General features: G+C 35.5%; 7 protein-coding genes and 7 pseudogenes across 10 annotated transcripts; 6 read left to right on the plus strand and 8 right to left on the minus strand.

Moving 5' to 3' along the window:
• Nucleotides 1–7,015: 7,015 nt before the first annotated feature.
• Nucleotides 7,016–14,753, minus strand: LOC120184254 (annotated as a pseudogene).
• A 26,004-nt stretch (nt 14,754–40,757) lies between these two features.
• On the minus strand, nt 40,758–43,949 carry LOC120184344 (annotated as a pseudogene).
• LOC120184345 lies at nt 42,792–53,491 on the minus strand. Of its 2 annotated transcripts, XM_039188841.1 has the most exons (6): nt 53,005–53,491; nt 52,808–52,911; nt 52,460–52,557; nt 52,189–52,379; nt 51,469–51,536; nt 51,098–51,283 (listed from the first exon to the last, which is right to left on the minus strand). In XM_039188841.1, exons 1-6 carry the CDS (start codon nt 53,402–53,404, stop codon nt 51,239–51,241), a joined length of 906 nt encoding a protein of 301 aa, XP_039044772.1. In that variant the 5' UTR covers nt 53,405–53,491; the 3' UTR covers nt 51,098–51,238. The 2 variants fall into 2 exon arrangements, with proteins under 2 accessions (XP_039044773.1, XP_039044772.1); XM_039188842.1 differs by lacking the exons at nt 51,098–51,283; nt 51,469–51,536; nt 52,189–52,379 and adding an exon at nt 42,792–42,806 and having other exon boundaries at nt 52,440–52,557.
• Nucleotides 53,492–56,574: 3,083 nt separating this feature from the next.
• LOC120184277 lies at nt 56,575–59,233 on the plus strand (annotated as a pseudogene).
• Nucleotides 59,234–59,405: 172 nt separating this feature from the next.
• Nucleotides 59,406–64,154, minus strand: LOC120184278 (annotated as a pseudogene).
• A 1,447-nt stretch (nt 64,155–65,601) lies between these two features.
• LOC120184341 (fructokinase-like 2, chloroplastic) lies at nt 65,602–75,856 on the plus strand. 2 transcript variants are annotated; one of them, XM_039188839.1, is made up of 6 exons: nt 65,602–65,761; nt 66,274–66,563; nt 66,654–67,294; nt 67,405–67,876; nt 68,432–68,774; nt 75,846–75,856. In XM_039188839.1, the coding sequence occupies exons 1-5, from the start codon at nt 65,721–65,723 to the stop codon at nt 68,725–68,727; spliced, it is 1,740 nt and encodes a 579-aa protein (XP_039044770.1). In that variant the 5' UTR covers nt 65,602–65,720; the 3' UTR covers nt 68,728–68,774; nt 75,846–75,856. The 2 variants fall into 2 exon arrangements, with proteins under 2 accessions (XP_039044770.1, XP_039044769.1); XM_039188838.1 differs by lacking the exon at nt 75,846–75,856 and having other exon boundaries at nt 68,432–68,855.
• LOC120184340 (serine/threonine-protein kinase 4) lies at nt 68,999–77,405 on the minus strand. The gene is made up of 18 exons (XM_039188837.1): nt 76,620–77,405; nt 76,363–76,451; nt 76,175–76,282; nt 75,908–76,015; nt 75,700–75,790; nt 74,993–75,045; nt 74,513–74,575; nt 73,665–73,709; nt 73,259–73,294; nt 72,555–72,610; nt 72,390–72,471; nt 71,127–71,255; nt 70,797–70,947; nt 70,453–70,606; nt 70,078–70,297; nt 69,534–69,734; nt 69,368–69,453; nt 68,999–69,285 (listed from the first exon to the last, which is right to left on the minus strand). The coding sequence occupies exons 1-18, from the start codon at nt 77,338–77,340 to the stop codon at nt 69,186–69,188; spliced, it is 2,493 nt and encodes an 830-aa protein (XP_039044768.1). The 5' UTR covers nt 77,341–77,405; the 3' UTR covers nt 68,999–69,185.
• A 1,845-nt stretch (nt 77,406–79,250) lies between these two features.
• On the minus strand, nt 79,251–101,330 carry LOC120184303 (cytochrome P450 78A5-like). Of its 2 annotated transcripts, XM_039188805.1 has the most exons (3): nt 101,309–101,330; nt 79,968–80,958; nt 79,251–79,885 (listed from the first exon to the last, which is right to left on the minus strand). In XM_039188805.1, the coding sequence occupies exons 2-3, from the start codon at nt 80,946–80,948 to the stop codon at nt 79,274–79,276; spliced, it is 1,593 nt and encodes a 530-aa protein (XP_039044736.1). In that variant the 5' UTR covers nt 80,949–80,958; nt 101,309–101,330; the 3' UTR covers nt 79,251–79,273. The 2 variants fall into 2 exon arrangements, with proteins under 2 accessions (XP_039044736.1, XP_039044735.1); XM_039188804.1 differs by lacking the exon at nt 101,309–101,330 and having other exon boundaries at nt 79,968–81,018.
• On the minus strand, nt 93,936–98,562 carry LOC120184302 (annotated as a pseudogene).
• On the minus strand, nt 99,426–103,116 carry LOC120184279 (annotated as a pseudogene).
• Nucleotides 103,117–103,917: 801 nt separating this feature from the next.
• Nucleotides 103,918–106,855, plus strand: LOC120184305 (annotated as a pseudogene).
• A 2,273-nt stretch (nt 106,856–109,128) lies between these two features.
• Nucleotides 109,129–109,635, plus strand: LOC120184280 (HMG-Y-related protein A-like). The gene has a single exon (XM_039188779.1). It carries the CDS (start codon nt 109,129–109,131, stop codon nt 109,633–109,635), a length of 507 nt encoding a protein of 168 aa, XP_039044710.1.
• A 179-nt stretch (nt 109,636–109,814) lies between these two features.
• Nucleotides 109,815–111,165, plus strand: LOC120184304. The gene is made up of 3 exons (XM_039188806.1): nt 109,815–110,077; nt 110,544–110,597; nt 110,691–111,165. The coding sequence occupies exons 1-3, from the start codon at nt 109,850–109,852 to the stop codon at nt 110,886–110,888; spliced, it is 480 nt and encodes a 159-aa protein (XP_039044737.1). The 5' UTR covers nt 109,815–109,849; the 3' UTR covers nt 110,889–111,165.
• A 28,949-nt stretch (nt 111,166–140,114) lies between these two features.
• Nucleotides 140,115–142,336, plus strand: LOC120184353 (UDP-glucose 6-dehydrogenase 1-like). Its single transcript, XM_039188846.1, has 2 exons — nt 140,115–140,223; nt 140,696–142,336. The coding sequence occupies exon 2, from the start codon at nt 140,707–140,709 to the stop codon at nt 142,147–142,149; it is 1,443 nt and encodes a 480-aa protein (XP_039044777.1). The 5' UTR covers nt 140,115–140,223; nt 140,696–140,706; the 3' UTR covers nt 142,150–142,336.
• Nucleotides 142,337–144,179: the final 1,843 nt, after the last annotated feature.

Consider the following 144,179-nt stretch of genomic DNA (forward strand, 5'->3'; position numbering starts at 1 on the left):
TAAAATATGTATTATTTTACTATTAATAACTTTGTCTATATATATATATATATATTAACAATAAATCATTCATTCATTTATACTCATTTATCAAGTTGAAAAATCGGGTTAATGTTCGGTTCATATCAAATTTGGATAAATTAAAGTTAGATTGTTTTTTTTTGTTTGAGTTGTTTTCAGTTCGAATTAAATTTGCTTCGGACTAAATTTCAGTTCAGATTGCTTTCGGTTTGGATCAAATTGGATATAGTTCCATATTGGGTCAGTTAATTTTTTGATTGAGTATGGTTCGGGCTTCAGATCAAATTTGATAATCATATTTGGATTGATATCGGATTTGAATAAATCGATTCAGGTAATTGGGTTTGGGTCAATTTTGCCATCTCTAAATATAACACATATAAATAAATATTTTTTATTTTTATTGGATAAAATATAAATTTAATTAAAAAATATAGAAAAATATATCATATTATTAGATTTGGTCTAGTGGTTTAGGTGTTTCTAACCTCTTTTGACGGCTTTAGTTTCAAATCCCCTCTACTACTTTAATTCCTTTTTTTTTCATTGATTATATATAGGCATGATCCAATTATATTGTGCAAAAATCTTTTAGTTTCACACTTTTTTTAGAATGGTTGAATTAGAGAAATTAAAAACCGAGATTAACATTAAAAATTAAAAAGATATTTATTAGAAAAAAAAAAGAATTAATCTCAACATTTGATTTTTCTCAATTTAACGATTCTAAAAATGTATAAAACTAAAAGATATACAATGTTGGAATCTATGTCTCAACTTCTCCAACTTTCCTTTGGATTTAGGTTTGATACTCCCCTTGCTTTATTTTAAGGTTTTTCTTCCAATGATTAAAGAATTAAATTAATTGAGTAAATTAAAATCAATTTTAAATATACAAATAATAAGAATCAAATATGTAATTATATAATTTTTTTAATTATCATGTTAGTTCCTCCTTCAAATGTTAGCAATAAAATATTAATGGCATTTAAGTAGTTAGATGGTCTGATTAATAAAATTAAAAGATTGATAATCAAAATAAAATCCACTTATAATTCAGTGATTATAGGTGAAATTTTAAAAAATACCCCAAACAATAAAAAAATATACATATTTTGTCCTCGACATGTTTAATCAGCGGTGGTTCTCCAGTTCAAGTTGATTTATTATAGTACTTATTATAAGTAGTTTAGAATAATTTTTTGGGTAAAGTACATAAATGGTTATTCGACTATAAGATACTATTTTATTAAGTTATTCGATTATTAAAAGTTATAAAATAGGTATTTAACTATAGAGTATTGCTTTGTATGGTTTTTAACAAAAAATAAAGTCTTTAACGGTGGTACTAAAATAAAATAAAAATTAAACTCTATGTATGGTTTTGGAAACATTAAAAGCTTAGGTGTTAAAACATATCAAAACTGATAGTTTAGTTACTAAACATATAATTTATCCTAAAATTAAATAAAACAATGCAATATCTTGTATACTTTTACAATTCGTAAAAATAGTTTTAAAAATAAATTTACATTTTATGAATCACGTGCATGCATATGACTTTACAGCTTGCTGTCATCATAATTATATTCATTATACCTACAATCAATTTACAAAAAAAGGAGAATCAAAATACAGTTCCCTATGATGTTCATCAATGGCTATGTTTCCCAGGAAACTGTCCCACTAAACCTCAAAAAGCTTTTGACTTTCTTGGCTGTCATTGTGATTCCATCCCCATTTTAAGCTTCATGAAATCTCACACCAAATTCGATTGGGAAAAACTATAAATAAAATATCAAATACTACGATATTTTAGGATTCACATACCAAATATGATTCCAAGAACATCACTCTTTATCTTATGACAAAGCTCATCTTCTCCAAAACTCTCTTAAACTGAAAACAAAAAAATGACAAAGAGCTTCATTATCTTGATCTTGGCTTTACTTCTGCTCTCGAGTACTGCAAAAGCCAGGCCTCTTGAAGAGCAACGAGCCGATGATCTTCAGAACCTGCCATTTCCTTCGACAGTAAGTTAGTTTCTTTTTTCCGGGAAAATCCTGGTTTTCTAGGTGGGAATTTCCTTACGGAATTTCTCGTTCATGTCAACCATTTACAGGAATGGATGAGTTTCATTGATGGGCAGTGTGGAGGTTTAAATGATGAAGAATGTGTGATCAGAAGATCATTGGCTGCTCATACGGATTATATTTATACACAGGAAAATGATGCCCCTTGATCCTTTTTTCCTGTAATGTTCACACCTCCACTATTTTATAGATCTACATCTACTATAATTATTATCAGTTGTTAATGGATTTTGATTCTAACAGATCACGTGATATCATTCTGTTGTCTCCGCTCGTCGGAGTCGGCTTCATCTGAAGTAGTTAAACTCACCGGGAAACATGGTTTTAAGTTCTGAAGTTGGTATCTGAGGCTGATTAAGGGTTTAAAATTGCAGTAATGATTTTGTGCCGATTGTTGAGCACTTGCATGTTTTATAGGAAACATAAGGGTTTTAAGATGTCCCAATTATAGAGGCTTCCTTGCAAGGTTGCGGGAAAAATGATTTTTCCCATATAAAACATTTATCGTATTATTTTTGAACTAGACAAATACAAGCGTCCGTTTTGTAACATCCTATCCCGTATACGGTTTCATATATAAGGTATAAATATCACATCAAATGTATAAAATATATACTTCTCAAAAGTCGATAAAACTTTGTTTCATTTAAAATCGACATTTAAAATAAATAATCGCATTTAAAACTATAATATAAAATATTTAAAATATTATACATTCACCATATGATCAAAAGAGGTCAGGCATATTCGAATCAGAGCATCAAAATAAAATATATACATGCCAACCATGAATATAAAAAATATCAAAAAGATATCATATTAATTATGGACGTCTGAACTGGTCTGTCAAAATATAAGATGTCATGCTTGACTCCTTACTCTGTTGACTTCGGTTTCCCTGCTACTTGAACCAATCACACGTTAAGTATTCGACTTAGTGAGTCAACTTATAAAATAATTAACATATAAAATAAACATTTGTATATAACAACAAACATCTAAATAAATCATTTGTAAAATAAAGTAATATAAAATAAAAACAATTATTAAAATCCTTTGCTTTAAACTATGTATTAAATATGTACTTTTCTATTTTTATTTGTATTATTGCCCACTGTACTATCATGAGGAATCTATGGTACTTGAGTCATAGGAGTGAGGGCCTACTATAAATTGCATTACGTTATTTCACCTCGTGTATCATTAAGATACACAAGTCATATGAGTAACAATGTCGAATCATATAACATATAAAATATCTTGTAATTTGCACCAAATTGCTCCACCTCGACACCACTAAGGCACACGAGTCCTATGAGCAATCTATACTGGTGCAACTTGTAAGCTTGTATTTATTTGCTCCGCCTCTTGACATGCCAATTAGACCACTAACTCTCACTCTCATACAATGAGCCTCATTTTAATCTTATAATTTTTACTTGTAAGCATTCATGTAATTCAATTTATTAAGCATTTTCATAAATATCACATCAAGTAACTTATATAAAAAATCATTCAATACTATTTCTTTTAAAAAATACCATTATTCGCATCGAAAATCATATAATACTAAATACACACTCAAAACCATATAAAACCAGTAAACAAATTAAAATAAAAATATTTTATAAAATTACGTAAAAATTGTTTCCATTAGGAAATCTCAAAGTTGACTTATCACAATCTATCCTCATAGCTTATATATATATATAAAACAAGTAAGTTGCAATCACCTGGTGCCTTATTAGCTTGCCGTACAATCACCTTTATAACACTCGTATCATGTTCATTTTGATCTTGATTATAATCACGAACTATTCGATCATTGATTTCCAACATATAAACAATTCACATACATTGGTACTCATACTATTATAATAAACTTAAATTCGAATCGTAATTTTAAAAATTTGACTAAGGAACGTTTTATGCTAATTTCTACCTCGAAACCGAAATCGACCTTAACTTAACCAAATTCTCTTTTCAAGTCATTTAACTAATCACTTATTGCAGCAATAATTCCTTAAACTATTCAACTTTTCAAAACAACCCAATTTCAACTTCCAATCATCATTTCCCACTTTTCACTCAATATTTCTTAATTAGGACATAACTTTTACACTTTTGCAATTTCACCACCGACTTTCCAAAATTAGTCCAATTTCACATTTTAACATCGAATTCAACATTCTAACCGTAGAATAATTTCTCTTAAAATTCATCTCAACCTAATTGCAACCGGATGGAGACAAAACCAAATACTAGAACCACTTCACAAATAATGATAATATGGCACATACACATCACAACTTTGGCCAAATCCCCAGACAAAGAATGTAAAGATCAAGCATTCAATATAGATTTTACATTCTACTTCCAAAACTTAACAAACTAAAAGCTGAATCAGCATGCTGCACACACTATAAAACCTGCTTTCGAAACTCGAAAATACCACTCTATGGGAGACGGTATCGGTTTATGATTCGTGTGCTGTTGTCGACAATTAATATATTACCGGACTTCATTTACTTTCAATTTCACTTTTTGACCATCCATTTTCTAAAATTTCATTTTAGTCACTAAATTGCACTATTCCACTTTATAGTTTAATTCTCACCAAATTCTACTAATTAAAAATATCCATATAATTTTCTAATCCAAAACTACATTCCTTCAAATTTTTGTAGACTTCAGATTCGATCCGAATATCCGAAAAATAAACTCTTATGCAAACTCCATATAAAAAATCTGAAATCCACTAAAATAATTGTCTTGGCTGAAATACTTATTTACAAACTCAAAATATAACTTATGAAAATTTATAATTTTAGTCCTTTTACTTTTACAACTTTATACTCTAGTCCCCAAACTTTCAAAATTTTACATTTTATTCACTAGTCCAAAATTTGGGATATTACAATTGCAAGTAGCTTAGGCTATCAAATTCAGAAAGGTGCAGTAAATTCTACAATTAGTAAGGATTACAAGTATTATGATGGTGCCTTTCATATCGATATGAGAAAGGTATTAGTGTTGGAAGAAAATGTAATGACCTATGTTACAAGGAAGCTTTCGATTTAAGAAGAAAAATTTTCTTAATTATGAGTAAAAGTTAACATATACTGTACTTGCTTGAAGATAGTGACACAATGGAAAGGTAAGAAGTGATGGATCAACCGCAGTGATCATAAAGAAGGGAGAGATTGAAGTGTTACCCAAATTAAAATGTGGAAATTAAAACGAAGAGAAGGATAGGACTTCCTAAAGATTATAAGCGAGTTGTTAATTATGGACTAGAAAGAAGCTAGCGTAGAAATTCATACGTTACGTCGAAAATTCTTTTTGTATTAAAAGTTGTCAATTTTCAATTATTAATGGAAGAAGAAGATAACATAATGAATGCATGAATGCAAGGATAAAGTTAAAGTTTATTTTGTTAGAACTAAGAAACAAGACGATTCTATTGGTTAAAGTGACAAACCACTGGTTAAAGTGTCAAATCACTGGTTAAAGTTCTTTGGCACAATCATAAAATGGAGGAAGCTATTTGGGAACTCGAAGAAGATATGTATATTTTATTCATTTTTAATCTTTTAAATACAAGTGTAAAGTGTGTTAATTTTCTAGAAAAATCAAGACAAAAGCTCTCATCTTCCTCCTTATGATCGTGAGCTTCATTAGCTAAGAAGAAAAAAAAAAGGTAAGTATCCTCTGGTGCTTTCAATTGTTTCAAACGTTGATCTTTGGGGTTTCTATTGTTTATCTTCAGCTTAATAGAATATATGAGTTATATTCCTTTTCTGGGCTTTTTATCAATTTGATGCGTATGTTTTACATTCATAGTTAGTTTTGGAAAATCACAATAAATGAGGATGAATTTCGACATGAATGAAGTATTAGCTTTAAATTTCATTTTAGTCCAACTTAAATTCCATATCAAACTCCATATCAAAAATATGAAACCCACTAAAATAATTGTTTTGAGCTAAACTACTTATTTACAAATCCCAAAATATAACTTTTAAAAATTTATATTTTTAATCCCTATACTTTTACAACTTTACACTAATCCCCAAACTTTCATATTTTTATATTTTAATCACTAATCCAAAATTTGAGATATTACAGGTTTCGAGGCACAGGCCGCCGTGTGGATTCTCGGCTGGGCAGTCTTGTTTAGTACTTCATTTTGCCGCTTCCGGGTTCAGCGCACCTACAAAAAATAAATAAATAAAATTATGAAATTGCTTATGATGATCTTTATCGAAATGAAGAAAGATCTTGTGTGTACTTACAAGAAGCTACGAGCAAGGCAACGAGAAAAGAAGCAATGCCCAAACAAGCCATAATACAGAAGTCGATGGGAGTTCAAATATTTGTGTTTTGCGTATGCTGTAGATGAAACTGAGTTGACGAGTCACGAGGAATGGCATGAAATGGGGGATTTTATAGCAATTTGTGTATTGTGATCGTTTTCCTTGCCAGTTAGTCTAATAAAATGATACTAAATCCTTTAAACAAGGTCAGATGTTCAAATCCAAACACGGTTAGATGGATCGCATTTACCTCTGCATTTATACCTTCTTTATATCATCATTAGGAAGCTTGTATAAATAAATTAGAGTTAAAAACTGAATAATTACTATTCTGTAACATCAATTTATAAAAAAAATATTAATTACTGTTTAAAAAGGTTGAAATTTTTAAAGGTTTTACAGTGTTGGATGAAATGTGAATGGAAAAGATAATTTTAAACTTCTTTAAGAAGTTTATAAAAACATAATCTTAACAAACAAATCTGTTACTTTTAACCTTTTTACTACAACAGGAACTTTGTTTCTAATTCAAAGGAACAATCACCATTCTAAGATTCTACATTTTTTTCAGAGATGAAATTTACAACGAAGGGACAAACAACACACACCGATGATCCCTTGTTTAAAGGGAAAGAACTGCTTCCATGGCTTCTTTTGTTTATTGCTCTAATAATTGAGGTAAAAAAGAATAAATACCGATGATCCAGATGCTCTATTGAAGTTTCCATTCTTGATTGTGACCACTTGCTCAACCTGTTCTGAATATATAGCTTATAACTCGATCGGCCTAGATTCAAGACCAACGTCCCAACTCGAACCACGAGGAAATAAATTCAAAGGAGATCTCCGGGCAATTGGTTATTGTTGTATGATATGTACAAAAGTACCAACAGGATAATGACTGTAGTTAGCAAGCCTACTGTTTGTGATATTCAATTCACAGACCTTACCCCTTAATTCGGTTGCAGGAGCTTTGCCTCTTCAGTCTCATGCCCTGGGTCAAAGAATGTATGACTTGACATCGTGAGTTGCTCGATAACAGATAGTTGCATCTGGATCGGGCTAGTTGAAGAAATAGGGGGATTCCAGAACTCCTCGAAGATCAAAGTCTCCTCGCTCGGGTAACGGTGGAAAGTTTAATGAAGGGAAGGACTTCTGAAAGCTTTCCAACAACTGTAAGCACAGATTAAACCATCATTTTTCAATCAGCAGAAAACATTAACCAGCATACAAATGCATATTTCAGTTTTCGAAATTTTGTTTTACTCCAAATATACTTTGATAATTAGAATGGCACCCGGGTACACGAGAATCTTCATGTTATACACAAATATATAACCAGATTGTGATATCCAACTCGGTCCGAACACTAGGGTATCCCAATATGCCATTTCTATAATATCTTTTTCATTCATGATATGTCTAACATGAATCCATCAACCTATTTTTATGGATTTGACAGTCTTTAAACTCTTTCTTTTGGTTAACTTGAGCAAACAATACACAAATTAGAATACAGAGTTCAGGGTCAGAGATACATTACATTTTCTAATATCGGTGCCTCGTAGAGTTCAACGAACTTTTCTCTTAGTATCCTGTTCATTTCATCAACGTCACATGCATGAGTCCAGTATGAATCATGGACCCCTGTGACAACATCAGCATTGAATTTAGACTTCTTTGTATAGACAGATTTGAATGGCTGCATGCACTAAAAGTCACTATAGGAAAAAAGTTACTACACACCTGCAAAATTCAAGCCTGCCTTTTTACAAGCAACAGCAGTCATCATCATATGGGAGCCATCCAGGGAGTGAACAAAATTTGGCGGAAATGCAGTTCTCTGCCGCTTAACCATGACCTATAATCACGGTTTTAACAGACTTGAAAGTATTACTTCCGTTTCATGCAAACAATAGATGAAGAAAGAACCATCGAACATTTTGCATTCTTTTCTTCACTCGGCAACTGTAAAGGGCACAGATAAAGAAAGAAATTACCTTGTCAGTTTCTCGTTGTAGAGTCAACACCTGAAGGGAAGTTTTGATCTGCATTAAATTAATTACATTAGAATATCAGTAAAGCTTTCATGGTACAAAATAAATATTGTCCATTTTAAGGTTTCATAAATGTTTTCGAAGATTACAAGGTGCCTTCCTATTTGCCGGTAAGGTTGTACTACTGGGAGACCAAGAGGAGTGACCCAACACACTGGCTGATTCTCAGAAGCTATAACCTGTTCATATTCAGCCTGTCAGAATCTAGAAGTAAACTAGAAAAATGATTGGAAAATAAAAAATTAAAGGCAGAACGCTAAAAGTAAAACAAAAAATTCTCACCCCGCCTAACTCCTAGAAGTATATATAACATATTAGTACTAAGACACCAATCAACTAATTTCACCAGAAGCTTTCACAAATTGTAGCCAATACAAAGATTTCAAAATTTCCTCAAAATACTTTCCAGTTGGACGAACATCAAGTAATTAGGTTTTAAGCTTATAAACAAGTGCCAAACTAATGATATTTCTTTCTATTCACTTATCCGCTACTTTTATGACATTCTTGCATGTCAGATACATTCATAAATCTGTTTGCAGGATAGCCATTTGCCAACATCAGAACCAGAACTTATTAGTAGCACTCAAAACCACATCAGAACCAAAAGGAAACACCAAATCAATAAATGACCAACCTTTGCACATTCACCAAGCCAACCCATGATACTTCTCGCAGCTTGAAACATCTCTCCCAGCGCAGTCAAGGTGGTCTGAACATAGAAAAATGATCGTATTAATCCTCAGCCAGACAATGAATAGGCATGCATGGATACAAAAGAAAAGTTCTCACTCTTGCTGCATAGCAAGCTGCAATAAAGAGCTGAGTTTCATCGGCAATAGCACATCGCTCCTTCAACCTTCTCTTAATTTGGTCACGTGCACCAATATAAGTAACACCGTACACAGAAGTCATAACAGTCTGCTTCACTAGCTTCCGGTCAACCTAGAGATATGAAAAAGTGAAGGCAGTAATAAGATGGACTCAGGTGTGAGCTATGAAACTCCTCACACCAGGAACTAACCACCCAAGTATACACAATCCAATTTCAATTGGCCAATTATACAAATTACATAATTGAAGACACCCCTTATTTAGTATAAATTTTATCGAGATTGCCATTTTCCTCTTGACGTTCAAGTTTCAACAGAAGCAAATGAAACAAACCTGATTGATTAAAAGCCGTGCATGTAAAGCATGAGGATTTGTTGCAGGATCTTCCTGTGCATCTCCTTTCATAATATCAAGAACCCTAAACCAGAATAGCAAATTGATTTAGATAGGTCAATGAGAGAATATTGTTTTTCATAAATTCAACATTCCAAGCCGATTTCTATAGAATTCTTATGCCTTACAGAAACCTGGTAAAAACATTTACACAATCAAGTAAAATGAGCAACCCACTCTTAGTTGGACCAGATTGTTGACCAAAAAATATGGATCTATTAATTCATGGTACAATTCTTACAAATGCACTAATGAGGATTCCTATAAGTTGCTCTGCCATTTCACTCAAAAGGTAAATAATTTAACACAGTTTAAAGCAAAAGAGTAAAGCATCCATCCCAGAATAAGGAGAGTACTAGAAGGAAGTTGAATTACCGGGCAGCAATTCCTGAATATACATCAGCTGGTTTGTCTCCTGCAACAAGATTCACTGCAGCTGCTCCTATCTGAGAGCCAAAGCAGATCAATTAACATACCAAAGAAAGAAAAAAAGGAAGTTATTTGTGCATATTTAAGCAAATTCACTAGACCATTTAAATATTTCACTCGCTATGTATACACATTGCACATTCTGTTAACATGGAGAAATGCAGACTGCGGTAATCAAACAAATTTTAATGACTTTCACTTGTTATGAGTGAAGAACCTCATTCCATAAAAATCACATTCAAGAACCAATGTGTGAAATGTATGGGTTTGGTTCAACTTGGAACGTTTTCTCTCCTCAACCCACTATAGCCAATACCCTAAATCTAGATCAGCTCTTTCTTAAAAGTCTAATCAACATTGGAATTAAGAGCATAATTGGATTAGTAAATGAGTATATACATAATGCTTTCTGCTGTTGATAAAAGGAAAACAACTCAAGACATCCTAATTTGTTAAGGCTGGATAAAAACACCCATATGAAATATGCAGAAGAAAGTGCATTACCTTGTCCCTTCCCAGGGCAGCATAGTGCTGTAAACCATTGCATGAACCATCCTTGCAGAAGCTCATGACATAGAAACCAAATATTATGATTCAGACAACTGAAAAATGATGAAAAACTCAAAGCAGGGCTCAACAAAATAACTGTCAACACCACAAAAAAGAAACAGCTAACAGGGAAATAGGAAATTCAGTATCTACTTTTTCAATTTTGCTAGGGAAAAATACCTGGTGGACGGGCATGTGTGAAATGGTTGTCTCTGGAGCAGAGCTTCTCAAGGCTTCAGAGAGATTAATACATGCTGCCAAGCATTGGAAAGGGTCCTCTGCCTTCAACCACCAACGCTTTCCTTCAAGAGGTTTGTCTGCTGAATCAAAGATATCACCCAAATGAGACTCCGTAAATTCTACTCGACCCTCATAGGACAACTTGTCCACTCCTCCAGCATATAAATTTGCCAAATGTATCATCAGCCAGCGTAAGCCTGACTTTCCAAGGAGGCGTCCCTCAGCAAACTCCAACACACCTCGACATAGATCAGAGCCAAGATGATTTAGATATGGATGCATAGGGTATGCCCGGCCTCGAAAATCAAGGTTGTGTGGGTAGTAAAAGCCGGTCTCATCTTTCATCTTTCGAGCCACCTATCTCCATCAGAAAATAATGTTAACATCAATATACAAGTACATGATATGACACAAGGTAGATGTCACTGATTAAGGCAGCTTCTTACCGCAAGTTTAAGTTCAATATCACACCGTTGTGAATGCCTTTCATCGTTCTGCTTTTTAATAGCTCGTACCTTCCATTTCCATTTCCGAATTTCTGATTCATCTTCGGTATCAGGCTCCTCAGGCAGAGGAACCTATTCAAAATTTAAAATAAAAGGTGATGGAAGATGCATTAACTTGAAACACAAGAAAGATCATTAACATGAATAAAAAAGAACATAAACCAGCAAAAGAAATCAAATTCTACTTATTTGCATGTACCCACATCTTCACGGTCAACCAAGTCTGCGATACGGCCTCCATTAGACCATATTCTATCCACTACACCGAGAACTCTTTTGTTTATCCTCCATTTGGTATTCCCTAGAGTATCCAGGGCCTGATACACAAAGAAAAAAAAAGAATCATCATAACAAGAGGCTATATTGAATAGTGATGTAAAACTGTGCATGGAAAGAATTTATTAATTTGTTCTCACTTTTAAAAGAAAATATGTAAATAATGAGTTGGTGACATTTGAAAGTGACAAAATAGAGATTTAAATATAAATCTCAAGGTTTTCAAACCTCAAAAACAGGCTCTAATTGTTGCCTTGGTGTTCTTTTAACAGTTACACGTTGTTGTTTTGCTCCATGTGTCCGCATGACATATGATGGTAAAAACAAATATGCGCCCTGGTCATACCTGCCAAAATATCAATTTATCAATAAGCAAATAGGAAAGAAACAAGTGAGTCTGTAGATATAGCTCTTCCAAGCTGAGATATGAAGGTATTTACATATAATAAGTTTGGAAAGAAGATGTCGATATATCTGAATGATTAGGGGGAAAATAATGAAAGAGGAAAATAAACTGTACAAAGATAGAACCTTGAGTACATACCCTGTCCAGTTTTTAGGAGGTACTAACATCGGCATGTAAGGAATGACCATGTGTTTAGCCTGGTTGCACAAGCATATATTAGTTTATCCAAATGCAAATACTTTCAAGAATAGAAATTTATTCAAGGGGATATTGTTTAAGAATAAAATGCTAGTTAAGTGAATCGTTAAAGACTACTTACAGTTTTCTCAAGTCCCTTGCGAACTAATGGATCACATTCAATGACACCATATCTCCTACTGCCTTTGCTGGAGAAGGATATACACACAAAAAGTAAATAATCTATTTTGAGTTATGAATGAATGAGAAAGAAGTCAAAAGTGAGAGAAAGCAGATGAATATTGATGAACTTACTTTCCATCTTTGCCGACGGTTTTTAAAGCATGTATAAATGCAGGTCGAATATCAGGCGGGGCATCTCCTAACTGATCAACTGGTGGTTGTATGTAGGCATTTTCCATCAACAACTGAATCAGACGGCAGCCAACCTAAAATGGGTAAAACCATTATATAACATTATGAACACAACAAGAACCACAGCAGATTTTTTTTTCAGCTGCAAAAATCACATACCTTAACATGTGCCTCTTGACCCCAAGGCTTTGAACTATCATGCCCCTTCACTATTTCCCTTACCTGATGCACCTTTTGCTTTTTCATCAAATGAGTCACCTTTTTCCTCAGCTTTTCATGGTTTTTGGTCAGTTGCTCTTGTTCATTGGTCTCAGGTTCAGATTCAGAGCTATTTTTTTTGTCTGCTGTGTTCTTTTTCTTAGTCTTCTCCAAGAATTTCTGTATCCTAGCCTGATCCACACAGGAAACAGCCATGAACAAGTTCTCATCAACAAATAGCAAATGCCCCTTGAGAATAAGGCACAAACTAAATAAATAAATCCTAAATAGACGCCTCTATCTTGAGTCATTCGGTAAAAAACACAAGGGGAAAATGCTAACCTTGGAACATATTTTCATTCCCAACTTTCGTTAACAATAATCAATTCTCCTAATAAAAAACCTTAAAAGGGAAAATAATTCAAAGTACATTTTGCCTTTCGGATACATGTTTTTCCACCATGCTTAAAGTTGCCTGAATCTATATCATCCAGAAATTCATAAATTCTATCCTGTGAAGCAGAAAACAGAATTCTGGGTAATCATCTCAACTCCAACTTCATTCACAAAGTACACTGTCCTGTTCCCATGTAAGAAAAACTATTTCCATATTACGAGACCGAGTCTTTCAATTAGTTCTACTTTACTAACACAAGAATTCTTTCAGTAATATAAAACTGTAAACTCCGGCCACAATTTTATAAATATACAAAGATAATGTTATCAACTAATAAACTTCAATAAAAGCTCATAGTTTTCTTAAATTTGTCCACCACGGTTTGACACATATATCGCATAATCCACTAGATTGGTGTGCTCAGAAAACAATTTCACAGGCTTGAAGAATTGTTATTAAAACCACCTCACCTCATGTTCAATGGCTTCACCAATCTGGCAAGCAGCTTGGACGACTTTAATGCCCCCAGTTCCACCAGTGCTAGTCATCAACAACCCCATTAATTTGTGCATGGTAACAACAGCCATAATATCGCCAGACAACTGATTAAAATAAGCAGCATGGCTTATCCTCAAATTCCCTTGCACGCATCTTGCTCAGCAGCAATAGCATCTCTCAAAGGCTCAAACCAACCGAGAAACAACGACTTGACATAAGGCAAATTGGGAGCAAGCTTTTGCTCACACATATCCTCTAGTAATTCTTGATACTCTTTAGCCGCCTCTTCCCATGCCTCGGTCTCAATCTTTATTTGCCTCCTCTTCAACGCATTGTACTTTCCCACCCCCATTCCTCCCACCATCGTTTTCGGTTGCTTTGGAAAACACTGGCTCTTCTCTTCTTTGAATATTGCTTCCACTAATTCATTGACTTCTTCAGACCCCGAAAGGTCCTCATCATTAGAAACAATAGCCTCAGCAGCACTAGCATACCCTTTCGAGCTCCAAAATTTTCCAGAACAGCTTAAAGGGTTACCCGATTGACAGAAACCATATCTTCCCAAACCATCCTTTTGCGAAGAGAATACACCATTTGCTCGAAAACCCTGAAACGGGGACCAATCAAAACCATCGCCTATGGCCTTGGAATGTCTGGATTTATTGATAAAAGAAGGAAGCGATGAAGTATATGATTTTGGGACAACTTTAAACTTCTGTGCGTTGTTGGAAGCTTGTTTGACTAAGCTTCTCCACATGCTTGAGCTATGTCTGTTCTCGTATACAGCAAATTCCTCCAGTTCAAAGCTTTCTCCAGGACTTTCCCTTTGTGGAACCAAAAAGTATGAAATCTTCTGGGTTTGAAGAAGGAAGATAAGGGAAGAATGAATGGAATGAGAGATTGGAGAAGAAGGAAAGCGAGAGATCTTAGAAGAGAAAGATATGTGGAGGGGTGCTGCTTTTGTTCGTGGAGATAGCCGCCTCTAAACCCTCCTAAAAACCTATGTTTTCACTTCATTTGTTGTAAATATGCTAATTCGGGTTTAAAAACCCACCCGTCTTAAGATTTGGGTTAAGTCCAAATCCTTCAAAGAAGTGCCCAATAGGTTTTTTTTGTCCCATTAGAGCATCAGTGTTTTTTATTTAGCCCATTAGGGCACCATTTTTTTTTTTTTGGAAAATACGACAAATGCTACAATAAAGCTGTAACTCATTATATTGAGGTGATAAATTCTAATAAAATATATTTTTTTTATTAAAATTTATCACACCTAGATAAAAAGTTTAAATAATTTTTTTATTAAAACTCGTCACCTCGACGTGACGAATTCTATGTACTATAGAAAATGTCATAGATCCTAAAATAAAAATGTTTTGCCTATTTTACGATTTTATTTTTCAGGGCTGTCTTATTGGGTAAAAATAATAATAATAAAAAATGCTACGCTACTGCTAATTGTCTTATGGGTTAATGGATCGTTTCAGCCCAACACTTATATAACGGGTCACACCCGAACCATAAAATTTTATGGTCTCAATTACTCACTCATGACTTGCGTTGTGTCTGAGAACGACATGTTATTCTCGTATTCGTTTCATTAATTTTGTTTTAGATTCGTAATTATCTTAAAATAAAGCTATTTTAGTTAGACGTGTATTAACTATTAATACTTTATCAAACATTTTTTTAATAATTAATGAAGACAATAAGATTCTAATTCTACACAAGCTTAATCACTAAAATAATAAAAATATCGGAATATTTTATCGAACCATGTATTATATCTATGATTTATATATATTTAGAATTTTAATATCTACTGTATATCATATATCCCGACATAAAATAAATATATGAGAGGTCTATTCTGTTATTTGTCTCGCTTACAAAATAAGGAGCAAAGAGAAGTTCATATGAAATTTACATTTCACCAACTTAAGTATGGCTAGGGCTTCGAAAACTTAAAAATGGAGTTCGACTCGGTTTGAAAATTCATGAGTCTAAAATTTTTAAGTTCGAATCAAATTCGAAATCATGAATTGAAGCTTGAAATAAAAAAAAATCTAAACTTAACTCGATTGAAGGTAAAACTCGAACTCGAACTTGAAACTTCAATACATGAAAACCTTATACTGCATTTTTTTTAAATATCAACACGTAAATGTTAATATTATTAATAATTTATTTAAAAAAACATAATCATAATATATTATATGTTCGAGTTGAGCGAGTTTTTTGAGTCGAGTATCAAGTAGCTCGTTAAGAACTCGAGTCGATATTTATCAAGCTTTAACCGAGTCGATCTCGAATAGCTCATGATCTGTCTCGTCTCATAGATGTTACAGCCTTAGGTATGGCAGCCATTATACATTCCCTCGACATGATATGTAGTGAAAGCAACTTAGCTAAAGTAGGGTTGGCAAAACCATAGATGTTACAAAGAAGACCTTCGTCTTCGTCGTTATCCTTGTCGCAAAGCTCGAATGATTCTTCTAACTGATCATTCGAGCACTCCCATGGAACAAAAGATTTCATCGGGTTACGATGAAGTGAGGAGGTGTCATTGGGTTACAAAGAACAGCGGTAAGTTATCTCGAACTCGGATTTGTTTACTTCATTCATCAGTTTAAGTCTCAACATTTATAATCCTATTCGGTTTTTCGATTCGTAACATTCACGAAATATTATACGAATAACGGTGATTGATTTACATCATGGAAGTTTGATAGCAGATCTTTATATGCATATGAATTATTAATACTATATATATGCATACAAAGATGGAAAAGTTGTCAATAACTTGATGACTAAGAAACTACCTAAAGTCTTCTGATACAGATAAGGTTTACATATTATTTAACGACGACTGTTTAACGATCGACTGACTTAATCGATCAAACAACCATTTGATGACAAGTTTCCAATTCCTGGGATTCAGACATCTAATCTACTAATGTTGTTTCACCGACATCTTCGACTGATAATCGATCAAACAACCATTTGTTTGAATTGCTTGTGTTGTCTGATAGCTGATGGATTACAATTGGACAGAGATTTTGAAAATAAGGGATCTTTACAGGTACAACCTGTTCTTCAATTTGCATTTGCATTTACATATATAGCTTATATTAGCCCTGTTGAATTTGACGATAACCGAATAAGTATTAGTGAAATGTTGTCTAAATTGCAATTTTATGTTAATCGCACAGAGAATCCTGCTTGGGATTTGTTCCTGAAAATGCTGCTAAAATGGGAGACAAAGGAATCAACAAGATATCCTCGAACAAAGCAATGATGTAAGATGCGGACAATGCCAAATGAATCAAACCCGGAATTCATTCCGGTTTTCCGGCATCCGCAACTCCTTCCTTATCTCTGAACACGAAGAAGTTGATGAATTTATCCATGAAATATACAGATTTTGAGGGAACATGGATCTTTCAGCAGTTTCATGTGGGGTAACGTGAGTTATAAGCCAACCATCAACAATACAAATACACCAGAAATGTTCCACTAAGAACTCCAAAAGCTGAAGCCATAGCAATTACTTATTGAAGCATGGATTCAGGCTCATCGGGCCAGTGATCGTGTATTCGTTCATGCAGCTGCCGACTGACGATCGACCATCTGGTCGTTGTTCCAGAAATAATGAATGTGTAACCCTTGCTGAAAGACCTTGGAGGCACATTTAACTTGTCTAATTTCCCTACTAACCCTAGCTGAATCTCACTTTACATCCTGATTTTTGCTGTTTACTGAAACACAAGCTAAGCTCTTGGGGTCTTGGTGTATAAGCAATCTCTTTCTATATAAAGTGAAAAAGAAGCCTTGGTAGATGAATGGGAAATTGAGATTTTACATTTTTGAAGTGTTCGAGTGAGATACACGTTCGAGCATGAATATAAAAAATTAAACATGATTTAGTTTGGCTTCTTGGTGGAGGCAAAAGAAATATAAATAATTCAGAAGATGGTCAGAAAGTGATGTTAAACCATCAATGATCATTGCATTGCACATGCCTCTAAAGTTGATCTTTCACCAATGTAGACATCATTTTGCTTCAAAGATATTAGGCCCTCACTTTCATCCACTTTTTGCCTACCCCAGTTTTTCTCGACGGGCTTATGCTTTTTATCACTACAATCAATGCATACGATAATTCCAGAAAACCCCTCATTGCAAACACAAATGGCAGCAAGAGATTAGGGTTTGCCATGTCCAAACTAATTTTTAAGCTTTAAACATACCCTCCATCATTATATATAGAGAAACTTTATGGTCAAAGTATGCAGCTGCTGCAATATGACTTAGTTGGAAAGGCATAATCTGGTAGCTAAAGATTTCATAACACAGATGAAAATGCCCAAATTTACAAGAATATTTTTCTTCTTTTTGCTTTAATATACAAAATTTATCAAAGTTCAGCTGAAAGTAAAAAGGGGAAAACAACCAAAGAAACTAGAACTTAAGGAAGAAATGCAACAAATTCTACAAGCCTCGGCTCTCTACTAGCTGAAACAAAAGAATATTTACAGGAAAGGGAGGGGGATTCATCCTAAAACAGTCCAAGGGCCAAAACCCATATCACTGAATCTATCCTAACGATACCTGTATCTCATTCTCAAGTCCCCAACAAGCCTACAATTTCTTATTTCTTCTTCAGTCAACTCAAACTCGGATCGATATCCGACCACCTCAATCTCAAAACTGGCACGATGTACCAGTCTCTGTATCTGCTTCTGACCTATGGTAATGGATTTTCGCATGTTGAATGCTGGGTGGCAACTCCTGGAACTTCTCCAGGAAGAAAGTCCACTCCTCTTCACTCATGTCAGCCAGCTTCACAAAGCTGGCACTTGCAGGAAGTTGTGTCTGGTTCTTCTTGAACTGCTTCAGGACTGATCTGAACATCATTTCCAGAAATCTCCTCGAACTCAGCAAATTCCTTTGTTTCAGCTTCGGTATTGGAGCTACTTGATTATATGGTTGACCTCTCTTTGTAAATCATATTCTCATTGAAAATAACATCTCTGCTTTTGATGATCTTCCGATTTTCGTAGTCCTAGAACCGGTAACCAAACTCATCACCACCATAACCAACAAAGATACATTTGTTGGACTTGACATCAAGTTTGCTTCTTTCAGAAGAATCTATGTTTATATAAGAAATACAACCAAACACTCTTAAGTGTGAAAGGTTTATTTATTTCTTGCTCCAAGCTTCCTTTGGTATTCCGCCATCCAAAGGAACTGAGGGCCCACGGTTGATCAAGTAAGCTGCAGTGTTGATAGCTTCAGCCCATAGAAATTTGGGCAAGCCGGCATGTATCCTCATACTTCTGGCACGTTCATTCAGAGTTCTGTTCATGCGCTCTGCTACGCCATTCTGTTGTGGTGTCATGAGAACTATTGTCTCCATCTTGATCCCATTGTTTGCGCATAAATCTCTGAATCTCATATTTTTGTACTCTCCTCCATTATCATACCTCAACCGCTTCACTTTCAAATCAATCTCATTTTCCACCATGGCCTTCTATTTTCTGAAGGTATCAAAGACCTCTGATTTCTTCTTTAGAAAATAGACCCACACATTCCTTGTAAAATCATCGATGAAGGTGACATAATATAGTGAGCCTGTAAGAGATGGAACTGGAGATGGTCCTCATACATGTCGAAACGGTTTTTTCCTTAAAATGGTGAAAAAAAGGTGATTTTAAAAAACCACATTAATTCTTAATTATCTCTTTTTAATTAAAAAAAAACAAATGCGATTTAAAAGACCTCTCGTTTCGAAAAATTTTGGATTTCCTTTATGATCAAAAAATACGGTTCAAAGAGTCGCGGGAGTCGGTTACGGTGGGGAAGGATTAGCACCCCCACAACGCCCTAAATCGGTACCTAATCGATTAATTAACGTCCTTGCATTGAACTTACAAATTCGATTCAATTTGATTTTTGATCCCAAATAAAAATGTAAATTTAAAACATTCAAAAGCACTCAAATAAATTAAATTAAAATTACCGAGTCGTTTTACAAATGAATTTACAATTGGTTTTCACTCTCGGTTTCCTCTCGGGACACTTTTACTTTTATTTTAAATCACTAAAAGCGGACCTCAAATCAGTTATGACTGCCCATTGAAACAATTTTAAATTAAAAATATATTACCCTTATCCAATTATGTCGTATGGTCGAGTTATGCACATGAGGATATCATACAAGTTATGCAAAAAGTATGTCACATGCCAAAAATTAATTAAACAAATATTATAATTAAAAATATCATACAACATTCAATCAAGATAAAATGACTAGTCCTACATGTACGCAAATGAATAAAATGGAACTTAAATTAAGCATTATACTATCTTACCTAAATTAAATATATGAAGTCTAAGCAACAAACCATAGCATCTAAATATAGCATATAATAAACATCCCCCAATGCAAATTCACGTAATTGTTAAAAAGAAATATTCAACATATTACAATTGATATTTACTCAAGTATATTAATTCAAACTTAAACCTAATTATTGAATATATATATATATGTTTATTTACACGCATTTGTATCTTAAACATGCATCAATGAATTTACGTACAAAATATTACAAACATCGGGACCATAAAATAACAATTCGCAAGGGATCAAAGCATAAACTTTCAAAGTAATAGGCCAGAAACACAAATAATGCAAAATTCGATTTAACAAACCAAATGGACTAAAATCCAACATGTAAGAATTTAAAAGGTCTAATATCTAAAGAGCAAAGACTAAGTACAATAAACACTTTAGGACGAGAATTAAATGTGCATAAAGTATACAGACCGAAATAAAATAGGTGCAAAACAAAGTTACAAAATCAGAAACGCAGTGGTTATGGACCAAAATGCATAATATTGGAATATTGAATGGATCATCCCACAGATAACCACGCGTAAAATGTATGCCCTATACACTACCGTTTCAATGAATTCATATATACAAAATATAGGGTGAAAACTGAACCCTAAATCAATTGCTTTCATTCCCAGCCGTAATACCCTCTCATCTTCTCCACTCTCCCTCTCGCCTCTTCTCTCGACCCTCTGTGATAACCCATGCACGATTCACTTTTCCGACCACTACCGTGGTGGTCACCAGCGATGAAGCACCCGAATCGACCTAATGAGCATAGACACCTCCTTCCTCTCTAGCCCTCAACCAAAACGAACGACCAACACCACCTATGGACTCCGACGAGGACCAGAACCGGCGAGATAAGCTAAGTTGAACCTTTCTTTTAACTTTTCTTCTGATTTTGCTTTTAGTCTAAACAAAATTTCAAAACGTATGAAACCAACATGACTCGGTGTTAAACCAATCTCAGACTACGAACCCGAGAGCTTCGCCCCCTAACACCAAAGAAAAACGAACCAAACGGGACAGAGACCCAACCTCGATGCAGCAACGACATCGACAATCAATCAAAACAGAACCTGAGGTAAATCTAACTGTCTATTTCTATCTTCCTTACCCTTGTTTTCTTCCTAAATAAATACCACATATACGAATAGTTAGTAAAAATAAACAAAATAAGATGAAATACCTCCTTATTAATGCTTGATGTTTTTTTTGTTGTTTTTGCTTGAAAGAATGCTACTGCCCTTTTGTGAATGATTGATATCCTTGCGATTGTGAGAATGAAAATCAGGAGAGAAAAAAATGTTCTTTTTATTGCTTTTCAAATGTTGAACCAGAAACTTTACAAATTCCCCTCTTTCCTTTTCGTTCTCTCTGTAATCTCCTGCTCGTTTTTTTTTGTCTGATCTTTTCTTCTCTTCTCTGTTTCTGGTGATTAGTCTCCCATTAAAAATTGACCCCCCTTTTTAGTTTCCAGTGGTTAATTATAAATTAAAAAACCAACTTACAGTTTAATATCCCACCCACGATCAAACACTACTTCTCCTTCCCACTGGATATTCGTTTGTGTTTTTCCAGAACCCACGTGGACTGGATGCTAGTATAACATGTTGTTTGGACTGATTTGGGCTGCTCTGCCGGGTCATTGGTTTGGGCCTCCAACTGCTCTGCTTTAGGTCTTTTCCGACCTAGCCCCGGACAAAACCGAGCATCTACAGCTGCCCCTCTTTGCTCATTGTCGTGCAACGACAATAAAGCAAAGAAGAATAGATGATCAAGTTTGTCCGACCATTAGAACTTCAAAAGATTAATCCGCTTCTCTGCTACTTCAGGATAAGCGAGACTTAAAAAATCTTCAAATAACGGGTCTGCTCCCTATCCGTTCAGGGAGTATAGAACTCGAACAATCTTCATAAAACGGGTCTGCTCTCTATTCCTTCAGAGAGTATAGAACTCGAACAATCTTCATAAAACGGGTCCGCTCCCTATCCGTTCAGGGAGTATCGAACTCGAACAATCTTCAACAAAACGGGTCCGCTCTCTATTCCTTCAGAGAGTATAGAACTCGAACAATCTTCATAAAACGGGTCCGCTCCCTATCCGTTCAGGGAGTATAGAACTCGAACAATCTTCATAAAACGGGTCCGCTCCCTATCCGTTCAGGGAGTATAGAACTCGATCTTCAATAAACGTTTCCGCTCCCTATTCCTTCAGAGAGTATATGACTCAATCTTCAACGAACTTGTCTGCTCCCTATTCCTTCAGAGAGTATAGGACTCAATCTTCAACGAACTTGCCCGCTCCCTATTCCTTCAGAGAATATAGGACTCAATCTTCAACGAACTTGTCCGCTCCCTATTCCTTCAGAGAGTATAGGACTCAATCTTCAACAAACGAGTTTGCTTCACTACTCTTTCGTGAAGGCTTATAGATTTAATTGCTTCACTGCTCTTTCGTGAAGGCTTAAATTTACTTATTTTGAAGGTCAAACCTGAAAATCAAACATTATCAATTATGAACATATGCTTAGAAATATTATATTCAAAAATTTAGAATTTGAGAAAATTTCTAAAAATTCATCTCTATCATAAAAACTTGTCTGAAAGCCATTGGATATTTGAATCTGCTTTGGCTCAATTTTCATCTGAACAACATTCTTGTCAAAATCTCAAGACCAGTTATCTTCATCTCGATGCTTCAAACTCTTCAATCTTCAACTATCATTGGGTAACCTGCAAATACTTAAGTCATCATGCAATTATGAGTGTCATGATCTTATTCATGCCTAAATGTATGCAAATATGCAATTTGATACATTTTCTTCTTTGAAGGAACTCTATCTCCTTTGATCTCGATGGAACTCGGTTTCATCTTGGGCACAGAACGCTTGACCAGTTCACCCCAGTTGACAATCTCAATTCCATATCTCTCGGCTTAACATGACCTTGACTCATTTCTTTCCTGAAACCCACCAGTATCCATGACCAACTTCTTGATTAATGGTAACCTCATTGGGTCATCTTTCAATGGCTGAGATTTTCTTTGAATTTGAGGATTTTAGTTTCCCATGGCCACACATGCTTACATGTTTAAACCATTGTCAACTTCAGAATACCTGCATTTTCCAAAACCTTTTGCACAATAATACAAAATGATCTCATGTACTTCAAGTTAAGCCATATGTTTTAACCTTTCAAAATAAGATGTTTGCAAAAGGGAAATTATCAAGAAAAGACATCTCTTTATTTATATAAATACAGAGAATTTTAGGCAACTAAATGGCAAACTTTTAACTGAAAACAGTAAAAGAACAAAAGAGTAGGCGTCTTCAAATATCAATAATGCAAATGCTTTTGAACTGGCACGCCGTTAGAATGTCTCGAGCGTAGCTTCTGTCAAAAAGATCTTCAAAATTGTGATGCTTAAGAGTATGAAGCTACTTCTAAACTCCCAAATCTCTATCATTGGATGCCCTAAACCAGTATTGAATCTCATATGCATTCAATTCCTCTTGGTTATTTCAATAGAGACTCACTAATCTTTAGTCTCATCCCTGATCACCAACTGTCATTGTTACTATCCATATCAGGAGCCCTTTCCATTTCCAAAATTGATTCAGAACCTCCACCATGCACGAATTCTGAATTTCAAACTCAACTCAAGTCGCCCTTTGCGGGTTTTCAGCTTGAGACCTTCTTTGGTTCCAAGACGCCCTTTTCAGGTTTTCGTCTTGAACCCTCCTTTTATTTCTCTCTTTTTTTCATTTTTCTCTTTTTTCATTTTTCATTTTTTCTTCCATTTTCTTCTTCTCTTTTTTTTCCCGTTTTTTCCATCATTTTTTCTTTTTTCTCATTTTTTTTCTCTTTTTTTTCTTCTTTTTTTTCTCTTTTATTTCTTCTTCAAGCGAAATATCTCTTAACAGCGTCGGAATTCACTGGATATGGTAATTCTGATCCGTCCATTTCAGTTAGGACTAGAGCTCCACCAGAAAAGGCCTTCTTGACAACATAAGGTCCTTCCCAATTGGGCATCCATTTTCCTCTGAAATCCTTCTGAATAGGCAAAATCCTTTTAAGCACTAAATCTCCCTCATGAAATTCTCGAAGGCAAACTTTCTTACCATGTGCCCGTATCATACGTTTTTGGTACATCTAACCATGACAAATAGCTTTCAATCTCTTTTCTTCAATCAAATTCAACTGGTCATACCTAGCTTGGACCCATTCTGCCTCATCAAGCTTTACCTCTGACAAAATCCGAAGTGAGGGAATTTCCACCTCAATAGGTAAGACAGCTTCCATCCCATAAACCAAAGAAAATGGAGTTGCCCCAGTTGAAGTCCGTACTGAAGTTCGATAAGCAAACAGAGCAAAGGGCATCTTCTCATGCCAATCCTTATAGGTCTCAGTCATTTTCTCTATGAGCCTTTTGATGTTCTTATTGGCCGCCTCTACTGCCCCATTCATCTTTGGGCGATAAGTGGTGGAATTATGATGCTTTATTTTGAACTATTTACAGACCGAGTCCATCATCTTATTATTTAAATTCAACGCATTATCGGAGATAATCCTCTCGGGCAAACCATATCTACAAATGATCTCCTTCTTTAAGAATTTGCATATTGTAGACTGAGTAACATTTGCGTAAGAAGCCGCTTCTACCCACTTGGTGAAATAATCTATGGCTACCAGAATGAAGCGATGACCATTTGAAGCTTTGGGCGAAATTTGTCCAATAACATCCATGCCCCACATTGAGAATGGCCACGGAGCTATCATTACGTGCAACGGATGAGGAGGAGTATGTATCCTATCTCCATAAATCTGACACTTGTGACATTTTCGGGCATAATTGATACAGTCTGTTTCGATAGTTGACCAATAATACCCAAATCTCATAATCTACCTAGCCATAACATGCCCATTAGCATGGGTACCACATATTCCCTCATGCACTTCTTCAAGAATCAATTTGGCTTCTTTCGCGTCCACACATCTTAACAAGACCTGATCCAGACTTTTCTTGTATAGAGTCTCACCATCAAGCACATACCCTGATGCCATTCTTCTAATGGTTCTCTTATCATTCTCAGTGGCATGTTCTGGATAACTCTGATACCTTATATATTGCAAGATATCATAATACCAAGGGTTTCCATCTTCTTCTTCTTCAATATTAAAACAATGGGCTGGATACTCATAAGACTTCATTTCAATGGGCATCATATTTGAATGCTCGCTCATCTTAAATGCCGCTGCCAGTGTGGCTAAGGCATCTGCCATTTGATTCTCTTCTCTGGGGAGGTAATTGAAAGTTACTTCTTCAAATTCTTCAACAAGTTCCATAACCAACTTACGGTATTCTACAAGCTTGGGATCTTTTGTCTCCCATTCTCCTCTGAGCTGGTATATTACCAAAGATGAATCCCCATACACTTTAAGCATTTTTACTTTGCGTTCAACAGCAGCTCTAAGACCCAGAACACAAGCTTCATACTCGGCCATATTGTTTGTACAATCAAAATTAAGCCGACTGGTGAAAGGATAATGCTCTCCTTCTGGTGAGACCAAAATTGCCCCGATTCCATGTCCCAAGGCATTTGAAGCACCATCGAAGTTCAACTTCCAATATTTGCTAGTGGATGCAACTACTTCTTCTACCGAAATAGCCATTAAATCTTCATCCGGGAAATCAAAGCTCAACGACTCATATTCTTCCGAAGCCCTGCTTGCAATGAATTCCGCTATAGCACTTCCTTTAATTGCCGTCTGGTTTACATACTGGATGTCAAACTCAAACAATAAGATCTGCCAACGAGCTAATCTTCTAGATAATGCAGGCACACCCATTAGATATTTCAAGGGATCAAGCTTGGATATAAGCCAAGTAGTATGATACAACATATATTGTCTAAGCCTTCGGGTAGCCTATACTAAAGCGCAACACAACTTTTCAACGGGTGAGTATCTTGTCTCACATTCAGTGAACTTCTTGCTGAGATAATAGATAGCCCTTTCTTTCTTCTCAGTTTGGTCATGTTGCCCCAGCACACACCCCATTGAATTTTCATAAACCGACAAATAAAGAATCAAGGGTTTGCTTGAGATGGGTGGCGCTAAAATTGGAGTGCTCGACAAATATCTCTTCACTGTTTCAAAAGCTCTTTGACAATCTTCACTCCAATCTCCTGAGTTATTCTTACGAAGAAGGCGAAATATGGGATCACACTTTTCTGTCAGCTGTGAAATAAACCGAGCTATATAATTTAATCTCCCCAAAAAATCCTCTGACTTCTTTTTGTGTTCGTGGGGGTGGCAAGTTTTGAATAGCCTTTACTTTATCTGGGTCTATTTCAATTCCTTTTCGGCTCACTACAAATCCCAACAGCTTCCAGATGTCACCCCAAAAGTACATTTATTTGGGTTGAGTTTTAACTGGCATCTTCTTAGTATTTTAAAAAGCTTTCTCAAATTCCCGATATGTTCTTCCTCTGTCTTAGCTTTGACAATCATATCATCGACATAAACTTCTATCTCTTTATGCATCATATCGTGAAATAACGTCACCATGGCCCTTTGATATGTTGCCCCGGCGTTCTTCAATCCAAACGGCATTACTTTATAACAAAACGTTCCCCACATGGTAACGAACGTCGTTTTTTCCATATCTTCAGGATTCATCTTAATTTGATTGTAGCCAGAGAAACCATCCATAAAAAGAGAACAAAGAATTTCCAGCAGTATTATCCACTAGCGTGTCTATATGTGGCAAAGGAAAATTATCTTTTGGACTAGCTCGGTTGAGATCCCTGTAGTCAACACACATTCGAACTTTCCCATCCTTCTTCGGTACTGGAACAATATTAGCTACCCATTCAGGATATTTGGCCACTTTAAGAAACCCAGCATCAAATTGTTTTTTCACTTCCTCTTTAATCTTGAGCAGCATCTCAGGTCTCATTCTTCTCAGTTTTTGTTGTACCGGTTTACATTCAGGCTTTATTGGCAGTTTGTGAACAACCAACTCTGTATCTAAACCCGGCATATCTTCATATGGCCAAGCAAACACATTCTTGTATTCTTGAAGCAATTCTATCAAATCATATCGACCTCCAACTGACAGAGTGGTACCAATCTTTATTTCTCTCTTATCCTCATTTGTCCCTAAATTCAAAATCTCAATAGACTCTTTATGAGGCAAAATCTGCTTATCTTCATTCTCCACCATTTTCAGCAATTCAGTAGGTAGTTCACATCCCTCATCATCATCAAAATCCTCGATTTCTCCTTGACATATAGGCTTCTCGAAATCAATCTCCGGGTCAGAGTCATTGGCATTCATATTATTGATATCTGAGCTCCTGAAAAAAAATAATGAAAGAGAAGATATATATACATATATACATATGGGAGGATCTTTTCCCATATAAATAAATAAAAAGAAATAAATGCATACATATATACAACAAAGAATGAATGAATGAAATGTATAGGAGAATGTTTGCCATTTGGAACTAACAGAATGCATCCTTTATTGAAAGCAAGAAAAAACAAACAGCTTAACCCTTTACATAAAATCACCTATTGCCCCAGGGTATGAACAACATGGAGAAAGTTACAGTGCATTACTCTGTAACAGATTTGTAAACTACAGGCAGTTCTTCCGCGGTCCAATTGTTCAACACGAAGACCGGTGGTGCAGGATAAATGCCCATAGCTCTCATTTCCTCAGATTCATCATCAGTTATAACATTAATGCCTAAATCTCCCAAGGCATTCTCAACCATCGTCTCAGTGTTCCTTGAATTCCCTTGAAACATATGCCCCCCAGACATGAAAATGCTACTCAACGGCGGGAAGGTCATGGGTTCCCAGCTAAGGTCTTCACCAGCCAATCTGGCCTTTCTGATTTCTTGGACCTTCTTAATTCCCCTCATCTTATCCCTCGAAGTTGGCTGATATCCCAAACCAAATCGATCTTTTTTAGTAATAGGGCATATGGGATTCACCGGTCCTTGCAACTGTCGGCCTAAACCCTTTCCAACTTTTGCTCCTCTTCCAAGAGTCAATTTAAGCCCCATCTTGGTACAGTTTGACAATCGATGCTTTGGTATCTTCCTGCCTTCGGCCACAAACGTAGCATTGACAAACTCTAACGATCTGAAAGAACACTCGACGGCTTGCTCATCAACTTCAATATACAGAGCAGTAGTAGAAACAGAAGCAATAATGTCCTCTTCAGCATGAATACATACCAACCTTCCATTAATCACAAATTTCAGTCTCTGGTGCAATGTGGACGGAACTGCACCGGCCTGATGAATCCAAGGCCTTCCCAACAAACAATTGTATATAGGCATAATGTCCATTACGAGAAATTCCACTTCATAAGTTGCTGGACCAATATTCAGAGGAACATCAATCTTGCCCAACACTTCTCTTTTAGTCCCATCGAAAGCTCGAACCACACTTTGACAGGTTCTCATAAGTGTACTATCTAATGGAAGCTTCTTTAGAGTCACTAAAGGCATCACATTCAAGGCTGAACCATTATCAACCAAGACCCAGGACAACACATACCCTTTACATTTAACTGTAATATGCAAAGCCTTCTGACTACCCATCATCCCAGAAGGGATTTCATCCTCAGAAAAAGATAAAAAATTATCAGCTTGTACATTAGAAACTAACCGATCCAACTTTTCAATGGGCAACTCTTTCGGAACAAAAGTCTGGTTCAAAACCTTTAACAGAGCATTCCTATGGGCCTCTGAACTCAAAAGTAATGATAAAACAGAAATACGGGCATGCAACTTGTGTAACTGTTCCACAACACTGTATTCACTGTGTTTCAGAAACTTCAAAAATTCTACCGCTTCATTCTTGGTTACTGGTTCATTAATAACATGCTTATCCTCTTCTATCTGCACATCCACTTTTTTCCCTTTATCAACTGCAACCTTCTTCTCAGACTCTTTAGGTGGATTAAGAGAATAACACCTACCGCTTCTAGTAAAGCGTCCCACCTCATCTACTTCCTCATTCTCTTTTGTTACATCTCCCATCTGGCAATCATATCTCCAAGGCACTTGTTTATTATCCCGATATGGGAATGGAGATGGAGGTGTAATAACCACTTTCGGGGCTACCTTCTCAGTAACTCGATTTTTGGGAGTAATAATTAGAGGACAACTGACATTGTATACCCCTTTAGATGATCCTTCTGAAGTGCAAACTTTCGCTTCCTCTTCTTCAGCAATCTCTCTAAAGAACTCAATTTCTTTATTGTCCATCATGTCTTGTACCAAAGATAGGAAATCAGGACATTGCTGAATACTGTGTCCTTCACTGTTATGATACTGACATACCTCTCCACTGTTAAACTGTTCACCCATCAAACTGGGTTTCAACAATCCTACCTTGACCATCTGGCACCACGCCCAACTCATGGGTGATACCACCTCACTAACATTCTTTACAATTCTCTTTCCTTTCTCTTCAGTAATCGCGTTAACTCCTGCCCCTGCATGGCTTGGCAACAGATTCTGAGCTATATTTGGCTACTCACTGTCACCAAAGTTGATGACATTCCTCGTTCTCAAAGCTTAGACAACCTTCTTAAAAGCAGTACAATTCTCAATGGAATGCCCAGGGTTCCCTACATGGTACTCACACTGAGCACTAGCATCATACTACTTGGGAAAAGGAGGTTGCATTGGTGTCACGTGATATGGTGAAACCACATGTCGATCATACAAAATCTGAAATAATTCCTTATAAGTCATCGGGATGGGGTCAAATTGAGGCCTCTCTCTTCTCTGGTCCCTTGCCCCTTGTCTATTATCATTTTGTGTTGACGACCCTGCTCCTTGAGGACGGGAAACAGTGATGTTATTAGAATCGTACTGCCTCACATTACTGACTTCGCTTTCGTTTTTTCTCGTTGGTGACCTCTTACTAGACTCTCCTCCTTCGAGCTTTCCACTCTTAATCGCCATTTCAATCATTTCCCCTGCTGTAACCACATCAGCAAAACTTCGATAAGGATTACCGATAAGATGCGAGAAAAAAGGAGCCTTTAAGGTGTTGACAAAAAGCATATTTGTTTCCTCCTCTTCCAATGACGGGTGGACTTGCACCGCTACATCTCTCCATCTTTGAGCATATTGTCTAAAACTCTCGTTAGACTTCTTTTCCATTCCTTGCAACATCATCCTGTTGGGCCTAACATCTTTCACATGTTTGTATTGCTCAAGAAAGGACTTAGCCAAGTCTTTCCACGATTTAATATTAGCTCTACTCAGCTGGTTATACCATCGGATTGCCGAGCCAGTTAAGCTTTCCTGAAAGCAGTGTATCAACAATTGATCGTCCCCTATGTATCCGGTCATCTTCCTACAAAACATTGTGATATGTGCAGAGGGGCACCTGGTACCATCAAACTTTTCAAAGTCAGGAACTTTAAACTTTGGAGGCAAGACCAGATCGGGAACTAGACTTAACTCCTTTGCGTCAAATCCATAGACACTGGTATCTTCCTTCATGGCTCTGACCTCTCTTTCTAACTGCTTCCATTTCTCTTCCAGCAGATTGTTTTGGTCCTTCTTGGCTTCTTCATCAAGGTTCGGAACTTGATGATATTGATGTTCTTCCTGATATAAACTAGATCCAGGCTGTACGTTAACAGAAGCACCGACTGGATTAATGTGTACCTTCCCGACATGAACAGGGGTTACTTGAACATTCTGAGATTGTTCTGGGGTTAACCCTGGATGATGAAGTGGGTCTTCAGTTACACCTTCTGGCATAGGGCTTTTCCCATATTCTGGATTTCTTCCATCCAACATACTCGCAAACTTGGCAAACATCTCCTTTTGGGCATTCATCATATCTTCTTGCATTTTCTTGATATTATCTTGTAACTCCGACTGAGCCTTCTCAATTTGGGCAAGTTTGTCTTCCATAACTTTCTTCCTGATTCTGTAGATATGCTTGAGATTTTCCAGTATTACTCTGTCACAGAGTCATTTTGTTATCACTAATATTTATTATTGAATATGAGATATATGATTATGAATGAATAAAATGCGATGCAAAAATTAAATGCATTAAAAAAATACATATGCAAAATGCAGGGTGTTGATCCAGGAACGACTCCTTAGAACAACTCTTTATATTAGAACGACGTTCAATTACAAAGTTGAAACATATCACAAATAAATCTACACCATCTCTCCTATTTCTTGTACGTGTGCTAGTAACTCTACAATCTTCTGGTTTTCTTCAGCCTCAGGATCTAGTTCTTCAGTCACATCAGCGGCTTCCTCAGATAGAATGACCAAATATTGAGCTATTCCCCGTGCGTGTTCTAGGTAACAAGCAATAGAGTCTTCTATTTGCTTAACTCTCGCCTGAGCTCGCTCCCATCGAAAACGCCACTGTATATCCCCCTCATAAGGAACTATCGATAGCTCACTTGCTTGCCTCTGAAACTCTTGAACCATGGCTTCAAGCTCACTCACTTGTTTTTTCAGACTTTCAACCTCTCCCTGGCTCGAGCTACCTTCCTTGTTTCGATATCGTCATAATGCAGTCTCTAAACTTGAAATTTTCTCCTTCAACTTTTCATTTTGGGCTTGACTCTTTTGTAACCGCTGCTCTAAAGAATCCTTTTCTTTCGATAAAATTTTCACTTGGTGCCTGCTTTGTTTGAGCTCTTCTTGACTCTCTCCGGCTACTCTTTTGAGGCTCGCCACCTCTTGCCTCAATTCGACCGACTTACTCGAGCTAGAACCTACTTGAGCTTTTACCATTCGCTGATAAGTTGACCGAAGATCGTCAAAGTCTAGCCGAAGTTGCTTCTCTACTTTTTCAATTCGATCTGCTCTACTCTTCTGAATGTCAATCTCCAATCCCTTTTGATACACATCATCTTCTAGCTTCTGCAAAGTCATTCTCCATTGTCTCCGTTCTGCTTCGAAATCGCGCTTGGCTAACTCTAATGGAGATGGCACCACTCTCAACTGTTCCTCCACCGGCTGAATATTTTCAGGATTCACCATCGGGATATTGTCATTTACTCGACCGCTTCTTCACTGCTCATACTCTTGAGACAACTCGAGATCATAGGTGAACAAATTCACGCGACGAGTTTGCTTCCAAGCCTCAGCAACCCCTTTAACTTTACCCTTATACTGATCTCCTTTGAATGCAAAATCCGACCCTACCAAGTCCCACGTGGCTGGAATGAACTGCCTCGATCCATACTGTCTGGAAACTAGTAGCGGAGCATACCCAACAGAACCCCATATACCTGGCAAAGAAACCCAATCTCGCTCTCCACATCGGTAAAGTATATCCGAAGAGGTATTCCACGAAGCTCGCCACAAAATATCTCCATCCCTGATATCCTTGAAGATGACCATCCATTTTTCTTTGGTAAAACCCCCAGGCCACTCTTTAGAAAGAAAATCCTTCAAAGGTGAGAAACCGTCTAGAAATACTCGTCCTGGTGCTCTTTCAACATGTTTGAAATGACTCAGAATCCACACTAGCAGCAAAGGCGAACATCCTATAAAGCGTCCTTCTCCCTCGCGCCTACAAGAACTCAAAGACCGGAACGTCTCAGCTAGAATAGTTGGAACAGGATCCACGCGCTTGTCTAATCTTTCAAACAGGTCAACAACTGATACGTCTACATATCCTAGCACTTTTGGAAAAATAACGAGCCCATAAATCCCTAAAGCAAACAAGTCAAGCCTCTTTCTCTTATCAGGATGATGAGCAATTACTTCTTTCATAGCAGCCCAAGAGATGCACTCACTGTCTCCCTTCTTCTTAATGTTTCTGATTACCCAATCTTCACTCATTCCAGTCATCAATAGTAATTTCTTCTTAAATGAAGGAGTGACTGGCAGCTTGGTATATATTCTATCTATCTGGGACCTCGGACAACGGACCAATGCTTGATACTCCTCTATTGTTGGTGTCAGGTCTACTCTACCAAATGTGAAACAGCTATAAGCCGGATTCCAGAACTGCGCCAATGCTCTAAACAGATTTCTGTCAATAGGAACATCCAGAAGATAAGGAATATCGCCGTACAACTGATAAAACATCTCCTTATCGGCTGCTTCCCATCTTCCCCATATCTCCTTTAGCTCACTTAGATCATTCTGACGCACGTTGATATGAGTATAACCAAATAACTCTGATACGTATCCAGGCATCACGCTGTCTCCATTGGTTAATTGGGACTGTTCCGACCACCTCAGAACATCTGCATTGTCCTCAACCTCTTTCTGAACCGTTCGTTCCATATTACTGGTCTTCTATATGGACATCGACCCCAAATCAACACCATGTAATGGACAATGCAATGCAAAACAGAAAAGAAACAAGGCAAAAACAACAAAAGATCGGTTAGTAAACATGAAACAATTAATTCAGGATAATAATTTGTTCAAAAAATCCTACCCACATATGCTGACTACCCAATCATGCTTTATCAGATCCTACCCAACATGATATCTACTCCATGCCTCGTTATTCACAAAAAGAAAACCTAACCGCATGATAACTAATTCGCATACTTGTTCAAAAAAATAAACCTAACCGCATGATATCTAATTCGCATGCATTTATTCGAAAAAACGAAAATAAATGACTCAAAAAAGCTTTTCCTTGTGTACCCTCCTCACGGGATTCTTAAGGCTCGGGTTTGGCTCAACCTAAGTTCGGGCTCTATATTCACTATATGCCGGGTTAGGTTCTAAAGCAATAGGTTCTCGAATTGTCCTTGCCGGTGCCCCCTTGGGCTGCCGAACCCTCAATCCTGGCCCATCACAGGCTTTAGGGGATCGAGTTCAATTTCGAGGGAACACACCTCCTTATGTCCATGCGGAGGTGAATACGATCATGAGAACCATAAGGCGTGAGCTCCATGAGCGATCCACTATCCCATGCGGAGGTGAAAACCACACGAGCGCATAGTCTCTCACTCCTACTTAATTAGGACGGAGTGGGGTTTTAGCTCATGTTATGATAATGCAGCTGTGCAGTGTGTGAGGAAAAGCGAAAAAACAAACAATAAAAACACTCAAAATCAATTCCTAAAACAAATAATTATTCTGAAATCATTAACAAACAGATTAGTACAACTATTTAATTGTCAATCAAATTAAATTAAAGAAATCAAAATACAAACGAAACTTATTTAAAAACCAAACAAGGGATCAAAAACCAAATTAAAACGAATTTGTAATTTTCAATTGCAAAGACAATTAATTAATCGACTATCGACTTGACTCTCTAAAAAAAGGTCCCCAGCGGAGTCGCCAAGCTGTCGAAACGGTTTTTTCCTTAAAATGGTGAAAAAAGGTGATTTTAAAAAACCACATTAATTCTTAATTATCTCTTTTTAATTAAAAAAACAAATGCGATTTAAAAGACCTCTCGTTTCGAAAATTTTTGGATTTCCTTTATTGTTCAAAAAATACGGTTCAAAGAGTCGCCACCAATCTTTGATTAGGGTGTGATTGGGCACCCAAAAATGCTTTGTCATTTTAAATAAAAAATAATTTTAATTAAAACAACAAATTGAGGTCTGCGTTACCAAAATCCGAGTTCGGGAGTCGGTTACGTGTGGGGAAGGATTAGCACCCCCACAACGCCCTAAATCGGTACCTAATCGATTAATTAACGTCCTTGCATTGAACTTTACAAATTCGAATTCAATTTGATTTTTGATCCCATAAAATAAAAATGTAAATTTAAAACATTCAAAAGCACTCAAATAAATTAAATTAAAATTACCGAGTCGTTTTAGAAAGACAAAGAATGTTCGATTATTTACAAATGTCGAGACCAGATCTTAAAAGTTATAACAACCTTTTCTCGATAAATTTAAATAAACGAACATTTCCATTTCTTTCGTTCCCAAATTTTAGGTGACAAATCAATTTTTGGTTTCACTCTCGGGATACACTTTTATTTTAAAATCACTAAAAGCGGACCTCAAATCAGTTATGACTGCCCACTTGAAACAATTTTAAATTAAAAATATATTACCCTTAATCCAATTATGTCGTATGGTCGAGTTATGCACATGAGGATATCATACAAGTTATGCAAAAAGTATGTCACATGCCAAAAATTAATTAAACAAATATTATAATTAAAAATATCATACAACATTCAATCAAGATAAAATGACTAGTCCTACATGTACGCAAATGAATAAAATGGAACTTAAATTAAGCATTATACTATCTTACCTAAATTAAATATATGAAGTCTAAGCATACAAAACCATAGCATCTAAATATAGCATATAATAAACATCCCCCAATGCAAATTCACGTAATTGTTAAAAAGAAATATTCAACATATTACAATTGATATTTACTCAAGTATATTAATTCAAACTTAAACCTAATTATTTAATATATATATATATGTTTATTTACACGCATTGGTATCTTAAACATGCATCAATGAATTTACGTACAAAATATTACAAACATCGGGACCATAAAATAACAATTCGCAAGGGATCAAAGCATAAACTTTCAAAGTAATAGGCCAGAAACACAAATAATGCAAAATTCGATTTAACAAACCAAATGGACTAAAATCCAACATGTAAGAATTTAAAAGGTCTAATATCTAAAGAGCAAAGACTAAGTACAATAAACACTTTAGGACGAGAATTAAATGTGCATAAAGTATACAGACCGAAATAAAATAGGTGCAAAACAAAGTTACAAAATCAGAAACGCAGTGGTTATGGACCAAAATGCATAATATTGGAATATTGAATGGATCATCCCACAGATAAACCACGCGTAAAATGTATGCCCTATACACTACCGTTTCAATGAATTCATATATACAAAATATAGGGTGAAAACTGAACCCTAAATCAATTGCTTTCATTCCCAGCCGTAATACCCTCTCATCTTCTCCACTCTCCCTCTCGCCTCTTCTCTCGACCCTCTGTGATAACCCAGGCACGATTCACTTTTCCGACCACTACCGTGGTGGTCACCAGCGATGAAGCACCCGAATCGACCTAATGAGCCTAGACACCTCCTTCCTCTCTAGCCCTCAACCAAAACGAACGACCAACACCACCTATGGACTCCGACGAGGACCAGAACCGGCGAGATAAGCTAAGTTGAACCTTTCTTTTAACTTTTCTTCTGATTTTGCTTTTAGTCTAAACAAAATTTCAAAACGTATGAAACCAACATGACTCGGTGTTAAACCAATCTCAGACTACGAACCCGAGAGCTTCGCCCCCTAAACACCAAAGAAAAAACGAACCAAACGGGATAGAGACCCAACCTCGATGCAGCAACGACATCGACAATCAATCAAAACAGAACCTGAGGTAAATCTAACTGTCTATTTCTATCTTCCTTACCCTTATTTTCTTCCTAAATAAATACCACATATACGAATAGTTAGTAAAAATAAACAAAATAAGATGAAATACCTCCTTATTAATGCTTGATGTTTTTTTGTTGTTTTTGCTTGAAAGAATGCTACTGCCCTTTTGTGAATGATTGATATCCTTGCGATTGTGAGAATGAAAATCAGGAGAGAAAAAAAATGTTTCTTTTTATTGCTTTTCAAATGTTGAACCAGAAACTTTTACAAATTCCCCTCTTTCCTTTTCGTTCTCTCTGTAATCTCCTGCTCGTTTTTTTTTTGTCTGATCTTTTCTTCTCTTCTCTGTTTCTGGTGATTAGTCTCCCATTAAAAATTGACTCCCCCTTTTAGTTTCCAGTGGTTAATTATAAATTAAAAAACCAACTTACAGTTTAATATCCCACCCACGATCAAACACTACTTCTCCTTCTCACTGGATATTCGTTTGTGTTTTTGCAGAACCCACGTGGACTGGATGCTAGTATAACATGTTGTTTGGACTGATTTGGGCTGCTCTGCCGGGTCATTGGTTTGGGCCTCCAACTGCTCTGCTTTGGGTCTGTTCCGACCTAGCCCCGGACAAAACCGAGCATCTACAATACATCAGTATGAACCAACTCTAACTTTTCTGCCTTGGGTGTCTTGTCAATCTTTGCAAAACTAACTTTCTTTTGTTTGCCAAAGATGCAATCCTCGCATAGTCTGATGTCTACATTCTTTATATCCGGCAGCTTCCCTTTTGACAAAAGTGTCTTCATCCTTTTCTCGCTCATATGGCCAAGTCTTTGGTGCCATATGTTTGATTTTCCATCGGCATCAGCTACTGCAATGATATTCTCTAAATTTAAGGTTACATAGAGAGTACTAGTCTTCTTACCACGAGCAATGACAAATGCTCCTTTGGTAATCTTCCATTCACAGCCTGAAAAGTTTGTACTATATCCTTCTCTATCAAGCTATCCTACAGAAATCAAATTTCTTTTGAGGCCAGAAATATGTCTCACTCCTGTTAGCTTCCAGGTGGTCTGGTTTGGCAACTTTAATCGGATGTCTCATTTTCCGACAATCTTCAAGGTTTCATCATCAACTAGATGAACCTTCCCAAAATCACCACTTACATAGTTCTCCATGATTTCTTGGCATGGGGTGGAGTGGAAAGATGCCCCTGAATCTAAGATCCATGATTCAATTAGACTGTTAACGCTTAGAATCATGGTATCACCTGTCTCATCTGTCATGTTGGTAGATTCTTGTGTGTCGATATCTTTCTTCAGTGCTTGACAATCTTTTTTAAAGTGACCATTCTTGCCACAATTATAATAGGTAAAATCTTTCTTTCCCGTTCTTGATTTTCTCGTTCTGGATTTCGATCTGCCACGATTTGAATTTCTCTATGAAGTTCTCCCTCTAGACTTCGTGTGCAAGGCTGAGTAGGCTGACGCTTCACTCGATTCTCTCTGTCGAATTTCTTCACTCAATACCAGATCCCGAACATCGTCGAATTTTAATTTGCTGTTTCTCGACGAGCTACTGACTGTTGTAACAGTAGCATTCCAAATGTCTGATAGAGATGATAAGAAAATTAAAGCTCAAACTTCATCATCGAATTCAATTTCCATGGAACTCAACTGGGTCGTGATTGTGTTGAGTTCATTTAGGTGTTGAGCCACTGATACCCCTTCCGCCATCTGCAAATTGAATAATCGCCTCATCAAGTGAACTTTGTTTGAGGCTGATTGCTTTTCATACATACTGGAAAGAGCCGCCAAAAGATCCACCGTGGTATTTTCCTTTGTTATGTTAAAAGCAATATTTCGGGACAACGTCAATCGGATAACTCTGAGGGCTTGTCTGTCGAGAAGAGCCCAGTCTTCATTCTTCATGCCCTCTGGTTGCTTTCCTAAGAGAGATTGATATAGATTTTTCTGGTATAGAAAATCTTCAATCTGCATCTTCCAAAAGCCAAAGTATGCACCATCGAACTTTTCAATTTTCACATTCCCTTCGTCTTTAGCCATCGCTCCCACTCGAATCTGGATTTATTTGGATCGTTTTTGATAATTCTTGCGAATCACCGTGTATTAGAACACTTCCGTCGACAAATTCGTATCGCCAACAAAATTTTTACTATTCACGAAATTTACTATTCACTTGAATAGTAATGAATAGTAATCTCGCAAAAAATTGACAAAATTCACAACCAAAAGCTCTGAAACTAGTTGTTGGAAAATAAACGAGTAACGAGTAATTTTCCTATAACCAGATTAGTGAGAATGCGAAATAAAAGTGAAAAAATAATACCCGAAATTGATAATGTAATTCAACCAATTATGCCTACGTCTCCAGACTGTTGCAAATCTTTTATTAAGAGAGAAAATTTACAGGTGTTTACAAAACACTCACTACTCACAATAAAACTCTCTAGTATTAGGAGAAAGAAATGATTTTGGAATGATTTTGAAGCTAAATGGGTTAAAATATTTATAGTTGGAGCTTAGAGACTAATCTTGTAATTAACCCTATTTCTATTTCAATAAAAAAATTGGAGCACCGAATTATTAAAAACTTTAGCCTGCGGTGCCCCCTTCCCCACCTTTTGATGTTACATTTATGATGACAAGTTTCTAATTCTTGGGATTCAGACATCTAATCTACTAATGTTGTTTTCACCGACATCTTCGACTGATAATCGATCAAACAACCATTGATAATCGATCAAACAACCATTTGTTTGAATTGCTTGAGTTGTCTGATAGCTGATGGATTACAATTGGACAGAGATTTTGAAAATAAGGGATCTTTATAGGTACAACATGCTCTTCAATTTGCATTTGCATTTACATATATAGCTTATATTAGCCCTGTTGAATTTGACGATAACCGAATAAGTATTTAGTGAAATGTTGTCTAAAGCTTGCAATTTTATGTTAATCGCACAGAGAATCCTGCTTGGGATTTGTTCCTGAAAATGCTGCTAAAATGGGAGACAAAGGAATCAACAAGATATCCTCGAACAAAGCAATGATGTTAAGATGCGGACAATGCCAAATGAATCAAACCCGGAATTCATTCCGGTTTTCCGGCATCCGCAACTCCTTCCTTATCTCTGAACACGAAGAAAGTTGATGAATTTATCCATGAAATATACAGATTTTGAGGGAACATGGATCTTTCAGCAGTTTCATGTGGGGTAACGTGAGTTATAAGCCAACCATCAACAAATACAAATACACCAGAAATGTTCCACTAAGAACTCCAAAAGCTGAAGCCATAAGCAATTACTTATTGAAGCATGGATTCAGGCTCATCGGGCCAGTGATCGTGTATTCGTTCATGCAAGCTGCCGAACTGACGATCGACCATCTGGTCGATTGTTCCAGAAATAATGAATGTGTAACCCTTGCTGAAAGACCTTGGAGGCACATTTAACTTGTCTAATTTCCCTACTAACCCTAGTTGAATCTCACTTTACATCCTGATTTTTGCTGTTTACTGAAACACAAGCTAAGCTCTTGGGGTCTTGGTGTATAAGCAATCTCTTTCTATATAAAGTGAAAAAGAAGCCTTGGTAGATGAATGGGAAATTGAGATTTTACATTTTTTGAAGTGTTCGAGTGAGATACACGTTCGAGCATGAATATAAAAAATTTAAACAATGATTTAAGTTTGGCTTCTTGGTGGAGGCAAAAGAAATATAAATAATTAAGAAGATGGTCAGAAAAGTGATGTTAAACCATCAATGATCATTGCACATGCCTCTAAAGTTGATCTTTCACCAAATGTAGACATCATTTTGCTTCATATTAGGCCCTCACTTTCATCCACTTTTTGCCTACCCCAGTTTTTCTCGGCGGGCTTATGCTTTTATGAACTACAATCAATGCATACGATAATTCCAGATAACCCCTCATTCCAAACACAAATGGCAGCAAGAGATTAGGGTTTGCCATGTCCAAACTAATTTTTAAGGTTTAAAAATACCCTCCGTCATTATATATAGAGAAACTTTATGGTCAAAGTATGCAGCTGCTGCATGATTATGAACTTAGTTGGAAAGGCATAATCTGGTAGCTAAAGATTTCATAACACAGATGAAAATGCCCAAATTTACATGAATATTTTTCTTCTTTTTGCTTTAATATACAAAATATTTATCAAAGTTCAGCTGAGAAGTAAAAAGGGGAAAACAACCAAATGAAAGCTAGAAGCTTAAGGAAGAAATGCAACAAATTCTACAAGCCTCGGCTCTCTACTTAGCTGAAACAAAAGAATATTTACAGGGACAGGGAGGGGGATTCATCCTAAAACAGTCCAAGGGCCAAAACCCATATCACTGAATCTATCCTAACGATACCTGTATCTCATTCTCAAGTCCCCAACAAGCCTACAATTTCTTATTTCTTCTTCAGTCAACTCAAACTCGGATCGATATCCGACCACCTCAATCTCAAAACTGGCACGATGTACCGAGTCTCTGTATCTGCTTCTGACCTATGGTAATGGATTTTCGCATGTTGAATGCTGGGTGGAGCAACTCCTGGAACTTCTCCAGGAAGAAAGTCCACTCCTCTTCACTCATGTCAGCCAGCTTCACAAAGCTGGCACTTGCAGGAAGTTGTTCATTTGCACTCCTATGCCCGGATAAGCTAGTAAGATAGCCATTTTCTTGTTTTGTTCCAGAATATTTGGGATATTTTTGGCTCTTGTCACCCAAGCAGGTATCTTTGAGTGACATTGAAATTTTGGAAACGGATGGGATCCTTTCAAGAGCTATGAAAGGAGAAAAGCCATCCAGCTCGGCTTCTCCTTCACTTTCATCATCTTCCTCAAAGCATTCCTCCAGCTTCGGAAGTGGGAAACGGTTGTTATTCACATATCCATTTCCAAATTGGATTGAAGCTCTGGTCATAATATCATCATTAGCCATTTTTGGATTAAAGTCAGCTTCCAGTTCCTCATAGTCAATCTCAAACTGGAACTCTGCATCACCCGCATCAGACTTCGAAGATGACAATTCCATCTCTGCTATCAGCCTCCTTGCCTCGAGACAAACAACCTCTAACTCACTAGGTTCCTCCTCTCCAGGCCGAAATTCTCTACTCATCATGTCACCAATTTCAGCAAGACAGAGACCGAAAGCTGCAGCCTCCTTGAGGAAAATTGTGCAGAGCACCAGAACACGTAAGCAAGCTTCCCGTATCATGGGAAGCTCTCTTCTCAGCATCTCACAATCTTTAATAGGATCAAGCTTCTCTATACTCGAGTTCATCCACTGAGAAAGCCTTTGAAGCCTGAGGCCAATGAATCCACTCAAAGTATGGATCCTCCAAAGTTTCTGGCAAGCAAAGGCCATGATCAATAGGAATGAGTTCTATCTGACCAAACCCCCCAATTCTATCAAGCTTTCGTACTAAAAGGTTTCCTGCATGTCTGTCCGTGTTGAATATTCGTATATCAAGTATCCCAATGCGATGCACAGCAGAAACGGGAAAGCTCGAGGTTCCGTAATCACTAGCATCAAAATCATGGGGTATAAATTGTTGGAAAGATGCAATCTTGCTAACCAAATTATTTTTGAAAGGCTTATTTCCATTCACACCATCGTTGACATTGAAGACTGAATGAGTAATCTTTACCAGTGCTGTTGGTGGCACATTCGCAAAATGGTCATAGTCCAAAAGGTAAGCCACAACTTCTCTGAAACCTGTCTCCCCTACTCGAACCGAACGTTTCAAACCTGGTTGTCCAAGGGCTTTCCCAACAAAGCCTTTCGGATTGTTTGGTGCGAAAGGTTCTTCATCTGTTGGCTTCACAATTGCAGCACTCTCACCTCTAGAATTCCTGAAGAAGTAGGCACCTCCTAGACCACTATGAACAGGAAGTGGATCGACACCCATCTTAATTGCCTTAACAACATCCTTCACCAGAACTTTCAATACATTAAAGCTATCAGAATGCCCCAGTATCTCAATAGGACCATTTCTGCCTCTCTGCTGAAGATCCCTTCCCGTAGGCGAAAGACAAGGAGTAGAGGAGCTTCTATGGAAAGAGTTTCGTGTTAGGAGAATCGGAGAATCATTTCGAACAGCACTAAGATCATTCTTCAACTCCACATCCCCAAAAGTAAGCAAGCTTTGCTCTGTAGGGAAATTGAGGGCAACCTGCAACCTTCTCTTAACTGTATGAGCATTGTCATTGCAATCTAACTCCATGCCCAAGACACAGCCAGTCTCAGTTTGAACGAAAACCCGTCTCCTCCTAGCAAGTTCTTTCCCTTCCATCGTATTGTCCCTAGGATATTCCCCTCTAAGAGGACTGTTAAACACCGCCACAGCCATTTGAGTTTGAACAGGACTTTCCAACTTCCGAGACATGAAAATTCTAGAGTGATCGATCACGGCTTTCCAGGAAGCCGGGAACAGAGTTGACAATGGACAAGAGATTCCCTTTCAAGAAGATCTGAACTCCCAAGCCGATCAGAAATGGACCAGAAAAAACTCCAATTTTACCAACATTCACTAATCAATATAACCAAAACCAAAAAAACCCAACCCAAACAACTAAAAGAGAACACCTGGTCAACAGACTGGGCATACCAAAATGAAGATCTAATCCTCCACTACATTAAATCCGCCATCTTTAGCATACATAGACAGAAAAGGAAACCCCAAACCAACCTGGAAAAATCCAAGATTTGAATCAAAAACCCTGGTTTTGATTAAACAAGTAAAATAATTACTATAACTGTATATGCCAAGATACTCCCTAAATGGATAGATTTAGCCAAGTAAATTAGCAGTTACCATAATCAATGCATTCATAAATCAAAAGCAAACAGAATCTCCAATCTCAAAATAAATGCATTTCTTAGGAATCCTTTAAATACAAGTAAGCAGGTATGAATACTAGCTTAAAATGCATCCATATTAACAACTGATCCAAGAAACTTCCACAGTAAATTAAAAAGGGAAAAGCCTAAAGAAAATTTAAGATTTTCAATTAATTCAAGAGATAAAACATATTATGGACATTGGATAAATATCTAGGCATTGATCTTCAACGTTCTATTTTACTTAATATCCGCACTAAACCTTACACTAAAAACAGTTTAAGCCAACGAATTTAAGAAAAATAACTTACCAATTCCGAAATCCGAAGGAAAAGGAGCAAGGAAATGTCAGATTAAAGTTTGAATCCGATTGGGGAAAAAACAAACGAGTTGGACAAAGAGTACGAATCAGGGGGAGTGTGAAAGGGGGCAAGGAATCGAACGAGTTAACTCAGTTGTCTAAAGCTTCCTTGTCTCTCTCTTGTTTTCTTTCTTTCTTCCTGCCTGTTTTCCTGTCAGATCAATCTCCCATTCGAAGAATCGCACTTTAACTCGGTTTTCGCCCTTACCCGAGTTAATTAACTAACCCTAGTTAACTCCATTACACTCTCTTTCTCTCTTTTCCTCCTCTCGGGATGGAAAGATCCAGAACGATAACTCTTGACCGTCGGATGTAAGAGGAAGAGGGAATGAGCCGTTGGATGTATTACGATTTGTTTTTATTTTTTATTTTCGAGGTATTTATTTGTGGCGATGACGTGGAGCTAACGGATTGGACTATGACGTGGCGGGAGTCACCTTCTTTCCAGGCAACGTTAGCAAATGCCCCGGTTTTTACTTCTTTCTTTTTCTCTCATCGGGGACATGTAATTGACCCTCGTTTGTCGATGAAATAACGAAAGTACCCCGACTATCTTGAAAAGCGGGAATTGCTCGCCTGCTTAAGCTGAGTCCGAGCGTATCTGATGACTTCTTTTTTTTCATTCTATTTGATGGGAATTCATCATCTTTGAATTTGATTTTTTATTTATTATTTCGACTTTGAATTTCAAAGATTAATCGGTCTTTTTCTTTTTGGCCAGAAGATTAATCAGTCTAATGACTGAATAAAAAGGAAAATTTCAACTCTCAATTGAAAATAATTTTATAAACATTTAAAAATAAATAAATCCTTTTATTAATCAATTTAATAACCGTAACATCCGGGTCGGTGATTTCTCTGCCCGTGTCCCGACCCGGATATTGTGGGTACCCGGTACTTGGTTTTTTTTCTCATTTTCAAATTATTAATTTTAAAAAATATATACACAAATTTAAATGTTCAAAACTTCGAATTACATACTCCAACATCTTAACATTAAATTTAAAAGTTCGAAATACAAAATCTAATAATCCATTATATTTTATATATAAAACTAATCGGGTACTTGGGTAACCGGGTACCCGAAAAACTTCAATTTTGTGACCCGGGCCCGACCCGACTGGGTACAATTTTTTAGAAAATTATCCGGGTTTTTAGGTCTTGGTCGGATCAATCGGGTCGGGTAGTTTTGCACACCCCTAATATAAACATTCGATGTCAAACAATAAAAAAGTTATCTTTTAATATATACTACCTTATATTTATCTCAAATTAATAAATAAATCCCCTGTTATAATTTTTAATTTCTTTTTTATTTTTATCATGGTCAAATAAATTTTAATTAATTGATAATTAAAATATATACAAACATAAACATCACGAAGTGAATATAAAATAGTATATATTCGAATATTCTCAATCACGTGATAATAAACGTTCATACACTTTTATAGATGTCGTGCTTAAACTTGTGACCTTAAAGAAGAACAACAATCTTTTAACTACTAAATCATTTATTTTATACATGGTATAATAAATTTAAAGATAATCTAAACATAATTTACATCAATTTACGATTTGATTGAGGAATTTTGAAATAATCAAAGTTGATATATATATGTTAAATTTTATTTAAAGTGAAAATATATGATTTAATAAATAATTTTTGTTGATACGAATTTGTATAAAATATGTACCCAAAGAATTATACATTAACTGTTTAACGATAATTAAAATCTTTAATATGATTATTATTATTATATGGTCCAAAGGTTGACAAAGCATGGATAGTTCCTTTACTTTGGACCGTTGAAAATGGCTATAATGGGTCATAAGTGCCCTTTTAATTTGTTGTGGGGCAAAGATGTCTAATATTACTTTTAGGGTAAATTGTGTGTTTAATACCTAAGCTACTTATTTTGATCAGTTTTAGTATATAAACTTTTAATTTTCTGAAAATCATACTTAATGTTTAGGTTTTATTTCATTTTAACACGTCACTATTAAAAACTTAAGGGTTGTTGTGCATGTGGCACCTTTTGTATGGGTAAATTCACCATTCATCACCCAACTATCTTCTCACTCCTATTTTGGTCACTAAAGTTTAAATTTAAATTTTTTAAACTTTAGTACCAAAATGCACAGGTGATGAATGATGTAATTCACCCATAAACATACAGCGCAGTTAAATTTTTAACGGCAATGCATTAAAATGAAGTAAAAACTAAACATTAAGTATGATTTTGATTATTTTTTTTTTTGAAATTTAGGTCCTAAAATGGACCAAATCTGATAGTTTATGTATTAAATCTGATAGTTTTACAGATTTTTTTGGCCAATGCTATTAGTATCTTTCTAAAGGAAGTTCAATTATTTCGGAAATACAAACAAGAAAATTGTTTATATTAATATGTTTGAATATGGATATTCGTTTGAGTATAATAGAAAACTGTTATTTTTGAGTAGACTTGAAAATCATATATTTATTTAATTTTGTTTAAAAATTGTATTTATATATATATATATATATATGAAAATGTTACACTCTTTTTCGATTGTTTTAAAATATTAGCTCGTTAATGAAAATGTTATTGGCTCAAAATTCCGTTTGAAGCACATAAACATTTCCAAACAATTCATTTTCACCCAAACATTCACGTTTGAAAATTGATTATTGACTCAAATCAATAAGCTATAAAAAATGTATTTTTGAATCGAAAAAACTCATTTGAAAAAGCATTTACAAACAAAGTCGTTTTTAAAATGTTATGTCCTTATTTAAGCATTTAGCCTTTATAATATTTCAAAGTTTTAAATTCATTCATACTAATGAACAAGCACGTCTAACTAAGGTTGAATTATTTTTTTCATGACGGATGGGTATGGATCGAGTTGGATTTTTGATCTGACTGAATTTGACTAAAGTATTATACATTTCATTCATCACTCGATATGATTTCTAAGATATAAAACCGAGTTGATTTGAATGGACACAAATATATATGATTCTCGTTTTCATTGAATAAACTATGATCCTAACTGAAAAAATATAAGAGATAATTGCATAACTACTTTAGGTTGGGTCATAGATTTCTCATCTTAAGCTCGAACTATAAATTAAATAAAATTGAAGCCCAAACTTTACAGTCCACACCTTTTTTTACTCCCTGAACATGATTTTGACCCCTTTTACCGAAAAATATCTTAATCTCCCAAAATCGATGATATATTTTTCGACTTCTTCATCCTCCGATCTCTGTCATCAACCATCCGACGGGCCTGAAACGAGACTATATTAGTCGACTCGTCATTCTCTTGTGGCCCACCGTTTAGATTAGTCGTCCGTCTACCGTAACTATGCCCCATCAACCCTCAATTAAATCTTTAACGGTAAAGTACTAAAATGAAACAAAAACTAAATATTAAAAGTGATTTTAAAACAAATAAAGATTACAATAATTAAACGAACTAAAATTGATAGTTTAATTACTAAATACGTAATTTACCTTATAAAATAAAAGTTAGTGAGTAGTGACAGTGAGTCAGTGATCCTTTCAGTCGTGAGTTGATTAGGGTTCATTTAAAATCAATGAAATATTTGATTGGCTTCTTATAATAACAAGGGATATTATTAAATCTCCAAATAAATATTCATGTAAAGCAAGTAGAGATATTTATACATATAATAATACATGTTTACGAAGGTTGGGAATTAAATAATTTTTTTATATTTCGAATTTAATAATACAACCAAAAAATAAATTTTATAATCTGTTTAATCACACGTCATTATCTGTATGGATATGATCCAACAAGTTTTAGGTCGTGCACAGCGGTACCATGTCCATGTGCTGGGTAACTAAAATAAATGATAATATTAATAATTAATTAATCTAATAAGACGAGATATTGTATCATAAATAATAAAGTTCATAATTTAAAATTTGATATTATAAAGGAAACAAATTAAATTAATTTTTTAATAATACATATTATTTTATTCAAATAAATTAATAATAAATTAAATGTAATAAAAAAAATGTAAATAATTTTGTAATGTATGCAAATAAGTTACATAAAACACATATTTATATTTAGAAGTAGGGGTGTAAACGAGCATAGTCGAGCTCGAGTATTGTTGAGCTCGACTCAACTCGAAAACTCTGAAATGGAGCTCGACTCGACTCGAAAACTCGCGAGTTTAAAATTTTTAAGCTCGACTTAAACTCGAAATCCTGAACCGAAGCTCTTGAGCAGTTCGAAAAAGCTCGAAATGAAAAAAAAAACCCTTAAACTTAACTAGATTAAAGCCTCAAACTCAAATTCGAACTTAAACCTTAAATACATAAAAGCCTTACTATATTTTTTTTTTAAAATCAACACATAAATGTTAATATTATTAATAATTTATTTAAAAATAAAATAAAATCTTAATATATTATATTTTCGAGCTGCTAACTAACTTTTCGAGTCGACTATCAAGTAGTTCATTTCGGCTCGTTAAGAATTCGAGTCGAGCTCGAGTCGAGTGCATTCGATCCGAGTATTTATCGAGCATTGACCGAGTCGATCTCAAGTAGCTCGCAATCTTTCTTTTCTTATTTACAACCATATTTAGAAGTATAAATGAACGTAGAATTTGATGAATTGTTCATAAACAGCTTGTATAGCATTCATTTATTAAGCTAAAACAAATGAATGTGAATAAAATTTTTATGTTTATTTAATAAACGAACAAACAAATAAATGCATATTCAGATCGTTTATGTTCACGAATAAACTCATTTGAAAGCTCGTATATGGGCTTATTTATCAATACATTTATAAGCTCGTTTATATGATTATTCTTTTTCTTTAATTTTTTACATTTTAAATACGGGTGAATGTATGGATTAAATTGAACACAAGATGAACTATAGAGTTCAAATTTTGAAACCTATTGAGCTTAAGGATTTGTGGTCAAATTTCATCATTTTCTAAACATATAAATAAACATGTTCACGAACATTAAACAAACATGTTGAATAACATATAACGGGCATATTCGTGAACGTTAAACATGCATATTCTCAAACTTTAAATGAATCAAATATGAACACATTAAAAAATAAACAAACAAACACAAATACAATCTTAAAAATATAAATAAACATCAACAACTTAAGAAAATAAATAAATAAATTCAAATACAATCTAATTCGTTCAAACCCGATTGATTTTGATATTTTACCTTTCGTGATATTAACTGTGCACGTGACGTTACTCCACAACATTTTATTTGTTTATTTATTTATTTATTTCCTTTTTAAAATTCAACCCATTTCGTGGTATTATCCTGCCACGTCTTTTTTGGCAGTATTTTCTCTCTTTTATTATAGGTACTACTAGTATTTGTTTTCCTTTTATTTTTTGTGCCACGTCTCCCTTGCTCTATAATATTTGTAAATTCGAATAAAAAATTATTATGGTGGAAGGTCGGAGGGTTGAACGTACAATGAGCAAGGAGGAAATGGAGATCCGACAAAGACATCGCCCATTCGGGGACGAATATAAGATTTTATATGTAGGAGATCAATTTAAATTTTTAAAATTTCAAGACGTGAACTTGAACTTATAAAATTTCAGGATACTAAAACATATTTTCAATCGAAAATACATTAAAAAATTTAAAATCTAAAATAATTTTAATTTTCAGGAGATGACTGCCTTTATCCCCTAAAAAAATAGAAAAATATTATTTATCACAAAAAAATGTAAACGACGATGATAAAAACATTTAGGATATTAATACATTTAGGATGATTACAAACATTTATCAAGACAATAATATTAATATGATAGTTTAAAATAGAATGGTTGTCCCTTTTTTCTCATATGTATGGGGTAAGGGGAGGTAAGATAGTAGGCTACTCCCAACACTAAATTGAGAGCAGCTTCCGTAGGAGACCTCCGAATTATGAAATGCCCTCCGTGAAACTTGATCCCACGACCTCAAGATTAAACATCTATTAACCGGATAAACGAGGATAAATTTAATCCTAAAAGATATTAATATCACATTGTCATATGGCTAGAATTATTTAATCTGCACACTTCAGCTATATAAATGCAGTCAAATTTAGGCAATATGTAGGCAACCGGTCAATAAATTCCCATGTAAGCATCATTGCTCTTGGCTAGTGATTTTTCAATGAAAGGTGGGGTAGTTCAAGTTAATAAGTTATAAGAATATCTAATCAAACAATTTAATTAGTGATAATCACCATTAAAATAATTCAGTACCACGCTAAAAGAAGGGCCATCAATCATAATTTCAAAATTAAAATTGAGTTGATATAATTTTTAAGTAGGCCTGTAAACGAATCGAACGAACACGAACATAAACGAATAAAAAATTTCTTGTTTGAGTTCGTTCATTAAGGAATGTAGCTTGTTCGTGTTCGTTCATGTTCATTCAGTTAAATGATAAACGAACATAAACGAACGGATGTAAACGAACATAATAAACAAACGTAAACGTACACAAACAAACGAACATAAACGAACACAATCAATGAACATAAACGAACGTAAACAAATATAAATTTTTATTTCCTAACAATTTTAGGATTATATTTTATTTAATTGTTTTGGGCTTTTTTATTTTTATTTAAAATTAATTCAATTTTAAAATATTTATGGGTATCATAATAAAATTTATAGGTTTTTAATAATTTAAATGAATCTAAAGAGATTAGACTAAACATAAATGAACGCACATAAACAAACATAAATAAATAGACATATTATTGAATGTTCACGAACGTAAATGAATGAATGAGCCCTCTGTTTGTGTTCGTTCATTTAATTAAACGAACACAAAATTTTGTTCATGTTCGTTCGTTTAATAAATAAACGAACATAAACAAACTTCCCGCCGAACGATTCCCTGAACGTTCGGTTCATATACTGTGGGCTTTATTAGGCCCATATATTATTTGGACCTATTTGTCTAACTTCAAATTATTACTCGGTTTTCTTCTTCATATGACTGTGTTCCGGTTTCATTTGGTTTTGGTATATGCTTAGGGTTTGTGTTCATGACAGTGTGTATTAACATTAATCAAGTTTTCTACAGAAAAAGGAAGCATCAATCAATTACACAAAGGATTATAAGAAAGAAGGCCCATTGTTTAAACTTATGTTCTTATTGTCTAAGACTACGGGTTTAGAACCATTCGATTAACAATAATAGAAATTCAAACATTCGGAAGCATTAACGAGCACAATTAGAATAATAGAAAGAATTCTCTGTACACGGCATATAATGATGTTCTTCTAGCCACAGAACCGGCAATTGTTTCTACCATTAACAGCTTCTACCAACACTACTCCCCCCCTCTTTTTCTCACCATGGCAACGAACTTCAAACCTTCCACTCCAATGTGTTTAACATAGTCCAACTCTATGCTTTTGTTCCTGCAGCATTCTTCTTTTCATCTTCAACATCCTGCAAGTTGCCATGGAACATTGATCACATGTTACAACCAGTTCAAAAAACGAAGAATATTAGAACGGGCATCGTTGAGGCTAAACTTAAAATGTTACAAGACATGGATCAAATGATGCAACGGGCATTACTGATAATAGTTTGGGCACCTTAATAAGAGGAAGTAAAAAGTTATTCAATCTTACAGAGTTTTCAATCCTGTCAAAATCATCATCCAGGCTCCGATCAGCATCAACATCACCATCTGCGTCATCTGAAAGGCATGCGAATAAATCAGAGACTTAACAGTATAAGATGATAAAAGAAGACGTCGACAAAAAAAACATAAAAACATAACATCCGAGTCCCATTCATTTCTACATTGTTTTTTATGAACAAAGAAACACAACACATTGTTGCAATGATTGCCTCATTTAAGTTTACCCAGTTTAGCATGCCTCCAACTCTTCATCTTTTTTGAAGTGAACCGTGTCCAAAACACATTTGGACATGGGTACAGGAATATGACCCTCTAAGATCCTCAAAATTACATGGAAACACTACAAAAAGATTGAACATACCCATGTCGGATATATACATGAATCCGACATTTGCACCCGAAACCGAGAAACATAGGGATGTCTTAACATGGATAAAACACACCAACATATACACGTAACAATAAATCAGCCAAATCAAGTTCGGCTACACAACAAAATAAATGATCAGGCTTCGATACTCGGAAGAAACACTCTTTTCAACAAATAATTTCAAAATGAAGTCATCGACATAAAAAGTTAAAACCATTAAGTTGTTTTAACTTTCAAGACCAATCAATTCAATATAATATTGAATCTGCAGGAAAAGAGAAACATATGAAGATAGTACAAATCAGCAACCAATAGAAAGAATTCCAATGAACATACCACCGCCCCCATCACTATCAAAATCTCCTAACAAAAACGTATCCAAATCCTGCTCGGCAGATGAGCTCGATGTTTTAGTTTTTAAACTACTTTCTGGTTCTGCCTTCACAGCAGAATTTTCCTTGGGGTTGTCCTCTTTTTCCCCCTCCACTTCTCTCTGTTTAACTTCCTCCATGTACTGCCTCTCATAACTGATAAAATGTATACAGATTACATCATAATTAGAATCCCTAACCCTAAATTATCACAACAACAATAATTTAAAGCTCACTGTGCAACATGAGTGCTAACAAGAGTGAAATATATCCTCCAAAAACTTCTTTCTTTCATCAAACGTGGACACAATTCATATCTTAATTTCTTGATTTCCTGCATAAGAATAATACTTTCACATAAATCAAGTATTAGAAGTATAAAATCTGACATGATTACTGCAATTCCTGGTAAACTTGTGTCTAATTTGGCATTTCCTTTGCAGTAGAAAATGACAATGATAAAAAGAGTTGACCTAAAGAAAAGTTCATCTCAATGCCAAATTCAGCAATTAGGATCCTCAAACGCATCCTTATAGTGACAAAATCTACAATGAAATGGACCATTCTCTCTTTTTTTATTTTACCTTCACAGTAGTAAGAACAAGTGTCGCATGCCTCTCTTGCCATTCACTCAGATCCTTACGTACATTGGACCCCTTAGTAGTCACATCGGACGGCTCTGGTTCATCTACAAGCAAATTCAAAACATCCAGACCTTTTCAACATTCATTCAGACTATTTTATCTTTAAAAAAAATATATGAAATTAACGAAAATTTTACCTTGGGCAGGGGAAGGGAAGTTCTGGAAAGTACTTGGAGTAAAGCCTTTGATAAAGTCTCTCAAATCATCGGTGATTCCGAACTTCCGGAGGTCCGAATCGGAGATTGGTTGAGGATCGGAAGAAGTGGAGGCAGGAGAGGTAATGGAGAGGGAGGAGAGTTGAGGAGGGATAAAATCGGAAATGGACTTGGAAATGCCTTGGATTTGGATTTGATCCGCTTGCTTGAGAGCGGCGGTTTTGAGCTCATCGGCTTTCTTGGTGGCTTCCGCAGCAAGTTCCTTCGACTTCTTGGCGGTTTCGGCCACAAGATCGGCGATTTTGCTCGGCGCTGTCAGGGACTGTGATTTCTTAGCCGCTTCTTCCGCGAACGATTTCGCTCGCTTCCAAAAATCTTCCATTTTTGTGATATGATATCCTTTCTCTGGCGTCTCAAGTACTTTGGTTTTCTTGCTTTTACTTCTTGCAGAATTGTTATGCAACGGCGTCGTTTCACCTGAGCCCGCAGATTTGTAGATCCCGGTCACCTCACAGCCGTATTTTATTAAGGGTGAAGTATACAACTGGCTCTCGACTATAAGAAACTATTATTTTGACCATTGAAAGTTAACGATTCTTTTGATTATAAAATATTATACTTAATCGATATCTTTAAATATTAAAAATTATAAAATAAATACTCAATTATTTATATGTTTGAAATTTCTCTATTTTAGTTTAACGGTTGTTTGAGTCGGAGATTATTCTATTCACTAAAATATGATAAAATTCGATCTCATAACTGTTTGAGTTATATTTTATGAAACGAGTATCTATATATGTTATTTTGTTGAGTCAATGCTTGAAATATTATGATGTTGAGCCAATGCTTCAAAGCAATAATGTTGCTCGTAGATATCATTAAAATATAATTTTATCATAGCACACTCAATAAGTTAACGTCCAAATCATGTTCTTTAATTTTTTAACAAAAAAAAGAGTTTAGAACATATGAATAATTGAATGACAATTTTATAAATTTTAATATGTAATAGTATTTTGATCAGGTTGTGCCTTATGTTGATAAAAATAATGGAGTATTGTATTTTCTTGAGGTCCAAAATTCAAAAAATTACGTTTATAAAATAGGCACATGTTGTCAGCAATTTAAAAAGTTATTAATAAATACAATTTTATAATCTCCTAAACAATTATAAAATAGTTGTATTTAATCCTTATAGTTTCAAGTGTATTGCAAGTTATATAATCTATTTTTCAGTTAAATTTTTTATATAACATTCTAAAACCGTGTCATATAAAATATAAGAGTTTTATGTACCATTATAATAATAAAATAAAATTTTAGGATCTAAAGTAACATTTAATCCTAATTTTATCAGCAATATACTATGGTCAAACTTATAATTAATCTGTATATTTTTTGAATTTTATAATTTCGACCTTTACTCTAATTTAAACCCTTAGGGTGCGTTTGGTTCGCAGAATATAAGATTACCGGCGAAAATATGATTACCGGCGAGAATAGGATTACCAGCGGGAATAAGATTACTGGGAATGTTGTATTTTGTGTTTGGTTCATTTAGCTGGAATGTAAGATTATAGTGTTTGGTTAAATAAATAAAAGATTATTGGAATGTATATTTTATCAAATTGTCCTTATTATATATTTATTTTTTTAAAAGTTGAATTATACTATAATATTACTATAATTAATTTATATATTTTCTTTAAAAAATTAAATTCATAAAATTTATATAATTTTTTTACAAAATTAAAAAGATAAATAGGTTTAATGAAAGGATAACATTTTATTTTAACCCCTGAACTTCATGTTTATTCTAATTATGGATTTTTTTTTTTGTAAATCTAAAATAGTTTAAGGATAAATTTATAATTTAACTTTCGTAGAATTTTTTTTATTCAATGACAAAAGAATGATATTTTTTAAAAATAATTAAAGGCATTTTAATCTAAAATGTCGGGAATATAACAATATCTAAGGGAACATATAATCATATTCCCGGTAATATATCCCAAAATATCAATTTTTAGAATAACTTATCACTGGGACTAAAAATGTTTGTCAACCAAACGGATGAATGACATTCTATTCCCCGATAATGTGAGATATTTTGAACCAAACGCCCGTTAAATTAAAAAAGGCGGCTAATGGGCCTATCTCCACTAAATCTTGTTCGGCCGGGAGTAATTAAGCATTTAAAACCCTCCTTAACCATAAATTCACCTTTCATTTTAAAGTCGGTACCATATATTATTTAATACTTTAATTTAATTTTATGGTTTAAATGTATGCTTTTTATTACTATTATATCATCAAAATTAAAATATAAAAATCCAAAAATAAAATTAAATAATTGGCAGATATATATTTTAATCTATTTTATTTTCCAAACACTATACAAAGATACATGACAATTATCTAATCTTATTTGTAAGTCAAATCGATAAAACAAAAACAAAAAAAAATATTAAAATTTGGAACAAAGCCCCCTCTTTTGTATCTCTTTTTAATTTCATTATAAGTAATAATTTAAACCTTAAAGACAAACTAAAATATTAAAATGTATGTTTAATATAGATGATAGTTTGAATCTTATTATTAAGCAAAAAGGAATGAGTTTGGCGGCCATGACGTGAGAAAGGAAGAGATAATCTGTTTTTCACCCCCAAGGCTTCACATTTTTACGGTGAACGGTGTGAATCACGCTCTTGGTGACGATAGTAAGCATGAGGAACAGGCGAGGGCAGGTGGAGGCAGTGGATGAAGCAAAGTTTAGGATGAAACCCTAATGTGCTTTGATCTAAACCGTTGAATAGGGTCCAGATCTAATGGTCCAGGGTGAACCAAAAGATTACTTATATCATTATTAAGGTAATTTAATAAAAAAGTTCTTTATCACGTCTTTACCACGCATACCTACATCCTTCAGTTTTCTTAAGTGTCATTAAATGTAAGGAAAAGGACAATTCAAAAAAAAAATGTCGAGGAAAAGGAATGGAAAATGTGTTACAAAACTGGAATGCAAGAAATTGAAAGGAAGGGGAACACGGTTTAAAAGCAGCTCTCGGTAGTCATGAATATTCCAAGTCTTTTATAACATCACTCATGAAATATTTTACTTTTGCTTCTACTGCAAGCTTCATTCCAAGGTTGGTACAGTTTACTCACTCTCACCATGATTTTATAGTTTTGAGTTTTCAGCTTTGAGTTCTTGTTTCCGGTAAAAAAGAGAGGAAAAAACCCTCCAAAATACATTTCTTTTTGCATGTTGTAGTAATGGGTGCTTAATGAGTTTAGCAGCTTGTGGGCTGCTCGAATTCAATTCGATCGAAACTCGATCAATACTTGATTTGGATTGATTTGAATCGAGCTTAAGCTCGACTCGAGACCTTAACGAGTTGAGTAGTTACCTAATTGAACATTTAAGTTATTCGGTATGTGAGTGTATGACAAGGATAGAGCCATGATAAACCTTGGAGGAAGTAAAATATGCATGGGAATGTTATTTTCGGTTCCGGATTCCTAAGTTTGCAGGGTGTGTGCGTAGTCATGACTATGAGAAAGATTCTGAAGAAATATCGTTTCTTACTACTCTTCATGGCTTCGGCAGAAAAATATATAGGCAAGGCAAAGGATGGCATTTCAAGTTTTATATACAAGGATGGTGATAACTTGGATATGGGTATGTGGTGTACTCATAGATCCAATGCAGACATTGTTCAGATGTCCTGAACGACTGGTTATATTCACCTTTGGTATTTCACAATTTGCTTGATATTTATTCTTTTATATTATGGACTATTCTAAGCTCCTTTAAGTAAGATTTATGTCATCCATACACATATGAATGCGTGTTCTTTTTTTCATTTTAAAGCAGATAGATGTGAAATTCCTTTTCGTCTCTAGGTGGACAGCATGTCTTTTTGTGAAAAGAGAAAAGTTGTTTTTGATGTCATTTAGTTTTATCATATAGACTAATTATCAGTAACAATGTACAATCAGTGAAACTAATGGCTTGGCATTAATTAAGGTGATGATTCTGATCTCTAGCAATCTTATATATATAGGTCTTGTTTTCTGCCAGGGGTGGATGCGTTTTGTGCTGCAGAAACTTGTGACATGCCTAACTGTTTCCTTGAATTTGAAGCTAAACGTAGCCGTCGCAATAGTCAATCTTCATGACGGTCTAAGGAATGTGTTGCAGATTTTTGTTGCCTTATTCATTGATGCATGTCTTGGTTATCGATGGGCGTTGATTGTTTCCAGTGTTTTATACTCTGCTGTAAGTTTCTGTAAATGATACCTTTTTCCAGTGTATTCTTTCTGTTCGAATAACAAAGATTTTGTAACTGTGATCATGCAGGGACTTTTCCTTTTAGCACTCTCGTCGCAATAGTCGAGGGACTTTTCCCAGAATCTCAAGTGAGTTGCTTCGGACAAGTTTTGCCTTCCCCCCACCCCAAGTCCCGTGATTTGTTCATTGTAGCTTGATGCTTTCACTAAATACAGGCGGCTAAACAATGCTTCAGTGAAAGAGATTCCGGCCGATGAAATAGGAACACACAAATGGAGACTTTGTACAGTGCAAGAAGTAGAACAAACAAAACTTGTCATAGATATTATTCTGATGTCTGCAACTTTTATCGTGTATTGCATGGTAAAATCTCTTTTTGATACGTTCTTTACCGACCAGGTAGACACCATGAACCCTGAAGCAGTAGATGGCAACACGGGCGGTGGTAGTTTCCCAATCGTAGCTTTTCAGTTGTTCCAATGGATTTCTGAATATGGAGTATATAAATGGTATGAAATGGTGTTGGAAAGACAGATACAAAGAACGAAAAAAACGCTACTCGGTCTCCATTATATGCTGTGCTGTTGCATCATTCGTCGAGCCCAAAAGGTTAAATGCTCTGCTTGAAAACGGGTTGTTGAATGATCCCAAAGCAGTGTCCCCCATTTCAGGATCTTGGTTGATTCTGCAATTCTTTTTCCTCGGCATAATGGAAGAATAGCCGGTGGCAGAATCGCCGATTTCTTCAGTCATTATATGCAGGAACCGAGGAGATATTCGCCTATGTTTACAAGAACACTCGCTGGATTTGGAACAATACTTGACATTGGATTCATAGCTACTATAGATTATTACAGCAGGCTCAGATACAAGGAGAGTTGGCTTGGTGATAGCCTAAACCAAAGCCGTTTGGATTCGATCTACCGTGCATATGTCTCCTCGTTTTCTTTTGATAATATCATAGAAAGACCAGAGGAAGAAGAAGAAACACCACACTTGGAAGTTGTATTCTTATGATAATATCATAGGAAGATCGACAAGTGAATTATGACAGTGAGGTGAAGGTGAATTCAATGCGTCAGTCTGCAATTTTAATGTCATTCAGGGAATGAGACTGACAATAATATGTTAATGTTTTTAATGTATTTGAACTGAAAAACAGGCGAAGAATCCTTGTACCATTTCATCCAGATTTGCTTCTAGTTGCCAGTTTACGGTGCCAGTTACTGCATAATTTTCTGGTTTATATAAATTCTATCAACAAACGCCAGATAAGTAATTATTAAAGTTTACAACAAAATTTTCAACCCAATCCGAATTCCAAGTACTAGTTTGCTGTAAAGAACAAAAGAAAAGCATTGTTTGACAAACTCCACAGCATCTACATTGACTTTAACACTATGCATCCCAACAATGACAGGAACCTAAAGTTAACTTTGGATATAGTTTGAGCTGGTTAAGCCTAGTTTTAACTATATATCCAATGCTTTATATGAATGCAGGCTGCTCAATAATGCTGCAGTGAAAGATTCAGTGGCTGATAACAATTTACCAACTGGAAAACAGAGATGGAGAGTTTGTACAGTGAAAGAAGAACAAACAGAACTTCTGTTAGATATTATTCCATTGTCTGCAACTTTCATCCTGTATGACGTGGTGATATCTCTCGGTAATACGTTCTTAGCCGAGCAGGCAGACAGCATGAGGGAGGATACACCAATTGTACATCTTCAGTTCACAACAAAATTATCTGTTAATGGAGGTTTAGAAGGCTATTTTCAAGGTGCTAGGGAGGAGATGCAACTTATACGGGAAATCAGTGGGTACAATGGTCGAATGCTCCATTCATCGTTCTTGCAGTTGGTCTTGGAAGAAATTAATGAAGTTGAGGGAGGGGGCTGCTCAGTTTATTGACCCAATAACAGGGCAGTGAGTACTTTCTGGTAGATACCAGGTTAAGAGGGTTTGGAAGGAGATCAGGAGACATCAAGAGAAAGTGCCGTAGGCTAAGCTTATCTGGGTTTTTTGTCATGTGCCTCGGAATCATTGTTTGGCTTGCGATGTTGGATAGGCTTCCGACTAAGAGTCATCCAAATACAAGTTTGGTGTAAAAGGGAAAAACACAAAAATCCCAGTTGTCTTTAACATTGTGCACCCTAACGATGTTTGCCCCTCCTAAAATCCCAGTTGTGACACAAGCAATGGTTGCAGAATCTCTTTCGACTGCATCCGGGCGGTTGCAAATTTCACCCAAAAACTGCTTTCTTGATGGTCCAATAAGTAAAGGAGCATGTAAAGCTGCCAAACTTTTCATAGCGATCTCCGAACGAATGATTGGTAAACCTGTGAGGATGTCCAAATTATGTTCAGTATTCTTGGAGAATCCGATTCCGGGGTCGAGAATAATCCTCCAAGCCGGAACTCCGGATAACTCTGCATCCTTAACTCTTGACAACAACTCAGACGCAACCTGCGAACAAACATCACTGAATTGCAGGTTCTCACTATTCTGCATCGTTGTAGGGTCTCCCCTCATGTGCATCATGATATAAGGAACATTAAAGCTAGCAACCATTGTAACATCCCAAACTATGGGTTAGTGACCAAATTGTAAAGTTCCAGAATTTGGTTACTAAAGTAGAAGAATGGATTAGTTTAGTGATTTATTTGAAAGTATTTTCTAAAAGTTGTTAGTAATTATTAAAGGAACTAAAGGGTGAAATGGTCATTTGATCATTTAAGGAATTAAAAATGTGATAGTGGGGATATATATTTTTACACGTAGGAGTGTAGGAAACCAAAAACAATGTCTCCAGAATTCTCTTCTCCTCCTTTCTTCTTTGTGCGTGAAGCTCCAACTCAAAGGTGAGTTTCTTAATTAGTTGGTTATTTGTTGAATTAAAAGTTGGGTTATGATTCTTAGGTGATACTTAAGCTTAAGGAAAGCTTAAGTTATCTTAAGATCAAAAGATAAATGAGTTAGGGAAGATTAAAGATTTGGAGTTCTTGAGTGAATTTATAGAATGGAGTTGATAAGTTGAACTTGAAACTAAATTTGACTTGTCATCAGCTTAATTAAGAAGTATTAAGTGTTAGAATTAGATTTGAAACATGTGGAAAATAGGGTATGATTCCTGAAATTCCTAAAGAGGAGAGGATATTAAGGTTAAAGATGAGATAAATGAATATTAATGAGTTTAAGTATGTATATGTAAGTTAGGAATATGAAAGGGGTTGAAATATGAAGGATTTAATCCAAAAAGAATGAATTTTCAGGTTCAAAAAGAGGATTCTGGGCAGAGTGCATCGATGCATATTCATAGTGCACCGATGCATCAAGGTTAAAACCCAGAAATTGTTTGAAGGTGTATCGATGCACAGGTAGTGCATCGATGCACTCTTTTAATCTAAAAACATCGAATGCAATTGGTGCATCGATGCATAAGGCATGCATCGATGCATCCCAGTAATAAACAAACATCGAATGTATTTTATGCACCGATGCACAGGTAGTGCATCGATGCATTTCGATGCACCGATAGGGAATGCATCGATACACTGTGCAGTGCATCGATGCATACCTTCATTAAAAGATGAAATGAGCTTTTCTTTTAGCCTAAGAAGTGACAATTTAGAAGATATCAATTAGTATACTGATATGTATCAATGTATTATTATGATGTAGATATAGAATAAAGCTTGTTCCGGAACAATCTAAGGATTAAGATTGATTCAAAGCAAACAAGGCTAAGGTGAGTGCACATTATTTAGTATATGAGGTTCAATGGAAAATAAGACTTGCGATAAGTCTATTTCCAATAGTGAAAAACATGAATTCATAGAAGTATGTATTTGTTATGATTTATATGTGTGCATGAGTATATGTTTATGTGATAACATGATAAGATGACAATGATTTACATGTCATATGAACACATGAGAAATGTTATGAGCCATATGAAAGAGAAAGTATATGTGATACATGAGGGTGAATCCTATGTTTATATGAATATGAACTCATATGAGAATTGATATGAACTACGTGATTACATGTATATGTGAATGAAACCATAAGCTTATATGAATATATGATATGGTTACATGAATATGTAAAAGGATATAAAAGATAATGCCCATGTTATGTGTCATGAGAGCTAGGGGTATAGTTGGCATGCCAAGAGTCGAGGGTCTATGTGGTCCTTCGGGACATATATGTATTCTTTGGAACATGTGTGAAGTCTGGTGAGACACATACTTGATCCTTGGCATGTTTATATGATTCTTAAGGAATGATATGTGGTTCTTCGGGACATATATGTATTATTTGGAACATGTGTGAAGTCTGGTGAGACACCTACTTGATCCCTAGTATATGTATACGATTCTTAAGGAATGATATGTGGTCCTTATGGACATTATTATATGGCACCACGGTGCAATTCTACGCGGCACTCCGATGCAATTATATGTGACACTTCGGTGCAATTATATGAGCTGTGGTGACAGCATTAGTGCACAACCTCTATGTACTCGCATATATTTAGTTCTCACATGTGTATCATGGGCTATTAAATAGATAATATTAATAAAGTGATATGATAATATGTTTGTTTCCTTGTGGAATTTCATGTGTGATATTGATTGTACAAATGGTAACTTATAAGACCATATGATGAAAGGAATCAATGATAGTATATATATATATAGTTTATATGACATGATATGTATATGTGCAATTGGTTATGGTATATGTTATATGATATGGACATAAGAGATCATAGGAACATGAGATAAAAGATATGAATGATAATGACATATATGTATGGATATATTTGTTACATGTAAAAGTATGAGTGGTATGAAATGATAGTAGTAATTGTTTAGGTATGATTATTAGTTACCGTTTACCTTATATGTTTATATGCCTCACTAAGTCTTTGACTTAGCGTGTAAGTGATTTACACGTAGGTTTCGAGAAGAGTAAAGAGCAATGTGGAGCAAGACATGTTAGTTCTCCTTACTAAAGGTCAGATCAGAAAAGATGTGAATAGGTATGATTATTAGTTACCGTTTACCTTATATGTTTATATGCCTCACTAAGTCTTTGACTTAGCGTGTAAGTGATTTACATGTAGGTTTCGAGAAGAGTAAAGAGCAATGTGGAGCAAGACATGTCAGTTCTCCTTACTAAAGGTCAGATCAGAAAAGATGTGAATAATATGTATTTTAGTATATAAAGTTCTAGTTGGCATGTTTTCAAAAGAATATATTGTTTAAGCTATGAACAGTTTTATAAATGTTTCGAATAGTTATATGTAAATAAATAAGTGAAATATATACGCTCTGATTGGTTTTGTAATAATGAAAATGTCTTTTATGTAAATTAGTCATTTATATGTTATAAAAGTTTTAAATTACTCACTATTTTATACAAGTACATGTTTTAAAAGGTCAATGTGACACCTCGGATTCGTATCCGGGTCGGATACGGGTTGGGGTGTTACAACCATCTTATGCATGTTAGTATCTAACTGCCCGGCAGATACATCATTTATAATATGAGCTCCTTTATTTACTGCCTGTGCAGCAACATCCGAATAGAAAGTGTCTACGGATACGAGCTTCCCCTCCATCTCGTGCATTCCAAGAACAGATTCTAAGACAGGGATTAACCTATCTAATTCTTCTTCCACGGATATCCTAGAGGCCATCGGTCGTGTAGACTGTGCTCCGATATCTACTATATTCTGCTCCCTCTGAAATCATCGAACGGACACGAGAAAATGCAGTCTCCACCGATACAAACTTTCCACCATCACTAAAACTATCTGGAGTCAGATTGAGAACACCCATGACCGAGGTTTTCTCTGACCAATCCCACAAGTGATTCCTAATCGGTACCCTCTTCATCCCTTCCTTTCCAATGAGGGATTCAGTACCCAATTTCTCCCATAAACCAAATAGTCCATCTGAATCTGTTGAAAAAGAATTCCAACAAGCAACGGTATCACTGTCGATAACCGATCCTAGTAAATCCATCAATGGCGCCATTACAAACGGTCGCTCCCAAATTTTCTCATGGGGGACTGTAAGTGTATCAGAACCAATTCGGTACTTTCCATAAAACAAGATGTCTAGATCAATTGGCCTTGGACCATACCTTATTCCACCGGTACGACCCATGTTCCGCTCAATTGTCTAAAGAACACCCAAAAGTTCATGAGGACCTAGCTTCGTAACAGCTCTAACAGCAGACTTTAGAAATCAAGGCTGATCGGAGACATAGTCAGGTGCTGTCTCGTATAAACAACCATGTCTTATGATATCGATACCCGATTTCCTCATCAACTGCAAGGCTTGATTGAAATTATCAAGTCTGTCACCAACATTGCTTCCTAGAGCAAGCACCACTTCCTGGTCCGGAGAATGAACTCGGACCGAGTGATCCGGGGCCGAATGCAGAAATGCAGAGAAAGACGCTGCAGTAAATGTTAACAAAAATTACTACCAAACAGCGATTAATTTCTATAGAATCAACAGATTCGAGTTTCTTTTCCATTTAAACCAATCGCCAATTCAAATAACTAATGCAAGAAAGTTAACATTCTGAAACTAACTACCACAAGTAAATCCAGGGAAACCTAAACATTAGCATCAAGTTTCGAACAATACGAAGAATCCCTAGTGAATCAGTACAATAAACACATCCAAAACCTGAATTTGATATTTACCTTTGCAACGCTTTTGGGCACCAAAAATCCCATGTTTGGTGGGCAAAAGCTTCTTGAAAAGATTCATATATCAACAAGTTTCTTCAACAGCCTCTATTGCCAGCATCAAACTGCAGCTACAAATTGAAGAAATGAGATCAAAGATAGAAATACCCATGTTTATAGAAAGCAAAATCTTTCAATTTCACCAACTAAATACAAAAATAAATTATACAAGAGTTCCTTGCCTGCACATTCGTCGTAGAAGAAATAGAAGTGATGACTTTAATGAATCCAAGTGCTGGGATACTTCAACTTTTAGTTTTCTTTGTTAAGTTAAACTAATTGATAAACAAACAATAAACCTGTTAAATTGATCTCAATCATTTTATCCCTTTAACATTTCTTTGAATAATTTCTTATATTTTATTATTCTTAAAAATTAATGATTGAATTTATTATTTTAAAATTTAATAATTAAAATAGGAGTGAAGAAAATTAATAGATGAAATTTATTATTTAATTTTATTTCTTTGGGATAAAGTATACAAATAGACCCTGAATATAAAGTATTATTTTATTAAGTCTTGCTATTATTAAAAGTTATAAAATGATCATTTAATTATAAGATATTATCATGTTAAGTCCTTTAACTATTAAAATTTACAGAATGACCACTCAACTATCCACATGTTTCAAACTCATCATTTTCTAGTTAAAAGTTTGACGACAATTAGAGATGGGCACGGGGTGGGATGATTTTTTGGCCTCCTCGAAATCTATCGCTTATACCTTACCCACATTGTCTTGATAATTTTTAGCTTTTCTCTCGCCCCCGAACCCACCCTAATTTTTAAATAAAAAACCTTGATCCCTACCAACTCATTTCGAATATATTAATACTTTAACATAATTCAAATATATTTTTTATAATAATATATTTATAATCATTTATTATTTTTAAATTATTAAAATAAAATATTTATAATAATTTATTATATTTATAATAATTAAATAATATATTTAACATTACAAAACTAAGAATATTTAAAATCTTAATATATATATATATATAAACATTATATTTAATATATATATATATATATATATATATATATATATATATATATATATAATCGGGTAGGGTCGATGATTTTTCACCTTAAACTTGACTTTGTCTGAACCCCAAAATTTCAAAAAAAAAATTACCCCTATAAAGTCGGGTTAGGTCGAAACCAGTATAGTTCGGGTATTTCGATTATCCCTAACGAGAGTAAGTTGAATGTTAACATGTTGACTACGATATCATAAAATTTGATCCCAAAATCTCAAATAATTATCACATCTTAGTCAACAAGTTAACGTCTAACTCAAATTGTCCTTTATTTTAAAAAAAATTAGCTTAAAACATAGAAACTGTTAAATGACAATTTTTTAATTTTTAATAATAAAAAAATTTAATAAAATATCTTATAGATCAACTACCAATAAACAAGAGACCATTGTGTAGACCCTATTTCTTTCAAGATTAAATGTGAAATATATATGGGGAAAGCGCGTGTAAAATTAAAAACCCTGGAGCATGAGTTCCCTCAATCCTTTCTTTCATTTCCAATCTTAAACCCCCAACAACAAACAACGTTCCCTCTATTTTACATGCTTTGTTTAGCTTCAATTTAGGAGAGATAACAATGGCATCCCTTTCTTTCCCTCCTTTTCACTCACTTTCCAGGTTGGTTCTTTCTTTCTCTCTTTTCATTTCGTTTTGCAACTGTTATCGTTCGCATTTCATGGGAGATTTCATATTTTCTTTGCTATTTTTTGTTCCAAAGATATTTTCTTTTCGTCCTTCCTCGCGTGTTAGCTAAAGACCCTTTTTTTATGATTTCCTTAATGTGCTATTTAGTGCTGAATTGTGGAACTTGGCGTTACCTTCTTCTTTTTTATCAGAACGTTGAATGAAATTCGAAGTGTTTTTCTTGATTTGCCTTAGAATTTAATTCTTTGGTATGTGTTAAATTTAAATTTGATGCGTGTTTTTAGCCTTCTTATCTGGTGTTTGGGGCGTGGGAAAGTTGCTGTCGGTGGAATTTAATGTCGGAATGTATGGTAAATCCCTTTACTCTGTAAGATTACAGGTTAACTAGGGTTTTGTCGCGGATTGCTTGTAAATCAGAGGGTGATTCTTTCTATGCTTCGCTATGCAGATTTTTCAGTCTTCAATTCTTCTTTCTGATTATGCAGGTGGAAGTCGAATCCAATTTGTTTCCCGGTGCGTCCTCTGGATTTCTGCTTGCGGTACAAGTGCTGTCTCTCGGCCAAGAAAAATGCTGACATTTTTTCTCAAGAGGAACCTAGTGAAAACAGAGCAGTTGTTGAGAAGAAGACTTTGGGAACTACTCGACGGACTGCAACACGAAGTAGGAAGAAAGCAAAAGACGAAGTGCTCGATGAAACTGGTTCTGATAACAAGGAAAGCGCGTCTGCTTCAAGTGAAGATAAAAATAAAACCTCCAGGAGGACTAGAAAGAAAGGTATAACCTTGGAATTTCTTCGATGGCTTGCTTCATCGTATTTTCTTAAGTTAATTATTACAAAAATTGATATTTTTTTATTATTCATAGTGCCATCGGCTTCTACTACTACCAAGGAAACAAAACCAGAGAAAAAGGTGAGGAGGAGAAGGACAACGAAGAAGGGTGATGATAAAGAAGTGCACCAAAGTGAAACTGAAATTAGTGACATGGAGGATTCGGCTCTAGTGCCAAATGTGGGTGATGAGAGTGAGGAAGACCTTGAATTGAGCATAGATGAAGGTGAAGATATTAGTTTCACCTACGGATGGCCTCCGCTCGTTTGTTGCTTCGGAGCTGCACAGCATGCCTTTGTTCCTTCCGGAAGGCCAGCCAACAGACTTGTAGATTACGAAATTCATGAGAGAATGAAAGAAGCACGATGGGCACCTGAAAAATTCGTTAGGGCACCCGGGAGTTGCGCTGGCAGTGTCGCTCTTGCTCTTGCTAAGCTGGGTGGTAAAGTAGCCTTCATGGGAAAGCTCGGTGATGATGACTATGGTCAGGCCATGCTATGGTACTTAAATGTGAACAACGTTCAAACACGATCGGTTCAAATTGATAGTAAAAGGCCAACAGCTATGTCACAGATGAAAGTTAGCAAGAGAGGTCGCCTGAGAATGACTAATCTTAAATCATGCGCCGAGGATTCTCTTTCCAAATCCGAGATCAATATCGACGTGCTTAAAGCGGTAATAGATTTCAGTAAATAAGCAAAAAGTAGTCAATGCAAATGTTTGTTTTGTATTTAAGAAAGCTGTATTAGTCCTAGAAGTTACAGACTTATTTAACCTCCTTGTAGGCGAAAATGTTCTACTTCAGCACACATTCTCTTCTCGATCATAACATGAGATCAACTACGTTGAGAGCTATCAAGATTTCCAAGAAATTAGGAGGCGTTATTTTCTACGATGTAAACCTTCCACTGCCACTTTGGCGGTCCGATGAAGAGACCAAAATGTTCATAAAAGAAGCATGGAACCTTGCTAATGTTATTGAGGTTACTAAGCAAGAACTGGAGTTTTTGTGTGGAATAAAGCCTACGGAAGAATTTGACACCAAGAACAATGCGAGCTCGAAATTTGTCCATTATGATCATGAAGTGGTTGCACCACTTTGGCATGAGAATCTCAAGACTTTGTTTGTAACAAATGGGACTTCCAAGATACACTATTACACTAAAGAGCAAAATGGTGCAGTGCATGGGATGGAGGATGCCCCCTTAACCCCCTTCTCGCAAGATATGTCGGCATCTGGAGATGGCATCGCTGCAGGTACGGGCATGTGGATCTACCTATTACTGCTTATGCTAACATGAAAGTGTACATGATACTTTGGAACAACTATTTTGGGTGCCTTTCGAGCTTGGCACCTTACAAATCATACCTTTTCTATTCAAAACATATTGTTTTTTAGGGACAAACCGGAGAGTTGGTGTCACAACCCAACCTGAAGTTGTCCTCTCTAGTTATCCATTAGCCCCCTCAAAGTTTTGTCACACAGGTGGACCTCACAGATTCGAACCTGAAACATCACATACGAATGAGTGCACTCTACAGAACGCATAACAATTGATCTACCATCCAAATAGGACAATTTCGACTTATGATCTCAGATGCGGTCCATCAGACTGGGTCGGGTTGTGGCAGTTAACTTGGTCAACTATTTTTATCTTCCCTAAAGCATTTATATCTGAAACTTTAAATTCATGTCCGACACATATTTGGATAATGGGAACAGGGGTATAAATTCTTAAATATGAAACATGGTTATTTGGTGTTCGAACTCCAGCTTACTCATCTTTTTGTTTTTGGGGAACAAATTTTCAGCCCTCCTGAGAATGTTAACGGTTCAGCCAGATCAGCTTACTAATAAAGGATACTTGGAACACACACTTAAGTATGCAATTGACTGTGGGGTCATAGACCAATGGATAGTTTCGTGTACACGGGGCTGCCCTCCGAGGGAAGGTATTGAAGAAGAAGAAGAAGAAGAAACAGAAGTAGACACAGTCCCTGATCCAAATGGCATAAGATCGATAACGGAAAGGGAATACCGCACACTAGTGGAAACCGCAGATATATCGGAACATGGCACTATGTTGGAATCGGTAAGAATATCATAGATGCAATTCTGATTCGTATAGTTCATTTCATTTTATGCCTTCTGAAAGTATCTTCTCAACTTGGAAGCCAAATTTTGAATGAATGAAGTCTGCTCGAGCTTGTTTTTTTGTAAAAACTGAGCATGTTTTTCTATACTTGTTATTTGTGCTTGAACTCGAGTTCGATTGGCTGGCCGCCAAATGTTCCCTGAACCAAAGGAATAAAAGGTTATATACACTTTAAAGCTTTGATTTATCAACTGTCAATCCAGCGCAGAACTCAAAAAGGAGATTACAACATTAAACATTGTTCATTATCACTGATGATGGAAATGTATACGAGAAATTTCCGATTACATTTCATTTTTTTCCACCATGTAACCTTGTATATGATACAGGACCCCACATAATCATTGAGCAAAAGGGGATAAGAAAAATAACATACAACAACAAAAAAAGAAATGTAGCATTCGACTACCCTATAACCGGAGAATGGTTCGCAGTGTGTCGCATAGGTTTTGAATGGTTTGCTGCTCCTGAGTTGCCTGCAATTCTTGAAGTGGCATCTCCTCGTAGCACCTGAAATGAATCCGAGACAAATGCTGTAAGAAAGAACAAAATAAATGGTAGCTGATGATTCGTAAAATTTATTAGTTCTTACATTTTGTGGTAAGCTAGAGCCTGTGCCAGATTCATTAGAGTAGAACTTGAAGTGAGCCTTTGATAAACACTAGGAGGAAGAGGAACCTATAGAATTTTAAACTGGTAAACTATTCACAAACCGATATAGGAGAAGAATCGAGATAAGGAGGGAGATAGGAAGTGACCTCATTTTGTGTTCTTCGACCCTTTTTCGGTTGCCCATCACCTGCAAAAAGTTCCTGCAGTGCTTCCACTGCCACGGTTCCGGTACTATCTTGCTTCATACCTCCGAGGATATTGTCTGATAAAAGGGCAATTGGGGATATATCTGATGCCCTCAAGAATGGAATAGGTACTGTATTACCGGCTGCATATATAGAAAAGAGCTGCAAAACAATTGACAAGACAACAAATCTCAGCTGCAGTCACAGCAAAAGGAATAATATGGGAGTACATGAACCATTTGTAGTGATGGATAACAGGAAGCGATCAAACAGAAAGCAAGCTTGACAGATATCAAGGTGAAAAACCACAAGCTCCTCAAGCTAAATTCAAGCACGCTAAACTTTCAAAAGAAGGGCTGCAATTCTCAGAAGCACAACCATTGAAGATTCCTAATTTCATTCGAACTCCACTGAAATCAGTAAAGTTCTGACCTTACTTCCTTAGAGAATTAGACACCGCTCATTAATTGATTTAAGTGGATATAGATTACAGAATGGGAATAACCTTATCTTGTAAAGCAAAGGCCTTTTTGTTGCTGACGGTTTCGTTCTTCAATGTGCTACTACTGATATCACTGCTATCTTTCGTCCTTGCATGTGGAACACTGTCTGACCTCAGTTTCTGGTCACCAAGGGCCAATATTGAAGGAGAAGATCCCTGAGTCATTATGTTTGATTCTTCCATGGTATTGTTGTTTGCTGAAGCACCCTTTCTGTTATCCAACCTAGAAAACATGCCCAATGAATTGGATGCTTGAGTTGACAAATAGAGGAACGACTTCACTACTTCAGTGATATACACACATTAATAAAATTTATTCACACATAGAAGCAAGCACTGGAACTTATTGAACTCAGAAGCGTATAGGAAGGGAAGTACAGTGATTCAGGTAACTGCCTAACTGTGCCATTAATCAACTTGCTTTCAAAGTGTTCAAGAGCAGCTGAAACTTCTTCACCACTGTGGGGTTCAGTTTGAGAAAGTGACTTCCGAGATCCATCCTCACTGTGAACTATTACAGTGCCAAACTCCCCTGTCCGACATAATATTATGATCACAAATAAAGAGAACGATCCGACCAACAAATTTTATCCACAAACTAATAAAGCAGTACAATTGTCTTAGTTCCAGTCTGCTCCATTTAAGATATCAACTAAAAAAAAAGAAAACCTCAGAAGTTCCTTTATATTATTAGATTTGACATGCAAACAAGGACTCCATACCTTCACCAGTCACTTCCACACCATCTAACATCTGCTGCTGCTTCGAAGTGCCAGATGCAGAAACCTCATTTGCAACTTGAAGACCCATATTTTGAGGCCTTGATGGAACAGTTTCTCCATAATCATCATTCGGATTTGAACCTACCACTGGCTGCTCCAAGTTCAGAGCAGTCAGAACCAAAAGAGATGCATAAACACGCAAACCATGACACTACTTAGTGTGCCTAGCTCTCAGAATGTATGCATGTCCGCAACTAGTTGATCATGTTTTTTTTAAAAAAAGAAAAAGAAAAAGGAGATTGACTGCAGATCGAGGAAGAATATACATACATCTAGTCCAGAAATGGCAGGAGCAAGAGTTTGTTCTTGTTGAACCATTGCAGCCCTTACTTGCCTAGCCTTCTCAATCTTTGGCAACATTACAGAAGCTCCACATTTGCATTTCACAATGAATTTGTGCTAAGTTTTAAAAGACAACGATTTCAGCCAAGAAGTACACAAGTAAATAAGTGAAAGAACCAAAGGGAAAGGAAAGTGATTAAGAAATGTGTAAATAACTAAATAAGCATATTAAAACAATCCTTTCCCCCTAACTATTAAAAAATGCTTCATTTCAACTCTATGCAGTTTCTTACATGTAGTGATCATATTTAAACTTCTGACAGTCATTTTAGCCTACAATAATAAAGAAACCAGAAACTTCCGTTATTATTAGACAAACTTTACTACAAACTATATCTAGACTCTACACTATCATCATTCCTACGGCACACACAAAAATGCAAGATCACCTGGTTTTACTTATAGATCAAATCAATGATGATAATGACAATAGATTCAAATTTCCAGCCATTAATATAACTTATGCAAGTGCTCATATAAAGTGTTTAATCAAAGCAGCGTTATTATACAATAAAGAATGAAACATAAGTACAAGACCAAAGGGCAAAAATCAAACTGAGTAAGCATCTGAGTCTAACTGTATTATTAGTGCATAAAAGGGCCGAAACCAAAAAGATTTAGATTTATGTATGGCTATTTTGGAGGAGGGGAAAACAACAGTAAAGCAAGAGCTGGAATATGCGGGGAGCATTGGTAGATGAAGCCCAGTAAAGGAATAGAGAACCCAATCCCCTAAATAAATCCTATGCATACAGATGTTTGCTTGTACAGACTGGGAAATGTGCAATGTGAAATACACTTCTCACACAAGCATTGTAAGGACCAGTTAGGATTCTCAAATTCTACGAAATCAAACAGCCAACATGCGGAAAATAAGAGTTTTGAACTACCCCTGAAGATAATAAAAGTGTATTAAGCATTGAAGCTTTATATGTGACTTGAATGATCATAGGGAAAACTTTATGTCATGAGCATGTGGATAAGGTTGTCCTTAGATGATTTAACACTCACAAGAACAGATGACAAGTTTATAAAACAGATTTGAAATGCTTAATCTGAGACCGAAAGGGAAAACACCTTCACATTATGATATATGTAGTAAATGCATACGAAAGACAGATGAAAATTCCAAAGAGTATAAATAACTCTAATAGAGGTAGAAAAGGTTATATATAACTTATACTACCATACCTTCAGCATCTCAGATGCAGTAGGGCGTAGACGTGGATCCTTTGTAAGGCTCTTAGCAACAAAATCATGAAAGACGAGAGACCTGCAAGTCAAACCTACCTAAGTTAGAAAACAGAGAAGTGATGTTTTAATTAACTCATGTTCAAAAGCTGCTAGTAGCTTAACCATTTTTCTTTGTCCTCAAGCATTGGAGCTGGCTCTCTCGATATCATAAAGATAACCTATTGCAAACACCAATGATGTTATCTTCCAAAGACTGAATGAGAATAGTACAATATGATATCATTAAAAAAAACAACAATAAAAAGAAAAGCATAGAGATCCAGAAACACTTAATAAATATTTTACATATGCTACAAGAGCCAATCACAGAAATGTCATCAAATGGGAGTATATGCATCCCCCGCAAGTGCTCAAACACTCATTTTCAGTTGATATATCTACCAAAACAAACAAAACCCAAGTTCTCACGTTTTATCCTACACCCACATGCCCAATACCGGGTGTAGATGTCCTCAGAAAACCAAGACGTCTAATTGAATCAAAATATAACAGTAACAGAGTGCGACATGTGAAATTCATACTCACATTATATAAACATTGTAGAAAGACACTAGTTTATGGCTCAGCCAACAGGGTTTATGACAACACCAAATCTCTGATACCGATATATTGCTTTAATATGTACCACGTCAGAGGACAAATCCCAGGGTCGCTAGTTTTTGAAGAAATTCTATCTCATATCACTAATCATGTATTTTTCAAGGAGAACTTATTCATACGGAGGGAGTTTATGGCAAGATGCATGTACGCTAATGCTTAAAACAAATCGAACTTCAAATGCTTTGCATCATGCATGCACTACTTACCCTCATTGGATGCACAGCAGCTCTTGGAGGAAGTCCCTAAAAGATCAAAGAACTCAATCAGATTCAATGATTGTTATCAATTTCATTCACCTTTAATGTTTCTTTCTCAAAAGTCATTCAATGTACACAAGACTCAATTACTAAAATTGGAGCTACAAAACAACTATTAAACGGGTGTCCCCTATTTTGCTCATAAAAATTGTAACTTGACTTCTCAGTCCTAAAATTATGAACTAATAACAAATATTTATTAAAAAATTACTCGGCAAGCTAATATATTAAATTCAAATAACTCAACAAGTCTAAATGCCATATTTTAGAAGTGAAAAGAAAATGAATAAGATGCATTGCCCATTAAAGCTTTTGCTGAGAGCTGCAAAGCCAGTGACAGAAATAATAAGAATACCTCTGCCATTTCAATTGCAGATATACCAAGTGCCCACAAATCCACCTGGAAGCAAAATGTTTAAAACACAAAAGTTAGACAAGGGACAACTATACTGCTTCAAAGAAATTAAACCATTTTCCATCAGAATCAAATCAATAATTCATACTAACGTCATCCATACAATATTTATGCAAGAACTTTCCATGGAAATTCTGATAAGGCAGAATCTTCCAATGGTTTTCCAGAAATTTGGGATTTTACGAACTATTTCTGTTGCTTTTGGATTTTCCCAAATTTGTTTTACCATCTAAGTTACATCATGCAATTCCAAACTTTCAAACTTTTAGTCATTCTCATGCATCTACAATTTAAATGGCCCAAACATATTAAAACAGTGGAAGAAAGCATGCCGTGATCTTTTCATTACAAAGCCTCATTCTCCAAGTGCTAAGATCTCCAACTTTAAGTGTCATAGTTCAGGATTGTACTACATATCTTTTTTTTGATAGAAGGATTGTACTACATATCTTGATAGGAAGATAATCTATATTTTCTGTTTCCCAATATAACCGAGGTCTGTTCCACATAAAACATTAATGATACTTTATTAATTGATCCTAGGAGCCATAGAAAACTATTAGTTTTCTTTCTTGCTGCTTAAAAATTAATAGTTCTAATAAAAATTTATGCAATTTCCAACCAGATTATCTAGCAATGGATCAAGAAACATCAATGTCAAAATGCAAGCAAATAACTCATTCCCAGTTCTATCAAAGGGAAAAAGAGAGAGAGAGAGAGAGAGAGGCTAAGCATTAAACGCAAAACCTTAAAGAAGACCAAACCATGCAGCTCAATGAATAAGATACCTTTCCATCATAGCGACTTTCCTGAATAACTTCTGGAGCCATCCAATGTGGAGTGCCAATAAACTTGAAACAAAATAAGAACAGTGTCACTAGCACATTTCCAGTAGTTGAGAACAATAAATCATCAAATCAAGATATCAATAATACAAATATCCATCAGTCAAAATATGGTGAGGCCTGTTATGTATAATCTGTTGTTTTATGCACCATAAGGTTTCCATAATAAAGGAAGTTATGGAATTTTCGGTATGCCTGTTATGCATAATCTGTTGTTTCATGCATTTAACATGATATCTCAAGAACTAACCTTTTAAATTATTAATTCAGTTTATCACTTTGACATTGGTAAGGAAGTGTAGGATGATTTTGATTTCAGTTAAGTCTTTTTTTCTGAACATATGCTAGCTTAGATAAACCAAAGAATGCTCAAAAGAAATGAAACATTAGCAAACATTGTGAACTACACAGAGAACTACATACCGTATTGCGCTTTGACATGGTCCTTGTAAGCTGTGCTGCTACCCCAAAATCACCTGTTCAGTGATCAAAATAACAACATATTTGCAGATCAGCAAGTTGTCAAAGAGGGTGAAAAGGTAAAACATTAAGCCCAGATGGGAACAGCTTTCCCATAAACCATTTCCCCTCAACTTTTGTCTCAGATTTTCTTGACCGTCTTCAAGGCATCTCAAGTCAATACTCATGTCTTTAAAGACCTACCATTCAAATTCAATTAAAAAAGTGGACTGTTCTCTAGGGGCCCATATGTTTATCACATTTGTCTGCCTAAGATTATGCTCAATATTCAATTAGAAAGAAAAGCACTATCATTTCAATCTTTCTATAAATTAAAAGCATCATCCAAATTAATAAAAGCAAAGTCTTCGGCAGATTAATCATAGGTCAAACTGATAATCTCTAGGAAAAGGATATTAATGCATTTTTGTTGTTTCTACTGTATTGTCTAATAAACAAAGAATGGATAGCAGGTAAAATTTGTTTCTAGGGCACCTTTTGCTATGGACAGAACGTATAGAAACTTCTTTATCATGCAAAGTGCGCAGTTGTCAAGAAAATAGTAATTGAATAGTTACTGATCATATCAAAGACAACAAAAAAGAATTTTAACTTCCTAATTTCCCATTGACTTCAATTTGAAAAAAGAAAGTTACACAAAGTGTACTCACCCAATTTGACCTCTCCTTGTTCAGTTAACAAGATATTACCACCTTTGATATCTCTATGAACTTTGAAAATTGAGTGCAAATATTCAAGGCCCTGCATCAGAAAAAAAAAAGAGATTATATTAAATTAGAAAGTTGATACAAATTAGAGAATGCATCAACATCATTGCGGAGTATTATTTCATTCCAAACTAAATAGACTTAATAATACCTTTAAAGCTTCCCTACATATATATGCTATCTGATACTCCTCTAAAGGCTCCTCAGTAACATGAATTAAATCAGCAACACTTCCACCTCCACAGTATTCCATTACTATCTGCCCAAAAATGAAAATAAGTTATCCAAAAAACATAAATATCAGGAAAAAAGCAAATGCAACACAGGTAAAATTAAATCAATACAATCTAGAAACTGAACTCAGCCCAAACAATCAGGAAATAAAATCTTGATGGAGAAAAATGCTTATTGCACTAACCCAAAGATATTCATCCCCTTGATAGCTCCCAAGGTACCGAACAACATTCGGATGGCTACATTGCTGCAACATCTCAATTTCACCACGAATTTCTTCATACCCTTGTTCCTGAAAATAAACAAACTTAATAGCATATTCACAGAGGATTATCCAGCCACATCAAATATAAAAAAGAAAACCATACATACCCCTTCCGATAAAGATAGAACTTTAATGGCAACAAGCTCAGAAGTTTTTATATCTCTAGCCTTGTAAACAGCCCCATAAGAACCTTTCCCTGCCACCAAAATTCCAATATCAGTTAACATTTGCACTTGCCCTAAAATCAAGAATCCCCGGTCATTAAAAGACAAAACATAGTTCACTTAGCATTTCCATGATAATCATACGAGCATGAGGATAATCATCACTCAGTTGTCTTAAACTAGTACAATTAAAAACTTACCCAGCTCATTGAGCAACTCATATTTAGTGCAAGGATCTTCTCTAGTAACGCTATCTGGAATCGAACTCAAGGAAGCCTTACTATTTTGCAAGAACCGATTCTCTTCCCCTTGCAAAGACGTAGTCGAAGTAGAGCTCTTTTGTTTCCCAAACCCTAGCTCTCCCATACTCGCAACCGCTCTCTTAACCACCGTCCCACTCCCTTCCCTCTCGCTCCTCACCGTCGATCTCACCACAAACGTCCCAAAATCTTCCCTATCTCCATCCTCCTCCTCTTCCTCCTCCTCTTCATCATCATCAACGTTAAGTCCATCTCTCCTAGCCCTCATCGGGCTCGCCACGGGCGCTTGCGGTGGTTTAAACGAATACGACGCTTGACCACGAGTTTTACGTCCGCGATCGGATTTCACGATAACGGTTCCAAAATCTCCGGCATCGTCATCGTCGACGACGTCGAAATCGGTAGGACCGCCGCCAAAGTCTTTAGGGAGACGTCTGAAGAGAGGAGGGAGGGAGGGGTCGTCTTCATCTTCTTCGTTGCCGTCCTTGTAAATCATTGTGGCGTAAAGGTCCGACTCACGAGGACCTTGCGGTTTAGATTTGGATCTGCCGGAACCGGAGTCGGATTCAGATTCGGATCCAGAGTGGACGACGAAAGTCGAGTAAAGGTCAGATTTCGCCGGAGCTTTACGGCTCCGACGAGTGCTGGGAGGGTAATTCATGACTGCTCCCTTTCCACTCTCGCAGGCAGTAAAGCTCGTTAAAAAGTCAACGAAGCTTAGAGCAGTAAACGCATAATCGCCAAATGGCCGTTGCGAGCTGAATAGACAAAGACCGTAATCTCCCTTGCACTGGAAATTTGGTGGGCCTCGCCACTGCATGCACTCGCTAAAGCCCAATACATTTAACTAAATTGGGCTTACTTTATAATGGCCCACAAAAAGGAAAAATGATTAAAGGCTATTTATGGATTTGGCCAAGACCTAACTAAGCAAGCATTATAGTTAAAATGATACATTAAAAAAATGTGAAAGATGTGCATGAGACCCGAACTCGACGGGTTTCAACTTGACCCAACCCGATCGGGATGGGTTTTTCTTAAAAAACATTCAGTGTCGGATCGGGTCAGGTTCGAGATTAGGTTTAGGGTGAAAAATATCCAACCCGAACAAAAAATATATAATTTTACCTTATATATTTAGGGATAATTATAATAATACCCCTCTATATATTATTTTTTTAAATTAAATATATATTTTTATTGAATAAAAATGATATTTTATTATTATTTCGAGACGGGTTCGGATCAGGTGGATGGTGTATTTTTTTAGGTTGGATGGAGGGTCTAAAATTTTAGGGTTGGGTTTGTGCCCATCCCTAAGTGTAGTAGAGAACACAATTACATAATTTGTGGGTAAACTACACATTTAATATTTAAACTATAAATTTTGATCAATTTTAGTATCTAAATTTTTAATTTTTTCAAAACCATACCTAACGTTTAGTTTTCATTTCATTATAGTACCCTCATTGTTAAAAACTTAACACGTTTAACACCTAAATTTTCTGTTTTGGTCCATTTTAGTACCTAAACTTTCAATTTTTCAAAACCTAACGTTAAAGTACTAAAATGAAACAAAAACTAATGTTTTTAACGGCAAGATACTGAAATGAAATAAAAACTAAATTTTATGTATGATTTTGAAAAATTAAAAGTTTAGGTGTTAATACAGGCCAAAACTAATAGTTTATATATTAAACGTGTAATTTACCCATAAATTTTTTATAGTTTAGAACAATTATTAGTATATATTCAAAACAATTCTTAATTTATTGACAATGTATACACACTTTTTACAGATATAATTGCTCAAATTCAAGGCCTCTAGGAAAAATAATCCTCCCTTTTATCAATGAGATCACTTGATGAGTTTATATGTAGTTTTTTTTAGCATTCTAATATGGTCTCATGAGATTCTATTGAGCGGTCTTTGTCGTTAAAAAGTGTTTACATAATGTATGTGTATTGTTAAATAATTTATGATGATTATAAGATAAAATATGTTAAAAAAATTAATTAACAATGAATACTTAAATGTCCTTACAAATATTTTGATCAAACTCAATATCTTTAGATATTATAACCATATTAGCTTGTACACTCATACATTGCAAATGTTAGTTGTATATAAAATTATTATTATATATTTTTTAAAATATACATGTGAGTTTCATGTAATTATAAATATTTCTCTAATTTTGCATGCTAAATTTGTAATACAAATTATAAATACACAACTACAGTTTACGTAAAGTTATATTTTAAAATAATGTAAATTTTAAAAATATAATTAATTATATAATTACAACAATTTACTATTAATTTATAATGATTATAACATAAATTGTCCTCTTAATAAAAAAAATTGAAAATGATTCTGAAGCTTGCCAATCATTGAAGTTGATGAAAACATAAAATAATATTACCAAAATAGAAAAGAAGTTATGAGAAAACATTGTACGAAGCCAAGTTCATCTACATCATCCAACTACAAACAAAATCCAAGCAGCATCTAATAGAAGATAATATAGAAAGAAACCCTAAATGGAAAGCAAACTCCAAACACCAAGCCATCATGCACAAGATGACAGTTTTCAACGAACCCTAGGTATTGCCTTGCAAACCAAAGGCTTCTTCATTTCCATGGACAGCTTCAAATGCTCAGTCAAGTCCACCGCCGCATCACCATCTTCACAGGCAACCCATTCGAAGCCTTGAAGTAACTGAACCAGCCATAGATGAACCGTCGCCAGACCCATGGCTTTGCCGGGACAAAGCCTACGACCGGACCCGAACGGTGCCAACCTAAGATCAGACCCCATGACACTCACTTCCTCTTCCATGAACCGCTCGGGGTTGAAGTTTGCCGGGTCCGGCCAGAGTTTCTCGTTATGAGTGATCGCCCACATGTTAACCATCGCCGTCGTTCCGGCAGGAACGAAGTGATCTCCGACGTGAACGTCGTGGATGGCGAGGCGAGCCCATGAAAGAAGTGGCCCCGGAGGGTGGACACGAAGAGTCTCCTTCACGATGGCTTGAATGTAAGGCAGGTTTTGAATGTCGGAATCGGAAACCTGGTTGGATTTTCCGACGACGGCATCGATCTCGGCCTGAGCTTTGGCTTGGATTTCTGGGTTCAAAACAAGCTCCGCTAAGATCCATTCCAGCAAGATTGCAACTGTATCAGTCCCCCTGAATATCATCTCCTGTGCACACAAAATCAAAAGCTTAAAACAAAGCAAAAACATTATATTCTTGAAGAAGATAGAATTAGTATCAATGGCTGACCCACAAAACAGCAATCATATCGGATTTGTTGAGCTTTTCATGTTTCTCCAAATCAAGCAATACATCAACAAAATCCGCTGCATTACTGCGATCATCATCTCCATAGCCGCCACTAACCCTTTTTAGTGCATGTTCTTCGATGATCTTACCGACGAAAACATTGACCCTCGAAACCAAATTCCTGCATCTTTTCCTCACGCCTTGCAGATCAAGCCAGCTAAGTAGAGGGAAATGGTCGCTCCAATTGAATATCCCCAACAACTCGTACCCTTCACTCACAAGCTCCTCGAGTTCTAGCCCTTCCAACTCATGGTTCTCGAAGTCGTATCTTTTGCCAAAGACAGTCGCCATTACAGTGTTCAACGACCCGAAATGGAGCACCTTCCTTATTAAAACCTCGCCTCTTGTCTCCATCGAACACTTTATCTCGTTCGCCATTTTGGCACCAATATCGCGCCTGAACCCTTCAAAGCCAGCGATTCTCTTGGGGCTGAATAAATGGTTGGCCGAGATTCGCCTCAGATTCCTCCAATAATCACCGTAAGGAGCGAACCCCATTGCTCTGTGAAACAAAAGCTCATAGGCTGACTCCTTCACCGGCCTATCGGCAAAGGCCGAGTTGTTGAGAATATCCCTCGCGGTCTCAGGGTCACTGGAAATGATGAACCGGGTGAACCCCACAGAGAAAGCCATCAGCTTCACTGCATTAAGGGTTTTCGCCAGTTCAGCCAGGGATCGATGAGGAGTGGAGCCGGTGAACACGGTGAGCAACCCGAGGAACGGGTAGCCAAGAGGACCGGGGACAGCGAAACTCGCCTTGGACCTGAACCGAGCCCATGCAATCCCACCGGGAGAACAAAACGCAATGATTCCAACCAGAAGAAAAGCCCAGAGAAACGCTTCGAAGCTCCACAATGGCGATCGAAACACCAGAAAACCAACCTCCACAGACATTTTGAACACTTCCTTTATAAAGGGCATTCAACGGAAACACACACGCAAGTGAAGACACAATCTTTCGGCTAAAAGAGACTATATAAGAACGTATTATAAGAAAGAAGGTTACTATGAGAATTGGAAGCTCAAGAGCAAAAGGGTCGACGAGAAATGATTAAATACAGAAGAACAATCGGCATTTAACCTAACCATGGTAAAAGAATCTTAACCTGGTTAAAGATGATTGCATTGCAGTAAAAATATATTTTGGGTTTTCGTCAGGACTTTAATGTGAAAACTGGGTTTATTGATTATAATAAATGGAATCTAATTGGGTATCGTATCAGTAATTTTGCCATTTATGATTGTATATATATATATATATTATTCCAAGCCAACCTACAATATGCTTTTGGCAGTAAAATCTGAAGCGACGTGCGTTTCTTTCGGTACGTAATCTGACAGAATAGTGTGATGATTGATCAGAAGATGGTGATAAGATGAAATCTTAGCCGTGTGATGATGATGCACGGCAACTAGTGTGTTGCAGGAGCCAGCAAGACCGTAGATTTTAATACATTTAATATACTAATAATATTAAGGGTAAATAACGTATTTAGTACTTAAACTATCAGTTTTAGTATCTAAACTTTTAATTTTTTTAAAACTATACTTAAAGTTTAGTTTCTGATTCATTTTAGTCCCAGCTTTGAAGCCTTTAGTTTTTGTTCTATTTTAGCCAAAACTTAACGTTAAGTTTTGAATAGATTGAAAGTTTAGGTACTAAAATAGACCAAAACTGATAATTTAGGTAATAAACGCGTTAAATTTTTAACGGTGAATACTAAAATGAAATGAAAATTATATATTAGGTATAATTTTAAAAAATGAATGCTTAGATACTATAATGGACCTAAACTGATAGTTTAGGTACCAAATGAGTAGTTTACCCTAATATTAAATTATAGAGTTGATTGTATTATACATATTCAAACTACAACTCATTTTAAATTGGTCTTTAAACGTTTGAAAATTATAATTTCATCTCAAAACTATGACTTATTCTATATTGATCCTAAATTTTTTGAATGTTATATATTCATTCCTAATCTATGATCCTAATTTTAAATTAGAACTCAAATTTTTAACCAATCCAATAACTAAACTTCCAATCTTCTCAATTACGGTATTGAATTTTATTTTCCACTTCAATAATGTCACCGTGCCATCCGTGGTTTAACGACGGAGTGATATAATTAAAACAAAGATCAAAATCCAATGCTATAATTGATAAAAAAATTAGGAGTTTAATTGTATAAACGAGTGAACATTCAAAGTTCAATGATATCTGGAATAGTTTTTCCTTTATTTATTTAGAGTAATTTGGACTGGCTTACCGTTTCCTACTGTCAAGAAACGGGTGCTAAAATCTTGGAAGATAATCCGATGATAATAGAGATATTTAATGCTTAAATTTTGTACTTGTTGATTTAATTGCTATTAGATTTCTCCACCTGTTACACTATGAGTACATTTAGATGGAATCTTAAGTTGATTTGACTTTAAATTGTTTTTTTAAATAATTATATTATTTAAATATAATTAATTAGTGAAATTAAAAGATATTATCACACATCCTGATAACACATCCATGTTTTTTTGAAAATAAGTTTATAAAATATTATTTTTCCCTGAAAAAACCGATTCAAAACCTTAATATTAATGTTGTATTTAATTTGCTAACTCAAATTATACATAGTTAATTAATATAATTACCTCTTTTGAGTTTTTTTTACAATTATAAAAAAGAATTGAAGTTGTTTTCTAAAAATTGTTAAATGAAAATTTTAGACACTCATTTTCATCCATGTGGCATTTGCATGTTAATTTACATGTTAATTATTTATAATATATGATGTATGAGTATTACATTACATATTATAAACAAATCATAATTTTTTTTGTTTCATTACATGATTGCAGACCTATGTATTCGACCCCTTTACAAAACAGCTAGCCCACACCAGCCATAACCCACACGTGACCAGAATTAACCCGAGCGGACAGAACCAAGCCAGCAACCTCGACCCGATTTCAGTGGAACCCTACCTGAACCAGCCTTCAAACAACCCTAATTTCTTCACGTTCAACGTCACTTCTCCAACAACCGAGTTCACCGTCGATTTTCTCAGCCTTTAATAAACGTGAGCCAAGGGGACTCATTCACAACCAACCAAGCAACAAGTATAAGAGTTTTAGCTCAAATAGGAATCAAAGATGTAGTCTAAAAATAACAAATCCTATATTATAAATAAGTGTAATCAACACCATTAGAAACACACGATTCGATATACAAGAAATATAAGAGCAAAGTTACACGAATATTCAGAGTAATCCAAGTAATATTTTGCAAAATTTTGAAGGCAACAAAGGTAAGAAACCTTACATTTTTTTCGATTGGTTGGCTTGTATGTGGGTGATGTTTATTTTTCTCATCGTTTTTGGTTCGAATAAAACCCAAAAAGGGTAATTGGCAGATGAATTTTAGGGGAAGATTTGAGGTTTTAAAACCTATATCTAGCCCCCGAGGCACCTTTTTTTTAATAAAAATCGCTTTGATTTTTGGAAACGAGTTTGAAAAAGCTTTTGAATTTAAAATTAAAAATAAATTTTGCCGTCGATGAACGGCGGAGGCAGCGTGTGGCCTAAAACTGGAAACAAGGGTCTCTCGGTTTGAATCATAGCAAATGAAGGGAAATAACAAATTTGAAACAATGTTGGCTTTTATGCAACCCATTTAACCGACCCGTGGAGCCAATCGACCCGACCCGTTTCAAGCTAGATCTGCGTGTTTTGCTTTAAAGAGGGGTAAATCGTGTTTTTGGTCCCTCCGGTTTTACAAACTTTTATTTTAACCCCAAATTTGATTTTAAACTAGAATTCCTTTTCAAATTGACCCCAAATTTAATTTCTTTTTCATTTTAGTCCCCTTATTAGTATATATATATCTAATTATCTTTTATTATTTATTTATTATTATTTTTCCTTTTTGGGTTTATTATTATTATTATTATTATTATTACTTTCTTTGTTTTTTTTATTATTATTTTTGTTTTGTTTTATTCTTATTTCTTTTTATTTAATCATTTTATCCTTTGTTTTATTTTAGTTTTATGCTGTTTTATTTTTATTTTTTATTACTTTGTTTCGTTTTTTATTTATGTTATCATTTTATTTATTATGTTTATTGTTTTTATTTTTACTTATTATTATTTTTCCTTTTTTCCTTGTTTTGGTTTATTATTTTCACATTTACACACTTTCTGTCCTAATTTGACTATGTATTTCACTACAAATCTAACGTTTTTATCTTTTAAGGGTATTTCAATCAATCAAAGGTAAGTAATTTGGATCGTTATTTTAATTTTTAATTTAAACTTTCAACTTTATTAATTAAAGACAAATGGAAATTACGTAGTACCGAAAGGGAAGTTCAAGGGTGTTAACCATTCCTTGACTGTAATCGACTTCCGAATCCGACACATCTTTGGTAAGGCGCAGATCAGGTAAGAAATAAGGTATCCAATCAACCCATTTGCTTTAAAATAAATGATCGGTGGCGACTCTAATTCTTTTAATCCAAGTCGAAGCCCAATTTCGGGCTCAACCGAAAGACGATTTCGAATGCTTGGCAACTCCGCTGGGGACACATGTAAGTGAGTCAGGCTAAAGTAATTTCCAGTTATCTTTTTAATGAAAAGGTAAGCTTAAATTTTAAGGTAACATTTCGATCCTTATTGCTTACTTTTGATTATATTATCGAGTAAATAGTTGTACTGACCGTTTTTTAATGATTTCAGCCTTTAAAGATTTTTCCTATGAGGCTCTAAACCTGAGCTCTAAACTGTTTTTAAATGGGAGTGAAAGCGATGCTCTCGTGAGAATTTATTCTCCGTATGAGCCTGCAAGTAACCTTCGGGATTCATATACCTTACGCTTTCGTGTGAATTTATTCTTCATATGGGCATAAGGGAATGTATCCTCTCGAGTTTAACTTAGTCCACATAAGCTTGTAATGGACTTAGGACTAAGGATCTGGAAAACCCAAGGGGACACCAGCAAGGAGAACTCGGGTACCTTTTTAGAACCTAAACCGGGAGATTATAGGGAATTAGAACCCACCCCAAAACCTCATTTCAAACCCTAGGTTGTTTTGATATTATTTCCTGCTTTATTTAATGTTCAAAGCATGTGAACTAGAAATTTATGCGGTTAGGACTTGTTTAAAATCAACTTGTGGGATAAAGATCATGTCCGGGTAGAAATAATAAGCATGTGGGATAGGACTTTTATTTTCATGTTTGTTTTTTATCTTTACCTCACTAACTCTTTTCATTTTTGTTCTCTTTTATTTATTTTTCATCTTTTGCATCATTCATTCAAAAGGGGTGTTGATCCACAAAAAATGTGTTCGTTAAACATAAATAATTTGTATTAATGGACAAAGGGGTTATAATACAAGAGGTGAAAAGCAAAAAGTCTGGTTCAAAATGGTCTGAGATTTACACTGTGCACATCAAAAGTCGACTTTTTTGAGCTGGCAAAGGTTGTAGGGGCAAGACGAGAAAAATTGACTTAGAGAGTCCCTTCAAAGACAACAAGCCATTTTTGACAAAATCAATAAATAAGGGTTCCTATCGATAGAGGGTTCTAATGACGCTTTCGTTAGGAACAGACTCAGCAGAGAGTGAAAGCCGAAGATGCAGTCATTCGATATTTTTTGGGGCAAACAGCTCGTCCTTTGCACAGTTTAGCCAGAGAAACTGGAACAATTCGACAAGGCATTCAACCACCGATAGAAAAAGGATGAAGATAAATCAATCAGTTTGAAGTTGTTCGGGGTCTATACCTTTAAAATATTTTATGTCTACTAAGACGTAACACTTTTTGTTCGAAATAAGGATTATTTATAATAACAAACACATTTTTTGGATCAATGCCTCGAACATTGCATGCATCATGCATTTAGATAGATTTTACATTTTGTTACTTTTTTTTTGCATTCACTAACGGAAGAATGTCTCATCAAAATGAACAAATACTGGATACACCACCTCAAGCTCAGGACACACCCCATCCGCATAACACCCTCTTGAAAAAGAAGACAAGATAAACCAGAGCAGTCGAAGTACTCTGAATACATCGCAAAGAGCCAAAATTCCTTGGTCGATCAAATTATGGCCAAGGGGTAACTATACCACCTACCCCGCAAGTGGTTGTCTCACCTGAAATCTTACTGGAACTTCAAGGGGACTCATCTGCTTCAAAAGCGAAGCCCTCGTCCGCTGTATTTAACCCTGAGAACAATACGGGTTATTACCATATATCGGATTCGGGCGAAGGGGATAAATCAAAGAAGATGAATGAGAAAATCAAGCAATTGGATGACCAAATGAAGGTAGTTAAAGGAGACCATGACTACTATGGAGTCGATACCACGGAACTTAGCCTAGTCCCAGACTTGGTTCTTCTTCCAAAATTTAAGTCCCCGAAATTCGAGAAGTTCAATGTAAACAGTTTCTTATCCGCTCATATCACCATGTTCTGCCGAAAGATGACAAGCATGGAGGAAACGACAAACTCCTGATCCACTACTTCCAGGATCTGTCGGGCTCACACATCCGGTGGTACAACCAGCTAAGCCGATCCCATATCAAGACTTGGAAGGACTTGGCCAAATCATTTCTGGAACAATACAAACATGTCAATGATATGAGACCAAATCGAGTTATGCTACAAAGCATGGAAAAGAAGCATAACGAGAGTTTCAGGCAATACACAGAAAAATGGATGTATTTGGTTATACAAGTTCATCTGCCCTTGGATGAGAAAGAAACCCATAAGCTTTTTGTACAAACCCTGAAGGCTCTATACTTCAGACACCTGGTTGCAATCACATCAAGAAGCTTCTCAGACTTAGTTATTGCCAGAGAGATGATCGAGTCGACATAAAACAAGGCAAGATTAAGGATGCGGAAGCCAGTAAGAAACCTCTTATGAGAGAGAGAGATGGAGAATTTAACAACATCCACCACATCAATAAAGGTGTTACAATATTCAGTCCAAAATCAACTGTAGCTGTACCGTCATGTACTTCTAAACAAGATTTCAGAGAACTTCGGAAGGAAATGGAACATTTCGACCCTATTCTCATGACCTACAAAGAGATTTACTGGTAACTTCTTGACACCCACGTAGTGTCACCATATCCGGTGGAACCTATGAAGCCCACATACCCCAAGTGGTATGATGAGAATGCTCATTGTGAATATCACGGCGGTGTCCCAGGGCACACCATTGAGAACTGTTACGCATTCAAAAGAATCGTACACAAGATGCGTAACCAGAACTTGATCGACTTCAAGGGGGCATTCAAGTGAGGAAGATCATTTCATCATTTGAGGCATTTTGTTTGATTTTTTTTCATATTTCCTCAAGTTTTTTGTAAAGACATTTGAATTAATTTATGTTACTTTAAAGATGACGAGCAACGAATCAAATTTGCAAACTTGCAATTCTTTGAATATCAGTTATATTAAAAAACTTTGTAAATGATTCAGAGTTACAGATCTTTGACACAGTAACAAAATAGGTACTTTACCCCGAAAGGCCCGAACACCATACATTTCCCTTACAAGAACTAATATAGCCTTCTCATCTTATAAAAGAATAAAAAGAAGCTTGACATTTAGATGTGCATATGTGCGGATAACATGGGGCATCTTTTGCATATGACATTTCTATACTTTTTGTTTAAGACGTTCAGTGATGATAATGATCTTCACAGATGGAATAGTCGAGTATGTGAATCTAGTCTAGGTCAATTGCTTAGAAATTGAATTCTAAATATGATTTTTTTACTTTCAACAAACACTTAGACTATAACAGGTTCTTCTTGACAAACTTAAGAAATTGGATCCGTATACCCAGATTATAATATTGCATATATACAATAAAGCTTGAGTTGTCCCTTTAAAGCAATTGGTTAAACGCCCCGGCTTTATGGATAAGATTCAGCTAAGCCTGATAAATGTGATTATAATGTCTATACAATAAAGCTTGAGTTGTCCCTCTAGAGCAATTGGTTAAACGCCTCGGCTTTATGGATAATATTCAGCTAGCCTTATAAAAGTGATTATAATACAATGATATTAAGCTGTCCCTCTAGAGCAATTGGTTAAATGCCCTGGGTTTATGGATTTAGCTAACAGACAATGGCAAATTTAAATAAGGAGTTTTGGTAAAAATGAACTAAGGGAGTTAAGGAACACCTGTTATAATCAAATTCACACGAGCACTCAAAATTTCATTTTTAGACCGATATTTATGCAGTACCTTTGTTAGAGGAGCTTACAAAGCTTGAACAAATGAAAGATTTCAGAGGACCGAAATAGAAGGTCTAGTAATTGATCATTCTAGTTGCATCATTTTGTCCGCATCCAATTAAAATGCCAAGCCAAATAAAAAAACATATTGCAATAACAACAAAAATGACATTTGTTTATGGCTGAAACCTTAGGTCAACCTAAAGCGAACTCATCCACTTGAATATTTGTCAAAGAGCTATAACTCTGAAAGCATTAAAAAAGCTATTGATTACTTTGATATTTCAGTGTGCTTTCCCGTGAAGAGGAGTCATCTAAAAATCATATCACTTGGTTCACACCCACTCAAAGGAACCATCTGAAGAATTATGATCGGCTTAGACCCGTTAAGGGAAGCCATTTTTTAAAAAAACTATCGGCAACATAACTTAAGTCGAGAAGGGTTATCTATCTGTCAACAAAGACCTTCAAGATCGATTAAACTTAGCTCAAAGGCACATGATTTGCGGTAGAGCTAAAGGCTAGAAGGGTTATCTTCCAACCAAAGACCTTCGAGTTCGACTACGCTCAGCTCCAAGACACATCATTTGCAACATAGCTCAAGGCAAGAAGGGTTATTTGCCAACAAAAGACTTCGAGTTCGACTACGTTCTGCTCCAAGGCACATCATTTGCAACATAACTCAAGGCAAGAAGGGCTATTTGCCAAGAAAAGGCCTTCGAGTTCGACTACGCTCAGCTCCAAGGCACATCATTTACAACATAACTCAAGGCTAGAAGGGTTATCTGTCAACAAAGACCTTCAAGTTCGATTACACTCAGCTCAAAGACACATCATTTGCGGCATAACTCAAGGCTAGAAGGGTTACCTACCAACAAAAGACCTTTGAGTTCGATTACACTCAGCTAAAGGGCACATCATTTGCAACATAACTCAAGGCTATAAAGGCTATCTACCAAATACCTTTGAGTTCAATTACACTCAACTCAAAGGCACATCATTTACAGCATAGCTCAAGGCAAGAAGGGCTATTTGTCAATAAAATTTTCGAGTTCAATTCCATTAAGCTCGATGACACATCAATCACACTACTTTTCGGTGGAGGAGCCGAGGTTTTCAAGTCGAGAAAATAACCTGGGTTAGCTGTGCCTTAGTGACAAGAAATTGTTTTATGACAGTATAACTTAAGTCGAGAAAAGCTATCTGTCAACGAAGATCTTTCGAGTTCGATTTCATTCAACTCGAGGGCCTATCAACCACAGGGTGAAATCAAAGAATTACTTTCCAGTTGTATTTTTAAACCAAGGTCTTTAAACTGAGAAGAAGACCGAATGGCAACGAGAAGCTACATTTCGATTCAAATTCCGAACTACGAGTTCAATCTGATATCATTTCAAGATGGACTCGACTTCACGACGGAGGAGCCACCCAGAACTCAATTCGACAAGGAGTTATCCTTAATTGAACTATCAGATTCAATTGTCAACTCCACAGAATGAAAATTTGTGTCTTTTTATCTTTGTCCTATTTTTTGTTCCATGAAAAATGACAAAGAAAGGCAGTTGTAGACACTCATTTTCGTCCATGTGGCATTTACATGCTAATTTACATGTTAATTATTTATAATATATGGTGTATGGGTATTACATTACATATTATAAGCATATCAAAATTTATTTATTTATTTTTTTGTTTCATTACATGATTGCAGGCCTAAGCATTCGCCCCTTTACAAAACAGTTAGCCCACACCAACCATAACCCACACGTGACTAGAATCAGCCCGTGCGGACCAAACCAAGCCATCAACCTCGACCTGATTTCAGTAGAACCCTACCCGAACCAGCATTCAAACAACCCTAATCTCTTCACTCTCCTTTGGCGCCGCAAGCACCCCAACATCTTGTTCAACGCCACTTCTTCAACAACCGAGTTTACCGTTGATTTTCTCGGCCTTCAATAAATGTGAGCCAAGGGGACTCGTTCACAACCAACCAAGCAACAAGTATAAGAGTTTTAGTTCAAATAGGAATCAAAGATGTAATCTAAAAATAACAAATCTTAGATTATAAATAAATGTAATCAATACCATTTAGAACACAAAATTCGATATACAAGAAATATACGAGCAAAGTTACATGAATATTCAGAGCAATCCAAGCAATTTTTTGCAAAATTTCGAAAGCAACAAAGGTAAAAAAACCTTACCTTTTTCGATTGGTTGGCTTGCATGTGGGTGATGTTTATTTTTCTCGCTGTTTTTGGTTCGAATAAAACCCAAAAAGGGTTCTTGGCCAATGAACTTTAGGGGAAGATTTGAGGTTTTAAAACCCAAATCTAACTCTCGGGACACCTTTTTTATATATATAAAAATCGCTTTGATTTTTTGAAACTAGTTTGAAAAAGCTTTCGAATTTAAAAATAAAAATAAAAATAAATTTTGTCGTCGATGAACGGCAGAGACGGCGTGTGGCCTATAACTGGAAACATGGGGTCTCTCGGTTTGAAGCATAGCAAATGAAGGGAAATATAAAATTTGAAACAATGTTGGCTTTTATACAACCCATTTAACCGACCCATGGAGCCAATCAACCCGACCCGTTTCAGGCTAGATCCACGTGTAAAGAGGGGTAAATCATGCTTTTGGTCCCTTCGATTTTACAAACTTTTATTTTAACCCCAAATTTAATTTCTTTTTCGTTTTAGCCCTTTATTAGTATATATATATCTAATTATCTTTTATTATTTATTATTATTTTTTATTATTTTTCCTTTTCGTGTTTTTTTATTATTATTACTTTCTTTGTATTTTATTCTATTATATTTTTTTATTTTATTTATTTTATTATTATATTAGTTTTGTTTTATTCTTATTTATTTTTATTTAATTTCATTTTCCTTTGTTTTATTTTCGTTTTATGTTGTTTTATCTCTATTTTTTATTATTTTGTTTCATTTTTATTTATGTTATCCTTTTATTTATTATGTTTATTATTTTTATTTTTACTTATTATTATTTTTTCCTTGTTCTAGTTTATTATTTTCACATTTACACACTTTCTGTTTTAATTTGACTATGTATTTCACTACAAATCTAACGTTTTTATCTTTTAAGGGTATTTCAATCAATCAAATGTAAGTAATTTGGATCGTTATTTTACTTTTTAATTTAAACTTTCAACTTTCTTAATTAAAGACAACTGAAAATTACGTAGTACCGAAAGGGCATTTCAAGGGTGCTAACCCTTCATTGACTGTAACTAACTTTCGAATCCGACACATCTTTGGTAAAGCGCAAATCATGTAAGAAATAAGGTATCCGATCAACCCATTTGCTTTAAAATAAATGATCGGTGGCGACTCCAATTCTTTTAATCTAAGTCGAAGCCCAATTCTAGACCTAACCGAAAGACAGTTCCGACAAAAATTAAACAACTTTAAACACATTAATAAAATCTTTCATAATTTTAAATTAATAAAGAAATATATATTTCTTAACCACCTACATTTTCATCATGATTTTAAATTAGTCTTGATAAATTTTCCTTTTCAAATCCCACCCACATAGATATACCAATTTTGGTATACATTAAAGATTGAACAAAACTAATTTGAATTTTTTTTTAATATAATTCGTTTAGTATATTTTTCACATCCTTCTTATATTATTATTGTTTATCATATTTAATGTCAAAAGTTTTTCACATAAATAATTAGCTGACCCTTATTCTTATATGTAAGAGGGTAAGGAGGAGGTAAGATAGTAGGCTGCCCCCAACACCAGGTTGAGAACAACTTCCGTGGGAGACCTCCAAATTATGAAATACCCTTCGTGAGACTTGATCCCGCGACCTCAAGATTAAGAACCTTGTGCTATACCAACTGAGCTGGATGGTCATAAATATGTATTTTCATATTTGTTTTAATTTCTGATTAAATGTTTATCATTATCTTCTATAATTAAAGAAAAGGTAAACTATGTGTTTAGTATCTAAATTATATTTTAATCTATTTTAATACTTTAACTTTTAATTTTTTTTCAAAATCATACATAAAATTTAGTTTTTGTTTTATTTTTGTACTCCATAATCAAAAATTTTGTTTTGTTTCATTATAGTAACCCATTCAAAATTTAACGTTAAGATTTGAAAATTTTAAAAGATTTGAAAATTTTAAAAGTTTGGGTACTAAAATGAACCAAACTGATAGTTTAAATATTAAATACGTTAAATTTTTAACGAAAAAATACTAAATTAAAATAAAAATTAAATGTTAAGTATAATTTTAAAAAAAATAAAAATTTAAATACTAAAATAGATAAGACTATTAGTTTAAATAATTTAAAGCCCTTACAAGTTATTCTTCAAGCAACAACAATGGCGGAAACTAGCTAACCAGAGAGATACATCGTTACAAACAGCCGAAACTCGCAAAAAGTTAGCCCTGTTAAGACCTGAAGAAAGCTTTACCAGCATGTTCATGGATCTGCATCTAAAAAACTAACTCTCTCTGCTTCAACTCAGGTATCGGAATACAGAACTCGGGTTAACGTTACATAAAAAGATTAATAACTCCGTCCCGAGCGCGTAGGTTGGAGAAAGCTCTTCCCTTCTAGTTCGAAGGGTCTCCATCATCAACTTCCAGATTTGAAGTCCTCGGAAGGGATACAAGAATTCCATAAACACCGAGCTTAAAAACAAAACCCCAAAAATAGTATTACTCACGGGTTGTTTTTCCACTTCCAGTTTCACCAACAATGATCAAGACATCATGTTTTTGAACCTCTTCAACAAGTCTTCTCTCAACCACAACAAGAAGGAACAACCTTTGTTTAAATAGAAAATCATAAACGTGATAATGATTTAATCTAAGGATTAGCAGTCTAACAAACCCCAGGCAATAGGAAGCGATATCCGGTGCTTCAAAATCTTTTCATTCCTGAAAATTCAAAGTAATTATGGGATTAAGAATGCAATTTTGGAAGAATAAAAACTAAATAAAAAAAAACAAAGAGTGAAGAATGGATCTGGAAAAGAAACAGGGTTGTTGTTGTTGTTGTTTCTGTTGTTCTTAAAGGAGATGCTGCCGTTGGGTACTTGGGATTCCTCCATTGATGGCATCTTTGCTGTAAGAGAAACAAACTCGAAACTCAAAGCCCTTTTCTACTTGGAACAGAGATGATTGGAACGACGCCGTTTGTTGTTATTTAAAAGATGTTTGACGCCTTTGTTTTACCGACCAGTAGAGACTTGAAGATAATAATTTACACAAATTTAATATTAAAAAAACAATTATAAGGTTATCGATGGTTCGATGTTAGAAAATAATAAAAGCCTAAAGAGAAAATTATATTTTTTTCATATTTTTATTATAATTTAAATTAATATGTTTTATATATTATAATATTAAAAACTTAAATGTGATATATATGTTAATCTATAAGATTATATCTAAGATAATCATTTACTTTTACAAAATATATTTTGATAACAATATTAAATAATTGAATCTTAAATCTTTTATAAACATTTCTCATAATATCTTTTCATCATAAGTTTTTAAAATAATGTTAAACTTCTATAATTTTTATATTCATATTTCTATATTTTCATTACAAATCGTATTTAAAAATATTTTATACTCATATCCGACACACTCAAATTCTAAAAATAATGTTAAACTTCTATAATTATTACATTTAGCTCCTCTAAAGATTGAACCATAACCATAAACACAGCATTCAATTTTCTAAAAAGTTCTCGTCCGACACAATAGGAATCGAAATCGGAGATGATAGAGTTAAATATACTCATATCCGACACGCACATTCGAATTCTGCATAAATGGCAGTGCATGAATACATCATCAGCCAGCGAAACTCATTCTCAAGCAGCTTCATAATTTTATGAAGAATGTGAATGAATAACAAGGTTCCTGCATTGATCCGATGGCATCGGAATCAGTTAGCTCGTCAAAGTTATCACCACCATCGCCATAGATACTCTCTGAGAAGTGAGAAGGAAATCGTGTATTTAAACCGGCCAAAACAACCATCAAAAGTAAGATGGTATGTTAATTACTACACTTCCTGCAGATGCCTGGTTGGCTGCTCGATTACTTCCAAAGTTCTTTCGGTTCGACTCCCTTGCAATTCTTGATCCGAACTAACCAACCAAATCGAAAGATCTTTAAATCAAGCTATAAGAAACGTATCGTTTTGAATATCAAGCAACTAGTCAAAGAAGGCATAGGCACAAACATGATAAAACTCATTTATTAACCAGTTTTTGTGCAAACTATATATGATTAGCAAATCCCTGTAAATAGTTTTATCTTTTAACAAGAAGAACCATATCGAGTTCTCGTAAAGTTGAATATTATAGAACATAAAATAACCCGAAAAAAGGAAAATCATAAGCAAAAGAAAAAACACGGACCTGAATTGCTCGTTTGGGAAGAATCGCGGCATTATGTAAACCAAGCATGTGTGCTACCTAAAACAAGATTAAAGAAACAGTATTGTGTTTGAGCAGTTTTAACCCCAAAACTAAAATTCCAAGGTACAAAAACAATTTAACATGAATGTGATCGCTAATACCGACAAAAGTAAAAAAAAAAAAAACCAATCGACTACTACAGAAGAAATGCTTTCGGTGGACCAAATTAGAAAAGTTGATATGCTGACCTCTCTCAGAATCTTCTTATCACCTTTTCCACTTGGCTGATCAAGATCAGCAATCTCCCAAAGAGGAATATCCAAAAGTGTCCTAATAACGTCTTCATCTAAGAAAGGAAATCTTGCCTAAGAAAGAACACGATAAAGAGTTCAGATGGAATGCAACAGTCGGCAGGAAGACTAAGAGAATAAGGCTATTAGCAGTACCTCCTTTCCGCTATCAGCTATACATCTATCATCTCTTCCTAAATTTCGTTTCCAAATTCTCTGCATGTCCAGTTTCATTTCCTCATGTAGCCCGAGCCAACTATTTACAGAGAATAAAGTAATTTCCCTTCATATAAGGACATTATGTTTAAAGACGACATGTTTTTAATCCAACAGAAACAGACCTTTCATGCCTATACTTCGTTTTGTGCCGACCATATCCAGCACATTGCTCATCTGCACCAGAGCCAACAAGCAAAATTCTGGCCCTCGATGTGTACTTAACATGTTTATCTTCACCAATCCCGTGATTACACTCTTCACATGTCCAACCTTCTCCACAAGCAGCAAGCCACAAGGCTATTCCTATATTCAGGTCCTGAAAGTTAAAATGCAAAATGGGGTTTAACCAGTTAGGTAAATTATTACCAAGCGATATATATACATGATATAAGTACCTAAGTAGCTAGTTCAGAATGTTTAAAAGTATATTGTATTCCATTTTCACTGAAAGTGCAACACTTTTTTTTAGTATTGAACAAAGAAGAATGCTAGATAGTCAAGTACTTCGGTGGAAGCTAGAAGTCAATAGGATCATGGAATAAACAAGTACCATGTACGTATTTGCAGGATTAATGAGTGATAAGACACGCTTTGTTTCCCAAGTCAACTTTGATAAATCAGCATCGATATGAACAAGTCTCCACCTGTATTCTCAACAGATATGCATTTCAATAAGCAACAAAATTAAAATAGTGTTGCTTAGATAAAACATCATATTTTTTACTTTCAAGGAAGCTAAACATTGAACCTTCTTAAGGGTGCAATCCTTCTAAGCTCCTTAACTCCTGCTTCTGCGCTGATTCTGTCGGGAGCAGATTCACCATCAAAGCTCACATTAAGGAGATCAATCTCATCTACCAAGAGATATCAGAATACACAAAAGCGTCAGAAAAATGTCCAACTGAAATACTTCAGTTTAGCTTAAAGAAAATAATGTTTTTTAATAGTAAAAGAATTGGCATTTCACCTCCAAAAGAAAGAGGTGGTTTACATCCCATAATATATTGCTTTTAAACTGCTTCAAACCTCTTGTGTTTAACAAAGGTGAAGGGGTAAAAGAGTATCTAAGACCAGAATTGTGAATAACTTCACCTTGAATGTCACACTCAAAGGTCCACATCAAAACCAACCGCAATTGTACATTGTACATGAAAGACCACTAAGTTGTTTTGCATCATTAAAATTCACTCATATAAGAAATATGATTAAATTAGAACAAAATGATAATAGTTTTCTATCCATTGAATAACAGATATATGGACAGCTAGAGTTCTGGTTCGAAAGAAGGCACATTGATGAGTTCCCAATAAATTTTACAGTTTCAAACAAGTTAATTTGCAAGAAATAAATACATGCATAGATAAAAGAAGATAGATAGCAATACTTACAATTAGGATCTAGGCATTGATCCAATAATACAGAAATAATCATAGAATCCAATCCACCAGAAAAGAGAACAGCCACGGGAACAGTTCCTTTTTGGGCCTATACATCCATTTAAGCAAAACCAATTTAACAAATATGAAAATCAATTACTATTCTAACCATTAAGATAAATATTCAAGATTTATCAAATCAAACTACACTCCTGATGTGAGCAACAGCCCAGCTGTTTAGTGTTAAATTGAACTTTTATCCATAAAGAAATGAAGAACTTAAACCAACATATCTTTAGCAAACGTAATTCAGCTCAATCAATTAGACCTGATAAATATTATGAAGTGATATGCGCCGCATCATTGATTCCCTCAAAGCTGTCAGCACATTCTGCACAAAAACTGAAACTGAAGCATGAATAGGCCCTATTCAATAAAAAATAAAGGATCAGTGATAACAAATCATCATGAATTTTAAATCAATAAACCAAATAAGAAAACTCATTCGGGAAATAAAAAAAAGGAACAAGACCACAAAACCATACTGCCTAATAGTTGCAAACTACCTGAAGAAGCTGAATTGACGTCAAGTTCAGCACTTAGAGTCCTAGAACGGACCAAATTCAACTGTGCAGGTTCAGGTTTGACTGAAACTCTTTCCCATTCAATCAGTTCTTTCAGCATAACATTTGTCCAGTCATGTTTCTTGATATCACCAAGAAATCTCCTATCTGATTTTGTAGCATCTACTGACATGCTATATATCCCACACGAAAGCTCTTCCCAAAAATTGATGCCATTGGTTCCATTTTCAACTTCAAAATCTGCAACAGGGTGACATTGTTTGATACACAAGCTGTGAAATAACATTCATAAATGCATAGTCTATAATAGTTCAAAAGTCAAGCCTCGTGGTATCATAGTTAGATTTGATCAATGGGACAACAGTGAATCAATTACATACCTGAATCTTGTAGGCTCGAAGAAGTCGGTGACACAGACGAAAGCAGAAAATGAGGATCATCCACAGTTGGCCAGTGAACAAGAAGGCTGCGCCTACCAAATGCATCTCGACCAAACCACAGGGTTTTTGAGCTTTCCTGGCAATGAAAAAGGAACAAAACCTTGGTAACAAATTGCCTGAAGAAAATGTCATTTCTCTACCAAATTAAACAATGACACAGTGACTTACCACTGGGGGTTACCTGCCAGTAAATGATAGCCCATGGTCCTTTTATAACTGAAAGAACATCAGGAACAAAACCTTTCCCTTGCCCATTAAAATCGCATGTTGCCTTATGTTCCTGAGAACAGCAGGAACAACAATTTCCCAGAGATTGCATAAGAATTTCAGTGTCATTGTTGTCACTCCAACCTCGATTCCCCCAAATATTTCACCTTTAACCATACAACAAGAAAAAAGAAGACTAAGCAATGGGATAATTCACTACCTTATAAAACAAAGAAGCATAAACCAAACTATTAAGACCGAAAAAAACCAACAATCAAATCAACACAAAGTAACGTACTTACCATTATAAACAAGAATATTCCCAAAAGAATCGACCAATGGCTGAATAATAGGAGATACTCCCCTTAACTGCAACGTAGCACCGAGAAAAACAAGTTCAGCAAAAGATCCATAAATGTTCGACCCATTGTCAAGCACGTGAGATTCCTCATGAACAGAAGAAACCCAAGAGTTAAAAGAATTTGAAGCGTCTGAATGAAGAAGAAGAAGCTTCTTGGAGCCCAAACAGTCGGGGCCTCGTCTTTGTAAAGTTGCTTTAAGATCATCTAATGAAAAAACCAGATGTATTTTAGAGGATGAAGAAACGGAATCCATTTTTAGAGCCGATAAGTCGAAGCGAATGCCGGAGACAAGTAAAGCAATTCCACACATCTTGTTATCCGGCGGCTCGCTCTGTCCACCCGGATTTCTCAGTTGTTTTGAGGGTTTTGACTTTTGAGTTTTGACCATGATAGGAAGCAGCATTTCAATAAATTTTTATTTATTTTATTCTTATTTTAAAAATATTTTGGATAAATTTTGAATTTAATACCTACATAATTAATTTTGTACCTTTTAATACCTAAACTTTCAATTTTTTCAAAACCATACCCAAAGTTAAACTTTTGTTTCATTTTAATACCTTCAAAATTTAACATCAAATTTTGAATTTTTTTCCGAAAGTTTAGATACTAAAACGAATCAAAACCGATAGTTTAGATATTAAAAACATTAAATTTTTAACAACGAGTTACTAAAATGAAATAAAAACTTTGAAAAAATTAACAGTTTATGTACTAAAACTGATAGTTTAGGTTAACTGCATTTATCCAAACATTTTTTTAGTGAGAATGATTTAAAGAATGGGTAAATTACATACACGATCATCCAACTATTAGTTAAGTTACATTTTAGTCAATCATACAGGTGGTAGTGATGTTGATCAGCCTGTTTGGAATTTACAGTCCAAGACATAAAGCTACAATCTTTGAGATTTACTTGCCAAAAAATATCATACAAAATCTGTACCAAGAGAGTAAAAGATATTGATACCATAAAGAAGGAAATAAATTATGGATCCATGAAAATAAACATGAAAGTTCCAATATCTCATAAGATTTGTTCATAGAAAGCTCAGGATTGCAAATAATGAACATATAATTTGCTAAACCTGCCTAGTTCAGCATTACAAAAGCAAGGGAACGGGAAAACATGCATAAAGGAAGTAACCATCTTAACCTTCCGGAGGAGGTCGAATTCGTTTTAACCAATGGACTCTTGCCTCATCGTTGGCCTGGTTGAGAGGCTATCGACGGTGCACATAACGACCACGTGCAGCAGTTCCACGAGATGGTCGTGCGGACCGTTTTCCCACAGCCTTGCAGTGAACACATCCTTGCTTGACCCTGTCGCAGCATCATGCAGGCCCAAGAGACAATATTAAGCCATTTCATGAGCGTAAAAACAAAGGCCAAGGCTTTCTTATCTGATATCAACTCAAGCAGCACAACCCAATAGCTGTAGACATCGACCTTCTAAGATAAAAGAGGTCATAGCATACTCTGGTGCAACATATCCGAATGTTCCCACACCAGTTGTTGTGTGGGTTTTGGAGGTACCCAAAAGCCTTGATAATCCGAAATCAGACAGATGAGCATTACAATCATATCCAACAATATGTTACTTTACTTGACGCCCGGTGCAGAACCTTTGGAGTGCATTGGTCATGCTGGTATGCGAGTGCATTGGTCATGCTGGTATGCGAGTGCATGAGCTATATCCAGAGCAATCTTGTGAATTAATCTTCCAATTCACGGCCCTTGCGGACCTTTCCTTTAAAAATTTTCTAAATACTCCTGAAATATAATGTATATGAGAAACATCTTTGTTTCACTAGCATGATACCCTATTAGAGTCACAAGATTAGGGTGACTCATCCATTTAAAGGTCTTACCTCAGCATGGAACTGCTGATCATCTTGGAACCTACTGGCAGCAAGCCTCTTTCTGCAACTAGGGTTTCCGGAGCTATTTCAGCCTTTTAAGTGGCACCAAAAACCTCCATTCCCGAGCATTTGCCAGCACTAAAGTCCCTTGCCTGGACAATTGTTTCATATGTCAATGGAACCCCAATGTCAACCAAAGTGGTTATTTCCCTGATTCGGAAACCAGTACCTGGAAGGTGGGACCCATTTCCTGGTATAAAAGAAAGGCAACTAGAACTACTAGAACTAAAATATGGCTGAGGCCAGATGTTATGGATGCAACCTCAATGGATCAAGACCTTGATTGTCAGTTGGTTTTCCAGAAGGAGAAGCTGCGCCACTCTCTGAACCTTCGGTGTTGATTGTCGTATTGCCAGGGCCTATAGATAGCGAGAATACATGGTATGAATGAAGGAAGGCTTTTATGGACACCGGCATAATTCTCTGCATAGCATTAAGTGGTAATGACCCAGACACCGGTGACTCATGTTCGAGAACCACCAGGTTGTTGCTTGCCAAGGAGAGATGTTTGAGGTACTTCAACTGATGAAGACCTTCGGGAATCAACCTCTAAGCTTGTTCCAACTTAGGTCAGAAAAACAAGAAACTTCAAGTCCTGAAGCTTTGGGGGATTATCCCAGTAATTTGATTCTTGGAGGCATCCAAATATCTAAGAATAAACAGATTGCACCAATTCCTAAAGGAATATGACCGGACATCGGTTCATGCTGACATTAGCAATCATCCCATGGAAACTGGTCCGGTGAGCTTGTTTCCACCAGCAAGAAATGCATAATTAATCTGGTCCTCCATTCTCATTGATGCAATTGGCAGCCTTGGGAGTGAACCAGAGAAGTTATTTCTGCCAAAATTATGAACTAACACAGCTTTCGAACCGGAAAATGGCAAAAATCATTGCAAGCTGTGTTTTATATTTAAAGAATGATAAATATGCATACGACAAATCACGGGTACGGAGCAGTTCATATCTCAAGGAGGAAAAGCCAGGGCATACACTGTGATTAAATCCGGGGATTGATCCAGAATGTGGTTTCCACTGATATTAAAGAGTGAAATACAAGGAACTGGAAGTTTAACATCAAGCTGCTCGGTTAAACTGTTCGAGCTCAAATCTAGATGCTGCAGTTTCTTGCATCCATTGAACACTCCAAATATTCCCACTGAAGTTGTTCTGAGATAAGTTCACGATTTCCAAATCTCACAACTGAGCCAATTCTTGCTAACTTCCCCAAGATTGCCGTCGGCACCCAAAGCATTCTAGCTTCGGAGGGTAGTTGTCATGGGAATTGAGCCTTGAAAACGATTATGCTCATCAGTTGTACCAAGTGGCAATCCAAATGACAGCTCTTCACTTGAACTCTGCTCAGTACATGATCAAAGAGATTAGGAAGGACAAGAATCAACAACCGAACACAATTTCCAAGCTCCGAGGGGATTAAACTGCTAAGTTTGTTTCTAGAAACATCGAGAATCTCGAGCTCATGCAGTTGGCCAAGCTCATTAGGAATAACACCACAACATGTTTGAAAACAACAAAAGAGCCTGTAACCGTCGACAATTCCCCAAGGTACCAGGAATCCTCCCAACAAGAAAATTCCCCGACAGATCAAAATACTCTAGATACCGACAATTACGTCCAAAATTCTCAAGAATCGACCCGTTATCTGATTATTAGACAAATAAGACCCTTCAACTTGTTAAAAAAAGCCACCAAAATAACCAGGCATGGACCCCTTCAGTATTCCAGCTAAATTCAAAACCTTCAAATCCACAAATCGGACAGAGATCCCGGGATGTGCCTTCTAGCTCATTTAACCCGAGAGATTCAAACCACAAATTTCTTAACCCCACAATTTCATCAGGCAACTCCCCAGTAAATGAGTTCCCTTCAAGAATCAGTTCTTCTAAGTTCTCTAAACCCAATATTTCTAAAGTAATTTTCACCACCAACATCATTAAAAGCAAGAGACAGAACTCTAAGCTCAGTTTCCCAACCAAAGGTGACAAGCTCCCACTAATTTCTCTTTGAGTATGCTCTTTCCTCAACCCAAACCATAAAATGGAAGTTGATGGAGATGACCTGAGACCTCGAATTGCATGAAACCCCAAACCAGGTGCAGTGATTTGGGTTCTCCGAAGAGTTACAGCTAGAAAGAACACCAGAAGGATCGGAAACAGAGCTTCTGAACTCCAACAGGATTGTTTTTCTCAGAAGCTAACGTCCCTGAAACAGAGAAAAGAGAGAAACAGAGAAACAACAGTGAAACATAACAAGATCAAAGTTTTACAGAACAGATAACATTCTATGTTTGGTTTTCTCGGTGAAAAACGAAGAAACCACAAAACGAAGGAGATAATATGGCGAGTCGTTTGAAAGAATGCGCCTCCTCGGAGGCTCGAGATTACTACTACTAACCTCGATATTTATAACGGCAGAAAAATGGTTGACTAATAATGCGTTGTTTTCTTGGGGAAGGAAATGGGTGACTACTGCTTCCATAATGCAAACCAGACAACATGGTTAAATCAGATTCATGTTGATATGGAATCAGCAAGGAAAAAGATTCAATCAGCAAGGAAAAAGATTCGGAAGTTCGGATTCAACTACAGGAAGCTTAATTGTATGAGTTAGAGACTCAGAACCCGTAATTTATTTTGGTTTTGGATTGTTATATGACAAAGCGTTAATTTTATTATCATAATTTTGAGTATGTTGAAAGCTCAAGAATTGCAAAGAGTCATGTACTTTTGCTTCATGTACTTCCTTTATCACGCTAAACACGAAGAAAGAATATCGATATCAACCACTTCTACTGCATATCGTATGTTAGACCCGTTAAAAGCGAACGATGATTTCGCCGGAATAAATCCGAATCTGCTACTCTTTTCACGAGCATTGTACATTTGATTTCCGATTTCCGATTTCCTGGTGTCTCCCGGAACTCTTCATCAGCTTCTGTTCCAGCATGATCTTGCTAACAGTGGCAGCCATCTCAGCCTTCTGTAACAACCATCTTTTTCATGGTCACTGCCTCTTTCTCAGCAACCTTTTGTCTCTCAATTGATATTCAAACCTGCAAGATAACATCAGAAATTTGGATATCCGATACAGTGGATCTTTAAAAATATATTTACTAATCAAACAAAATAATTCCTCTTGAACTTTGGTCGTCACCCGATGTTAATGCACCATGAAATTTGGATATCACAAAACTATCATTTTATTTGTCAAAGATTATAAAGGAAGTACGGAAAGGTTTATGTACTATTTTTCTTTAATGTGGCCATTCAATTCGGAAAATAAATATAATATAACTCTTTGATCAATGTTTTCGTTATTGAACGTTACATTGTTGTTGATGTGGTAGTTAACGATGTTGATGTGACAGTTCAAGGTGACAAATTAATGTGACGGATGATATGACAGATGAATTAAATTGATAACTCTAAAATGGAAGATGAACTATCACATCAGCATTGTAGATCGCCGCGTTAGTACCGTAAACTGACACGCCACTACTGTAATAACCAATGATGAAAAATATTAATAAAAAGATCACATTAAATTTATTTTAAGTTGAGGAATCACATTTAAAGAAAAAATAATACGAATTTCAAGTTGATTTTTGTTGATTTTTTTTTTAGTATAAAGATGTCTGATGGCTTTTTGCCAAGAAATTATCGCTAATGGTGCGGAAGTTATGACACGCGCCATCCACTCGCGTGAAGCGGAAGTTCCATTACAAAAGTCCAGATTGCGCGGTTTATCAAGTATTATCAGTTATAAGCACGCTCAACCACTCACTTCATCGAGGAGGGACTAGGAAATCTCCGGACGTTGCTAATTCCATTCGTTCGGTGACGAAAAATGCTCACCCTCACCTTGTTCCCGCTATGCAAAACCACCGGCGGCTGTTCACCGTTTCGGCTGTGGCCGATGATAAGTTCCCTTCGTTTCTTCCAAAACAAATGGAAGAAATCAAAGACTCGTTTGCTCGAAAACTCGCCACCCGAATCCAAAGATTACCCGTTAATGTAATCCTTCTCTTCTTATCATTTTTCCTATTTGTTTTGCTTTCATTCACAATTTATATGACTTAAAATTGGCGAATTCTATCTTAACACTGCAGGTTAGATTCTCAGAGAAAAGCATTATGAGTAGCTGCGTGAAGCCATTGATTCAGAGCAAGCAAATCCAGTAGTTCTCCTTCATGGCTTTGACAGGTCTTTTGATATTCCTTTTTAACTAATTTACAATTGATGGCTCATTCTAGTCATGCAAAGCAAATAAGCGATTAGCTGGAGTAAGAGTTCACCAAGTATTATGTTATTATCGTTCAGTTCTTGTTTAGAATGGAGATACACCTTTCCATTGCTTGAAGAGGCTGGTTTGGAAACTTGGGCTGTGACATTCTTGGTTGGGGTTTCTCTAATTTAGGTTTGTTTTGCTTTTGCGTGCGCTTACGTTCCTCACTTTTTGTTCCTTGTTTACTTTTTATTTTCATTTTTAGAAAGAATTCGATCATGTGATGTGGAATCTAAGCGTGAGCATTTCTATCAGGTAACTCTTTTATCACTAGCATGTTTTCAGTTCATAGAAGAAACCTTATACAAAAGTGTTAAGGTCGAAATCAGATCACTGCGAGTTGTTGAACATATTGGTATTGATGCTAGTTTTTTAGCATATATAATGTGGTTTCCCTGTTTTCAGCTTCCTCTTGTTGTAGTTCATGATGTTGAGACTAAACTTGCTATCTCTGATATACAGCTCTGGAAGTATACACAAAAGGCCAATGATATTGGTCGGACCAAGTCTGGGCGCTGCTGTTGCAATTGATTTTGCGGTCAAACCCGGAAGCTGTGCGCATCTTAGACAATTTAGAATATGATCCTTTAACCCATTAGATTAGTTGGAGAGGAGTTATAGTTTGGTATAAAATCCACCAATAAATGCTCTGATGCTCCATGAAGCTCATTACCTGCAGTTACATCTTGTTTAGGTTGAAAATCTTGTTTTGATTGATGCAAGTGTCTACGCGGAAGGCACGGGTAACCTAGCAAAGTTACCTCGTGCAGCAGCCTATGCTGGGGTTAGTCTTCTTGACTACTATTGTGAACTTTGAATCGCAATTTGATGGAAATCACTGCTGTTATAGTTGCCATGTATCGTTTATTTCTCCACCTGGAATCCTTCTAGGACCCCTTATGTGTTATGAACAAAGCTTTTTTCTTGTTCCTCAACTAAATTGTTCTACATTTTCATTTTGATCGTTCTGGCTCCTTTCATTGAATCTTTCACCTTCATAGTAAAGACAACAAAAGGTTTTCATTAACAACTTATCAGCGTTGTTTGGGAAATAAACATCAGACATGTTAAACGATTCATCTCATTTTCCTTAGCTTTTTCCACCTTAATTTTGTCGACCTTTTTAATTTCAATCAATGTTGTGCACTTCCTTTCCTTTTTGAGAAGGGGGAGGCCTATGTTAAATCTATGTTCCACTGACTTGAATGTGAGCGCTGGATACAGATATGTACACGATATGTGGTTTTCAATATTTTCAAGTATTCATGTTTGGAGGGCGGTCCTTGGAAGATCATGTGTGTATATATATACCCCCATATATGTCGGACATGGGTACTAAAAACAAAATGAAGAGTCAGAGCAATATAATAAGTAGTTTTTTCTCTCACTTAGGTATCTATATTGAAGAGTTACCCACTACGGTTATATACAACATTTTTGGCATTCAAGGGTGTGCCATTCAACACCAGTTTAGACTGGACTAATGTAAGTTTTCCTCACTAAAATGATGTTATGCGAAGTAATGCAATATTTATCAGATGAATTGTTGTCTATTCCAGGAAGCTGGTACATTTTTCAATTTTGCAGGTTGAAGGGGGAATCTAATAGCTATTCTATTTCTTGTAACCCTGTCCAGATAGGTAGATTGCATTGCCTGTATCCTTTGGGGGAGGATGCAACTGTGAGTTTTATGATTAGTGGCTACAACGTCTCCCGAGAGATAGATCAGGTGTGTCCCAATTCTTTTTAACCGCAGGTGACCAAAATGAAACCAAAACTAAACGTCAGGTATGATTTTGAAGAAAATATAGTTGGGTCACCAAAGCGAAATAAAAATGATAGTTAGGGTACTAAACGTATAGTTTAACCTAAAATAAATAAAAGAGTAGTTTTCTTCATTTTGAGCAGAAGTTTGTGTGTTTTATATCAGATAGAAGTGCAATAAAATGCGTAGATTTTCATGCAACTTGTAAATATATTTGTACAGGTGAAGCAGAAGACACTTATCATATGGGGTGAGGATGATCAAATTATTAGCAACAAGCTAGCAGTGGTTAGCAACTCAAACTTTTGCTCCTTACAGGCATAACATCACATTGAGAAATAATAATAATAATAAGGCCTAATAATAATAATGTATGGATCGTAGCTCCGGCGTTGATTTACTAAAATGTTGAACTTCATGAACACTCCTGATACAGTAGCCGAATGAAAAATTAACTTGTTCAGTTGCATGTTGCAGAGACTGCACTGTGAACTGCCGAACGCGATTGTTCGGCAAATACCGGATTGCGGGCATCCTCATGTCGAGAAGCCGGATTCTGTTGCCAGATTAATCTTGGAATTTATGAAGGATTACTGCCAGAGGAAGGCCCGGTTTGTCCGAATGTAATCGAGGTTAATGTGGCTTAAAACTCAGAACTATATTTTAGCTCGGATTGTGCTTGGCTTTCCTGTACATTTAATGGTTAAAATCCTTATACATAATGTTGGTAATGCTCAATCCCACATAGTGTTGGAAACACTATTGGGAATGGTATTTAAGGCTTGACATTCTACTTCCTTGTTGAGTGATAGAGAACAAGGGGGGCTCTCGCGCACCGCCGCCGGTCGTGGTCGTGGTCGTGGTCAGTTTATTCCTAAATTAAATCAGAAACGTTAAGATGTACCTAGACTGATTTACAGCTTTGTACAGAGGAGACAAGCTGTAAATATCAGGAGTTATTTGATTTAATTCCAGGGGTTACATGATATATTTCGGGAGTTTAACAGCTGAATGAACAATGAACCTGGACTATTTCTGAGTCAGGTTCATCTACGTTTCAGCTGTTACAAAGAGGTTTAATCCTGAATTTTATGGACGATTTTAACCCTAGCCTATAAATAGAGAGCTATATTCAGCTTCTCAACTCACTCCAAAACATTCACAATTCACTTACCAAAGTGTTTTCTAAAGTTCTCTCTGTGAGTTCTCTCTGAGTGCTTTCCGATCAGAAGTGCAATACCACCAGCAGTCCACTCCGGTTTCGGGTGTACGGAATTCGGAGCGACCGTGTTAACCTCGGGGGACGGTCCGCCTACTGCAGCGATTACACACATCGAGGCGAATTCGTTTCTAAGGCAGTGGTTCTTACCACGACACGGTTTACGAATTTGTTCTCTTAATTACTGTTTATATTTCAGTCAGTGCTAACGTGTACTTTTTGCATGAGAATTTTGAACCTCTGAAAGAGATTATAGCACTAATTTAATCGGATTCAGTACTTTAGCAGTGACCCATGACGTTTCTCTATTTGTGATAGTTTAGGTATTAAACGCGGAATTTACCCAAATTATTTTTATTTTAAATTCTATAAGTTGGCTGAATTTTATAAATTTACCCCCAACGTATAATCATGCTGTCTGTCTCCTCGCATATGTGATGGATAAAGAACACTTCACTTGTTGAAACAACAAGTGAAAATAAAATAATGTTCCGTAGGTATTTTTATTAAAGAGATATTGAATGAGTAATAGATTTGGTACTTTCTGTATGTAGTTTATTTGTAAAACTCAGAGGAGCAGGTACTGATAGAACATTTATGGGGATGCTTTTATTTTCAATGGTTATGTTTAAACATAGCTGACTCACATGAGACTATAATGTTCCTGGGTACAATTAAATTCAAATGAAAAATTTTTGAATAAAATTCAAATGCGATGCCCTGACAAACAAACAACCGTTAAAGAAAAAAATAAATAAAGAGGAGGTCTGTCTATTTGAGGATAACAATGTTGGGCCCACTTATTTTTTTTAACAGGATTATAATAGTAAAATAAGTGTTCAAATTATACTTAAATTCTCAAATAGATGTTTAAACAACGTGAATTTTCATATTAAGTGATACGTGTTACAATCTAATGTTTTTAAAATTTTTATTTAAAGTTAAAAAAATTAAAGTTATATAATTAAAGAAAACATAAATATTTTGAAAAATCCCAAAAACTTTGAAAACATTCATTTCAACCTCTAAATCCACGTCGGTCATCGTCTATTGCAATCGATGAAGCTCCATCCGACCTTATCTCCCCTTTGCGACCAAAACCCCTATAAATCGTGACCGATTATCGACGAATTGATTTTTTATACCACACAAACTCTATTATGAAAATTATGATCCTACGTAATCTCAAACGGCAACTATAACGACTAATAACTAAGAGGATGACAAAGACTACGTCAGCGACAGTGATCGTAGCAAAAAAGAGACAGCAACAGGTTAAAGATAGAATTTGGAGATTTTAAGTATTTTGGAGTTTTTATAATTCAATAGAAGTTAAGGTTTTTTTTTCTTATAAATATAATAATATTTTTAAAAAATAGATTTTAAAATCATTACATTGTGACACATGTTATTTAATGTGAAAATTAAATTTATTGACGGCTTGAGTATCTAAATATATACTTTTATAACGTTAGACACATGGATTAATAAAAAAAAATAATTTAAGCAATCATTCAATAATTTAGGTATAGTTTAGATATTTATTTTATTATTTTTAAAACTAGATCTGACTTTTTATTTATTTATTTATTGTTTAAAATTTATTTATTACATTGGAAATTTAAAACCTACCTTTTTATTTATTATTTATTTTGATTTTTATTCATCTTTTCTACTGATTTATCTCTTTCCAGACTTTTCAGCCTACCTAAACATGGACTCTTTTTTCTCTTCCATCCCCGTAGCTCCTCAGCCCCCGATCCCTCCCCGGCCCGTCGTCGCTCCTCTCTTCGCTTCCAACCCCCAGCCGCCTACGACGGTGGCCGGTGGTCCTCCTCTGAGCTTCGACCACCCGTCTTACACTGACATGATATGCGAGGCTATCTCGGGTTTAAAGGACGCCAACGGGTCAAGCAAGAGGGCTATAGCCAAGTACATAGAGTCAGCTCACAAGGACTTGCCACCAACTCACTCGGCCTTGTTGACTCACCACCTGAAGCGCTTGAAAAACAACGGCATCTTAGTTATGGTGAAGAAATCCTACAAGCTTGCTTCTGATGCTACCAGATCTGAAGTTCCGATCCCCGATTCCACTCCTCCCGATGCTTCAACCGGCCTCAACGAAGCCGCGGTCGCCCTCCTAAACCCAAACCCTCAATCCCCGCTGCTGCCAATGAAACCGTTCCGGCTCAGCAACTGCCGGCTCCGATTCCCGATGTGACTAAAAGGACTCCCGGTAGGCCGAGGAAAAATGGTCCGGTCGATCAACTTGGGGTTAGGAAGGTCGGGGTCGTCCACCCAAAACCGGGCCTAAGAAGAGTCCCGGTCGACCGAGGAAGCCTAAGACGGTGAGGTCAGTGGTGGGGGCCAATGCGATCAAAAGGGGTCGTGGACGGCCTCCTAAGGCCCTGAACCAGTTGCCTCAACCGGCTGCTATGCCGAACCAGGGTCAGCCCGTGGCCGTTCCTTATGCTGATACTGCTGCTGCTACAACTGTCATTGCTGCTAGTCCGAGACCCAGAGGAAGGCCCAAGGGTACCACCGTAGCTGCTGCTGGCGGCGTCGCCGTAAGTGGTAAGGGGAGAGGTCGACCACCGAAGAGCGGTGGGGTCGCTGCCAAGCCCAGGATTTCAACCGGAAAACCCGTTGGCCGTCCCAAGAAGGTAAAACCTCTTTACTTATATATGGTTTTTGGTAGAAGACTAGACTAGAACTGTGTCATAAATGCAGCGTCTTACAATGTAAAGTATTCCAAGTGAACAGCAAGCTTAAGCCTTTTAGTCACTTATAATCATCCTTTAAGCAAAGATTATGGGGATAATTGATGAAGAAATGCAGAATATTTAAGAGAATAATGTATGTTACTCGGACTTGGGATGAATGCAACATCACAGTGCTCGTATTTGGAGGATCAAAGTTCCGTTCTTGAGTGTCAGATACCGATATTTTAGGGGAAAACGAGGAGTGGGAATATCATATGTAGATTAAGTGATGTTTAGGTCAATAATATGGGCACTATGATTTTGCAAGGCCTCTAAGCATTTCAGTTTTGTTTTAAATTTTATCTTCTGCTTGATGTTCTTATGTTGATCTAATGTCATTGACCTTGTTCTTCGTTTTTATATGAAGACATCGGGCGGAGCAGCAACATATGCTGATCTGAAGAGAAAACTTGAATTCTTTGTAAGCGAGACAATTTTAATCATACTACTGTTCTCGAATCGCCCTTAGGTATGTATATTTGTATCATACATGATCGAAAAATGTTGATTGCAGCAATCCAAAGTGAAGCAAGCAGTTGAAGTACTAAAGTCCCAGTACAGCAGAGAAAACAACATCAGTACAATCGATGCAATCCAAGAGTTGGAAGGACTTGCCATGATGGACATCGGCGAACCGTTTAAAGAGGATGCTTGGCTGCAGGAACCGACACAACCACCACCACCGCCGCAAAGGGAAGGACAATTGTATTGATAAAATCCCTTTCTCCCCTGTATGATTATATCAAGAGCTATGGAAAAAATGTTCTGACCCCTAGACATAAAATTTGTGATATATTTGTGTAAAGGGAGGAGTAGGCAGTTGCAAGTGTTGTTTATTGTTGTTGAGGTGTGTTGTTTGTAAAACCTTTTTCTATGTAGTGCAACATTATTCAGGCATCATCCCTGGCTGGCTGGCTGGGTTTTTGCTTTGCTACTAATATGTATTGACGTTAGCCTATTTTTATATATTATTTCGAGTTTTTCTATCATTTTATGTATTTACACTCATTATCTTATGCATTTTTTCATTTAATTTAATTTTATGTATTAAGGCCATCTCCAGCGCTTATCTCTACTCTATAGCATCTCTATCTTTACTCTAAAGATTAAACAGTAATTTATTTTCAGAACTATCTCTACATTTTCATAAACTCTACTTATTCACAATATTTAATTATTATAATATTAATTTTATAAATTTAAAAAAATTAGAAAAAATATAAAAAATCAGAAAAATTACAAAAAAATTAGTGTCATTATTTATTTAATTTCAATGTATTTTTATCTATCTTATAATTTAATAAAAAATAAAAAAACAGATTTTTGTAGTGTTTCTACAGTAGCACGCTACATGTAGTGTTGCAAACCCAGAGATCTTCAAAGTGGAGATGCATTTAGCGTATCACTGGAGCCTCTAAAGTGCATCTATATCTTCACTCCAGTGCAGTGTTGGAGATGCTCTAACACGCATATACTTATAATATCTCAAAAGTGATTTTATTCCTATAAATGTGTTATGCATCTTTAATCATCTAAATTCTAAGCTAATAATGTTCACTTAATGGCGTCCTTGAGTAATTTGACTTTTTTTTATATATAAAAAAGATAAACTACGAGTTTAATATTTAAATTATTAATTTTGATTTATTTTAATATTTTTTTTAAATTAGATATAATGATTAGTTTTCATTTCACTTTTACTTTGTTTAAGTATTTAAATTTTCAGTTTTTTCAAAACTTAACGTTAAAATTTGAACAATGATACTAAACTGAAACCAAAACTAAAGTTTTTAACGGTGGGTACTAAAAATGAAATAAAAATTAAACTCCAGATATGATTTTGAAAAAAATTAAAAGTTTAGGTATTATAATAAATTAAAATTGATAGTTTATAGATTAAACGTGTGATTTATCAAAATATTGAAAATGAGTGTGAAAAAGGCTGCTCGTGGCCTAGTAGGAAGGGACAAACCTACATGTACTAATAAACCAAGAACCCGTTTACGATGAAGCTTTTGATGTGTCGAACTTGAGCGACAGGAATCAAATTCCCATGACCTTTGCACATATCCATATATGAATCTTAAAACATAACTGGTCATGCCAAAATCTCATGTTTTCGCTCTACATGCATGGATGTTGAATTGTTGATGCCGCCTCAGATCCAAGAGGAGCCTACTACAATCCAAAGTGTGAGGGCAAAAGTGAAGAGAATGTTGATGGTGTTTGTCAAAAGAAATACACGACGATTGGGATCAGTGAACCCTGTGCTTGTCCCCGTTGGGCCCAGCGTGGTGGCGCCACCACCACCAAATATCGGAGTCACGGTGGCCATGCCGCTGTTTGTCCTCGTGGTCGACGTCGTTGAAGGGATCCCGGGTGTTGTTGGTGTCCCTAATGTTGGATTTGTAAGAGAAGTACCATGGACAGAGCCAGAATTAAATATTGCATGACTGAAATATTAAATTATTTAAGAAAAATATAAAGATTTATTAGGTATTTAAACTCGAAATTCAGCATGAACCAAGCAACCTTATTGATTAAGGGATTGTTGTTATCATTGAAGTCCCGATTTCAAGCACGTATGTAGGGGTATGAGCGTTCATTGTTAAATAGTTGACCGTCTTGGTACATATATTACCTTATATTCACCCTAAATTTAAAAAAAAAACTCAAAATTCAAAAGACAATTTCTAATTTGTTTAATATTTAAATGACTTAAATTATAATTATACCAAAACATCTTCGCCTTGATTATGGACGACATCTATTGTGCGACACCAGACGGTGTACCATGGTGTATGCTTTTCGCTGACGACATTGTCCTAGTTGCTGAAACAAAATCTGAGTTGAATAATAGACTGACTACCTGGAAGACTGCTTTAGAAGAAAAAGGTCTAAGGATCAATATTGAAAAGACAGAGTATTTATTTCAAACTTCAGTGGGGACCAAAACAATGAATATGTAGAAGTATGCATAGAAGGACACGTTCTCCCCTCAAAGGATTGTTTCAAGTACCTAGGGTCTATGATACATAAAGATGAGGGTGTAGATGATGATGTAACACACCGTATAAAGGCGGGATGGCTAAAGTGGAGGGCTGCTACTGGAGTTTTGTGTGACAAGAAGGTGCCTCTAAAACTTAAGGGAAAATTTTATAGAATGGCAATAAGACCAGCGTTGTTGTATGGATCAGAATGTTGGGCAACCAAGAAGGATCATGTAAGGAGGATAGAGGCTGTAGAAATGAGAATGATTCGATGGACATGCGGTAGGACTCTGTGGGATATGACAACAAACTCTACTATTAGGATGTCCTTGGGGGTGGTGCCTGTTTCTGAAAAATTGAGGGAGGGAAGACTACGGTGGTTTGGGCATGTCCTTAGGCGACTACCGTCGGATGCGGTCAGGAGGGTAGAGTCGATTACATTCGACGGTGCCAGAAGGAGAGGACGACCAAGGCGGAAGTGGGAAGACTGCTTGAGATCTGATTTGATGGATTTAGCCCTTACCGAGGACATGACCTCTGATAGGAAAGTATGGAGACTAAAGACTAGGGTAGTCGAGTAGTGTGGGTCACATCTCTAGGGTGTATCATCTCTGTCTTCTTTTAATGCCTTTGTAGTAATTTCCATGAAGTCTACTTTTTATACGTTTCTGTTATTGGTATTTATGAAGGCTTAGAACTGGGCTTGCTATCGTGGACTTTTGTGTAATGTTCTCTTCACTTTTAAATTTAGTCGGGTCTTACGTTTCTGTCTATTTGCAGAGATTTTTTCGCATGGATTTTTTTGCAGGGATTACTTCCCATTTCAAACGCGCATATAATATTAATGATATTTATGACTGCATATGAATACTGTTCAACTATGTATTTATGTATTATTTATACATGCTTTGCATTTTATCTATATTTTTAATTTTCTGACTGCCGGAGGTCTTCCACGGAAGCTACTCTCAACCTGGCGTTGGGGGCAGCCTACTACCCTACCTCCCCCTTACCCCATTGCATATGGGAATTGAGTTTTGTTGTTGTTGTTGTTGTTTTACATGAACCAAAATACTATTAAACTAAAATTATATTAAATATAAATTTTAACATGGCCGAAGGCCCTTGGGCCCTAAGAAGCTCCGTAGTACCCATGGTTGGCGTCGAGCTTGAGCCACTGCAAAATTTAGCAAAAATAAACAAGCATCCATTCATATATAAATTTTTCTGAGAAACCAAACAAAGGGTACCAATAAGGCAATAACCATACCTTGAAGGAAAACTATATATATATATATATATATATTGTGAAATGGATTTGGGTTTTGATGAAATTTACTTGGAGGAGGATTTGGACTAACAGTGGCAGTGCCAGAAAATCACAGCTCCCTCGGGCTTGACCTTTCTTCTGGAAATAACTATCGACTGCATAATTGTTGTGATCTTTCAGTGTTGGGATTATAACCACCACCATTCTGATTAATCTGAGAACAATCGGCTCCTGCTCCACATGCACAATCCAGTGTTTTCTGAAACATCTATCAGAATCCTCATCTCAGAAATCTCGAGCTATGGTATGGATCTCAAGTTGAAACACAAGGATCTTACTTGAATGTCCGGCGAGTGCTAAGAGCACCACTAAGTTAACTAAAAGGACCATGATCGAGCTAGGAAGAATTGGAATATCAACTGATTTTCAAAGATATATACTCTTGGTTTTAACTCGGAAAATCAGAGAGAGAGAGAGAGAGAGAGGAGATTTGCAGAGGGACAAGAAAGATCAGATATATATAAACCCTTTTTATTACGGCATGTAATCTTAGGACAAAGTATTCATATTATATCTTAGCTTAGATACATACACAAATGAATAAGTGAATCAAAAGGTGGAATAGGTAATTACAGAAAATCTCAAGTGGTAAGTAGTTTGATATCGTTTAAGTAAGGTTTCAAGTTCGAGTCTTTATGTATGTAAAAATATCCACTGAGAGACTCACCCACCAAAACTATATGTATAATCCAAATCGATTCAGATTAATAAAGGCGAAACTTTAAAATTAGAGGATAAAAAAATTATTAAATGAAAAAAGGGGTTTTATAATGTGTTTTAGACTATGTTCCCTTTTTTCCATGTGCATGTTATTGCATGTTAATCTAATATAATTTAAAGACTTAATCTTTTAATAATTAACAACAATACATTCCTATATACACAATATTCAAATTCGAAACACAAACAATAATAATTCCTAAAAAAATATATTTTTTAGAATTGAAATAAGTGAGTTAAAATTCCGACAAATCAAACAAAATAATTTTGAGCTAATAATACTTAAAACACGAGTTGGGTTGGATTATTTGACTTGGAATAACTGGTTTTTTGCCCTAATACCCCAGGCGAGTAAACAAATTAGGTATTGAGCCTATCTGAATTTTATTTAGCAAACTACGACATTTGTTACAGTCCGCCTCGAGGTAACGAGTTCCCTCAGATATTATTTTTAATGGTCCCTGTGTAGTGGGCCCCGTGTGAGCTATTATTTAATTGTGGTTATAATGACTCGTCATGCTGAGGTGACGAGTCCATTAAAAAATATTTTTTTTAAATTAAAAAAAAAAAATTTATAAAATAAAAAATATAATGGAACTCATTATGTCGAGGTGACGAATTTCTTTGAATTAAAAAATATAGTCGTTGTTCAACGGGCAAAGGTGCAACAACGGTCAATGAAACTTGTCAACTCGAGGTGACGAGTTCGGCCGAACATTTTGAATCACTAACCGTTTATAGTCGTTGGGAGTAAGGCTATAAATAGGGCTTTGGGATTTTGGTATTTCACCAAACCTTGAATCTGAAGAAAAAAAATTGGGGGGAACATGCGTTGTGCGAAAATCTCAAAAAATGGCAACCCTAGAATATATGTTGCACCTGGATAACGTCCATGTTTCGTCGATCCAACGCATGCTGGACGACGAATGGAGTATTCGTAGTCGAGGATGATAACCAGAGAGTAGCATCAGCGGATGATGGTATATCTGCATCAATCCGGTCTATTTCCGGCCATATTTTACGTGGCTTCAAGGTGAACCAGACGTTGATCGAGGTTATGTTGGCATCCCGAGACACGCATGTTCCACTTCCCGAGTGATGAAGCAACGATTACTCTAGAATACATTGCTTACCAACTCGGTGTTCCGGTGAATGGAGCCCTCGTCATGAGTCATAACTTTTACGACCCCGTGACGTTGATCCTTCAATTCTTGGGAAAATAGCCAACATTTGACTTCATGAGGGGATATCGGTAATGATAACGTGGCCGGAGTCCAAATTCCAAGTCACGAACGAGTCTATTGAGGTGGAGGTTGTTTTTTCGTCCCGAGCATTTCTTCTTCAAGTGATTTGAGGGATATTATTATCGGAAAAATTCGGTAATTTGGCGCACACCCAGTATCTACGATATTTGGAAGACTTCGATGTGTTCCGGAATACCAGTTGGGGCTTGACGATATTAGCCTTTCTATATCGGGAGCTTGGCAAAGCTGCAACTGTCCTGCATGGTCGAAAAGCCGATGTCTCAGGTTGTCTGTTACTGCTACAGTCTTGGGCCTGGTATCGCTTGCCTTTTTTACGCCGATTACAGACCCCCCGGTCGAGTTTCCACTGGCTGCAAGGTAATTGCTTAACTTCATTTATTTAACCTTTTTTAATCTCAAATTTTATTTATTTTTATTTGTTTATAATATTTTTTATTTTTAAATATTTTAGATATCATCATAAAATAACGGAGACGAAGTTGGCGGGTGTCGATGCACGAGACATACGGATGAGGAATGACATCGTTGGTCGATTCAAGGTATGACATATGCTATTTTTTTGAATCTTTTTAACGTTATATATACTAACTTTGATATTTACAGTTCTCTTTGTTTCCGTATGTTGACGAGGAGATCAATCACGTATTATCGACGTGATTATTAGAGGGGTTCCACTTATTGTGTGTTGTGACGTCGTTATTGCACCAAATGATTATTGAGTGGCACGCAACTGATTGAGTGATGCGTTAGTTTGTGACGCACCAGTCGATTCCTACGGAAATATAGGTTGATATGGACGCGCTCCATGCAATCGATATGCATGGGAAACATGATGAAAATTGGCTGGCGCAACACGCTTACTACATCGACCTATGGAATCAACGTGAACTATCGCTCCCTTATCGTTAGGACATTACACCGATGGACTTAAATTTTGACCATTCTCACTATCTCTGGATTTACAAACAAAATGGACAATCATATCTCATGACACCAGAAGAGAGGACAGAATGGCAACATCATCAGGCCACAAGCGCCAAGTCCAAGTCCAAGAAGAAAGCAACGTCGTCTTCTTCTGTTTCAGCATCTGCGACTGAAGAGTACTATTACGCATCTCAGGCTAGTTTCGGTTTCAATCCTCCATTTTTACTTCAACTGAGACTTGACAGAATTAGGTTGGAGGTTTTTGGGATGCATTACAGTACACTCAAGCATCTTCGACAGAACATGTGGTTGCGGATGAGTGGGACTATATCCTATATGGTTAACAACGTCAAGTCGAAACAGTTACGATGATGATGGTGTCAAAATTCATAAATCCATCACCGTCTTTCGAAGGTGGATCGCAGAGTGTGTTGGGTACACCTCCTCGACAAGACGACGATGATGATCAAGGCCTATGACATTGGCGAACTCAACGAGCCCCGCCGCGACATTATCATTCGACCACTCCGCGACATCGTCAAGAACTTAGAAGACATAGATATATTGATTTTTACTTTGTATTTTCTTGTAAAAATTTATTTTTTACATTTATTTATTTATTTTATATTTCGTAAAATTTAAATAAATTGTTTTTTCTTTTAATTTTTTTAAATTATCCCGTCACTCGTCACCTCGATGTGAGAGTTTCATCAATTTTTTTTGTTTTATAATTTTTTTAATTTTAATATATATATTAATGAATTTGTCACCTCGTCTTATCGAGTCATCCACCATGCTCATCGTTCAGTCATTAGATGTCGAAAACGCTGTCGAGAATTCCAGAGCGTTTCTGGCGATGCCGATGCCGCCGTAGTGATCATCTCCTGCCCAAAATAATGTCTTCATCAGTTCTATGACATATTAACTATTAACTTCGCGTACATGATACCATTAAAAAAAACCTTCATAGAATTGAATTATTAGCTCTAAAGATAAACAATGGACCCATTCTCCCCTAGTGTTTATGGCATAAAAACCCCGGTCTACATTTTATTTGCCGATATGTCAACTAAGTTAAGGCTCACAGATATGTTTGATATTTTACTCTTTCGGTGTATGCATGGATGCATGAGTCATAGAAAGGGTTTCGTTGGATTAGTTTGACAGTTACTAGTTCAAAAAACGAAGAGAGAGAGAGGGAAAAGGAGAAATGAGAGCTGGCCCTTCGGGCCAGCCGGTTATGGGCTTAAATAGCCCTCCCCAAACGACGCCGTTTTTGGGAGGGGTCTGTTTGTAATTAACTAAAAATTAAACCCTTTCCGCAGCCATCCTAATTTGCAATCTTTATATTTTAGTCACTAAATCAATTTATAATCCTTTTAATTCGGTTCTTTAATTTTATTTTTATTTATTTTAGTCCTTTATATTAAAATAATATATTTAGGATAAATATCATATTTAGTCCTTTAATTTTAATAATAAATATTTTAAACCCGAGTATATATTTTTAATTTATTTTAATATGATATTCGAATTTTATATAATTTTATTTTAGTCACCAAATTAATAAATAAGGAAAATAGCATGTTTAATCCCTGTAATTTTAAATAATTACGAATTAGGTATTTAATTTTATTAGATTATGATTTAGTCACTAATTTTAAATATTTTCATAAAGTTTTACTGCTTTTATATATATAGTTCTAATTTTATTTTTATTATTGATTATTTATGTTTTAATTGTACTTGTTTATATTTAAATATTATTTTATTATTATATAGTCACATAAATATATATAATAAATAATAATTAAATCTTAATTTGATTTTACATAAATTATGTTTTTATCATATTTTAATATATATTTATTTTTCAATATCAAAGAAAAGGGCAGTATTAATACAACTGGATGTCCTATTCTGGTATTTTAAAATTAAATATTATGATAAAAAAATTTATATTTTAATTTTATTAATATCGAAGAAAAGAGATGTCTTAAGGCACATAGAAGTCATTTTCTGATATTTCTAAATAAGTAAATATCTTATTTATGTTTAATATATTTTCTAAAAAAAATATTTGAATTAAATAGGATTATAAATTAAATATATTTTGAATTTTTAAATTTCTAATAATATAGACAATTTTTTAATTAATAAAGTACCAATTTTGGGTGTTGTAGAGGTGCTAATCCCTCCCTAAACGTAACCGACCACGAATCCCTTTTTTATTAAAAAGAATGAATTTTTGGTTATAAACGCAGATCAGTTCATTTTTTAACTGATGTTTTCTTAAAAACTCTTTTAAAAGATAATTTTTAGGTATTCGACCTACCTGGCCCAAAAGGTCGATGGCGACTCCCAAATTATTTATTATTCACATTATTTTTCCCGCCAAGTATAAAAATTTCGTGCCCGGGCAAAAACCGGTTACGACAACTTGACGACTCCACTGGGGACTGGTCAAACTTTAAAATCAATTATAAATTGTCTCTATTAATTAAAAATTAAAAATTCATATATTTAATTTTTAATTCTTTCTTTTCAAAATTTTTATATATATACTTATTATTTTCATAATATTTATATGTATATTATTTTATTAATGTTTCATTTTATTTTTTAAGTATTTTATTTCATTATTTATTGTCTGTCAGAGGTTTGAACATTTCTCCTCACACGCCACACTTGCATTGCATAACATAAAGCTCTATAATTGAGTTTGTCCCTTTTAAGTGGGAGTGAAAGCGACGTCTTCGTGAGAATTTATTCTCCGTGTCAGACCTAGCAAGTAACTTTCGGGGTTCATATGCTCTATGTCTTCGTGAGAATTTATTCTCCGTGTCAGGCATAGAGAAATGTGTCCCCTCGAATTGAACTCGATCCGTTTAAATCTGTAATGGACTAGGATTGAGGGTTTGATAGCCCAAGGGGGCATCAACAAGGACAGTTCGAGTACCCTTACTCCTAGAACTGAAACCCTGCATATAATAAACCCTAGAAACTCTTCCGATCTGAAGTCATTTTGTCCAAAATAGGTGTACACACAGGAGAAATGAATTTTAACTTTTCCTTTTAATTTATTTATTTTCTTACTGAATAAATTGCATGTGAATTTAAATTATTTAAAGTATGAAAAAAAGCATGTTTAAATAAAGATATTTAGGTAGACATTATTATTAAATTATTTCTCTTTTATTATGTAAACTAATTCATTTCTTTTATTTCTTCTGTTTGCATAGCATCATACAGGATAAAAGGTATTGATCCTCGTGTTAATTGTCTCATTGGAAAACCTTTATCCATGGATAAAAAATGTTCAAATCAAATAGTCCTAAATTCATAAGTAAGACAGTGGGCCGAGGACTTACAAAAACAAGGAGAAGACAGTCTGCAGGATGACTATGTATCTGACTTGGCCAGTTATGCTCCAGTTTCGCTAAAAAGAAATGATATGCAAGATTTGCGAAGCATTTGGGAAAGTTGGGACTCAAACAAAAAGTTGCAGTTTTATCAGACTTACGGAGACATCTCATATTTGCTCTATGTTGAAGTTGATGATGGCTTACTTCGAGCCCTAATTCAATTCTGGAATCCAGGGTACAATTGCTTCACTCTCAATAAAGAGGACTTGGTCCCTACTATTGAAGAGTACACAACTTTGCTACATATAGAAGGGGCTTTGGAGAATCGAATTTATTCAAAGTCAATTAAAACTCAACCTTTTTGAGTTAAATTATCAAAGATTGCCGGAGTACGAGAAGAATGGGTGGCATCCCGTACAAAACAAAAGGGTGAAAGCGAAGGCATTGCTTGGACTAACAATAAAGAACTTATTCAGAGTCATCCAGACACTAAAGTACGATTTGATCTATTTGCTCTGGGTATGTATGGTATGGTCATCTTCCCAAAAGTATTGGGATATATTGAAGCTGCAGTAGTAGATTTGTTTGAGCAGCTACCAAAAAAGATTAATCATGCATCTGCAATTCTAGGAGAGACTTTCAGATCATTAAACGCTTGTAGAAAGCTAGGAGGTGGAAGATTCTCAGGGTGTACCCAATTGTTATATGTCTGGATCCGTAGCCATTTCTGGAGGACAGAAAAGGTTTCATACCGACGCTTTAATACGAACTACTCACCATTGAAAGAATTTCTGGAGCAAGAATGGCTGAAAGAAATTAAGAAAGATATGTGGATTAATGCCTTTCGAAATCTGGAAAGCAATGATATTGTTTGGAGAGCCCCGTGGCAAATCCAAAGGGAATTCTTTTACAAATGTGGTGATTACAACTGGATAATGCTGCTCGGATTGTGGGGAGGAATCAGATATGCACCACTTCTGGTCATAAGACAGTATGAAGGTCGTCAATTTGTACCTGTCACTGCTGGATTATATTTATCTGAGTTCGCATTCCACAACAAAAATTATAAAAGAAATATCATGGAAGCCTTTACAGCTTGGAAAACAAATTTTTGTATCCGAGCTAAAGCAGCAAAAGAAATGCTAACTCCTGATTATGAGGAATGGAGATCTGTCAGGAAAAATGAAAATATTCCTCTACCAGACTAAAATGAGGATATCTCTATGGAAGATCGCATTAAGGTGGTTCCATCAGAGATTGAAATCCTGAGAGCTGAGTTTGAAGCAGAAAGAGAAAGTTGGTCGAGAGAATTAGAGCAAATGAGACGAGATAAAGCTATGTTGGGTGTTGACATTGACTTTCATTCATCACAATGTGCAATGTTGAGAGAAAACAAAGAAAAAGTTGATGGTGAATTCAGAGCATTAAAGAAAAATTACCAGGAGTTATATAAATCCCGAAAAACATCAGGACCGAGTCGATCAACAGTACAGATGGCCAGAGAATTGAACATCAAGAAAAGTCGAGTTGAAGATCTGAAAGGAAAGAATAGTCGTCTACTCAAAAGCCTTGAGAAAGGAAAGCAAAAAATGGAAGATTTTGAGGTTGACAGAAGAGAGCGAATCATAAAACACAAAGCTGAACACCGCGAGATCATGAATGAAATACAAAAAGAAAGGGATCGAGCCAAAGATTTAGAAGAGATGAAGAATGACATCTTTGATAAATTTGAAGATGAGAAAAATATCATGTTCAAGGGATTTGAATCTGAAATGAACCATCTGATTGCCGAACTTGAAGTCAGAGGCCAAACGATTGAAGAGTTCAATGTTGAAAAAGAAAAATGGGAGCTGGAAAGAAAGAATTTCAACACCAAACTTGAGGTAGAGCAAGAAGTGGCTAGCAATTGGATGCAAAGATGCAGAAACAAAAATGTTCAAATCCAGAAGCTTAATCAAAGGATGCAAGAAGCACGAACAAAACTTGAAGAAGATCTGGATCAGTCTAGAAACAAAAACTCAGAGTTTAACGCTTACATTTTACAACTTGAAGAGTCATTATTTCAAGAAAAGGTTCATCTAGGACTTAGTGATCTCAAAGAAAGTAATGAGGAAAGTGCTTCACTGCGAAGACGTATTAGAGATCTTGAAAAAACTCTGCACAATTATCAAGTCAGAATCATTGAGTTAGAGCAAACTCTCGAAGGAACTAATGAACAATGGCAAAAATCAACTGATTTCTATGTAGAAAGAAGTGAAGAAAAAAGTAATATGGTATTCGAGGCCATGGTACAAATGAGCGAAGTTGCTAGATATGTTGGGGAACTAGCTGTTGAAGCAAAAATAATTGAGCATCACGTTGATCCAGTTTCTAAATTCGGAAAGAAGGTGTCATGGCTAATGAAAGAAATTATAGAGCTTAATAGGAAAGCTACGCCTTATCTGTAGTTATGAATTATTATAAAGAAACTTTTGTATGCCGATGAAAGTTGTTCTATGACAGTTAACTTTTTTGGGATCAATACCTTTTGCATACATGCATTTTGCATACATTCATTATTTATTGCATTATTTTCTTTATGTATAATTTTTATAACATTCATTAATTAAAATTTGAAAAAATAATATCAAAAGATTTTTCAATCGCTGTTATTCTGGCCAAAAGAGAAATACTACATCACTACGGTACTAGACAAGCTACTAAGAGAATTATGGAGGATAAAATACAACGTATTGAGGAACAGCATAATAAAGAACAAGCAGAAATGAGAATGAAGCTAGAGAAAATTGAAGCCAGTATTGCAAATTCACAAGACACCATGACGCAGAAAATAGAAGACATGTTTAAAAGGCAGACTATCATTGGAAAAATGCATGAAAATCTTGTATCTTTCGACCAAGAACCTATGTATCATTTAGGTTTTCCACCAGAACCAATTTATCACTCTGGTACTACACCTATACAAATCAATGCCCGCACATCAGCATTTCAAGAAGCCAAACCACATGAAAATCGACAAGTGGATCATGCATCTTCAAGCAAAAATCCACTTATATCAGATGTGAAAATAGGGGATTTTAATACTGAGCATCTAATCCCAGATTTGAATGAGCTGAATGAAAAAGAAAAAGTAAATGAAGAATTGACCAAACAGATCAAGAGCTTAGAAGAACGAATGAAATCCGTGGAAATAACTGAATCATTCTATGGGTTTGACGCTAGTGAGTTGAGTTTGGTTCCAGACCTAATCCTCCCCATCAAGTTCAAAGTTCCCGAATTTGATAGATATGACGGTATCACATGCCCTTCATCCCACATTACTATGTTTTATCGCAGAATGGCAGGATATGTGAAAGACGAGAAATTGTTAATTCACTGCTTTCAAGATAGTTTGACAGGACCAGCCTTAAAATGGTATACTCAATTGACCAAAGCCAACATTAGATCCTGGAAAGATCTGGCTAAAGCATTCCTAGAGCAGTACTGCCACGTAACAGACATGGTCCCTGATAGATGGACTCTCCAAAATTTGGAGAAAAAGAATAACGAAACGTTCAGACAGTATGCTCAGAGATGGCGTGACACAGCAGCCCAAGTTCAACCACCTTTGTCAGAAAAAGAAGCAACAGTAATATTTGTCCATACATTGAAAGCTCCTTATTTAAATCATCTAATGGGGAATGCAACCAGAAATTTTGCAGATTTGGTCATTTCTAGAGAACTCATTGAAAATGTTTTGAAAAGTGGCAAAATTGAATCAAATGAGGGGTTTAGTTCCAAAAGACCTATGTACCGTAAAAAAGAGAATGAAGTCAACAATGCAAACTCTTACAACAAGGATTCATCGAAAAGTGTTACAATAACCCAGCCAAGGGTTAAGAAAGAGGAAACAAACACTAATCGAGCAGAGTCCAGAGGATCTCGAAAGGAAAATGAAAGGTTGTCTTTTACACCTTTACCAGTACCCTATGCAGATATTTATGATTCGTTGTTAAAAGCAGATGTCATACAGCCCTATCCTTTGGTCCCCATGCAACTACCATTCCCTCCATGGTATGATGTAAAGGCACACTGTGTTTACCATGAAGGAATTACGGGTCATTCTATTGAAAACTGTTTGGCATTCAAAAGGGTGGTTCAAAATTTGATCAACACTGGAAAGTTGGAATTCAATTCACCATCTACATCAAATCATCAATTGCCAAATCATGGAGATAAAAACATGAATGCAATTCAGGAAGAGAACAGAAAGAAAGCAAAAACTGACATTTCTGAAATTAAATCTCCTTTTGTTTGGATATTTCAAAAACTCTCTTTAGCCGGTATAATTCCACAACAATTCAGGCCAAAGCATAATGAATGCAAGAATTATTGTGAATATCATCAAGAGAAGGGGCATGAAATTCAAATATGTCCTGAGTTTAGGGATTTGTTGCAAAAATTGATGAATAACATAGAGATAGAATTCTTTGAAGAAGAACCAAGGAAAAAAGAAGATGATGTTTGCTCATATGAAGATTCTAAACCTAGTCAGACAACAAGTGATCCTGTGATCATTAATGTGAAATCATCTACGGTGATTCCTGCACCAACAAAGCCGAAAGTAGTTATCACCACTCCTCTACCCTTTCCATACAAGGATACCCGCAGAGTACCTTGGAATTATACTACCAATGTTTCAATGGTAGGAGGATATGTTTCTCTAGAAAAAAACAGAAGAGAAAATACAGAGTCTGGGTTCGACGTCTGAAGCAGTGAGTGAAGTCGGATTCTTTACAAGAAGTGGGAGATGTTACTCTCCCGAAACATCCAATGCATCAGAACAGGTGAAAGCAAAAGGAAAAGCTATGGTAATACCCCAAAAGGTATTTGATGATGAATCCCCTCCAGCATTCAATGACCCTGTAACAAAAAAACAAGCACAAGAATTTTTGAAATTCCTGAAACATAGTGAGTATAGTGTAGTTGAACAACTACATAAACAACAAGCGCGGATTTTTATTCTTGATCTATTGATGAATTCAGAAGCACATAGAAATGCTTTGATGAAAATGCTTAATCAAACCTTTATCCCTGAAGATATATCCCTTAATAAACTTGACAGAATTGTGGGACATATAGCCGCTGATAATTACATAACGTTCACGGATGATGAAATACCTGAAGGCGGAATGGGGTCAGTAAAAGCTTTGAATATCACTACACATTGTCATGGTCATGTTTTGCCAGTAATATTGATTGACAATGGATCCGCTCTTAACTTGATGCCTCTAGTCACACTTCAAAGAATGCCTGTGGATAAATCACACATGAAGAGTTATCAGAATGTAGTGCGAGCTTTTGATGGTACTCAAAAAGAGGTGCTTGGGAAAATGGAAATACCGTTGTTAATCGGACCGGTCATGTACAATATTGACTTTGTGGTGATGGACATCCACCCTACATATAATTGTTTATTAGGGAGGACATGGATTCATTCTACAGGAGCCGTTCCTTCTTCATTACATCAGATATTGAAATTCGTTGTTGATGGACAACTAATATGCGTAGGAGCTGAAGAAGAAATCATTGCGTCTATAACAAGTGATGTTCCATATATTGAAACCAATGATGATGCTTTTGAATGCTCTTTTCGAGCTCTTGAATTTGTCAATGCAACCTTTATTGCAGAAGGAAGCAAAATTCCATATCCCAGATTGTCTAATTGCACCAAGATGACGGTACGACAGACTTTAGGCATCGGAGCTAAAACTGGGAAAGGTTTAGGAAAGAATCTTCAAGGGAGTTCAGTTCCTGTAAGTATGAAAATGAAGAAAGATCGTTTTGGGCTTGGATTTAAGCCCAATTTTCAGCAAAAGAACAAAGAGATGAAAAGAAGGTGTGAAAACAGAAAGGCAAGGTTGAAAGGAGAAGAAATTCTTTGGGAACACATGTTTTTCCCACAGTTGAAGACCACATTCAGATCAGGGGGAACAATTAATGTAGAACAACAGCTTGTTGAGGCCTTTAGAGAAGAAAAGTTGACGAAATATCAAAGCATAGTTGAAGAAGCTATGAATGGATTATTTATCAATATGATCATGAATGACAACAAGACTGGCAAATACTTGGATAGGATTCGCCCATGTTTTCCTGGAGAAACACTCAACAATTGGACCACTGAAGACCTTCCTGTAGTTTTTAATATTAACACAGAGTAATATTCAGAACTAATCTTTATGTTTAGCCCAAGAGTATGAAAACTTTTTGTTATCTTGTAAAGGAAATTATGTTAAGTTCATCTAATATTAAATATAAGAAATTTTCTTTAAAATTTTCAGATGGCAATCATTCTTTATTAAATTTTTACATTTATTTCATAAATTTACTATATTCTTTCGGAAATATGTCCGACTTAAATTTGCAGGTGTCACAATGTTAATAACATGTTTATTCCTAAATTTAATCGAGAGATAAATTTAGAACAACCCATATGTCTGGAGGAAATCAATGAGTGTGAGGATGAACTGGAATGTGATGTTCCTACTGAATTATTAAGACTGGTAGAAAAAGAAGATAAACAAATTCTACCTCACAAAGAAGAGATTGAAACTGTAAATCTGGGAACAGATGAAGAGGTGAAAATTGGTACTACTCTGACAATCCAGATAAAACAAGAATTGATAAATCTCCTTCAAGAGTTCAAAGATATCTTCGCCTGGTCTTATCAAGATATGCCTGGTTTGAGTACAGATATAGTGATGCACAAACTTCCAATCAATCCAGAATATAAACCGGTCCAACAAAAGCTCAGGCGAATGAGGCCAGAAATGTTGTTACAGATCAAAGAGGAAGTGATGAAACAGATTAACGCAGGTTTCCTACAGGCAGCCAAATACCCAGAATGGGTAGCCAACATTGTTCCAGTACCAAATAAAATGGAAAGTTCGAATGTGTGTGGATTACAGAGATCTCAAAAAAGCTAGTCCGAAAGATAGCTTTCCATTACCCCACATAGACACCTTGGTGAACAATACTGCAGGACACGCATGGTTTTCATTCATGGATGGCTTTTCAGGATATAATCAGATAAAAATGAATCCTGAAGACATGGAAAAACAACATTTGTAACCATGTGGGGGACATTCTGCTATAAAGTAATGCCATTTGGATTGAAAAATGCAGGGGCAACGTATCAAAGAGCCATGGTAACTTTGTTTCATGACATGATGCACAAAGAGATTGAAGTATATGTAGATGACATGATTGCCAAATCCCAAACTGAAGAAGAATATATTCAAAATTTGAGAAAGCTTTTCCAGAGATTGAGGAAGTATCAATTAAAGCTCAACCCCGTTAAATGCACTTTTGGGGTAACTTCTGGGAAACTTTTGGGATTTGTGGTCAGCAAAAAAGGAATCGAGATTGATCCAGATAAAGTAAAAGCAATTCAAGATCTTCCACCACCCAATACAAAAAAAGAAGTTCGAGGTTTTTTGGGAAGATTAAATTATATATCTCAGTTCATTTCTCAATTAACTGACAAATGTGATCCAGTGTTCAAATTACTTCGAAAAAACAATCCTGAAGTCTGGAATGATGAATGTGAAGAAACTTTGGATATTATTAAGAAATATTTATCCAATGCCCCAATTTTAGTATCACCAATACCTGATAGACCGTTAATTCTCTACTTGACAGTCTTTGAAAATTCGATGGGATGTGTACTGGGACAGCATGATGAATCTGGAAGAAAAGAAAAAGCTATTTATTATCTGAGCAAAAAATTTACTGATTGTGAAATTCGATATCCACCAATACAAAAATTATGTTGTGTCCTGGTGTGGGCTACTCGAAGACTCAGACAATATATATTATATCATACTACTTGGTTGATATCCAACCTTGATCCTTTGAAATTCTTAATGGAATCACCAGCTTTGACGGGCAGAATGGCTAGATGGCAGATGTTATTATCCGAGTTTGATATTGTATATGTCAACCAAAAAACGATAAAAGGAAGTGTCATAGCTGATTTTCTGGCCAGTCGTGTATTGAATGATTATCAGCCTTTGAGTTTCAATTTTCCAGATGAAGATTTATTGTGCATATCCATGAATGAAGAAGTCGGAACAAATGATGCATCTGCATCTTGGAAGCTTTACTTTGACGGAGCATCCAACGCTTTGGGACGAGGAATCGGGGCAGTGTTAATTTCTCCAGAAAATATTTATTATCCCTTTACAAGTAGATTGGAGTTCTTTTGCACAATAACATGGCGGAATATGAAGCTTGTGTCATGGGATTGAAAGCAGCTATAGAAAGAAAAATCAAATGTCTCAAGATATATGGAGATTCATCGTTAGTGGTGTATCAATTACGAGGTGAATGGGAAACAAAAGATCCCAAATTGTTGGAATATCGAAATTTTACTCTCGAATTAGTGAAAAAATTTGAGAGAGTCACCTTCAATTATCTCCCTCGAGAAGAAAATCAAATGGCAGATGCTTTGGCTACATTAGCTGCTATGTTTCAGGCAACTAAGAAAGTTGATATGATGCCAATCAAAATGCAAGTATATGAAATTCTTGCACATTGTTATAATGTGGAAGAAGAGTTAGATGGTAAACCATGGTATTATGATATCCTGCAATATATCAAAAATCAAAGTTATCCACAAAATGCATCTGAAATTGATAAAAGAACCTTGAGAAGAATGGCTGCTGGATATTTTCTTGATGGCGAGATTATGTATAGAAGAAGCAATGATCAAATGCTATTGAGATGTTTAAATACCAGCGAAGCCAGAAGCATCATTGAGGAAGTACATAGTGGAATATGTGGAACACATGCAAATGGTCTTTCCATGGCTAGAAAAATAATGAGATATGGATATTATTGGGCTACCATGCACACAGATTGCATTGATTATGCAAGGAAATGTCATAAATGCCAGATATATGCGGATAAGATTCATGTACCCCCATCTCCTTTACATGTAATGACAGCACCCTGTCCATTTTCTATATGGGGAATAGACGTCATTGGGCCAATCACACCAAAAGCATCGAATGGACATTGTTTTATCCTTGTGGCAATTGATTATTTTACCAAGTGGGTTGAAGCTGCTTCGTATGCCAATATTAAGAGGTCCACAGTCTGTAAATTCATAAAGAAAGAGATAATTTGTCGGTATGGCCTACCAGAAAGAATCATTACAGATAATGCTCTGAACTTGAACAACAAAATGATGACCGAACTTTGTGCACAATTTAAGATCAAACATGCAAACTCAGTTGCATATCGTCCAAAGATGAATGGGGCAGTTGAAGCGGTAAATAAGAACATCAAGAGAATCATTACAAAGACCACTGAAACTTACAAAGATTGGCACGAGAAGTTACCTTTTGCTTTATATGCATACCGAACTACTGTTCGAACATCTACTGGGGCAACGCCTTTTTCTTTAGTCTACGGGATGGAAGCAGTCTTACCAATTGAAGTTGAAATTCCATCGCTTCAAATTTTGAGAGAAATAAAATTGGATGAATCTGAATGGATCCAAGCTAGATTTGATCAATTGAACCTTATTGAGGAGAAAAGATTGAGAGCTATTTGCCATTGACAGATGTATCAGAAACGGATGATGAAGTCTCATGACAAGAAAGTACATCCAAGAGAATTCCAAGAGGGTGATCTAGTACTAAAAAAGATCTTGCCTATACATAAAGATTTCCGTGGGAAATGGATGCCTAATTGGGAAGGGCCATACGTTGTAAAAAGGCCTTTTCCGGAGGAGCGTTGATCTTGGCAGAAATTGATGGAAAAATTCTGAGAAATCCAATAAACTCGGATTCTGTCAAGAAATATTATGCTTGAAGAAAAAAAAAAGAACAAAAAAAGAACAAAAAAGAAAAAAAATGAGGAAAAAAAAAAAAAGAAAAAAGAGGGGGTCAAGATGAAAACCCGCAAAGGGCATCTTGTAACCAAAGGAAGGATTTGAGTTGAAAACCTGAAAGGGCGGCTCAAATGCATGTTGATATTAGGCATCTGGCAATTGAACCTTCTTAAGATTTTGATAGTTTGGGAGGAACTTCACATCTACAAGCATTCTGACAACGTTTGAGATCTTTCAGAAAAAAGCTTACATCAGTACTCTAAATTATATCAATTTGATTAATTTAGAAATACTTATGCTAATAATTTGTTGAGTCATTTGAATTTTTATCATTCCTATGCTTACCATAACTTTGAATACAATTCTATCTATTTATTAATAAATTCTAAGTTTATTTTCTCTAAATTCAATTTATTTGAGATTCAATTTATTTTCGAAAATTCAACTTATTCTTTTATTTTGTAAATGGATTAACATAATTTTGGAATAAGTTAAAGATTTCTGAATATCACTTTATGTTAATACTTTTAAAGACATGGAATACAAAGTAAGCAAATTATCACCATCATAGAGTTATTTGGAAGCGGAACAAGAAGAAATCTGTTCTCAATTGGCAGATTATTAATATAGCCCCTTTTCAGTGTAGCAGCATGAAAATGCTTCGAATCTACAAATTCTGGCTCTACATCGAATAAGTATTGTGATATTCCAGTCCAAACATTAACTGGAGCAAGTACCACGTTATCATAGTAGAAATAAGAAGACTCAATAGCATCTTCTGGAAGTGTTCTTTGAGTTATCTGATCTGGTTTGGTATGAACCCCAAAAACCAATCATTGGATTTGAAAGATGAATTTGCTCATAGTAGAAATAAGAAGACTCAATAGCAGCTTCTGGAAGTGTTCTTTGAGTTATCTGATCTGGTTTGGTATGAACCCCAAAAACCAATCATTGGATTTGAAATATGAATTTGCTCATAGTAGAAATAAGAAGACTCAATAGCATCTTCTGGAAGTGTTCTTTGAGTTATCTGATATGGTTTGGTATGAACCCCAAAAACCAATCATTAGATTTAAAAGATGAATTTGCTCATAGTAGAAATAAGGAGACCCAATAGCATCTTCTGGAAGTGTTCTTTGAGTTATCTGATCTGGTTCGGTAGGAACCACAGAACCAATCATTAGAATTGAAAGATGAACTGCATGATCGTCTTCATTAAGAAGCTTCTTTTAAAGCTTCCTCTGCTTCTTTTTTTTTTAAGAAAATCATAGCCCAAGTTTCGCCTTTTCTTGTAATTGGGATCATTGTATAATGACATCCTATCTTTTACCGGAAGAAGTGTATCAGCAGCCTTAGCAATTTGAGCAGCACATATAAAATCTGTCAACTCTGCAATTGATGAATCAGGATTATATATCCATGGCTATTGAAGACATAGCATTTGAGTATCCCATTTTCGTCAAGTATAAACAGTTTACTCTCCTCATAAGAATCAGAATTCAAGATTTCCTCGGTATCAAAAGAACTATCAATATCTGTGAAATCATCTTGAAAGATCACTTCATAATCAGATGAGTTGTTATCAGAATCAACATGTTGCATGAGTGCGAGCTTTTCAAGAGCCTATACTATTGAGTTTTATTTTCAAGTGGTTTTTTGACATTATGCAAAAATTCAGGCATATCTACATCTACACTCTTCAAGGATGATAGATTTCTTCATTTGAAGAAGAAAGATTTATTGGATTTCTACACAACTGAAGAAATACTAAGTTTACCAATTTGAAATCAAATAAAAATAAACTTAACATTCATGCATCATATTTAGGCATTTTCAAAAATAAGTGCATTTTCATTCATTTTATCCATGTTGAATTTTGACAGGAATTTCAAAGATTTTAGCAAAGATTTAAATCCATCATTCAATGGATCATCAACATTTCCAGTTCGAGTTCATAATGAGAAGAACTCATCTGAAGAAAGAAGAATTTGTTCAACCTTTTGCTCAAATTCATCATTCAATGGATCAGCGTTGCCAGAAGGTTCATAATGAGAAGAACTTATCTGAAGAGAAAGAAGAAGTTCATAATGAGAAGAGCTTGTTCAATCTTTTTTTGCTTAATTCTATCACAGAAGAAGATAGATTAGCATTAACATTTCCAGTTCGAGTTCATAATGAGAAGAACTCATCTGAAGAAGGAAGAAGAAGTTCATAATGAGAAGAATTTGTTCAACCTTTTGTTTGAATTCATCATTTGATGGATCGACATTGCCAGGTAGAGTTCATAATGAGAAGAACTCGTCATCTGAAGAAGAAAGAAGAAATTCATAATGAGAAGAATTTGTTCAACCTTTTGCTAAATCCATCATTTGATGGATCAGCTTTTCCAGAGAAAGTTCATAATGAGAAGAACTCATCTGAAGAAGAAGAAGTTCACAATGAGAAGAGCTTGTTCAACATTTTGCATAATTCTATCACAGAAAGAGATAGATTAGTATCAACCTTTCCAGAGAAAGTTCATAATGAGAAGAACTCATCTGAAGAAGAAAGAAAAAGTTCATAATGAGAAGAGCTTATTCAACCTTTTGAATGACTCTATCACATAAGGAAATAGGACAACATCATCCCCAGCGGAAAGTTCATAATGAGAATAACTCATCTGAAGAAAGAGAAGAAATTATTCAACATTATCATTATAATCAAGTGAAGTCAAATGGATAAAAAAAATTATTATCTTTTCATCTTTGCCATATTCTTGTTAACACAAGAAAGAGCAAAGAGGGGAAGCTGAAGATACTAATTTTTTACCCATTTTACTTATTTATTTATTATTATAATTATTATTATTATTATTATTATATATATATATATATTATTATTATAAAATAAATTACAGGCCCAATGGAAACTGGACCGGCCCAGTTACAAACAACCAGTTGGCCCAAACCAGATGGAAACCCTAAAATATTTAGGGTTTCAGTTAGGGTTTTCTAACCCTAGACCCGTGCTCCGCCGCCTCAATCTCAGCCGTTGGATCTGAGAGATCCAACGGCCTACACTCATCCAGCACAAACCCTAGGGTGATGATACCCTAGGGCCACGCGGCCGCCGCAGCTACTCCCACCATCTCCACCGCTGCCACGTCTCGTCGGAAGCTTCCAGAAGCACCACTCCAGCCGCACATATGTCGTCCCAACGGTGAGTCACCACTGGAAGTCCGGTGACTCACCAGACTGCACTCTTTTACCCAGTCCGAGACAAGCGCCGGTGATGGCTATAAAGCCACCACCGAGCCTGCGAAGAAAAAAGACAGAGGCAACCAACAGAAAAAAAAAGAAATAAGAAAAAAAAGCAAGCAAACCAGCAACCACAAACAAAAAAACAAGGAGAAAACGAAGAGATACTTACGGAGGAAGCTGCAACATCACCGGAGCCTTCACACGTCATCGGAAACCTTCGAAAACTGAAGGTATTTTTGTAGATTTGCTCCGATCGGGAGTCTTTTAAGGGAAACGGCCATCGGAACCATCAATAGGATGGTCCGATCTATATTTAGGTAAAAAAAAACTTTTTCGACCACCGGATGCGGTGGCCGGCGACGATGTTAACGCCGGCGAACGGCTGTCGGCCGGTGTGCTTCTCTCTGTTTTAGAGAGAAGCGAGAGAATTTTTAACTCTCTCAAAGAAGAGAGAGAGAGAGGCAAGAGGAGAAATGAGAGCTGGCCCTTCGGGCCAGCCGGTTATGGGCTTAAATAGCCCTCCCCAAACGACGCCGTTTTGGGGAGGGGTCTGTTTGTAATTAACTAAAAATTAAACCCTTTCCGCAGCCATCCTAATTTGTAATCTTTACATTTTAGTCACTAAATCAATTTATAATCCTTTTAATTCGGTTCTTTAATTTTAGTTTTATTTATTTTAGTCCTTTATATTAAAATAATATATTTAGGATAAATATCATATTTAGTCCTTTAATTTTAATAATTAATATTTTAAACCCGAGTATATATTTTTAATTTATTTTAATATGATATTCGAATTTTATATAATTTTATTTTAGTCACCAAATTAATAAATAAGGAAAATAGCATGTTTAATCCCTGTAATTTTAAATAATTACAAATTAGGTATTTAATTTTATTAGATTATAATTTAGTCACTAAATTTAAATATTTTCATAAAGTTTTACTGCTTTTAAATATATAGTTCTAATTTTATTTTTATTATTGATTATTTATGTTTTAATTGTACTTGTTTATATTTAAATATTATTTTATTATTATATAGTCACATAAATATATATAATAAATAATAATTAAATCTTAATTTGATTTTACATAAATTATGTTTTTATCATATTTTAATATATATTTATTTTTCAATACCAAAGAAAAGGGCAATCTTAATACAACTGGATGTCCTATTCTGGTATTTTAAAATTAAATATTATGATAAAAAAATTTATATTTTAATTTTATTAATATCGAAGAAAAGAGCTGTCTTAAGGCACCTAGAAGTCCTTTTCTGATATTTCTAAATAAGTAAATATCTTATTTATGTTTAATATATTTTCTAAAAAAATATTTGAATTAAATAGGATTATAAATTAAATATATTTTGGATTTTTAAATTTCTAATAATATAGATAATTTTTTAATTAATAAAGTACCAATTTTGGGCGTTGTAGGGGTGCTAATCCTTCCCTAAACGTAACCGACCACGAATCTATTTTTTATTAAAAAGAACAAATTTTTGGTTATAAACGCAGATCAGTTCATCTTTTAACTGATGTTTTCTTAAAAACTCTTTTAAAAGATAATTTTTAGGTATTCGACCTACCTGACCCAAAAGGCCGATGGCGACTCCCAAATTATTTATTATTCACATTATTTTTCCCGTCAAGTATAAAAATTTCGTGCCCGGGCGAAAACCGGTTACGACACCAATCATCCTTGCATCCCATCGTACATGTATAGCATGTTCACGTGCCAATTCTATAACTCCTAGTTTATCAGAGATCGCAACCCAACCCTGCAAAAGAACACATGCTCATAACCATTTAAATTCATAAACTTCTAATATACGGTTGGTCAAGAAGTAACAATTTGGGAAAGTATTCGTTAATATAACGTATTTTAGGGCACATCGAAAGGAATGACATTATACGGCATTGATTAAAATTATCAATTTTCATTTTCAGTAGATGAGCATGTTGAGGAGGATAGGATGTTGAATATACATCGGTGGCTTTTCCTTCAAACAGTCTTAACACCAAATACCTCCGACACAGAACATGATTAAAAAGGGACTATAGAATATGATGATATAGAAACACCAAATACCTCAGGACGCAGAATTCGATCCATCTCTACAAATAACTCCATCAAAGTGCGCCTCTCTGAAGTAAGTTATGAGAGGAGCCCATCCGAATGAAGCAGGTCATATGTTCGAGGATATGTAGGGAAGGGATCACACCTTAACATACCAGATACATTAAATAATGATAATATGATCATTTGAATGATTGGCGCTGCATGCTATCATGTCAAAGGAGAAAAAGGAACTTTTGACTGTTCAACTGGGCCTCTAGAGAGAGAGAGAGATGCATATGCAGATTGAAAATGTAAATATTAAGTAGTCAAAATAGTTCAAACTGCAAACAACTGAAGATTCACTATATATAGAAAAGTTACAAGTTAGGGAGAGAGATTATTTGGGTTGGAAAAATACTTTCCATGAACTTCAAGCTCTGCAGAGCTCAAATATGAGCTAGAAGACTTGTTCTGAATAGGAATCCAGCGTTTGCCGGAAGCTCCAATAATACATGGCATCAAGGTTTGATAATAGTGAGCGTCGTCATGTCCTTCTTTACATAGGGGCACATCATTCTTCTTGCTATATTCAAGAAAATTGAAGTTAGCAAAACATCAGCACAAGTCTGAATGTTAAGTTCATGGGAACAAATACAATGAAATCAAAGTAAAATCATGAACAACCAAAATATAGTTTTAATGAATTGTTTATAATGAAATCGAAGAATCAATTTGAAAAGAGTGAAAATTATCAGTGTATGCTCACCGAGAAGAATAGCAGTGAACATCAGCAGTTTTCTGCCAGATGAATGTCTCATCTTGTTGAGCATAAGACGACAACAAATTTTTTCAGTGAATTCTGCCAGTGGTGTTAACATGCTTCTTTTCTTCTTACTTGTTGCATGTGGTGTTAATATATGTGTGTGAAAAATATAATTTATTTATTAGATTTGTTTCAATAATTTAATATATGTGTATGTGTGAAGTAATATAAAACAAAATATATAAAGGTGTTTACAATATGAATTCATGTACAATAGTTAGCCCATTGGTTAAGGCTTGCTAAGGGTTATGGTTCGATGCCTTCAGACAGCATCTTAATGGTGCAATTGTTTTCCTTTACACCAGGTGTCCACCTGGTTGGTGGATATAATTCTCTAATAATATGACACATGCCACTTAAATGTATAATTATATTATTTTTATTATCAAATTAAAATATTAAAATTAATTAAAATATAATTCTCTAATCATGTGACACGTGCCACTTGAAAATGTGTCATAATAATATGTTGACATGTGGTCCCTATGGATTGAAGGGTTAATTATAAAATTAGGATTAAATTTATAGAATGTGTAAGTATTGAGGAATAAACGTATAATTATGTTATTTTTATTAACGGATATGCCACCATCTTTGTTAAAAATTAACAGAGAGTGGCTTGAATGAATCATTTAAATAGTAGAGTGATATGTTTAATCAAACTGAAACATTAGTAGTTAAAATAATTTTTGACCATAGTTTAATAGTCCTCGCTAGTTTATCAAAAACTCTAATACAATAATTTATTGAGATGTTCAGTAATAAAAAAATTCAGATTTAAACAACCACGTCCGTAAAAATTTGTATACTCAAACATCAATGTAGTGTTTTCAAGAAGCTGTGCCAAATACTTGCAGTTTGGCCATCTTCCAATTTGGGTTTAAAACTTCGAGACTTAGGGTTATTTATTTACTTTAGAATGATTAAGCGCTGAATGATTCAAATGCTGAATGGTTCAGATGCTCTGTATGAATAAACTCTGAATGTGACATGTTGTTTGATAATGGTTCTGAATCATTCAAAATGTACTTATGTGCTGAATCATTCAGCGTTATTTTGCTGAATCAGTCAGCATCGAATCATTCAGAAGTAAGAAACAAATGCGCTGAATGATTTCATTTAGAGCCAAACAAACAACCCTTAGGCTTAATTTTGTAGTTAGTTGCTTGCAGCTTTGAAAACGATGGCCTAACTTGTAAACCATTAGGTGGTAGGTTTTAAATCGATTTCAATCGCCAGTTTTGTTCAAAGAATTCCATCCCCCACCCATCAAATTATCAAGTTGTTGAATCTTGATTACATCATTTTTTTACATCATAATGTTTAAATTACACTAATTTCTTTATTAATTGTTGTCACATAATATCAACAAATACAGCTCACAAGTTTAATGGGAATGAAATGATGAGAGGAACTATTGGTTTGGACAAAATTAATTATTGCATCACACGTTAATTATGTTATATCTAATTTTACATATTTATTTTTACAAGATTGTTGGGTCTTTTCGTTAAAGAAGAACATTTTTTGCACGAACCAACTTACCTAAATTTTTGTTTCCCCCCCAAAATTTAACGTTAGATTTTGAACGGAATTACTAAAATGAAACAAAAACTAAACTTTCAAAATGATTTTAAAAAAATAAAAATTAAAGTACTAAAATAGATCAAATTTGATAGTTTAGGTATTATTAATCATAATTTACCCATTATTTTAATAAAAATATTATTTATAGATTATCAGTGAAAAATAATTTTACAAGTGTATTCAGTTTTTTTTTAAATTAATCTGGGTAAGTACAAAGCAGTATATGTTCAAGGATAACTCTAAACCTTTTGACATTGAACGCTCACACTTGTCATCTATGGTGCTCGAACCCGGGTTCTCAAGAAATAACAAAAATTCATTTACCACAGAGATCACTTGATTCGTGCAAAAGGCAACATGTATTCAAATATTAAATGTATTTTTATGTGTATTATAAAATCTAAAAAAAAATAGATATTTAATATCATATAAACATTATTTATATTTTTTATTAACCATATTATCATGTAAATTTCCATCATTAATTCAATCATTCTCATCGGTAGTATAATAATAAAAAAACAATATATGTATATGACATCTAAAATCAATTAAAATACAAAAATACATTCACGTTTTAAAACCAGAATGGAATGGAATCGCAATCATGGTAGTAAAAGTGGTCCTTAAGAAATCAAATATTAAGGAGACAAACCATCCGTCACACTCTCATGCTTAATAATATTAACAAAATATAAAGCTTTTTAAATGTCTGGCCTTATACGACTAGGGATAGTAAACGGGTACAATTTTATGGATTTCGCACCGTATCCGTTTCAATTGGAGCGGGGATGAGTATAACTTTAGTGGGTAGTAGACAGAAGTGGATTTAGAAAGTGGTACCCATCGCGGGTAGTGGACGGGTGATGGGTTTGAGACTTTACCCGTCCCGCATCTGCCCGCCTACTAAATACCCATTAAATTTTGGTCCAATATGAATTTAGGTATAATTTTAGAGACTAATTTATAAATCTTAATATTGTATAAGATATATGATGTTAGACGAGTCTAGCCGGGTATGTCTCCAGTTGGGTAGTAGGTGTGAAGATGAATTTGAGAATGTACTCGCGTGGACGGGTGTAGATTTGAAAAAATTTACCCATTATGGGTGGTGGACGGGTGGTGGATTTAAAAATATTAAGTGATAATGGGGAGGGGGTATCCCCGCCCGTTTTCCATCCCTATTTACGACTGCTTCTAAATTCCAACAAAGTTGACCATAAATTTCCATATTATATAAATGAGTTAAATTCGATTGATATTTTTAATTTTTTTGTATAATCATTGGTATCTGATTTATTAATCAATTAATTTAGATCGGATAATGCATTCTACATAGGAGAGAGTGATCCTCCAACTCAATTTGTTCCGTTCACAAACACGGAATTCAAACCCCCCACCCCCACTGTGCTTAATGAATTTGTTCACTTCTAAAGTTGAACTAACTATCACAAATTATGATGTAATAGTAATATAAGATGTTATTGGTATTAATCTTAATTAAATTTTAAAAAGTGATGCATTGATTAAAAATCTTAATTTAATCAAATTTAATGATTATTTTATAATTTCAAAAAAATTAATGACCAAAATATATATAAACGTAATTCAGTGACTCTTCGATGTAATTTATCCTATATATATATAATAGAACGACTAAATTGAATTATAATATAAAATTATAGTATATTTTAAAAAAGAACAATGCTGGGTTTTCAAGGCAATTTAGGTGACTATAAATAAAGGCTCGTCAGTCATTCTCATCCTTCACCTCAAAATCGTTTCCCTGTTCTCCTTCTTCACCCAAATCTTGTTTCTTTCTTTCCCCTTTGATCTAACAACTCAAGACCCACTACGGTAATTTCGTCTTTTCTTCCCTTTTCGGCTTCGATTTTGCACTTGACAACTTTCTTCCTTTCGGGTCTATAGTTTTGACCCCATTGTGTTCCTTTTTGGATTTGTTAGTTGGTGGATCTGTTTTTTTTTTATCAGATCTCTAAGATAAATGACTTTACTTGAAGTTTTAGTTTAATTTTTTAAAAGATGAATAGTAAATTTGACTGATTGTTTTTGGTCGGTTTACATGTCGGATCTCTGATGTTTTAATTCCCTGTTTTTCATTTTGGAAACCATAGATCTGATTTCTATCAGTAGTTTCATCGATGTTTGTCTTGTTTTGTTTTACTTAGAAATGGATACAATTATTTTATTGCTGCCGACATCATTATTTGCTAATTCCGATGTTTAATTAGTAGTATCTTAGGGAGCTGTTCTTTAAACACTCCATGATTTGAGAAGAAATTGGGTGTGTTTTTTTTAATGTTTGTAGGATAATCGAAAATGGTGAAGATTTGTTGTATTGGTGCTGGTTATGTTGGTGGGCCGACGATGGCCGTTATTGCATTGAAATGCCCTGAAATTGAAGTGGCCGTTGTCGATATATCTGTCTCGAGAATTGCTGCCTGGAACAGTGATGTTCTTCCGATATACGAGCCCGGACTCGACGAGGTGGTTAAGAAGTGCGGGGGGAAGAATCTGTTCTTTAGCACCGATGTCGAGAAGCATGTTTCGGAGGCTGATATCGTGTTTGTTTCGGTTAACACCCCGACGAAAACGCAAGGTCTCGGAGCTGGGAAAGCTGCTGATCTGACTTACTGGGAGAGTGCTGCTCGTATGATTGCCGATGTATCGAAATCTAACAAGATCGTGGTCGAGAAATCGACTGTTCCTGTTAAAACAGCAGAGGCGATTGAGAAAATTTTGAACCACAATAGCAAAGGCATTGATTTTCAGATTCTCTCGAACCCGGAATTCCTTGCCGAGGGAACTGCGATTCAGGACCTTTTCAATCCTGATCGGGTTCTTATAGGAGGCAGGGAGACATCTGAAGGTCAAAAGGCAATTGAAGCATTGAGGGATGTGTATGCGCATTGGGTCCCTGTGGAGCGGATCATATGCACCAACCTCTGGTCTGCCGAGTTATCAAAGCTTGCTGCCAATGCTTTCTTGGCACAAAGAATCTCTTCGGTTAATGCTATGTCCGCGTTGTGTGAGGCAACTGGTGCTGATGTGAGTCAAGTGTCGCATGCTGTTGGGAAAGACACGAGGATCGGACCCAAGTTCTTGAATGCGAGTGTTGGTTTCGGTGGATCGTGTTTCCAAAAGGATATTCTGAATTTGGTCTATATCTGTGAATGCAATGGCCTTCCCGAGGTTGCCAATTACTGGAAACAAGTCATTAAGATCAACGACTACCAGAAAACTCGGTTTGTAAACCGGATTGTTTCTTCAATGTTTAACACCGTTTCAGGGAAGAAGATTGCCATTCTCGGGTTCGCTTTCAAGAAGGATACCGGTGACACTCGTGAGACCCCAGCAATCGACGTGTGCAAAGGGCTGTTGGGTGACAAGGCTCTACTGAGCATCTACGACCCTCAAGTCAACGAGGAGCAGATTCAGAGGGATCTTGCAATGAAGAAGTTCGATTGGGACCATCCGGTTCACCTCCAGCCGGTGAGCCCTACTTCCATCAAGCAAGTCAACGTCGTTTGGGATGCCTATGCAGCGACAAAGGACGCTCACGGGGTTTGCGTTCTGACGGAATGGGACGAGTTTAAAACCCTCGATTACCAAAGGATTTACGACAACATGAGGAAGCCTGCATTCATCTTCGATGGTCGGAACGTCGTGGATGAAGCTAAGCTGAGGGAAATCGGGTTCATCGTCTACTCCATCGGCAAGCCATTGGATCAATGGCTTAAGGACATGCCGGCCGTGGCATAGACCATTCTCAAAAGAGGCGCATAAAACCGATTATACAAATTTCATTTGCACCACATTTTTATTTGTTATAGTTCTAAGATTCTGTTTGGAGTTCTATTGAGTTATTACATGACATGTGTCTTTAGTCCTTAGAATATGTCCGATTTTATTGTTGTTTTATTAAAATAAAACCTGTACTAGTCAACTATATGCCGCTTATCTTATGCATGAATCATGTTCATGGTTTCATCAAAAAAATAATCATGTTCATGGTGATGCATGCTTATTTGAAAACTAAGTGCTTAAAAATATAATTTTTTTAAAATTACCTAAGCATGACAATTATTTTTAAAATTATATATGAGCATGACAAATTATGAAGAACGGAGATGACAAAAGAGTATCGTTTCAAGTACCGATACGTTTTGGGCATGAGGACGGTCGGAGTATGTATCGGGAACGTGTCACGGTGGTAGGGTACGACTGATCAAATTCTGGGACAGTTAGAGCTTATATGGGGACGTTTCGTGAACTTTTTCAGAGTAATTACCACCTACAAGATTTGCTCGGGTGGAGAAGAGGAAACCACTAGACGAAGGCAGAGGAGGAGCCGTTGGGACCCTCCTTCGGATTCGAACGAAAAACAGAACGGGAATGGTGAGACGGGCAGTGGGAACAAGAAGAGGAAGTCCTGATGGGCAGATGATGAGCCTAAGCCGATGATTCAGCTCCCTGTTTCTCTGAAAAGGAAGAAAAGAAACAAAATGAAGAAGTCGCGGGTGGAGAAAGTATGATTTATAATTTTTGGTATAATTTCTAGTTGATCCATGATCTTTCTAAGCATTTCGAATTTGGAAACATTTTTTAGTATTTTTCAAATTGGGCACTAAAATTAATTTAGGGGTTTGGAAAATTTCTCAAATGTTAGGATTTTAATTAGAGTTAAATTAGGGTGTTACACCAATTTTTCTATGAAGTATTGAATTTGTTTATGATTTTTATATCTATTTATAATTTTAAAATATATATATATATCGTACTCTTGTTATCCCGTACCCTGTAATTTTTTGAAATTACCATTTTCCGTCCCTGTCCCGTATCTGTATACGTGCAACATAGATGACACGTGTCATTTAACGGCGGAATTTAACGTCCATTACGATCGAGACACCTGAAAGTGTAACATTAGAAACGTTAGACACCTAGATTGACCGAAAAAGTTTAGGTACCCAAATGAGAAATACGGTAAATTTGGACACTAATTTTTGTATTAAGTATTTTCTTTATTTCAGGTTTCTTTTTCATGGTTAAATTAAACATTTAGTATTTGAATTTGGTAACTTTTCACCATTTGATTCTTAGATCTTTTATAATATCAGTCCTAAATATTTTTTAGATCATGTTAATATTGGTATGACATTTTAAGATCGTATTAGTGGATATAATTTTACTATTTTATACTATTATAAAGATTATAAATAAACAATAATTCAAGAATTGATTATGGACTAAGTCGAAATAAAAATATTAAATTTAAATATTAAATATTTTTTATTTAAAGATAAAAATGAGAGGATAAAACAAACAAACGCACACATGGTGAGCAACCAAAATGGCAAAATGTAACATCTTGACTTATGCATATGATCATCCATCCCTTTTAGTGGGAGTAGGGGTGTATTCGGTTTGGTTCGGTTCGGTTTTTTACCAAAAATTGAATCGAATCGAAATAAACGTTTTTTCAATATTTAAATTGAAACCGATTGGTTAAAAAACTGAAAAAATCGAAACCGTTTTTTTTCGGTTCGGTTCGATTTTTTTAACGGTTCGAGTTTTTCGGTTCAGTTTATCGGTTTTTCAATGAAAAAATCATTTGAAACTATAAATTTTTTTTAAAAAATTGCCTATTCGGTTCAATATAGAACAAATAGGTTTCATATGAAAAACCCGAATCGAACCGAATCAAAAGAATGAAGACTTTAAACCAAACCGTATAATGCCAAACCGAACCAAACCGTTTTACTCGGTTCGTGTCGGTTTTTCGATTTTAT

Source organism: Hibiscus syriacus, unplaced genomic scaffold, assembly GCF_006381635.1.
Source record: "Hibiscus syriacus cultivar Baekdansim isolate YM2019G1 unplaced genomic scaffold, ASM638163v2 tig00112864_pilon, whole genome shotgun sequence".
NCBI lineage: Eukaryota > Viridiplantae > Streptophyta > Magnoliopsida > Malvales > Malvaceae > Hibiscus > Hibiscus syriacus.

Bases quoted from the DNA above. Each gene is read 5' to 3' on its own strand.
- LOC120184345 (XM_039188841.1), bottom strand. From the start codon at position 53,404: ATGGAAGATTTTTGGAAGCGAGCGAAATCGTTCGCGGAAGAAGCGGCT. The intron at 52,912-53,004 runs GTAAAATTTTCG...ATTTGCTTGTAG, and splicing joins CTTCCCTTCCCCTGCCCAAG to ATGAACCAGAGCCGTCCGAT. The intron at 52,380-52,459 runs GTGAGCTTTAAA...ACATTTTATCAG, and splicing joins GTTAGCACTCATGTTGCACA to TTATGAGAGGCAGTACATGG.
- LOC120184341 (XM_039188839.1), top strand. From the start codon at position 65,721: ATGGCATCCCTTTCTTTCCCTCCTTTTCACTCACTTTCCAG. The intron at 66,564-66,653 runs GTATAACCTTGG...TATTATTCATAG, and splicing joins CAGGAGGACTAGAAAGAAAG to TGCCATCGGCTTCTACTACT. The intron at 67,877-68,431 runs GTACGGGCATGT...ACAAATTTTCAG, and splicing joins TGGAGATGGCATCGCTGCAG to CCCTCCTGAGAATGTTAACG.
- LOC120184340 (XM_039188837.1), bottom strand. From the start codon at position 77,340: ATGAATTACCCTCCCAGCACTCGTCGGAGCCGTAAAGCTCCGGCGAAA. The intron at 72,611-73,258 runs GTAAGTAGTGCA...TGTTTGCAATAG, and splicing joins CTGCTGTGCATCCAATGAGG to GTTATCTTTATGATATCGAG. The intron at 71,256-72,389 runs GTATGGTAGTAT...TTTAAAACTTAG, and splicing joins CTGCATCTGAGATGCTGAAG to CACAAATTCATTGTGAAATG.
- LOC120184303 (XM_039188805.1), bottom strand. From the start codon at position 80,948: ATGCCCTTTATAAAGGAAGTGTTCAAAATGTCTGTGGAGGTTGGTTTT. The intron at 79,886-79,967 runs GTCAGCCATTGA...TTGTGTGCACAG, and splicing joins ATATGATTGCTGTTTTGTGG to GAGATGATATTCAGGGGGAC.
- LOC120184280 (XM_039188779.1), top strand. From the start codon at position 109,129: ATGGACTCTTTTTTCTCTTCCATCCCCGTAGCTCCTCAGCCCCCGATC.
- LOC120184304 (XM_039188806.1), top strand. From the start codon at position 109,850: ATGCCGAACCAGGGTCAGCCCGTGGCCGTTCCTTATGCTGATACTGCT. The intron at 110,078-110,543 runs GTAAAACCTCTT...TTTTATATGAAG, and splicing joins CCGTTGGCCGTCCCAAGAAG to ACATCGGGCGGAGCAGCAAC. The intron at 110,598-110,690 runs GTAAGCGAGACA...TGTTGATTGCAG, and splicing joins AGAGAAAACTTGAATTCTTT to CAATCCAAAGTGAAGCAAGC.
- LOC120184353 (XM_039188846.1), top strand. From the start codon at position 140,707: ATGGTGAAGATTTGTTGTATTGGTGCTGGTTATGTTGGTGGGCCGACG.